A 103,457-nucleotide genomic window follows, 5' to 3' on the forward strand; every position below is an offset into this window, starting at 1 on the left:
AGTTACATGTACTCTTAGCTTAGGACTTATGCCTGTGTAAACATAAGGCTGGACTGCAAAGAGGCTATCTAGTGGCTTCTTACATTGTTAACATTCCATTTGTATTTAAAAGTTATTTTTCCTTGCTTTTAAAGTAGGTCTCTTTTTAAAAGAAATCAGGTAAGAAAGAAAAATGACTGGATTTTAAAGGAACTGGGTTGTTATAAAAAATATGAGAGCAAAATTGGACTGCGCTCTTGGAAAGGCTTTTTTTTAGTCCAGCAGCAATGACAATTTTTCAGTCAATGCATTTAAATGCAGTTGCATATGGAAATAATTGACACTAGTGGTTTTCAGTGTGTGGATATGTATGTTAACACTATTTACCTTTGGTCCAACCATTCTAGACTGCATTCACCTTGCAGTGGATGAAAATTGTTAGCCTTTAAGGCACCATAAGACTCTTTGTTATTTTGCACCTGACTCTGGTGAGTGGATCTTGGGGGTTTAGTAAAAAAAAAAAAAAGGAAGTATATACCACAAACCTGAAATCTGCCCAGTTTCACTCTATAACATGGGTGCAGAATCTCTTTCAGTCTGAGGGCCGAACTCCATTTCAGAGACATTTCAGGGGCCACATTCCAGTGGTGGGCAGGGCCAAAGGTAAGGGGGGGGGGCAAAAATACCTGCATATTTTATCTTAAAGCTCTCACTGCCAGTAATTACACCTTGGGAGGCATTTCAGCCTTTTAGGGTGCAATCCTATGGGGATAGGCAGCCACCTCTAAACTCAAAGATGACCGCCTATCCAGGGCAGGGCAGGAAAAGCACGGAGGGGATTGTTCCCTCCACACTTCTCCTGCCCTGCATTTGTGGCTAGACAGCTGATTTCGGAGCAGGGGAGGAGGCTGCTGGTATGACACATAGGATGTGTCGTACCAGCATTTCCACCTTCCCTGCCCTGGGATGCCCCGTTTTGGCCGCTCTGCACTCCTCTTCTGAACGAGGCAGCACAAAAGGGGGGGAAGGTCGTTTCCCGGAAAACCACATATCCTATGGCCATCTAGCCCAGGGGTCCCCAACCCCTGGGCCAAGGACCAGTACCGATCCGTGGCCTGCTAGGAACCGGGCTGTACAGCAGGAGGTGAGCGTAGGGGTGTGCGAAACCCCCTTACCTTGGGTCCGTGGGGGGGTGGTGGAGGCAATCCGTCCCTCCCCCCCGGAATCCTCACCGGCCCCGGCCGGCTCTGCTCCAAGTCCGCGGAGCTGCCAGCTGGCTCCGGCTGCTGGCGGACTTCCGGCCGCTGGAACGCAAATGGCGTCCACGTAGCAGATGCCATTTGAGTCCCTGTTCTTCAAGTAATAGGCTACGTAAATCTTTACTTAGACTATTACTGCAAAGTAATAAATGTAATGCGCTTGAATCATCCCAAAACCACCACCCTCGGTCTGTGGAAAAATTGTCTTCCACGAAACCGGTCCCTGGTGTCAAAAAGGTTGGGGACCGCTGATTAGCTGCCATAGTTTTGCTCCCTCCAAATGGGAAAAAAACACAAGCCAGGAAACCACCAGATGATCAGCAGCTGAGAATACCGGGATGTGGCCTTTTGGGGAACCCTGGAGGGCCACACTGGGACCAGAGAAGGGCCAGATTTGGCCCCTGAGCCTGAGGTTCTGCACTCCTGCTCTATAACGATGTCAATAAAGAACAGGAATGAAAAGAAGGATTGTAACTACGAATATAGAACAAGGAACTTTTTGAAACCCACGCGTAATGCATAGGTCGCTTCGGGTGGTGCAACACTATTGGGAACAACAGCGGTTTCATCCTAGTAATGTTCTATATATTTTAAATTGTTTTATTGTGTGTTGTTTGGTTTTAATTTTTGTGAACCGCCCAGAGAGCTTCGGCTATTGGGCAGTATAGAAATAAATAAATAAATAAATAGTAATTAAATTATACTCCTCCTGCCACAGTCCTTCTGCATGTACCGAGCATATGGAGACTGCTTTTGAACCACCCTGGCTAAAGCGAGCTGAGGCGCGAATGCACGAATGACGCTGAGCCTCCCAAGGCGGGAGCAGTGACCAAGGATCTCGTGCCAGGCAGTGACATCACGCAGAGGCCGCTCCTCCCTAGGCCCTGTTCAAGGAGGCGCCGGCAAAGCTGTCGCCACAGCAACCGCTCACCGCCAGCGCAACGGTTTCTAGCACAAAAGACTGGCGGAAGAGCTTCTCCCCCGTCTGTCCGTCCCTGTCAAAGAGACCGAGCTCTCCAATAGGCCAGCCGCTGACAAAAGCACCGGTCTCTCACGCAAGCCCTCACCCAACCAGCGCCTCCCAGCGTTACTGCGTCACACGCAGCCCCTGCGGCCGCTCAGAGCGCAACCACGGCGCTCTAGGCCGAACCCTTCCATTGGCCGGCTCGTTAGATCCCGCCCCCCGATGGCGAGCCTCGGTCAGCCGGTACCGCGCGGCCAATCAGCGCGGCGCTGAAGGGTGGCGATAACAAAACAAAAGAGGCAGGAGTCGCGCTAGTAGCAGCGCCAGGCGGCCGAGGCCAGAGGGGAGGCGGCTGGAGGGAAGCGGAAGTGCCCGCGCGCGCGGGGGGGCCGCTGAGAGCGGAGGGGCCGTGCTGTCAACATGGGGGCCGTGCTGGGCGTCTGTTCCCTGGCCAGCTGGGTGAGTGCGGAGGCAGGGTCTGGATAGGCCGAGCTCGGCTGTGGCTTCCGGGTGAGAAGTAGGCCAGGTAGTTCCTGTGGGGGCCGCGCTAGGTGGGCCCTTCGTTTCTACTCCCGAGGAGGATTTCTAGAGCCGTTCCTGGGCATTGTCGACGGCGCCGGGTGCCAAATTATTATCGTTTCCCGTGGTGGATGGCTCCATCGCCAGCCATGATAGCCCAAGGCAACCTCCATGTCTGGGGGCGGCGTATCTCTAAATACCACATCCGAGGGACAAACAATGCGGAAAGGCTGTTTTCCTTGCGCCCTGCCTTTAGGCTTCCTAGGGGCGTCTGCCCCAGTGAACTCGATGGGCCTTACTTCCAAGAAGACGTATATAGTATCTTAGCCTGAAGCAAAAAGCTTTCAACAATATGATATGTAGTATAGATCTAGAAATGAATTACGTTAAGTAATGGGAGATTAATATAAAAACAAACAGGGTTTAGGTCAGCCTTCCCCAACCTGGTAACCTCCAGATGTGTAGAACTACAATTCCAAGCATCCCCCAGCTAGGGTGGGTGGGTGCTGGGATTTGAAGTACAATAAATCTGGGAGGCACCAGGTTGGGGATGGCTGATTTAGATGGTCTGATCTTTCATCCTTATGATCTATTACTTCCTTGTCCACAAAGTGCTATTATTAGTTATTTACGTATTTACAAACTTATTTGCGTAGTTCTGACCTCAATTCTCTATTGCTGTTCATTTTATTTATTTTTTTGCTGGATGTGATTGTGGCTGTAATACTAAACATAGGATTGCTGTGGCTTTTAATTTTTGCCTGCTGTTTAGTTTGTGGCAAGGCTGTGCTTCGCTTTCCTTCCTCCCCTTCTCAGGGCCTGTGAGTTCATCTCTAGGAATGATACTGGTCTCTCATCCAGGAAGTGGCCTCTGAGTCATAACCTTCTCAGTACCTTAGCTGTCCTGTCCAAGTTGTCCTGTACAATGTAAGCAAGTATTACAAATGCAGTCTTAGGTGATAGCCCTTTTATTGCACCCCTTTTGCTGTAACCCCACTGGGTTATCCTAACTATATTTATATTTTTAAGACTTTTTGGAGCTGGGGTGTCTACAAGCGCTTTAGAGCAGGAGAATGTTATGAAATACAGTACATCTATTCATCTTAAGTGGCTCTGAGATATTTAGAACAAGCAAGCTTAATTCACATTAAGTGGTGGTAAAGAGGCAATCTGTCTTTAAATATGAGAAAACTGGCGTAGCTAAAGGAACAAAGGATGCGTTCATATTTCTACTCTTCAGAGTGGGTGTAGTGCTAACACTTTATGACATGATGTTGGAGGCTTGTTAATGTATCCACTTGAGTGTTTGTTAATAGCATGGGCTTTGTTTCTGAGCCTAACTAAGAATCCTTCCAAAGTACATCTCAGGATTTGTTAGTATGAAGTAAGAGTACTGAGTTGCCAATTGCAAGTATTTCATATTCTACTAAAATAAAATTTTCATATTCAATCTAAAATTACGGCAACAGTTTGCAAAGCGGTTTTGTGGATGTTGTATGAAGAAACTCTTAATTAAGAGTTTCCATGACCCAGTGTTGACATTCACATCCATTCCTAAACTGGCATCCTCTCAGAATGGTTTCAAATGTGAGTGATCCTCATTTTTCACTCTTGGTTGCTGCTATTTTGTAGTTTGGTGTGAGTTATTATCCAGAGTTTGTGTGTGCAAGGTATTGTCCTCCCCTGGTATCCCAGCATGGATACATAGAGTATGTATACACCATGTAGTTAGTGAGTGTGCGTGTATGCACATGTGCACAAAAGCCTGAAGCATGAGTTGGGAACATGTGCAAACTAACGGTTCATTCCAAGTATATATACATTACAGCAGTGCTATGGAATCTACTACAGTGATTCCCAAACAGGCTGCCAGGGTACACTAATATGCTATGAGAAAACTCCTAATATGCTACTGGAAATAAGTTTAGCTAAAGGTTCCTATTAAGATCAAAGCACCCACAAATTGAGGTGGCTGCCCACTGTGTAGCTGCATGGTTCACTCATCTGGCTTTGTGTAGTGGATTTGATGCCAGAAGAATGGCAAGGAGTCTAGTGAGCTCCCACAGCCTCATGTTACGCATCGTGCTGAGTGCATAGAGACATGTATAGCTTAACATAATGGGCAGATTTTAGTTAAGTAGGTCTGTCAATTAATGGGCAGCCTTTAGTTGGTGTCTCATGTAAGATAGTTGGTACCAAGCAAGTACAACTCCATATGTCAACAACCTTACGGGTGCGAGACCTCTGCCAAGTTACCTCATCCTCCTAAGATAAGGGTGTTGTGTCTTGTCTCCCTGAAAAGCTGAAAGACTCCTCTTCACATGCTGGAATGTTGGGGCCCTGTTCTCAGGGAAAGGATGATTTATCTCCTAGGCTGGATACTTCGAGCTCCTTCTGGAAGTGGGGAGGGAACTATATAAGCTTATACCAAGAACAAACCATGTGGTCTCCAAGGGGAAACACGTGCTGCCAGCTTGGAGAAACTTTAGTGGTCTGTGGGGAGACGTCTCTGTGTGCTGTGGGGACCCAGGCATGCAACCAGCTATGACGAAGGCCGGCTTTGACCTGCTGAAGGGACGTGTGAGCTACCTTTGCATTTCTTTCTGCATCCATTTAACATCTGTGTAATCAGTGAACTGTTAATCTGATGCAGCTGTGACTGTTTTACTATGGCAGTCCTCGAATCTAATTTGACTGGGCCCTGACAGGATCAGGATCCCAGAATCAAAACACCTTGCCTCCTTCCAATCAGCTTCTCACTGAGAATAGGTATTTCTGCCATATCTTTGCACTGTGTGTGCAGTTGGATCATTCAGCCAAATCAGGGTTTTGGTTCTATAGGGTGTTGCATTTCCAATTCAAATATAAACTATCTGTTCTTGCTTCTGTTCTTCTAATATTCAGTAAGGCTGCCAGACACTGACCGCTGTTTTTCCAGGCCACTGGATGTTCTTATGCTTGCCTGTGGATGAACCAGTCTGGTTTTTCTGACATCCTTGCTCTTACTTGAAGATCACCATATACTTCAATTTTAAATGGCACTTGGCTGTAGTTCATGGAAACGTATGCTATAATACATTTGTTAAAGGTGCCACAAGAGTCTTTGTTGTTTTTATACAAATCCTGTGTCCCTTTGCTAAAGATCACTTCGAATATAATGGAGAAACCATGGCTTTAGGTGCATGAGCTGCAGGTTTGCACACGCCCCCTCCTTTCCTTTCCTCTCTCAAGTGCAAGAGGAGATCAAAAGCTTTTGCTTTTAAACAAACTACTCTTTCCAAACTCGTGACCTGTTAGTTCAGACCAGCCAGAATCAAACTATCCTTGATTATTGTGGTTTGTTCACTAGCTAGAATGTAAACAAACCACTGTTCCCTATAATGGGGAGCTGTGGGTAGTTTAAAACTGGAAGTGGGTGCTTCTGATTTCTTCCTCTTATGCATGCTGTGTGTGTGCATCCGTATGTGCGTGCGTGTGTACACACACCCAGGATTCACCAAAGTTTGTGCAATTTTTGTAATTGAAGATGATAAATCTTACAGCGGTTCTCCAAGTTAAGGTTAGAGAATGATTGTGCAATTTCTTTGATCAATCTTGTTCTGAAAATCTGGTGGCCAGTAAGAAACGTTGTCTGTTTATGATTCTTTTACACTTATAAATTGGTCTTATTACAAGTCCATAAATCTTATTTTTATCTTTTTAAAAGAAACAATGCTTGTTTTGAGGAAGTGATGACAAATACACGGGGTTTCATATACAATGTGCAGTTTGTATGTAAGAGTTAACACCTAAGATAAAGTATCGTCATATCCATCTCTATTTTGCAGATTCCGTGTCTCTGCAGTGGTGCATCATGTTTGCTGTGTCGCTGTTGTCCAAACAGCAAGAATTCTACAGTGACCCGGCTTATTTATGCCTTCCTACTTCTCCTCAGTACTCTTGTTGCGTGTATCATGCTGGCACCAGGAATGGAGAAGCAGCTGCAAAAGGTATTGAAGTCCTGAAATCCTACTTGCAGTCGAACAACATTGGGAGGGCCACAAGTTGCCTAGCCTTGATCTAAACTAATATCAAAGGGCATCATTCCAAGTGTAAGCTAAAGACCTATAGTAGTTTTTGCCAAGTGCCATCAGTTTCTTATATAGCCTCTCTTCAGAAACCTTGCTACAAGAGAAATCGCTCTCTACTGGGGGCCCATGACAATATTTCTGATTTTATTTTTTGTGTGTGAACCCTTGCATGGGTGTGGGGGGAGGGGGGAGAGAAGGTTTGTGCCTGGCGCTTTCAGTTACTGATCCTACTTTATTGTGTCTAAATATGCCCCAGTGTTTGATATACCATGTCACTGCATCATGAAACCTCCAATCTGACTGCTATACCAGGGGTGCGTCATAGATAGCTTGTGGGCTTCATGCAGCCCCAACTGCTATAAAATGGGCCACCTGCTTGTACGTGCAAAGAGATTGGCTGAGTTTGCACAACATGCCAGGCTCACTGTGAGTTGTTTAACTCCCAATGAGTTGCGGTGCTTGCTGGGTGGCATTTTAAATATGTAACCTGTGATCGGGGGGTTGCCATGTCATGTGAACCCAGCCACTGTGGGTTATTTGAGGGTTAAACAACCTTCGCATAACCCTACTTCAAGCTGAGGGTTATGCAAGGGTTATTTAACCCTCAAATAACCCATGCTAGCTGGGTTATTTGACATGGCGACTGCCCCGATCGCCCCAGTCGGGGGTTGCATATTCAAAATGGTGCCCAGCACAGGCCATGGCTCATTGGGGGTAAAACAGCTCATAGTGAGCCTGTTGTGTCTTGACACCAAGTCATTCTCAGCTTTCCCTCTTCATTTAAAATGTAAAATACTGTTGAGTGTGGAAAGTGAAGTGTATGTGTGACAGTTCAGTAAGAAGAACATGTATTAGTTTTCAGTATTGTGACTTCCAAGATTGCTTCAGGTGAAAAATCCCTAACAGTTTTGGTGCTGGTATGCAAGGTTAGAAAATACAAAAAAAGATTGTGTCTGTTGAATGTGTTTTGGCAACCACCCTGTTCTTGAAAACTGTTGCATACAAAAGTGTGTTTAAGTAATCATGGAAAAAACTCCAAATCCTGATATGTTTGCAGCTATGATCCTTGGTGCTGAAGATATTGCCTACTTCAGCCTGAGCAATTAATTCAGCTGTAAATCCACTCTAGGTGATAACTCAATTAAGGCAAAAGTGTTCCAGATCCAACCAGAGGTAGTACTCAATTTAACTCATTGGTCATGTAGTGGGAAATCACTAGCCTGGGTCAGTGAAAGTATGCATGTTCCTTGGCATAAGCTAGCAAATTATGAAAAACTTGGAAACGAGTCAAAAGTAGACAATTCCAAAAACCCACTGCTGCATGCCATTAACGTTTTTTGCTTTTAGTTGATTGTGCTTGATTCTTTGACAAGCATATATTGCTAGAGACTTTAGAGCCCCAAACTTAGAAAATTCTATCATCCTGGGACTGCAGATTAGCTGCCTCTTTGAGGGCAGATATGTGGATGCCCTTTTTATTCATGTGCCTGCTCTGTGTATGTATGCAATGCCTGGTTGGAAGTCTGCTTGTGACAGTGGGAGGCACGTAAGTGAGGATGAGCTGAATCCTCCCCTGTCTTTCTCCCTCCAGTCCTGCTTCAGTCCTACTTGTTTGAGTTCAGATACCAGAAATGAGTAGGGGAGAATATATCTTATGTTCACAGGCACATTTCTCTTGGTGATAAAGCAGACACCCTACTTCCACGCTCTGCTTTATACATAAACAGGTCAGGCACGTGAATCAACAAATGTTTTTGCTGCTGCTTCTGGTTTTATTGTCAGCTTTTATTGTTTTTATTGCTATTTTATTGTGTTTATGTTTTTATCGCTTTTAATATTTTAACTGTTTTAATGTATTTTATTGCTGTGGGCCGCCTTGGGAGGGCTTCTGCCCTGAATGGCGGCCAAGAATTTTTAGGTACTCTCTGAACTTGGCTTTGTAGCAGTTATTCTAGGAATGTGCTAGTATTCCAGCCAGATGCTCATCTTGGTAGAAAATCCTTAACACATTTAATCTGGAGTGGTGCTGCTGGCTTTGATAGGACTGTGGTAAAAGAAATGGGTTGTGTGTACTGTAGCCCTTGCCTGTAACAATGGACTTGGAATACAAGCTGATAGCGTGTAATCCATTTGCTTGTGACTAAGGCCTTTGGATATATTGGTCTCTTCTTTCAGATCCCTAGATTCTGTGATGGCTTTGTTGACTGTGAAGCTTTGGTTGGATACAGAGCAGTCTACCGAATCAGTTTTGCCATGGCCGTGTTTTTCTGCCTCTTTGCACTGCTTATGATACAAGTGAAATCAAGTAAAGATCCAAGGGCTTCTGTGCATAACGGGTATGTTGGAAATGGGGGATGAATCTCTTCATTATTCCCTCAGGATGAAAATAAACAACTGAATTTATATATTCATTTTTACTGAGATAGCAATGCGGGAGAAAGAAATATCTTTCCACAAGGTTTAATGGCTGTATAATACTCCCCCGTGAGGCAAAGTAGAAGTATAACCACTAATGAGGTTTTACTGTGTTGGGGATGCATTTCTATAGTTTCCTCCAACCTATTGCTATTGGCCACTCTGGCTGGGATTCATAGGAGTTGTAGTCGAATACATCTGGAGGTCATCAGGTTGGGGAAGGCTGATATAGACATTAATCATGGAAGAACTGTATTTATTCAAAAACCTTATATCTGTGAAAAGTGAATTTGTGTAAATTGTTCTAATTCTTGAAGTAATTGAGGGTGTTCCCTCTTGAAGTTAGATGAGACAACACAGTGACTTGGGAGGGACGACAGTTTTCTTTGACAAGAACTAAACCTTATGCTACCAAGAAAGCCCCCAAAACCCATCTTTCCCTTTAAATACTAGCTTTGTCTGGGGAAAATCCCTAAAATACAATTAATGCCTATCCAGTCAAAATCCTTTAATCTGATCACCCCTTCCCCAATCTCCAACCCAAATTGAACTGGTTTATATTTCCATAGCATAAGAAGTAGATGTCCAGAGTACTGCTAGTTTTTGAGCTCTCATTTTCTAAGAGCTACAATTAATTTGTCCACTCTCCTATTAAAGCACTGACTATCTTGTTGAGATCCATTGTAGCTCCCCAACTGTTATTTAAAAGACATTTTCTTCCATTTCCCTGCTTTATAGCTGTTTGATGGCACACACAATTTCTAAGAGTCACTAGTGGCGGTGTTCAGATGTAACAGCAAACCATGGCTTGCCATTATGAGCACAAGCAGCCTCAGGTTTGTGTACTTACTTCCAGGTATGTGGGAGTAAGGTTGAAAACCAAGGAACTATGTATGGATGCAGGTTTCCACATATAATTATTAGATACTCTCCTTAAAAGTTCTTAGCTTAGGAGGATTTATTGTAGGAAAAGAAATACTTCTGTTTTCTGTTTCTTAAAAAAACAGGTTTTGGTTTTTCAAAATAGCTGCAATTGTTGGCATCATGGTTGGAGCATTTTACATTCCAGAAGGGCCTTTCACAACAGGTAAGTGCACATGGATGAGGAAATAACATTTCTTTAATTGTAGTGGTGTGTAGTGGCCTTTAGATGTTGATATTCAAGGAAGCATTTAATGAGTGTCTGTCACATGGAGATGGCTTATGAACGCTTCATAGAGTAGTCACAACCATGATAATTGCTGGTTATCTGTAGCATGCAGCCAGATGCTGAGGCCAGTTTAACCATGCCTCAGTTGAATTGCATTTTTAATGAGCTTGTGGGGATGGGGATAAAGAGGGATGGGGATAAAACCCTGGTCTCCCCATGTGTCTATATACTACAGATGGCCACTTTTCTCTCCCTCTTCCCCTGCCCCTCCCTCCCAGGTGAATTTATAAGCTGTTTGCTAAATGGTGACAATTATCCACTTTAAGAAAGACTGATGCAGTTTGACTAGGATGGCCCATGTTCAAATCCCCACTTGGACCTGAAGCTCAGTGGATGACCTTGGACCAGTCACCGTCTCTCAGCCTAACCTCACTCCTATGTGAGGGTAAAGCGGTGGGATTATATCCTGTATGGCAGGGATGGGGAATGTGTGGTCTTCCAGATATTGTTGGACTGCATCTCCTAATATCCCTTGCCATTGACTGTGCTAGGTAGGACTACCAGGAGTTGTAGTCTACCCATATCTGGACATCCATACATTACTTATCCCTGCTGTAAGCTCCTTGGAGGAAGGGTGAGATAAACGTGTAATGAGTAGGTGACTTGCTGAGGCATATTTAAAGCAGGAAGGTCCTTGAGGCATCTGTGGCAAAGAGTGTATGGTGTGCGTGTTGTCCCCCCCCCCCTTTGTATTTGAGAGATTTGACTTCAAGCATTCCATGTGGATTTTGCTCTAGAAGGAAATTCTTCAGATTCTGTGTAGGCTGTTTGAGGTCTTTGGTCCTTAAATTAAGATCTTTGTAAAGCACTGTGGGCTTGAATATAACTTTTTTGTGAGCTAAACCTCGACATGGCTAACCCTCTTTATTTCTTGCAGGGTGGCTCTCTAGCTGTTCCTGACAACCAATAATAAAATCACCCTGCTGAGTTCAGATGTCACAATAAGCCACCCTGAGAATAAGCCACCCTTACCAACCCGACTACAAGCTGTGGGTTCTCAGTGTGGCTTGTTTGTGAAAAACTACCCATGATGGAAAAACTGTGCTGGGTTCAGATGTTGTTTTAAGCAACCCTGTAACCTACCATCGCTTAGCATGACGTATGAACCAGGTGTCTTAGTTTGTCGTGGGCAACTTCAAGTACAGAGGCCAATTTCCAGCACCTGCTGGGGGCTGCACTCTTGCTGCCTGCAGCGGCAAAAACACTGACGTTTTGCCACTGAAATTACAGAGCCTTAAAAGGGCCACATTTAACTTGAGAACAAGTTAAATATGCCACTTTTGAGGCTCCGTAGCAGTTTGCTGGCAGATTTTGGCAGCAGACTGCTGATTCTTTTGCCACTGCATTGCCAGATTCCAGCAGTGCAAGGGCAACAGCAGGTAGCGGCTGTACTCAAGGCCATGGGGGGCTATGTTGCATACCCCTGCTCTATGGCTTTGCAACTGCATTCAGATATATTCAACTAGAGGCTGATGATAACCCTTTATTCTTTTTTCCAGCACTATTTGCTATTGGCACTGCTGGTGCCTTCTGTTTCATTCTCATCCAGCTGGTGCTGCTTGTAGATTTTGCTCATTCCTGGAATGAATCCTGGGTTGAACGAATGGAAGAGGGAAACTCCAGATGCTGGTATGCTGGTAAGTGGCATTTAGCTGGCAAGTAGCAAAAATGAACAAGGGGAAAAAAGCAGATTATATGCTGTTAAGTACAAAGCTCTGTGTCTTGGCCAATGCATCAGTCGTGTTGACAGAACCAGTTAATATATGGTAAAAACATGGCACTTCAGCAACAACATCTAGCAGATGTTGTGCGGTCACAACTACAGCAAGAAATGTTTTAGGTTCTACATAGGAAGTTGTGACAATTTGAGTGAATGATGTGTCTTATTTGAATCCCAGTTCTGCAAGTGCCTTGCTTATCCCTGAGCAAATGAGGCAGTTGCTCTTCTTCAGTCACCTCCATGACGTTATGGGGTAATATTGAAGATGCTACTGTGATTGTAAAGCACTCTGAAGGTTAAATTTGCTTAATACCGAAATGTTGCAAAGGCAGCCACTTAAGCTAAAATATGCTTTATAACTTGTTTGTGTCTTACTCTGTGAGGCTTGCATAACAAGATGAGATGACATTTTCCATGGAGGAAAGGGCTAATGTCTTCCTACTTGAAACTAGTCAGAATTGTAATAGATGTACTGAAAATCCTAGTAAAAAACCCTATTCTTTGTATAATTTAATACTTGCATTTTGTAATTGGGGTATGCTTTTTCTTCAGCTCTGCTGTCATGTACTGCCCTGAACTATATCTTGTCGTTCATTGCCGTTGTGCTCTTCTACATCTTCTACACAAAACCTGATGGTTGCACTGAGAACAAGTTTTTCATCAGTTTTAATATGCTTGTGTGCATTGCTGTGTCTATCACATCAGTCCTTCCCAAAGTCCAGGTAGGATGAATTCTCCATAGGGCTGTCATGTGGGATAAATGGACAGATCTGGCTGACTTATTTGGGTGTGTGCATTACTAGATGTCTAATCTCTTTTGATCACCATTCCCCATCCTGGTGCTCTCCAGAAGTTTTGGACTTCAACTTCCATCAGCCTCAGCCAGCCTCGCCAATAGACAGGAATGCTGTGAGTTGTAGTCCAAAACATCAGGACGACACCAAGTTGGGGGAAGGCTGCTTTAGCTAGTCATTATGTTTATCCTGCCAACGCTAATAAGGATAAATGCATTTAGTGAAGCTGTATAATTTACAAGATGTCCTTAATATTGCTGGAGGGTTTGATGGTCATGTAAATGTGCTGTTTCAATGTCACTGAACTATGACTAGCTGAGATTTAGGATAATTTTTAATAAAATAGATGATGGAAGGTTGCCTTTGCTAAGATGCAGCGTGACAGCAGATGCTGTTTTGTGTTTGGAACAAAGGAGGACACCACCAGCTAGATAGCAGCACTTCTGGACCAATGTGAGGGCTGTGGATAACTATGTGAAAGGGAAGCAGATCTGGGAATCTTGAAAGAATCATTTGAAGGCTGTGCTAAAATGTATACAATTAATACGCGAGTTGAGGGGAAGCATGGATTAAGTGATTCTTGCCTGGGGAGGTTGAAATATTGCTCATCAATTGACCAAGTAGTTCTTGTGTCTCTGATCAAGCTTGATATTGAACCTTTTACACAGACCCAGTGTAGCAAAACTGAAATATTTCCAGTAAAGGCTTTTAACTTTAAAACAACAAGCAATCCACCTGGTTCACATTAAATTCAGTTATGCTACGAAAAATTGCTTGTCTCATGCAGGAACATCAGCCTCGTTCTGGTCTTCTCCAGTCCTCTGTCATTACTCTCTACACCATGTACCTCACTTGGTCAGCCATGTCTAATGAGCCTGGTAAGCTTCTATAAGTGCAAATAGTTGTGTCAAACGATAATAGTTGTGGAAGCAGCTACTGAAGAGCAATATACTGAATTTTTAGAGCCTTTAAAGTCTATTGGGAATTGGAGCAATATATGCTTCCCAGGGGTGCACAGTTTGTAGCAAGCTATGAAGGCAGCAAAATCCATTGCATGGCCTGCTTCGCGTTTGTACCTTTCTCAGAAATTACAAAGTCCTTGTGACTTAACGGTGGAGGATTTTGAACTAGTAACTTGGAAGGACCTCTTTTTAGAGGGTCTTCAACATGAGAAAGATAGAAATCCTCCATATATTATCAGACAACAAACTGTCCTGACAGTTAATAAAATAAAGACAGTTTTGTCCTGTGTTTGATTTGGGGAATTCGTTTTCAGATCGCAAGTGCAACCCAAGTCTTCTGAACATCATCAGCCAAATAGCTTCACCTACTGCTATCCCTGTGAATGCAACTGATGTACTTCTTGTTCCTACTCCTGCACCACAAAAACCCCCACAGTGGTGGGATGCACAGAGCATTGTTGGGCTTATTATCTTCGTACTTTGTCTCTTGTACTCCAGGTAAGATCTCAGATTCATGGCAAGCAAACAAATCCTTTTAATGTGACTTGAAGAATACCATCTTAAGTTTAGGTGTATTGAATTGGTTAATGTTTTCTGTTTTAAATCAAGGGAAACTAAGTAAGTAAATGAATGTAAGGTTATTTATGCATGTTTGGAGAATTTCTGGAGGAACAAGTTCTTAAGTGCATTTGTATAAAATATTTGAGCTAGTCTTCAAATCGTAACTGAATTCCATGCATAGTTAACGCTTCCAAGACTGGTGATTCACTTATGCTAAGTGTTAGTTTTTCAAGCACAACTGCTTTTGGCTGATAAGGCAATTCATCAATACCCTTATTATAATCTCCACCAATTGCTAAAAGGAAATCCTTGTTCTAAAGATTATGTTTTAATATTTGTTGAACTTGTAACCCATTCACCCTCTAAAGAGCTCAAAGCAGCTTAAATATGGCTTCCAGTATATTCTTTCCAAGCAGCTTACATGGCCAGGTCTGCTTAGCATTAGTAGTAAAACTACTTTGTGTGTTTTCAGACCCAAATGGAGACTAAAGGAGTTCTTGAACATGTTTAATAAGGCTAAACCACTCTCTGATTAGTGTCAACTTTGCTGTTCATTAATTTGATACTTTGAAACCCTCTTCCTTTTACTGTTTTGCAGCATCCGATCTTCTAACTACAGCCAGGTGAACAAGCTGACCCTGTCTGGAAGTGACAGTGTCATTCTGGATGACGCTCCAGGTACTGCTGGTGGTGATGTAGAAGATGGAGAAACCCGGCGGGTCTTGGACAATGAGAAGGATGGTGTCCAGTATAGCTATACCTTCTTCCACTTCATGCTGTTTCTTGCCTCCCTCTATATCATGATGACACTAACTAATTGGTACAGGTGAGAATATGCCAATGGAGATTTTAATTGGAGATTCTTGTATTGTCATTATGGTGTTGTACAGTAGGTTCATTAGCTCAAATGGTGGAAGTGTCTATAAATGCCAAGTAGTGTTGATTTTTTTGCTAATTAAAAAAATTAAGAACATGGTAAATAGCCTTATACAGAGTCAGACCATTGGTCTGTCTACCTGAGTATTGTTTATGCTGATGCCGGTGGCTTTCCAGGGGTCCAGACAGAATTATTTCCCAATACTACCTAGAGATGCAGAGCAAATTGTACTGAACATTACTGATTGTTAGACTGCTTTTTCTAAGCACTCAAAAGTGCTTCACATTCATTCTTAGCCTTCTAATGGTTAGTGTTATCCCTTCTGTGTGTAAGTGCAGGAGGCTTACCTAAAGTCACCCAGTGAAGCTGAGCTAATAACTTAAACTGGAAGCTTGCAGTTTATAAGGCATGCTCTAATATGCAACTTCTGTGTGTAAATCAGAACTGTATTTTTTACCTCTTGTAGTATGAAAGAGACTTGGTGTATTAGAGGGATATATGGATCAGCCCTATACTTGCCCAAAGTTAATGAGAGTTCTCAGATATTCATGAGTCCATATCAGTCTAGCGGTGTATGTTGATGATCAAGCTTTATTTCCCAGTCCCATAGGATTGTTGGAGTTGAAAGGAAATGATCACTGTTCGGAATTCCTGAGTGTAGAATAGATGCATATTGTAGCCCTCTCCAGATGTAATGCCCAGGGTATATAAATGTGTTGAAAGGACATGGGCTATGTGGGTTGGCCCCGCCCCCAACAACCCTGCACACACTGGCCCCACCCCCAACATCCTCAACCTTCCCACATTGCACAGGGAGGCCTGAAGGGGATGTCTACTCATGTTTGCTTGAACACAAATAGAACCCCACCCCTTCAGACCTTGCTGCTCAACCTGTCAAGATAGGGAGCCAGGATGCTGGAGCTGGGGTCTTTGGGCTTGGGGCCAGCATCATGCCTGTTCCCCTTTACACACATTAACTTAACCTGTTTGGGCATAATGCCTGAACAGGGCTATAGCCAAAGCAATGTTGAAAGAAAGCTAGCAGCATAGTGGTGTTAACTTCCTTTATTAGCTAAAGGTGCCATGCTTTAGCTGAACCCAAGACAAAATCCCAATTGGTTCCTGCAACTGGCTGACTTCAACTGACTCATAAGATTCATACAGTGTCATTTCTGTTTGTAGAGTGTTCCTTCAAACCACTTATCTAGCCAGAGTTGGATTGTTAAACTCCTCTTTTAAGCCTTTTGGTTGTGTTGCTTCGCAGCTTGCATGACATTTCCCCCTTTCTCCATGGCACTGACTGGAGGGAATCTTCTTTGCTTTGGGCCTTGTTCATAGTTCATTCTGTGGCTCATGAGTTAACTTCATTAGGGTTGTCTGCCCCACTTCTAGAGGGCTTGGTCCCCCCGCCTCCTCTGCATACAATAAACCCGAGTTACAGGACCATATTTTGTCAGCTTTGTTAACTCAGTTATCTTGAGGCACATGTAAAGGACTGGATTTGTGTAAGTATACCTCCTTGGCTTGCACGCATTCTGTTAAGCAGAGTAAGCTGCAGTCAAAGGTTTCACTGGGCATACAAGATAGGGCTACGTAATTGCCTTCAGCAAGACACAACTCTGAGGGAAAATGTTCCTGCTGCGGAGATACGTGCACCACCTCTGAATTTGAGGTCTCTGATCCAGAGTGAAGAGGCTGGTTCCAAGGCTTTGGATCCTCCTTAGACAGTGTGCTTTGAACCACCCTTAAGCTTCCCATAAATATAAAATGCCAGCCTGGGAATGTGGGGATCATTCTGTGACTGATACCTCTAGTTTCCAGTCAGGGGATTACTTTACCAGGACTGTCCTCTTACTTCTAGCCCCTGTGTTTTAGGAGGGATGTTCAGTAGTTGGGGTTTCTCGAAGCAGCACTACTCTAAGTGCCGATGACCAGTGCTTCCCCCGCCTTTCCTGAAGGAAGGCCTCTGGGAGAGTGGCCAATTGGGTGCCACTTGTCAGGTCCCCCAAAAGAAGGACTGGCATGGACTGTGCCGAGTGTGATAACAGAATGCATGAGGTGGCACCATGAATTGATTGAAGGCTGCAACTGCTACACCGTGAGGCCTTGGCAGGGAGCATAGAGGGAGGGAGGCTCCCCCAGTTGGCTGCTGCTTTTTTTTTTTGTGGGCCAGCAGCCCCTGGTAGAAAAACGGATCTCCATCCGGCTTTTTTAAAGACTATTCATACTTCAAAGGTGTCTAGCACAAAACCCCCTGTACTGATTTGTCTGAAGCTTAGCAGGCGTTATCCCCTCAGGAGGGGGCTACTATGCTTGCCAACCTCACCCAATTCCCCCCCCCCCAATAAAGCTATAAGCCAGGGGTGGGCAACTTGTGGCCCTTTAGACTGCAACTCCCATCATAGCTCACCATTGGTTGTGCTGGCTAGGGCTGAAGGGAGTTACAGTCCAAGAACATCTGGAGTGTCAAATGTTCCCCACCCCTGCTGTGCAGGCATTGATGTTTTCCCTTTGCAAGCAATGCAGAAGACATCTGAGGCTTTGGAAAATAGGGCACACTTCCACCACAGGTCAGATAGCAATGTCTATCCAAGTCAATGAGGCAGGTTCCAGGGAGAGTGCTTTTTTGGTGTGCACAGTCTTAATACTTAGCATCCTTCCAGTTATAGCTTGATGTATCACTTTTTTGTTCTCTGCACAGCCCTGATGCTGAATCCAAAACTCTGACCAGCAAGTGGCCAGCTGTCTGGGTCAAGATCTCCTCAAGCTGGGTCTGTCTCCTTCTTTATGTCTGGACTTTAGTGGCACCTCTTATCCTTACCAATCGAGACTTCAATTAAATGATAACTTCCCTGAAAGCATGGAAATGTGATGTTCCGCTCTGCTGAAAGCCAAATGTTCTGTATTGCTTCATGGAGCCAGGACTCCAGCCATCTCTCCTGTAACGTACAGATGAATAGAAAGCTAACTCGTATAATGCTCAATGCAAGATCTACGCTATGTACATTTGTTGTGTTTAATTCAAAGCTAGCTTTACTATTAATCTACTACAGCTGTGCTGTTTTAAGTTTTGTTAAAAGCCTGTACTGTAAACATCGCACACTGTTGGAGGAAAGCTTAATTGAGCTGAAAGTAATATATTTTAAAGTTCTAATGCTTCAGTATATGGAAGTGAAAGCCATACTGCAAGTGTACATTCCATATCTGGAAAACTTATCCAGTAGCGCTTTTTTTTAATGGGTAGAATGTGCTTTTCTCTGTCGAGAACAGCATGTTAATGTAGTGTATCAAGTGAAAATTAGCAACATTTAGATTATAGAAGGCAAATTTTATACAAAATAGGTGTCCTAAACTTTAGTATTTGCTAGTTAATTTCCTAGTATTGAAATATGCTTTAAAGAAGTTCTGAAATGAAGGATGTGCTGAAGTGCTGTTTTCTAATATAACCAATGCTTGTAAAAACCAGTACATCAGTTTCTCCATCTTGGTGTTTCTAACATTTGCACTATAAACAAACATGTTTGATTAAAATTAAGTGTTCAGTGTCATTTTTCTATTTCATTTCCAGTGGATACTAGTCTGAATGATCCTGTGTATGATTTTTCAACCCCAGTTCAAAGATATCAATCCAAGTCTAGAAACAGATTTCTGTACATAGGGTAGCATGGCAGATGGCAGGGTGCGGAGGAAAGATAGCCTGTCTTCAGCACTCTTGCCCTCTATCTCTCTGTTAGGCTTCAGAGTGAAGGAGCGCTATCTCAAGGACTTGTTCTGTCAGGCTTCAGCCAGCAATACTGCATATAATGTAACCAATACAGTCTTTTGTGTGCAGTTTAATTGCATGTGCCAGCTGTCACTACTGTCAGAAATGTAAGTCTTGGGGCCAAACTAGAAATGCAGGATTGCTTCTTTTTTGGGGGGGATCTTTTAAAATTCCCCATACAGCTGCCAGCAAGGACTGCAGCATGTGGTGGGGAGGGATATTACCCTTTCCTCCTCCCACTTCTGTTTTTTTTTTTGGGGGGGGGGGTGCACAGGAATCTCCCTAAAGATTAGACATGAAACAATGCCTCATTTCACGTTATCTAGTTGGGTTCTTACTATGATTTCTCTTACCACTTTCCAAAGGCACAGTGGATATAGGTTTAACTGTTCTGGACAATCTTTTAAATTGTGCTTACTAACACACTTGGAATATAACTTTGATGAAATAAGGGAGCATCAAATAATCCCTTAAAATAACTAGAGGCTGTTTTAAAGTAGGATTGTTTAATATCCACTCATGCATAAAGTTACACAAACAATTCATTTTATAAAGTGCAATATAAAAATAAATTCTCAAAAGGTGTATACTTTAACCAAACACCTGAATTCTACGTACAGTAAAAGGCAAAACAAATTCATTTGAAACAATTACTGACAAATGCCAAAACTGACCGAACAGTAGAAACAAAGCACTTCACCTACCCTCTGGAAAAACCTCAGGCTTTATGCTTGTTCAGACCATAGTATAAATTCAAGTACTTTTTATTTATAGTAATCATTTTTCTACTTCCTATGTAGATAAAGGCAATTTTACAATTGTGGTAAGTTACCAGTGTGTCTTGCTTAAGGCCTGCTACTCCTCCAGTACATCTGCTCTGCTTGGAATGATTATTTTTAGAAGTGTCAATACTGCCAAAGAACCAAAGTCCCAGAATATACATACAATATGTTAACTTTCCTTCCCGCTTCTAAGGTGCCCAAATTTAATTTCTGTAACACTATCCTACCTCCTTGCTTAATTGCCTGTCCAAAGCAGACATTACAGAAATGAGATGAGTGAAGACTTTATAGAAAACACCCTGTCAGAAGAGCCTTTGTGGGGGATGGGGAGGCACTGTAAGAGGGGAGTTCATTTAGAGTAGGCTCATTTTAGAAGTAAATACCATCTCTACAAGTGTCACAAATCTGGTTATTCCCAAGTGTGTATGGGAAAACAAAAAATGTGAAGAATGCAAGGAAGGATAAAACTCAAAACTGGTACTGAACCAGATGTTTGTTCTTGTAGAATAAAATTCATGGAAAGTCCTACCATACTTCCATGTATTAGCCTTTGCAGGGGCCAGAAGATTTTTTTTTAAAAACCCTCCTGGATTCTTCTGTTTAAGAGTTCTTTGAAAAAAAGATGTCAAGTTCCATCACTGAGGAAGAGTTAATATAATGTAAAATGTAAGTTGGCTTACAACTTTTTCTGCATTAACAGTGAACATTGGCATTCAGTACCATTTAAGGACTGCTACTCATTTACTCCAAGAAAACCAACATATGAGGAACAGGGGAAGTCCGTTTACAACAACTTCCCCATAAATTATGAGCCCACATTTAGATGGGAGGTTGCAGGGAAAAGCCATTGTTATTTCTAGGGTATTTGGTCAGTGAAACCTCAAATGTTAGTTCACTTATAGTCATCGTAGCCTGGACCACTTCAATTTTTCTACATGGATATTGCTTCCAATAGAAGAAAGGATGCACATCATAATTTCACATATATTTTTCACTGCCATGCACATAAGTAACAACCACAGTTTCCTATATGTACAGGTGGCACCAGTGACTCACACAGGAAAAGCAATTTACATTAGGTATATCCATGTAGGAAAACTCCGAATACAAAGGAGCTCTGAGAAGGGATAAAATCTGCTGTATCTACTCAGCAACTGCAATGGAGACTGGTAGTAGGCATTAAAAACAGATTCCATGGCCTGTTTTGGTAGTTAAAATACCACACATCATATATACCTGAAGCAGAATTCTTGGTTAAGCACAGCAGTGCTGGCAAAATTGCCTCGCCTTTTGGTAATACAGAGGCAAGTGGTTATGTGATTTAGAAAAATAAAATACAAGTTTGGCACTGACAATACAATGGTCCACCTGCTGAAGACCTTATTCCATATTTACAATAAGCACCAGTATCTGGTCTTAGTTGGCACTAAGTAAAAGCCTCCACAAATAGTTCCAACCATTTAAAAAGTGCTATAAGATGAGGTGGTGGTAAGTTGACCTGCTGCCCTATACTCCTGAAACAGCAACCGGGGGTCCAGACCCCATTAAGGTTTCAGCCTGAAGTAAATGTGAAGAATGGGCTCAAAGTTTATAACTCAAGACCATGAACTGAATACTATGTAACTCAAAGACAGAACACACATAAGTTAAACTACCATTAAGGAAGATCGAAAGCACTGATGTATATTAAGGGTGACTCTACAGACAAGACTGAAAGTGACCTCTGCACAGGAAGTCAAGGCCAAAACAGCACTGAGGCTCAAGTGACCAAACATCACACTGAACAGGGGGAAAATTACCATTTACAAACTAGATATTGTGCTTGTAAAATACCCTGTCTACATTTGGTTTACAGAGACTAGTTCAAAAATTCTATCTCCCAAAAATAAAGATATCTAAACAAGCTTCTTTCCCTTACTAGACAGACACCTACCACTATCAATGATTTCTGTATTACCCCCACCAGACCTACTTTTAATAAGGCAGGGTACTAACCCACAGCTGAATTATGCGAAATTCTCTCTGTCCATTTTTGTTGGTCCTCTCTGTTGAACAAGTTCAAGTATGGGTATAAAGTAGATTCACAGACAGTTTGATGCCTTCTGTTAGGCAGAATGAGCATGTGCTTTCACTGAGCTTTAATGATAACCACTGCATTTGCTAACTCCTGCAAGATTCAAGTCAAAGGCTTTCCACCTCAGTAGTAACACTCTCTACAGGAGAAAATTCTGTGTGTGTGTGAAAACACCTTAATGTCAGGGATAGCAAAAACCAGTATATAAAAGTATCAAGCTGACAGCCCAAAAGGTACCTCCTGGATTAGCCGCTTCATCTGCCATAAAATACTCAACTATCCTTCTATCACACAGTCCACACAATTTGTTCCTTTTTCCACAGAAGAGGACAGCATGATCCATTATGATATTTCTGCACTGTCAAACTTTTACGCCATTTTTACCTTTCTGCCTGAGTGAGAATCTAAGGCAACCTTCCCAAACCTGTGCCATCCAGATGTTGTAGACTTCCAAGTCCCATCAGTCCCAGCCAGCATGGCCAATGGTCAGGAAGCTTGGGAACTGTAGTCCAAAACATTGGGATGGCACCAGGTTGGGAAAGGCTGATCTAGTGCTTTGATCCTAAACTTGTTTATTTGAAAGCAAGTCCCATTAACTGCACTGCAACCTACTTTCAAGTAACTGCTTAGGAGCTTGATGTTAGCAAAGTTCTTAAATTTCTATTCAAGTGTCACATTTAATCCCAGAGGGATGCTGCTTTTGCAAAGGGTCAATAAAACATTCAAGCTGGTTCAAACTGCACCCATCTGTCACACAACTTCACCTAGCTCCTTGGCTTCTACTTTTGAATTTGCTTTGGTTCCAATGTAAAGTGCCTCAGCTGTCTCTACACATAGGCTACAGCCTTAGGAACATGAGAGATCCTAATCCCTTTGTGAACAGGAAGGTGACCTTTTAGAAGCTTTAACTAGTACGCTAATAGCAAGAATAGAGCTGTGTTTTCAAGCTTCTCAAAGAGTCATCACATTGCTTCTCATCAATCTCCCCACTCATTAATGGGTCAAGAGGTGAATAGTCATTGGAGAGAGCCAGTTGAGAGACATCATACAGGAAGTCATCCTCTGAGGCCAGCAGCAACTCATTCCAGGTAGAGATATCCAGCTTCCCTGCAGTACCTCCATATTCTTCAGGGAGGATCCTCGGTGGAAGGTTGTGATGAAGAGAACTCAGGTCTGACCCGTGAAGAAAAAACTGAAGAAGAAAAACCCAGACATTTCAACAATATTTTAAATTCAAATCAAGTTGATGATATTCTTGAAATTACCAAATGGGATCTCAATTTCAGATTCACAGTATTTGTCCACAGGTCCAAGTGACAGTGGCATCATTAGAAGCCACGCTGATATCCCTGTCCTTGGGACTTTTAAGACTGATCATAATCAGTTACAGCAATTTCCAGGCTTATAATCCTTGTTGCATATTTAAAGGGATGTTTCTTTAAGCAGCCCTAAGGAGCCTTATAATAGCTATATTCTATCCCTGAATAAGCCAGCAAAATGTATAAACAGGTGGATTACTTCTACTGCATGAAGAGTGGGCAAGTGGCTCCAGGCTTGATAAATCCATAAACTGAATATGGCCAATCAAAGGGGATGAGGAGAAAAACAGGACTTCCAAAACACTCAGATTTGCCAGCACTAGGCTCCAAGGGTAGGAGAGAAAGAAATAAGGGGATGAAGGGGAGGCTGAAAGACAGGGGCGTTATAAAGTTCCCCCTTGCTCCAACTATGGCACACCTGTACAGGAAAGGACAAAAAGATGCTATGTGTTGTAAGTGAAAACAAGTGCATAGAAGTAAAGAGGACTGAAATTCATGTGTATCATCTGCTTCTTACAGCAGTTGCGCCTCCTGGTGACTGTCAGCTTCATGGGGGGACAGGACGGGACCCAAAGCAAAGCAGAGTGGTGTTGAGGTGCTCCCTAAGTACATATTCGTGAATCCAGTGGATGAAATGGGGAGAGGAGACATGAAGGGGGAAGAGTCTAGAATAAGCCAGGTTCCTCAGAAAAAACAGTTTCAAGTTTAGAACCTTACTTAGCTGACAATTACTACAGAAAAGCTATAGAGAGAAAGAAAGAGGTGACTCCCTTTTCTTCAGCTATCTAATACTAAAGATGATGGAAGATCAGAAGCAATACTAATTACTACACCTTTTAATCCTAAATAAACTTACTTGGAAGCTAGTCCTCACACTTTCCAAAAAGAATTTGCTTCCATGCATGCCTGCTTGACTCATCACGTTGCCTATACTGGAGTAGCTACCAACCCCCTGCCATGACCACAGTAAAGCTGCGAAAGGGCGCTTGCACCATTTCAACAAGGAAGCGGGAGATGGAAGAGGAGAGAAAGACAAAGTCCTTTCCAGCTCTGTTGGGCAGTATTCCATGGGATTTATCTATCCCCTCAAAAAGAAAAAGGTCACAATTCAGCTGCAGATGTATGTGACTGCTTGCCGATCCATAAGATTGAACAGCAGCTTGCTTGCAATCCTAACCAAACTGCCCTGACCTAAGTGAACAAACAATGGGACCAATGGCTAAAGAAATTACATAAAAACAAACAATAGTTACACAGTCCTTCTGTTAACAATCTGTAATTCCCACCACAAGTGCCTGAAGCTATCTAGTGTTAAAACTGTAAATTACTCTTTCCTGGCAGTGTTTAACATGGAAACAAGACCCGCGTTTTATTAATTCAAGATAAAATTCACTGTTCAAACCATGCGTATTCCTCTCAACTTTCTTTAAATGTAGTCAGCAAAGAGCTTATTACTTATTCAAAGGCATTACTTAAGAACATAAGAACAGCTGTGCTGGATCAGATCAAAGACCTATCTAGTCCAGCATCCTGTTTCCTACGCTGGCCAACCAGAGGATTCTGGGAAGCCCACAAGCCAGGCATTTGTAAAGAAGAGCCCTCCGCATAAGCCACTGGTATTGTTCTATACAGCCATGATGACTACTTACCCGGTTTGCTATTTTCTCTTTCAGAAAAGGTTTGATGATGGCAAAAATGCCCTTGAATATGCGAGGCTCATTTATGATATTGACAGCTTTTATTCTAATAGGAAAGCCATCCTAAACACACAAAAGAGAATGCCAATGAGGTTTATACAGACTGAACATAACTATCAGCTTTCAAAAGAATTTTTTTTTTATTTTACATCTCACTTCTACTGACATATGAACTCATAAAGGGGCAGAAACAGTTTGTTACAAACAAGAGCTGTAGGTAGAATGTGTATTCCTGAAGAGTTGCAAGAAATTTTAACAAACGTATCCTGTCCAAAGAAAGCATTCTTCCTTTAGGAAACCACAAGGTAAACATTGTAAGCTTTAAACACACACACACACTTCCGATACAATGGGAATCTGACAAATCGGGTACTGACCATAACCTGGCTGGGAGACTGCTGGGAGCACCACATGAAAATGGGACTTAAGTACAATAAATATTTTTGAGAAGATACTGATTATATGAACATTCACATGGATCCCTTATAATTTAAAAAGGCCTTGATATTAAACTGAATAATTTTAAGAATAAACTACACTGATTTTAAGCCAAGAGATTTTGCCCCTTTGTTTTCAGAGAGGCAGCCATGTTAGTCTGTTGCAGCAAGAACAAAAAGGTATTTTGTGGTGTTTATAACAACATAAGCCTTTGTGGACTAGAGTCCATTTCATTAGGTACATCAAGTGTACCTAAGCCAGCAGGTATATACACACACTGTTGCTACTTGTCCTATTCTATAAATTGCTGTGTCAACGGCAGTGGCTTTTAGGATTAGGATGATAATCATTTATTTATTATTTATTTATTACATTTCTATCCTGCATTTTTTCCTCTTGCAAGGAACCCAAGGCAGCTTACATGATCCTCATCCGCCTCTCCGTTTTATCCTCACAACAACAACCCTGTGAGGTAGGTTGGGCTGAGAGTCTGTGACTGGCCCAAAGTCACCCAGTGAGTTTCCATGGCCGAGTGGAAACTAGAACCTGGATCTCCTGGCTCCCAGTACAACACTCTTGCTACTACACCACACTGGCTCTTCTGATAAAAGCAGGATTCAATTGCTACCTACTTTGATGAGTACCAATTGATTCAGCATAAACTGTTACCTCGCAAAATACAAAATATCACTGGATAGTATGTCTGATGCATGCACATATACTTATTACATTTTTTACCACCCAATAGCCAAAGCGCTTTATACATGCATTGTACTGGATCCAGACTTAGTCATATTTAAGAGTACCTGCAGAAATTTATGGGATGTAAGATAGTAATGACTAACATCCCATTAATTTCTGTGGGTCTGCTCTAAGTATTTATTTATTTATTTAAAATATTTCTTGGCTGCCTTTCAGGGCAGGAGCCCTCCCAAGGTGCTGTACAACAATAAAATTCACTTAATAAAAACTGATGCGGTAATAAAAACAATGAAAATTTCAAAAAATGACAAAAGACAAAACTTACAACACACAATTGTAGCAACACACAGCCCGGTCCAATAAAACATAGGGGAAGGCCAAAGTAAACATCTGAGTTTTCAGAGTTTCTAAAAGTCTGCAATGGCAATTCATTCCAGAGGTGTGGGGCTACTGCAAAAAAGGCTCCCTCTCATGTACTCTCCCACCTAACTGCCCTCAAATGTGGGCAAGTGAGGAGGGCCACTCCTGCTGATCTTAAAGTACAGGCAGGCTGATATGGTTTGAGGTGGTCCTTCAAGTAATTCGGCCCCCAAACCATTTAAAGCTTTAAATGTCAAAACCAGCACTTTAAATTGGAAACACAAACTACCTAGAAGGGTACCATGACTGATGGTATCAAAAGCTGGTGAGAGGTCCAGAAGAACCAACAGGATTGCTTGCATCCCCCCACCCATTTCCCAGTGTAAGTCATCAACCAGGCTGACTACGGCGGTTTCCATCTGATAACCAGGTCTGAAATGTGATTGGAATGGATCCAAATAATCAGTATCTTCCAACACTGCTTGGAGTTGTGAGGCCACCATACACTACAGCAGCTTGCGCAAGAATGGCAAATTTGACACAGGGCAGTAATTATCTGAAACCATAGAATCTAGATTAGGTTTTTCCAGCACGGGCCTCACCCACTACGTCTTTCAAAGCTGTAGGAACCTCACCGACTCTCAAAGAGGCACTGACCACTTTGGACGCCCAGATATCCAACCCAACTCTGGCAGATTACACCAGCCAGGATAGACAAGGAGCTAAAGAGCAAGTAGTAGGCCTCATTCCTCCAAGAAGTTTGTCCATGTCCTCAGGTTGCACAAGTTGAAAGGTATCCATAACAGGAGTAGATGGTGCACCAGTCCCACACATCTCACACTCTGTCAAAACAATGGCGTCCAAGTCGGCACAAATACAAATGACTTTATCTGCAAAGTGTCTGGCTGCTCAAAGTGGGCCTTTGAGGACTTGAGTTGTTGTATTGTAGAGCCTGCACCCAAGAGGACTTTAACCACCCAAAAGAGCTCTGCTGGACAACACTGAGCAGATGCAATGGTGGCAGAGAAGTAAGATTTCTTCGTCGCCATCACCACTACAGAATAAGATCACAAATGGATTCTTACCTGTGCTCAATTGTATTCGTTACAAGCCTTCTGCCATTTGCACTCTAATCATCAACACAGTCATTAAGTATAACTAAGTCTGGATCCAACCAATTACTCCTATTCCTTTAGCATTTTCACCACTTCTGTCTGGAATGCATAAGGCCATGCAGACTGCTTCAGGTCAGCAAATATGGGTGTCAAATGGTACACAATACAGATACCCAATTATGATGGAGCACAGGATGTCTCAGATTTGCTCTAGAGTCATAAGTAAAGCTAATCATATAACTTCCAATGGGACACTTTGTTCAGAAATGTATATGGTATCATTACCGAGATGGAGCTTTCCTCTTTTTTATAATAAGCAAAAGCTATACTGGGGTTCTATTCCATCTCTTGTTCCACTGAAAAACAAGCCACCACACTGAAATATTTCCACAATTAAATATGTCCACTTTGATGTCAAAAGATTTATGTGAAGATGTAACTATTTGAATTTGTGAGATACAATGTTCTCTTCAAGAATATACATGCAAATTTGAAGCTGTTTCTGGAATTCTACTCAAAAGGGAATTACCCCATCAAGTTAATTTACAGTTAATTTGCCACTTAATATCCTAATAGTGACTATCTAAGCCTGGTGGTTTCAGATATTAGTTTACAGCTGTAAATTTAGACATAAATTTAGGGGTTAGGCTCTTGCCCATGTCTCACCTACAACGCAAGCCATTGATAGTAGAGGTTGTAAATCTGATGAACATATAATGTAGGTATAGTTTGCCGGCAATAGCTGGTACCAAGGCTACACTTACAAAATAAAAAATAAAAGGATGTCAAATATTGGGAAATGAGGAGCCCTGTGTGTTTCAAGCTTGTGTGCTTCCTAAGAGAAGGCACTTTTTTGTCATATAGAAGTCATATAGACTTGCTACAAAGTTTCTCTATTACAAAGTTTTGGATGAAAGCTTTCTCCAGATGGTATAGGTCTTGTGGTACCTTAGAGATTAGCAAATTTATTATGGCATAAGCTTCCATGGACACTCTCCATTTCATTAGATGTGTGAAGTTTTATTCTCAAGTTGGCAGAATGATATAAATATGCTTGGAGGAGGTGGATTTTAAACAGCGAAGTCAGAGGGAATGCAGGAAGTCAGCATCCTTATAGAAGGAAATAGCCATCAACATCCATTGGCTTATGATGCAGCACTTGCATTCTGCCAGGAGAACTTCAGCTATGATCACTATGAAGCACTTGGCTGTAAGTTTATTGGACATTCTGTTTCCAGTACCGAAGCCAACAATAACATACTGCTTTCATTTCAGTTTAAGGCTTGTTTCTGTTTATTTCCTTACAGACCTTTTTGCTGTAAACCTATATCAAAACTGCTAAATATTTCTCAGAGATTTCAATAATGCATGGGTACTGTATGTTTCACACTTTCCTGGGAAAAAAACAAAGGTAAATCCCAGAATTTACCACAGTCCTTACCTATCCTACTGGATTTAACAGGAGTTTATTCTCTGATCAGGCTTCCTACCTAGATCTTCTCCATTTTCTACATAATACTGAGGACTAGAAACTTGAATGTTTTTAATGAGAAAAAAGTAGAGATCTTCACTTCACTGACACATTTTACAAGTGATGCCATATTCTCTGCCCCATTGTTCAAATTAAGTCATGATATTTCTAGAGCTCTTTATTTTACATTATAAATGCAAACAACAAATTTGATTGTGCAAGTAAAATACTATTTTAGATACAAAATAGCTGTATTTAAGACTGTTCAGATTTCCTTAGAATACATGAATTATTAGGCAGCTAGCTGCATACTGACTCATCTGGGGAACAATCCCAGAGACAGTGCAACCAGCCCCTACATTGGATTAAAATAAATGGTCACAAAAAGAAAAAATATTTAAGTACTTGACTCACTTTTTATCAACATGTTTCCCATTCAGCCATAAGAGCATAAGATCAGCCATGCTGGATCACACCAAAGGCCTACCTAGTACAGCATTCTGTTCCCATCTTGGCCAACCAGATGACTATGGGAAGCCCAAAAGCAAGACATGAGTGCAATAACACCCTTGCTCATGTTCCCCAGCAACTGGTGTTCAGAGGCATATTGTCTCTCCTACTGGAGGTAATATATAGCCATCATGAGTAGCCATTGATAGCCTTATCCTCCAGTCATTCCAAATTCTGCAGATAAGATTATTCCCTACACCTCACAATTTGGTCGGATCCCCTTTATCTAAATATCAAGTAGCCCCTTCCTATCTTCATCAGTTCCTTCAAACCTGTTCCAGAGAATCTTCAATACACCTTCTATATTTGTCCATTATTCCTGCAGCTGCTCTCACACATAACTCCATATCCTTTATTGGACACTTCTTCAGGTAAGGATTCGTTTGCCTACACTGAGAATGCAATCCTGTACCTACTTATGCCGGAGCGAGCCCCACAGGACTGAGAGGACATTAGCACTTGTAAAATGTAACAAAGATCCCAAATCTTACCTTGCTAACCCTTGCCTTGCAAAACTACCAGCGTGTTCTATGTATTGTACATTTCTATGTTTTTGTCCTTCAAAAAACCTGCTTTGTAGAGGACAGAGAAGAAAGTGCCCAACATCTGGATCACTGAGAGGCAACAGTTAGGAAGAAGCAACAGTTTACATTGCACATTTTTCCCTGTGTTGATTCAGATCTTACCTGAAGAATTCCAATCACTTTTTTGGCTATAAAAGGACCAAAATGAGATGCCTTAGATAAGCTGACTCCTTTGTAGTCTGCAAGGATTACAATTCCATTCACCTGGGTCTCCTCAGACTGAATGAGCTTTTCTAATGTTAAGTATATGGCACGAATATTTTCAGTAATCGGGTAGTTACTTGGTGTCCATCTGTCTATGGTTATAAGACAGAGACGGTAAGTTACAAAGCTGAATAGAAAACCAACAGTATATTCCAAAATGTAATCTTATTTGCCTTATAATTATTAGCCATCCTTTAACACTGTCCTAATTTATATTAGTTTCTGCTTAAGAAAAAAACCAGTTGCTTCATGAAAGATAAGACAACATTTATACCAGACGTTTTCAAACTTTATGTTCTTGGAACTCTGATGTCAAACGGAGGGCATATATTTGAGAAGGTGAAGGCAAGTTTACAGCCATATAAATATGTGCTGGTTTATTTTTCAATGAAGGGGAGGAAAGTGGGGTGGGGGAAGGATTTTATTAACCCAACACGTTTTGAAATACATTTCCTCAGGGGCATTTTAAAACCACACTCTGTTCTCTAACCAAACTTCGTTAAAAGAGTAGGCTAGAGAACACAGAATTTGTAATACTGATCAGGAAAAAAGGAGCAAAATGCATCTGCATCAAATGAGCAATCTATATGAGTATCTGTATAAGCAGGCACTTACAAGATACAAAAAAAGACAACCAATTAAATCCTAAACAGTAAATCATACCTGGGCGAATGCAAACAACATGGCGTCCTTCAGTATCTAAGTGAGAAAGCACAGTGACAAAACCAGATTCTAAAACAACCTGTATAGCAGATGGTTTCAGGTTAGTAAAAACCTCAGGCCAACTCCTCCTACAGCAATGGTAGTTCACGAGAAGCTGAAGCGCCCGATCATAATCAAACTTCCTGGCTCTAAGGAACCTAAGCAAGAAAGCATCATCTAGACATGTTCCCAGGTTAGGATAGTCTTTGCACACCATGTCTCTGAGGGCTTGAACATCACGAAGCCGCCATTCAGGTTTTTCCTGCAGCTCTTCACGTGCCTTGGCAACAAGCTCAGCAGAAAGCGTGCACACATACTTTGGCTGATCTGGCAGGACCTCAATTCCTGAGAGAGATCCCTCAGAGGGACTTCTAATGGTGCCATCACTATCTCCTGACATTGGTTAGTGGGGAAATCTGTAAGGAAAGACAAAAAAATTAAAATGCTATGAATGAACTTTGTATCTAGGACAGCAAGGTGGCCAGAAGCATCCACCCAGTCTTATACGAAAGCCTTGAGAGTTGTGAAATAGAACACAATGTCATGTTAGGCTAAACATATATTTTCCTGTTAAAAATCCCTAGATTCACCACAGCTGACAACTCCCATTTCCTCACGGCCAGCTGGGCATATATCTCCCACTCTTTTTGCCAAATCCACAGGATGAATTTTCTATTGATGAAGCTATTTTGTATTGTAGAAGCTACTTTCTGTTGTAGAAACTACTTTGTTTTTTTGTTGTTATCCTGCTTGCTTTTCTCTCTCTCATCGCTTTCCCTTTAATTTCAACATAATTTCTTAAATTGGACTCTAGAGTTTGACTGCCTACCTCAGGCACCAAAGGAGTAATCTCTCACTTGCCAGATTGCTTGACCAATGCTACATGCATTGGCCTACTGAAAACAAGGAAAAACAGGATGAAATCTTTCTCAGTGACACCTGGGAATCTCAGCTGGCAGTGCCCTCTCATGAAGTTAGCAGCCCATGAATTTCAGGGGATCCCATCACCCCATTAACCAGAAAGTATCTGAAGGGTGGTGGCTGGAAAGGCTGCACACAGCCCACCTTACACACACACTGATTGATTCAATATGGGCTTAGGACTCTGAAGATTCCTAAGCTCTACATCAGCACAATGTCTTATGGTTTGTACAGGATACTTACCCCAGAATAATTACAGCATTACTTATGACAGCATACTATAAACCTAAAGACATTTACAATTTGTGCTGTGTATATAAGGTTCCATTCTGACACCATGGGGCAGGTGGCCTTTCCATTTGGAGCTGTACCTACTCTCAAAATGATGCAAAGTCCCTTCAGAAAACTATGCAGAGTGAAAAACTGAGTTTCCTGTCATGGGGATTTAAACTTAACTTTTGGGGTACTTAGAAAAATAAAATTTAAAACTCCCCTAGAAACGGTTTAAGACCAGCCTTGGGTAGGAGCCAGAAGAAAGCAGGTGTAATTTGTTATGTGCACTAATAGCTACCTATGAGCTTCATGCCAAAATATAGGGCAACTTCGAACAATCAGCGGGGGAAACAACGCAGTATTGGTTGTTTCACCCACGCGTGCCAGTTGCACAACTGGGATTACCTTAATTACCTGCACCATGTCATCCGAACATGGCACAGGCATAGCTCATTTTCACCCACCCTACAACCCACATTTTGCAGTATAGGTTGCAGGGTGGGTGAAAATGAACTACGCCTGTGCCGCACAGCAGGTTCGGATGACCCAGCAACACATCGCATGGGTAATTAGAGTAATCCTGTTTGGACGAACGGCACCCACAGGGGCGGGTGAAACAACTGATGCTGCATTGTTTCCCCCATCCATCATCCAAACTCAGTCACAGATAAAGCTGTTGTTGCTGTACTGGGAGCCAGTTTTCAAAATTCCTAAGCAGTATGGATAATCTTAGAAAACTTATGATTATGACAGGAAAAACGATTGTGACCACCACTGACAGTGGCAGATTTATAGTAACACCACATAAAAACAGCCCTACTGGATCAGTCAAAAGGTCCATCTGGTACAGCATCTTATGTCTAACACGGGCCAATCAGACACTTCCAGGAAGCTCACACGTAGGGCATGAAGGCAATAGCCCTTCCTCATTGTTTGCCTCCCAGCAACTGGTATTTTAGAAGTATGCTTCCTCTGAACATGGAGGGTCCATATCGCCAACATGATTCAAAGCCACAGATAGCCTTATTTTCCACAAATATCTCTAATCCTCTTTTAAAGCCATCTAAGTCAGGGGCCATCACGGCATCCTGAGACAGCAAAGTCCATAAATAGATTGAAGGCTGTGTGAAGGGGTAATTTCTTCTGTCTGTACTGAATCTCCTGCCAATCAATGTCATAGGGTGATTTCCCCTACCCCACCCCCAATTCTAGTATGGGGGAAGAAGAAACCCACCCACCCCCTCACAGAGCCAGCCCAAGACATTATGCTGCCTGAGAAAAAACAGCAAATGGCACACGTACATGGACACGCACATCCCTCCCATGTCAAGAGACACAGCAGTGCCCAAGGCTGGCCAAGTTATTTTGCCATCTGAGAGAAAAAGAACATAAAAAGTGTCTCTTCCAGAGAGCGATTATAATAAATTAATGTTTGTTTGTGTATTTACCACATTTCTGTACCACTCTCTGGGCGGTTCACAACAACTAAAACCATAAAAATACAACATGATAAAACACAATATAAAAGTTTAAAGCTGCAGCATAAAACAAAAATAAAGGCCAAAAGAACGCCTAGCGGCATCGCAAACATTTAAAATGCAGTCCCAGAAATTAAAACAACAAAAGGCCGACAGGCTGCAGTCCAACACCCACTAACCTAGGAGAGTAAGTCCCGCTGAACTCAATGGGACTTCTCTCCAAGCAGACACGCACAGGACTGCTCTGTAAATAGCCGCCTCAGGGCGCAATCCCACGCACGTGCGCGCAGAAAGACGTCCCGCAGTCCCCAGCATTCCCCCAACCAGCTCCGCTGCCTGGGGAATGCGGGGAGTCGAAGGAGCTTTTCCTGTCTAAACACGCGGAGGATCGCGCTGGAGGACGCTGCTGCCCTTCCGGGTCGACCAGGGTCAGCTGCACTCTCGCGAACGGCAGGGCCGGCTCCGCCCGCTCGCTCGCTCTCTCTCTCTGCGCCAGGCCCCCGTCCGTTAACCTTCCATTCTCGGAGCATGAACGCGCGCGCGCCCGGCGTCGGCCAAGGCAGCCGCTCCTCGGAAGTCTCGTTCAGGCGCGCGCAAGAAAAGCAAAGTCCGGGGAGGGGAGGGGAGGGGGAGCCGCCGCCGCCGCCAACAACAACAACAGCAGCAGCAGCAGCAGCAGCAGCAACGCCGAGGCTGGAAAGAGCCCGGCCCCGGCCTCAGCCCCTCCCCGGCACTCACCGCGGCTCCCGCTCCACCAGAACGGAAGAGACCCCGTTTCCGCGAAGGAACCCCGGCCGTCACCCGGAAGTGTTCCGGTGACGCCACAGAGCCCCGGCCTGGCGGAGAGGAGGCGCCGAGGCGAGACTGGGCACGCGCGGAGGGGCAAAGGGGCTCCGGCCTCCGTGGCTGCGAAGCGACAATTCCGGTTCCCCGATTCCGGCGCGTAGGATGGTACCTGTGCAAGGCAGGAGCGGTAGGAGGAGTGTCGGGGGAAATCAAAGCTCGCATACAACCGGGCAGAGTTAGTTAGTTAGTTAGTTGTTATTTATTTATTTATTTGTTTGTCTGTTGCATTTATATCCCGCCTTTTTTCCTCTTGCAAGGAACCCAAGGCGGCTTACATTATCCTCCTCCGCTCCGTTTTATCCTCACAACAACCACCCTGTGAGGTGGGTTGGGCTGAGAGTCTGTGACTGGCCCAGAGTCACCCAGTGAGCTTCCGTGGCCGCGTAGGGACTAGAACCCGGATCTCCCGGCTCTCAGTCCAACGCTCTCACCACTGCACCACACTGGCTTAGAGGCGCCTTTTGCTATCGCGGTGCATAAGCGTGCCTTCTACTCCGAAAAAGTGGGAAAGTAGATAAGGACGACGTGTAGCACGTTTATACCGTTTTGTACTTAAACAGTGCAATCCCATATACATTTTCCTGGGAGTAAGTCCCATTTAATTACTTCTGAGCAGACACGCGTAGGACTTGACTCTTAAGGGTATAGCGGAAAATGCCCTACAACTCCCAGCATGCCCCAGCCAGCACGGCTTTGCTGGGGCATGCTGGGAGTTGTAGGACGTCTTTTTCTGTCTAAATATGCATAGGATCGCACCTTAATTGACTTTTAGGGTGCAATCCTATGCATGTTTAGATGGGGGGGAGTCCTACAACTCCCAGCATGCACCCTTAAAGTACAAAGTTTAAGCACCACATTGAAGTGCAAACTTTTTAATGCCTGGTGACATGTTTCACCAGTTCATTTCTACATGCCATGTAGACTCTGGCAGTGCTTAGAAAAACAAAAATCTGGGAGTGTAAGAGCTGATCATCACAGCGTATATAGTATATATACACAGAGAGAGAGAGACACCCCAAAGAGCAGCAGCAATACATAGCATGCTACTCACATTATTAGGATTAGCATGACTGCAATCCTAAACATAGTTACCCGAGAGTCAACTCCATTTAACTCCTCAGTGCTTACTTCTGACTGCATAGGTTCAGCTTGTAAAAAAATACATTGAGCTTTAGCAAATGCTGAAATGCAACCTTTAGCTTTTAATTAGAAATGTCAAGAATTTTGCAAAGAAGTGTTACCATTTAAATGACTGGAGTGACTAGGAACTCCCCTCCTAGAAAAAGTATCCAGCCATTGCTTAATTACTTTCTCCATTCTCTGTCTTCCTGTATTCTAATCTGTCACAAACATAAGTGGCAATGTCAACTTTGTGATGGAGAATTCATTAGACAGATTAGGGAGAAGAAAGAAAAAACAGAAATCTTTTAAAATGTTATTTGGAGATGGAGATAAGTTTTTCCTGCTATTTGAAGATTACAGATTAGAACATCCCAGAAGATAGAAACTGAGGACACAATCCTATGCATGTTTAGACCATTTTTCTGTCTAGACATGCATAGGATTGCAACTTAAAATTACAATCCTGTATACACTTCTGAGTTGACATGTGTAGGATTCCACTGTATCTGTACAGTGTACAGAATACCTGTTCAAGAATCTATATGCAATTTGTCTCTCCTACATTGACAGATATGTTACTCATCCTCAAAATGGAATTTATGAGTTGTATCCAATTAGTCCCTCCTGCCAACTGAACAAGTTTGATCAGCGATTCCTCCTTCCCTTGCAGCCTCCACCCCCAAATCTGCTCTGAGGAGCTGGGGGAACATCTGGAGCAGATTTGGGGAGGTGGCATAGTGCTCGGCAGTGGGGAGACAAGAAGGGAAAAGTCCTGTTCCTTGAGTGGAATTGGATTTTGCCCTATTGGCTATATCAGAAATGTTAGGGATAGAATTGCTGCTAGACCTGTTATAACTGAAGTTATCAAATATATATAATTAGTTTAAAAAAATTAATGGGGACTAGCCACCATTAGGTTAAGGATGGGTACTTGTCTTCATTATCCTACAATGCATTCTGTTCTAGAAGTGCAGTTCAAATATTTAGTCAGCAGAGGGAACCAAATACACTGTAGAAATGGAAGCAAGTTCCCTAAACGCCTTAAATATTTTAAAGACCAAAGTAACATTTGATCTTCGGGGCCAAACTAAACATCCCTTTAATCACACATAGTTGAGCTATGTGTGATTGTCTTCCCTACTCTCCTGCAAGTGTGCACAGCCCCAGTTTGGTTCGGGGCTGTGGCATTTCAAAAAAGGGATTTAAGCTCTCCCTCCTGTTTTTGTTCTGAAATTCCACCACGCTGCAGGGGAGATAAAAAAAAGAAAAGAAAAGAAAAAATGTCTCCCTATTGGGGGGAAGCTTAAATTCCCCCACCCCAGTGCCATGGTCATGATCCAAATCGGGTCTTGCAGGAGAACTGGGGAGACAAATACGCATAGCTCCGCTGTGTGTGATTAAAGGAATGTTTAGTTTGGCCCTTGTAGTCTACTTTTTCTGGTAGGATGGATTTAAATTTGGTTTTAGGTTCAAGAATTTGTAAGTTCATCCCACATATAGAATGTATTTGTTGTTCAGTCGTTCAGTCGTGTCCGACTCTTCGTGACCCCATGGACCATAGCACGCCAGGCCTTCCTGTCCTGCGCTCTCTCCCGGAGCGTGCTCAAGTTCATATTCATTGACGCCTCAAAAACATAGCATAGAAGAAGAGTATCTGACACAGGGGTGGGCAACTTGGGGGCCCTCCAGATGTTTTGGCCTACAACTTCCATCATCACTTACCATTGGCTATGCTGGCTAGGGCTGATGGGAGTTGTAGGCCAAAACATCTGGAGGACCACAAGTTGCCCACCCGTGACACCGCATTCTGTTTGCAACACTGCCCAGCTGGGCATGACAGCAAGTACCTTCCTCTATCGCAGGGTGGAGAACCTTCTTTCTGTCAAGGGTTGCATTCCCTGAGGGGTAATCTCTGTGTGTGTGTGTGGGGGGGGGGGACTAACATGCTAGTGATGGAGGGTGACCCGTTCTCTCTCTCTCTCTCTCTTTCTTTCTTTCTGCCTCTCCTCTCTCTCTCTCTTTCTGCCGCCCCACATCTCTCCATCCTCTCTCTGTCTCTTTTGCCAGAGGTCTGAACTGATTGCTTGTAGAAGGCTCCCCCCCCCCGCATCCATTGCTCCATCCCTCTCAACATTTCCCCCATCCCTGTTTTTTCCCCCCTTCCCACCCTCCTTCTCACCACCTGGGCTTCCCCAATCTGCATGAAATTAGGCCAGTGGGGACTTGTGAACCTCAGGCTGCAGTTTGCCCACCCCTGCTCAGTGATGTGGGGTGGAAATTTTTCCAGTACTTTATTTTTCCGTGGAAAATCTTCCATTTCATAAGTTCGTTAGTAAAAATGAACAGATGCCAGTTGCAAATACAACATTAGGCAAGCTTGGCAGTTTCACAGATGTAATTAATGGTTCCCAGGTGATTGTCCCTAGCAAGTATGACATAGATGATTGAAATACATATATGCCTCAGTGTGAAACGGAACTAATAAACAGCGAAGGCAGAACTGAAGGCACCCCAGCAACCTCAGTGAAAGAGAGGTGAACTCTTGAAAGAGATGAGTGGTTGTCACATACACTGTTCATTGGATTGCTAAAATTAATGAGCGTGTCAACAATTTTCAGTACTTTCTTTTCTTCTTCAATTTAAATAATGTAAGCAAAGTACATGCTATTGTCTATAAATGTTTACAAGTATTCCAATAAAGATTTCTACAGGATACAACATTTAAGTCACATTAAGCGTGCCTTAATTTTCCCCTCAAATATTTCAGGTCAAATACTTGTCATAAATTGGAACCAAAAAATTAACATGAGGTACTTTTTTTTAGTTTTGTTTACCAAATACAAGTAAATTAAACATGCTAAATTGTATCTATTAAGGGGAGGGGTGGGCAGCTTGTGGCCCTCAATGTGTTTTGGTCTACGGCTCCCATCAGCCCTAGCAGACATAGCCAATGGTGAGGGAGCATGGGAGTTGTAGGCCAAAACCTCTGGAGGGCCCCAAATTCCCCACCCCTGCTCTATGGCATCAGAACATTTTCCTGTGCAAATGATTCTATGTAAATGATTTAATTTGCATTGAAATTTTTTTTGATGCAAACTGAAATTGTTCTGATGCAAATGACTCTATGCAAATTAGCTTACCTCTGCTCTATTGTTTGCCACCTACATCTGCTATTAAGATATAAATCCTTCTCCACACGAAGGTTTCTTTTCCCTATCCATTGCCTGTGGAGAGACCTCCCTGCCATGAATTTGTTTAGTCGCCCTTTAGAGCCAGCTAAGCCAGTCTCCCCCCCCCCCCCCGCAGTTTGCAGAACTGAATTTTGTAAGTTAATTATGCATGGTGTGAAAAGGTACTTTCTTTCGCCTGTCCTAAATGCGTTAGAGAGGCAGGAAAAATTGTTCCATCCTCAGTGGGAGGAGAGAAAGAAGAGATGCCACTAGCTCACCAAGATGGGAGAAAACCCAGTTCATTGGCGTCACCAGTGCGCTCAGGGATTAAAAGGTGACTCCCCTTCCCCCTGCTAACTTTTCAATGCATCTTTTTGAATGAAATTTTAACACTGACAAGACCGGGGTACTTTTGGTGGGAGACAAGAGGAGGCTGGGGGATGTTGACCTGGCGTTGAAAGGGGTACGGCTACCCTTGAAAGACCAGGTCTGCAGCCTGGGGGTCATTTTGGACTCCCAGCTGTCCATGGAAGCTCAGGTGTCAGCTGTGAGCTGGACAGCGCTGTATCAACTCCATCTGATACGGCGGCTGCGCCCCTTCTTTCCCAACCATCTGCTCCCATCGGTAGTACATGCCCTGGTCTCCTCTCATCTAGACTACTGTAATGCGCTGTATGTGGGGTTACCCTTCAAGACGGTTCGGAAGCTGCAGCTGGTACAGAAAGCGGTGGCTCACCTGATTAAAGGCAGTCGCCAGCGTGATCACATCACTCTGGTGCTGAAGGAGTTGCTCTGGCTACCAGTTGTTTTCCAGGCCAAATTCAAGGTGTTGGTTTTGATCTTTAAAACCCTATATGGTTCCAGCCCAGCCTATCTGAAGGAGCAGCTCCAGCAACACCAAACAGGCCGCTCAACAAGATCAGCCTCGGATGGCCTTCTCTCTGTCCTATCAGCCAGGACATCTAGGCTGGTGAGGATGAGGGAGAGGGCCTTCTCTGTGGTGGCCTCACTCTGTGGAACTCCCTCCCCAGGGAACTCCGCCATGCCCCCTCTTTAATGAGCTTCCGCCATGTGTTGAAAACTTGGTTCTTTAGGCAGGCATTTGGGGTGGGTTAGGGAAATGTTAGGGGCCGCAGTGGCTTAGTGGTTAAGACGCTGAACTGCAGACCGGAAGGTCGGCAGGACAGCAGTTCGAGACCCGAGTGCTGCGTGACAGAGTGAGCTCCCGTCTTCAGTCCCAGCTCCTGCCAACCTAGCAGTTCAAAAGCAAGAAATTGCAAGTAGATAAATAGGTACCACTTCGGCAGGAAAGGTAACAGTGTTCCGTGCACCTCGGTGTACAGTCATGCCGGCGACATGACCACGGAAGCGTCTTCGGCCAGCGCTGGCTCTTCGGCTTAGAAATGGAGATGAGCACCACACCCTAGAGTCGGACACGACTGGTTGGGGACACCTTTACCTTTTTAGGGAAATTTTAGAAAATGATGTTGGCCTTAGGGGTAGACAGCTGATTTCGGCTGTCTAGCCACAGGAAGTCGGAGTGGGGTAAGCGGCAGCCGGATGACACGTTGGATGTGTTGTACCAGATTTCCGACTTCCCCGCCCTGGCATGCCCCCAGGAACGCCCCATTTTTGCCGCTCCGCCCTCCTCTTCCGAGTGCGAGGCCGTTCGGCAGTGCCCACGAGGCATTGCGGGAGGGGGTGAAGGTCGGTTCTCAGGGAACCAACGTCAGAGTGAGGGCTCCGAGGTCAGTTCCTGGGAACCGACCTATCCTATGGCTGTCTAGCCACTGACTAATGGCCATAGGATTGCACCCTTAGGGTAATACCTTTATCAGGGCAGCCAAAAGATCACCCAAAGTGTGCAAGCTTTTGAGATCTCCCGATCTCTTCATCAGGCAAGATGTTATAAAAAGCAGATGAGGGGGGGGGATCTGACTCAAATGGTGATGTCAGTTTCTGCATGTTCGGAGATGGAATGAGGGAGGAGGGGTCTGCAGGCATTCAAATTAGGCTCTGCAGGTCATATGATGGTTACTGACTGGACCTACAGCTGCCCCTAAGGCCAACACTGACTTCAACATCTATTCAGATTTTTCCCCTCCCCACCTGCTTGTTATAACATCTTGCCTGATGAAGAGACCTGGAGATCTCAAAAGCTTGCATATTTTGAGTGATCTCATGGTTGGCCTAATAAAGGTATTATACTAACATGAGTTTTGGAAATTTACTTACGGTCAGCATAATTGCTTTTTATAAGTTGCCCCAAATTAGTGGGAGATTCAGGGCCAATAAAAGGAAGTTCTTCTCCACATAGAGCATAATTAAGCCATGGAATTCCCCTCCACATGATGTAGTGATGGCCACCAATTTAGATGGCTTTAAAAGGGGATTGGACAAATTCATGGAGGAGAAAGCTATCAATGGCTACTAGTCCTGATGGCTGTATGCTGCCTCAGAGGTAGTGAGCCTGTGTACACCAGTTGCTAGGGAGCATGGGCGGGAGGGTTCTGTTACACTCGTGTCCCGCTTGTGGGGTTCCCATGGGCAGCTGGTTGGCCACTGTGTGAACAGAATGCTGGACTAGATGGACCCTTGGTCTGATGCAGCAGGGCTCTTCTTATCTCCTCATGCTCCCCAAAGGAGCAAGGTGGTCTTTTGCTAGTCATGTATTGACTTGTTAACCTTCTGAGTCGGCAGCAGCAGCCCTGCTTGGTTTTATATGGTACACGGTGTCCTTATGGCCTGGTGATGCTGCCCTGGAAAACAGACAGGGATTCCAAACATTTCCAAAACCTGACAGCAGCGGTCAACAGTCTGAGACTCATGTACTGCCCACAAAAAGTAATCAGAAGCACCAGGGCAGAATCAAGGCCTGGCTTTGTAGCAGCCATGGCACCTCCTTAAAAATAAATAGGAGCTTTAATGGGGCTTGGCTCAGTTGCCTTGAACAAACTCAGACAGATGCTTTGGACTTCCTCAGAGGCTGACATTTTATCACCAAGCTCAGCTCTTCTCCCTTCTTTCTTTTAAGAAAACACACACCATAATTTCCCCAAAATACCTTTGTAAATACATTCAAATATTCTTCTGTTGTTCGTGCAGCAATCACATTTTTTATCCCATTGGTAAAGACCTCCTTTAAAAATGTTTTAAAGTAATTTAAAGATGTTTTCTTCTCTTTTTTCTCTCTCCAAGATAAATTCGGGAGTCCGAACCCAAGCCAGAAAAAGTTCAGTAAGGTCACTTCTCATTGAAATCAATGGGGCTTGAAACCCTGCGTGCTTACTTTGGGGAGCAAGCAGATGGTCAGTGTCTAGCATGGCAATTAGCACAGCTGAAGCTCACAAATCATGCATGGAATGCGTCAATGTTCCCCTTGCGATTTAGTGCAAGCTGACTAGCAGGATCAGGGTAGCTTGTACAATCCAAATCAGCGACTGTAGCATTTAACTCACAAGCTACTCGACTACTGTATTATAGATCAGAGGACCTAAGCTGGGAGTTGTAGTCCAGCCCTTCTGGAGGATACCAAATTGGGGAAGGCTGATCTAAGCAGTCATCATACTTGTGTACCAATTGAAGACCAACTCAAGGGAGGAACTCTCTTGATGCATTTTTAATGAGCTCTTCTAATAATCTGACTGATGGTCTTCTTGAAGTCCAGAAAGCTCCAGATAACCTCCTTCTCAATCGATTGCATCATCAGTGCATTAGTCAAGAATTGTTCATGGTGCTCTATAGATGTATTGATTTATTCATGACATTTGCATTTTATGCAGCTGCCCCATGACCCATGAGGCAATATAACTTGCTGGACTTTCTCGCCCATTTCTACTAGAGCTGCAAGCCCCCTGCACTTGTCCTTCCACATGGGGCTAGGATGAGCCTCTTAAAGGAACCTCAAACAATATTTGTTTGAATATTGGGGTGTCTCCAGGCCCAACAGCCTGCCAACTGCAGGGCCAACAACGTATGAGCAAGTTACCTATCAACAGCACCTACACAGCAGATCAAGCAAGACACACAGATCGATCTTCCACACTGGTGAGATGTACTGTATTTCTATTTAAATTATAATAATTATTCCTAAATTTGCATCTATATATATATATATATTAGCATATGCAAATTTTGAGCCTCGTGTGGCGCAGAGTGGTAGGTGGCAGTATTGCAACTGAAACTCTCCCCACGACCTGAGTTCGATCCCAGCAGAAGCTGGGTCCCAGGTAGCCAGCTCAGGTTGACTCAGCCTTCCATCCTTCCGAGGTCGGTAAACTGAGTGCTCAGCTTGCTGAGGGGAAAGGTAGTCATGACTGGGGAAGGCAATGGCAAACCACCCCGCTACAGTCTGCCATGAAAACGCCAGCGAAAGCGGCGTCCCTCCAGGGGTCAGTAATGACCCGGTGCTTGCACAGGAGGAACCTTTCCTTTCCATGCAAATTTTATGCAGATCAGTGCCCTCTTTTGTCTTCTTTTATGGGTGATGCACGTTGTCAGGGTTCCTCTTATGACCTGGACCCCCTGAGCAACTCCTTAAGGACCTCTTGCCTCCGTAAGAGTCCCACCTTCTTTCTTTTACTGTCCCCTTTCCCAGTAACGTGGGATTTAGGCTGTAGACGTGGGGTGATTAACACTGTAGACACAGGGATTAACCACAACTGTTTACTAGTAAAATTGGCAAGCAAATCACAACTAAAGGTATTTACACAATAGAGCTGAGTGATACAAAAGACATTAAGAGAAAATAAAAGTTGCAAAACACAAGTTCCTTTACCGTAGCTGTACTTAGACTTCTCCAGGCTGCTTCTTCCTGCTCCCTCTCAAGGCTCTTGTCTCCTTGACTCTGCTCTTACTGGTGATCTTGCTGTTTTTATATACCCTCCTCCCTCAAAACTGAAAGTAGTGCTTCAAACTTGAAGAAATTAAACTGGGGAAATTAAACTACTCCTCTCAGGGATACCCCCTCCCTACAGAAAAACTCCAGGCCTCTAAGCCTGATCTTTCCCCCCTTTGCCTCTGTAAGCTTCAGACCTTCACACATGTCCTTTTTTGGGGCGATTCACAAGTGGCCACCCTACTAGTCACCAGCTGCAGTATCCTCTTTTGGCCAGCTGCATTGGTTATGGCCATGCCTAACAAATAGGAGGCCATTGGCTCCTTTTTATGACAAACTGCTGCAGTGATGCAGAAAGTAAGGTGATTGCTTGGCAGCCAGAATTCCTGTTTGGAGTATCAAGCATTTTAAACCACCCTTGTACCAGAGATAGAGAGTATAGCTCTAAGATGCCACCTTATTACAGGACAGTCTTTATGAAATAGGGATTGATCGATGGGCCCATGTCATGTTTGGATTTCACTCTGCGCACCTGGGGAGGTCATTCTCACTTTTTTCAAATCATATTTTGACATTCATTTCAAAATCAAAGCATAAATCTTTTCAGACTTTTTTTTTTTTAAGTGGTGTGGGGATCACATCTGAAATTATTGTATGATGAACACTGCTGCATTAATTTTTATCCATCAGTGAGAGCTGTGAGTGTTGTGCTTCTATAACAAAGAGCTTTTGATAAAAGTATGTACTTAATAAGTAGTGTTACTCCATATGAACGAGGTTCTGGATCTACTATCTAATTTCACGATGATGTACTTTGTGAAGAAAGATTCCTGTGTCCTCAGCAATGTTATTTATGTGACATGAAATATTGAGGCCAGGAGACATTTGCAAAAATCAGTGTCTTAATTTTGGCCAATTGCTTCTGGGACATGACATCCATGAAAAAAAAAAACATGTTATTGCTGAGAATAATTTCTGAAGACATGTTAATTTGGTCCAGCTCATTTAAGTTTAAAAACCTTTTAACTAACAATGTTCATTCTGGGAAATTTTGCAAACATGTATTGCATAAACTATCCCCCTGAAAATCACTGCAGAAGAAATGTCATTAGTTCAGTCGTACATATTCCCTTGCCATATGTGATTTCAATAGGTCCAGCTTTTGCCAAGTGCAGAAGAATGTGCTGTCTTTTGGAGAAGAAGCCAAACAGTAATATGATTGCAAGACAACACTGTAAAAATAGAGATTGGCAGCAACATTTGCAAGGGCTTTGGTTTCTCTGTGGAGGCCTTTCGGCTGCAGAGCTTTAGCGCTATCTGAGATTGCGGCATGTGTCACAAGATGTTTTCATATTGCTCCGCAATTTGGACACTGATTCTACAGTAGCGGGCCACAAAATATCGGGTAAATAAAACGGGCCTTCCTGCCATGGAGCTTGTGGATTGGATTTGTTTAAGACTGCTGGCCAAAACTATCATTCTGCAAGGGATGGGCAACCACCATGGCATCCATGAATCCCATAAGTGTACCCGAAACATCTTTCTGTAGCCTGGTCGATGCATACAGGAGAATTGTGGAGGGATGGGAGACCAGGGGGCAGGGGGTAAACTGGACTGTACCACTTTGGACTGTGGTGGTGGGATGCCATTTTAGAACACTCCCCCACATTAAAACAAACAAACAAACAAACAAACAAAGCACCCCACTGCAAGTTGCAACAAACTACTATATCAAGGAGAAAGGGTCTAGTATTATATTGTCAACTGTTTCCTGCTTTTTGTTTACTTAATTAAAACGTGATTTCCCCCAACTGAAGTGGTACATTCTGTTCTACCATTTCCAGACCCTATTCCCACCTCATTCTGCCACATGCGTAGCCCAGGCCTGTTGATAACCTCTACGCAGGGCAAGCAGGATAGGTAACCGTTTCCTGTATGAAGCAATGACTGAAGATGGCTACTAACAGATTGCTGCAAAGAACACCACCCATCTTACATGCTGGGCAAAATTCATTTACCAGGGCTGAAAGAGTTGTCTGTGCCATATGATGATGGATGTGACTCTGGAAGGTGCACCTTCTAAATCTTCCATGCTCCTGTTCACTTGTCAGGCCATTATAAAGTATAGTTCGCCATGCTGGGCTATGCATCATCCCTGTGTCGTATGGACAAATTGTGCTGTAAATGAAGGGCAGTTGGAGCTGGTTTATATTTAATGAGTTCCACTGAATGATCTTCACTTCTTTACGTATGTCAGTCTCTCAGCCAGGGAAAATCACCAGGTGCTTTTCTTTTTAAAAAAAACAGCTCCTCCATCATTAGCAATAAACTTTTTACAACCCCAGGGACGTGGTTGGTTTGAATAGTGCCCCAAATAGAGCACAACGTCAAACAGTTCTGGGACGAAGATATTTAATCACGGAAAGAGCAATCCTATGGCCAGTAGTCAGCGGCTAGATGGCCATAGGATACATCGGTTTCTGGGAACCAACCTCGGAGCCTGCGCTTTGAGGTCGGTTCCTGGAGAACCAATCTTCCCCCCCTCCCGCACTGCCTCGCAGGCAGCTCGGAACAGCCCCGCGCTCCGCGCTTGGAAGAGGAGTGTGGAGCAGTGAAAATGGGGTGTTCCAGGGGACGAAACATTGGATGTGTTGTACCAGCATTTCTGCCTTCTCTGCCCCAGAACACCCCCCAGAATGCCCTGTTTTCGCCGCTCTACACTCCTCTTCTGAGCACAGAGCACAGGGCCATTCCAAGCAGCGCGGGACGGGACGGGGGTTGGTTCTCAGGGAACTGACCTCAGAGCATGGGCTCTGAGGTTGGTTCCTGGAAACTGACGTATCCTATGGCCGTCTAGCCGCTGACTAGCGGCCATGGGATTGCTCCCTAAGGGTGCAATCCTATCCATGTTTAGACAGAAAAATGTCCTACAATTCCCAGCATGCTCCAGCCAGGATTGTGCTCTAAAGAAGATTTCCCTTCACTCCATTACAAATGCTACCTTTTAAAACATTCCGTTAATGTTGATGCAATGGTACTTTTTGGTCAAAGCATTTGGGATACATATACATCCCCCTTTTTAAAAGGGGGAACTAATTGGGACAGCAAAGGAGCATTGTGTGAACTGGCTCCTTCTGTTTACAGAGAACGGATTGTGGGATGGGACAGGAATGGGTTTAATACTACAGAAACAGCAGGAACAAATATGCTGACCAGAGTGAAAATGGCAGAATAGCAGAGAGTAAGCAGAAGACTCTTCTGCCAACCTAGCAGTTCGAAAGCAAGAAATTGCAAGTAGATAAATAGGTACCGCCTCGGCGGGAAAGGTAACAGCGTTCCGTGCACCTCGGTGTTCAGTCATGCTGGCCACATGACCACGGAAGCGTCTTCGGACAGCACTGGCTCTTCGGCTTAGAAACGGGGATGAGCACTGCACCCTAGAGTCGGACACGACTGGTTGGGGACACCTTTACCTTTTACCTTTTTAAGCAGAAGACTAGAAATCTCTCAGACCACCAGAGGGTGCTGCAGTTTAGCTACCTCAGCCTTCCCCAACCTGGTGTCCTCTAGATGTGTTGGACTACAACTCCCAGCATCCCACAGCCAGCCACTGGAGGTTACCAGGTTGGGGGAAAGCTGAGCAACCTACTCTGCTATGCTACTTTAAAGAGGGTAGTTCATGAAAAATACCTCAGAAGCACAGGGATCCTTGAAATAGGATATATGTTGTAGTGTGAATAGCACAGCCAGCTATTAATGAAGTGGATTATGTGAAAAATGTTTCTCTTACCTTAGGTTATGGCTACCTTACGAACAAATCAGTACTGAGTACAACTTTTGTCATTGTGGCTACCAAAGAATCCTGGGGATTGTAGTTTGTTGAGGTGCTGTTACAGAGCTCTAGCCCCTCCCTGACTAAACTACAATTCCCAGGAAACTCTAGGAAGAGGGAATGACAGTTAAACTACTGTAACGGAAGTAAGCATAAATGTGACAGTGCAGAGCAGTTTATAGACTACACACCCACAACAAAGCTGAGAATCTTGCACTGTTGATTTTATTGGCCCAAGTTGTGATTTGCCTCTGCAATAGCAATGTTTACTGTTGAAGGTGTCACCTTCCCATAAAAGTTGGATTTAGACAGGAGCTTCAAAATCTTATGAGTGGGACTTGACTCCTCCTGACCATGGCTCCTTGAGAGGGAAGGAAAGAAATCTTCTTTTATATAAGGCAACCCAATGTCACAAAATGAACTGTACAAAACTGATCGGCACGCAACCTTGAAGGAACTAAACAGGCTGTCACATGGAAAAGCCTGTATCAGCACTGCCACGTCTCCAGGCTGTCCCCAAAGCCTCTTGGTTTTATGGCTCTCAGGCCTTGGAAGAGGTGTGGGTTTTTATAGCAGTAATCGCTGCTTTTCTCAAGCATAATATATGGGGCTATAAAACTCACTCACCAGTACTGTTTTCCACCAAAAAGATATGAAGGATCATGGGGGGGGGGGGGAAGCAGTGGGAGTTCTGAAGCCTTTTTGGCTAACCCAGGGCGACATAAAAAAAAACAATGAAGGGCTATTCATTACACAGTAGTATGTGCTCCTAAATGCCATGGGCACAATCCAGTCAAAATTAAGCCCTTTTAGGACTCATTCATTTCAATCGGAAAGAGTTATGCATGTGCTCAAGTCTCCGATTGAAACTGAAGGGACTTAGAAGGGCTCAATTTTACTTGGATTGTGCCTCATTTTCTCAGAGAGGGGAAATAGAAATTATTGTTACTGAAAGAAGCTAAGAGACAAATAAGATGTTACATGCAAAGGCGTGTGGTCCTTCTTGAAAAAGAAATGTTCTTAGAGTGGGGGATTAGGAGCGGAGAAGCAACAGGAGCAGTTGGGGTGCTTAAAAAATATTTGAAAGCTTCAGGGGAGAAAACCACTGGGGAAAAAGATTTGGAGCAGGGAACTATGTGTGCGTGCGCGCGTGCGTGCGGAGGGGAGTTAAGCCTCCTGGCCTGCTGCTCCTCCATTCCTGATACCCCTCCCCTCCTCCTTGCTGGAAGTTGCTGTTCTTCCTCTTCCTCTTCCTCTTCAAAAAGGGGTATCAGGTTACCGTTACATATATTTGCATATCAGATATAGTTTGCCCTCCTCCCCCTGCAACTAAAACAACCAAGAACTTTGTGGCATTCAAGGACAGGCATATTTATTGTGGTAGCATGAGTCTTTGGAGGCAAGACCCTGTTTCGTCAGATGCATCGAAAGCACCTAGAAAGCAAATCTAGAAAAGTTTCCCACAATTGCGCTAGAATATAACAATTGCCCTGGCAGGATCAGACCAAAGTGCATCTAACCTGGTTTGTGTTTCCGACAGTGATCTTCCAGATGCCTCCGGCTGGGTACTCACAAAATGGCATGAAGGTGATGGCTAATCCTGTTAGATTTGCTCCCAATATATGCAGAGGTATTCTGCCTTGGTACATGAAAGGTTCTATTTAGCTGCCATGACCAGCGTCTGCTGACAGAGCTATCCTTCAGAGTTTGTCTAATCCAGCCTTCCCCAACATAGTCTTCAACACCCATCAGCCCCAGCTAGGGGTTGGGAATGCTGGGATTTGTAGTCCAAAACATGTAGTCCAAAACAAAAGTACCAGATGTTGGGGAAGGATGGTGTAATATTTTTAGAATAGCCAAACTAGTAGCCCTGACCGCATCTTGTGGGAGTGAATTCCATAAGTAAATGATGGTTTGTGTGACAGTGTTTCCTTTTATCCAGGGGTGGGCAACCAGAATCGGGTAGGGGCCAGATGACCACCCAGCTAGCCCTCTGTGGGCCGAATGACATCAGGGGATGTGGGCACAGCCCCCGCCATCAAAAGGATGAGGCCACCCTCCCCACCATCATTCAAATTCATTTGGTCCCTGACGAGTGTGTCTGGAGGATGACCCTCCTGGTGCATTTGCTAGGAGCCAGCTTTACTGCATGCAGTCTTCTCCCATTGGGAAGAAGGCAGATGAAGTTGCAAAGCCTGGCTTCACTTGTCCTTCACCTTCCCCGCATGGACAAGCGAAGCCCACTCATTTGGTGCTTGCAGGAGTTCCTGCAAGCACCAGACGAGTGTGCAGCCAAGGCTCCCCCGCCCTCTTGTTACCTCAGATCCCAGATTGAAAATAAAAAAGGGATCCCTCTGTCCACCTCCTCATAAAGCCCCCTGGTAGCCTCCAAGCCAGGGGGTGGAGCTTGGAGACAGGACTTGGGGAGTGGAGGAGGCAGGGCCTGTGGAGGGAGCTCAAGCATCTGCAGCCTGGGTGGGTAGCGGCCATGGAGGTTGCCATTCTTAATTTTACCCATGCTGAACCTACTGCCAATCAAGTTTACTGGATGACCTGGGCTTCTACTGTTGTGAGATAGGGAGAAATCCTTCCCTCTCTCCACATTGTCCATAACTGTACAACTCTCCACCATGTCCCCTGTGGCAGAATGGCTTGTTGCAAGACTTCGAGTAGGGGTGCTCACATATTGGAGCAGCCGCAAGCAGCCTTGGAGCATAACAGAGGTGGGCACAGCCCGCTGTGAGTAGGGCTCTGTTTTCCTTGATTATGCTTGCCCCCTCACCTTCAAACACCCAACGTCTCTGCTGTCATTGTTTCCTCCCACATCTTCTTCCATAAGGCCAAAAAACATGCCTGTCGGGAAGGAGAAAGGGCCGACAATCCTAGGCTGGATGTAGCAGGCATTTCTACAGACCAGGGGTGGGGTACCTTTTTCTATGAAGCGCTATTGACCCATGGGAAAAATCAATCAAAGGTTGGAGCCAATGGCAGTTAAAACCAGTGCCAAACATGGGTGGAGCCAGAGCCAAAAGTGGGTGGAGTCTGCAGCACCGCAAAATTACCTAGCTCTGCTTGAGTGAAAAGAATAAGAATAAGACAGCATGGTTGAATGTCTTGGCTCATAAGTAAAAAGGGGAGAACACACACACACACAACCATTTCCCTGGCATAAAATTAATCACAACCATCAGCTTCCCACATCCCTTCCTCCCCCTGGGTTCCCCACCCACAGCCTGTAATTTTCCACAGACTATGTCAAGCCTCACCTTGTAGCGGCCACTTCTCCCGGGCGCTTCACCTTCATCCAAGTCTCTTTCATACGTATATACACATTACTGAAACAGAGTGTGTCAGTGCAGCTTCTCCTCAGCACAACCTGTCCCACCACCCGCAGCATCAGAAGAGTCCAGAGTGGGCTGGGTGATGTCATGGAACTGATGAAATTAGGCTCCAGGCCAGATTCGACCCACAGGCCATAGCTTTCCCATTCTAACTACAGACACACGGCATGTTTTTTCATGGTGAGGACTGGGAGTTGACTAAAAGTCCTAGAATCCATGGCAGGAAACCAAGTCGCTCTGTAACCAAGTCACCTGTAGTGTTAGAGGGGCCTAGAGATCCATACTGCTCTCTTTAGGTTCATTATAAGTGCAATTTCCTTGCTAGTGGGGCTCTAGCTGTGCCAGCATTGGCACACACTCCATGCTTCATTTCCTGTTGAGGAGGCAACCTGGGGCTTTTCGAGTATAGCACCTGAACGGAAAAAGCTCCAAGCACTTCGGGGGTGAATAGGGGATGATGGTCACTGATATCTACATCCCATTCCACTTCTTTTCAGGTGGATCTGAAGCCATCCCATTTCTTTTCATCAGATGTAATGGTGTGGCCTCAACATCTGACTTCCTTTTTGAACGCACTTCAAAACTATTCCACTTCCTTTTTTCCCTCCCACTGTTTACATGCTTCTTGTTTAATGCTGGGTCCCTGAAATTACCCTATTCCTTTATGCTCAGGGTGGGGAACCTATTTTCGGTCACAGATCAAATTTCCTTGGGGGTAATCTGTTGGGGGCCTTGTGCTGGGAGTGGGAGGGGCTGAAGCCAGCTGTGGGTGGGGCAACAGGCAAAGTGAGCAGAGCAACTCCCCCCGCTCTTTCTTTGCCACCCCTTTCTCTTTCTGCCACCTTTCTCTCTCTCTCTGCCACCCCTTCTCTCTCCCCTTCTCTCTTTCTTTGCCACCCCTTTCTCTTTCTGCCACCTTTCTCTCTCTCTCTGACACCCCTTCTCTCTCCCTTTCTCTCTCTTTCTTTGCCGCCCCTTTCTCTTTCTGCCACCTTTCTCTCTCTCTCTCTCTGCCACCCCTTCTCTCTCCCTTTCTCTTTCTTTGCCACCCCTTTCTCTTTCTGCCACCTTTCTCTCTCTCTCTCTGACACCCCTTCTCTCTCCCTTTCTCTCTTTCTTTGCCACCCCTTTCTCTTTCTGCCACCTTTCTCTCTCTCTCTCTCTCTGACACCTCTTCTCTCTCCCTTTCTCTCTCTTTCTTTGCCACCCCTTTCTCTTTCTGCCACCTTTCTCTCTCTCTCTCTCTCTGGCACCACTTTTCTCTCCCTTTCTCTCTCTTTCTTTGCCACCCCTTTCTCTTTCTGCCACCTTTCTGTTTTTCTCTGACACCCCCTTCTGCCCCTCCGCTTTTCCTCCCCACCCACCAGGCTGTCAGGGGAGAGACAGATAGTGGATGCTGGTGACGGTGCACCTTGGAGAGCTCCTTTAGAGCTCTGACTGGTTCTGACTGAAAACCAGACCAGATTCACCAGCCCACTGGTGTCGCAGCCATCAGCCTCCATTGGAGACAGATCACTCTTGCCAGAGGTCTGAACGGATCACTTTGAGAGGGCTTTTGAAATTAGGTGGAAGGTTGCATGAAATTAGGCTGAGAGCTGCAGATTGCCCACCTCTGCTTTGTGCTATGTTCCCTGAGAATAAGGAAGTGGTTATTCCATTTCTTGAAGGGGGCACTCTACCCAACCATTCACGGCCAGAAAGACCTCCACTTCCAGAAGTCACCACACCATCTCTTTCAAGCACAGCCAGGGAAATGGCAGTAAATTTACTGCTGGATCTTTCAGCAGTAACATAGCACCCACGATTGCTACTCACACATATGTGAACTCTACAAGGTAGGACCATGCCAAGCAGTAAGTCAGTGATAATTAGCCATTGCAATTATCCATTCCCAAACCCTCTATACCTGCATCCCTCTTCTCCATTTGCTGCACATATTTTGGCATGACCAGCCGACACAGAAAGGTCTCATGATCACAGGGGAGGAAAGCTGTTTACAGTCTTTCCTAATCTTTGGTGTATTTCTTCACTTTTACAACCGGTAACAAATTAACTTTCACTTTATCTTTCTTTTGTGCTTCGGTGGCTCTACCCTGCCTTTGGCGTCATCCACTTAACCCAAGAGCTATGCAGTGGATTAGGACAGCCAGAAAACCTACTTGGCTTGGGTCAGCATTTCTAAAGGATGGATTCTGACTCGTGCTCCATGAGCATAAGAGGCCCATCAAGGAATATTATTTATTACATTTATATCCTACTTTTCTTCCAGGCAGCTGAAAGTGGCATACAGAGTATTTCCAGGTGATTTCTCATGCAGGCACCAACCAGAACCAAACCTGCTTAGCCCTATCAATGTTTTTAGGCCATTTCCTGGGACCTAGAAAGTAGATTCGACCAGTATTTTCCAGGATCCCAGCTTTGAGTGGTGGGGGTGGGGGGGTGGAGAATATTGTCTAAGAAACTATTCCGGACATGAGGTACAACTGATGCATACCAGGGCTGGCATAGCTTAGTGGCTAAGCAACTGAACTGTTACCCTGGTTCAAATCTCACTTCTGCCATGAGCTCAATTGGTGAATTTAGGCAAGCTTCTCTCTCTCTCTCTCTCATTGGCTGGGTTCACACAACACACTAACTCACACTCAGTGGTTGAGTGTGGGCTGTTGTTGAACAATTGGTGGTCGTTGAGCTGTGGGTTATCATGTTGTCTGAACACAGCACATTTTCCACAGAGTGGCTTGTTAACCATGCAGTGTGGCTTGTTAACCACTCTGAACAACCCAGCAACAAACCATGGGTTCTCAAGGTGGCTTGTTTGAGAAAAATAAGCCACACTGTATGGTTAACAAGCCACCCTGTGGAAAACGCACTGCGTTCAGACAGCATAACCCACAGTACAACGACAACCCACATACAGCCACTGAGTTTGGTTTAGCGTGTTTTGTGAACCCAGTCAGTCTCTCTCTCTCTCTCTCCCCCTCTCTCATTCTCTCTTTCTCTGCCTATCCCCCATCTGCAATATAGGGATAATAATATTTATTTATCATTTATGTATTTAGTAGATGTACATCCCACTTTTCAACTAGTTCTCAAAGTGACTTACAATATTTATACAATACAACAGATACAGCAAGAACCACATGCACAAAAAACCAAAACTGATCAACACAACCAGCTCCACTTGAGCGAGAGCCAGCATCTGATGTTCCTTCCCACAGGGCAGTTGATGGCAGTCCAACTGGAGAAGACCCTGATGTTTCTTTTGCCTGCTTCTGTCTCCCTCGCTCCTCCTTCGTCCCTACAGGGCAACTGATGTCAAATAGCTGTAATAATACTGACGTATCTTAGAAGATGGTCGTAAGGATTATGACAAGATAAAGGGCTGGATCCACACTAAGATAGTTGCATTTAGTTCCCACTGAAATCAGTGAGATTTAAGTCACAACTAGGGAGGTCAGAGAAATTCACAATGGAATCAAATGAGTTCGGATTTTCATGAATCTGACCCAAGGGTTCCGGAATGGACCGGCTTTTCCCCTGTCAGGCGGATTCCATGGACTTGCAAGCCAGTTTTCTAACTTTCCTGAATTCTGCACAAATTTCATCACAGAAAAATATGCAAAATAAAAAACAGCCCAAAATGTGCATTTTCCCCATAGACGAAAGCATGAAAATGTGCATTTGGGGGGAACTTGCATATCTTTGCACATGCGAACTTGTGCAACTGCGCATTTGTACACATGCAAATTTGTGCAAATTTGGGGGGGGGAATCTGATTCCTTCCATGGGCTGATGACAGAATGAAAGGACAATCCACAAAACACAGAAGGAATGGATTATACATCCTTAACTAACTTGTCCCATTGATTTCAGTAGGGCTTAATTTCAACTAACGTGTAGCACAAACCTAACCTTGGTCTTGGAGAGCTCCCATGTCAAAATTTCCAAGATCTCCAAAGCCATGCCAGCAGGGTGGAAGTGGAGGAAGAGTGATAGGAGTTTTTTAAACTTCCTTTTCCCATTTCATCCATTCTTTTAACTAGTTCCCTTCCATTGCAAAGCACCACAAGGAATGGGAGGAAAATATTTATACCAGCTCCAGGGCTGGTGTAAATTCCCTCCCCTCCATGTTGGGGGTGTGGTTGGGGAGTGGGAGGGCTTTGGATCCTATGAATCCAAAGCCTCCCCCGAATCTTTCCATGCCACACCCCCAAGCCACCACCTTTTTGCTTCTCTTGATATCAGAGGTCTAATGTCATGGAGGTAAGGGATGCAGAACTTTCCCCAAGGGCTGAGAGGGCTGGTCCAAAGTTGGATCTCATCCTCTGAGGAAGACTTTTCTCCACCCTCAGGGTGTGGCGGGGAAGATATGATATATCCTATGGACCCTGGGACACCCTCCCAGGGACCATAGGATTGCAGTCTTGGTCTGGATCCAACCCAATACATAGGAAGTGCTTTGAATACTTGAATGCTAAGGTGATGATGCTTGTCACCCAGTTAGAAAACTTGGTCAACTCATATGTGTTTTAATTGATTAAATCTGCAGAAATTAACACAGGAGGAAAAACAATAGTCCTGAAGAAAACAACAACACATTTATTTCTTTTTAGGTGATGCAGGCATGCATTACAGGAAGAAGCCTCTTAGCTCTAGTTCTCAAAAAAAGAAGATGCTCTTCAGACCTGATTTTTTTTTAGGTAGGTGTATTAAAAATTGTTTTAAGAAATGTAAAATCTGCTCCCTGATTAACTGGGGGCAGCTTTTTAATGAAACAAGATATATACTTACAATGTACTTATCTTTAAAACATTTGACCTCACAGGTTATACCCCTTGAATGTTATGGCCTTTTAGCCCCACTGGTTACAACATTTTCTCTAACTGTGTGTGTATGTATGTGTAGAGAGATGGTCTGTATCAGCCTTCCCCATCTACAACTCCCATCACCTCCACCAGCATGCCCTGTCATGCTGGCTGTGGATGATGGGAGTTGTCATCCAACACATTTGGAGGGCACCAGGTTGGGGAAGGCTGGTGTATATATTTGCCTGAGTCTCCTCAGTTCAATTTACCACTCTAACCACTACACCACACTGCTTCACTATTTCCCCACTATTTCAGTGGGGATGTGCAAAAGTATTAGCTGTAACATGGACCCATCTGAGTTGCTTCTCTATTTTTATGTTAGAAACGACATCCATCTGTGAAAGGTTAGAAAATATTTTTGTATTTATTTTTCTTTAAAACACTAATAAAGAAATACAGCACTGTTTCCATTGGAAGGCAGTAGTGAACAAAAATTAATGTACCGTACTAGGAGATTTTTGGCATGTAGTACATCTACACCCAAAATACCTTCTTCCAACTACCCCTAGATACAGAAAACGTTGATGCAGTTGGAGAAGCAGTCCTGGAATTTACATTATTCACATTCAATTCTGTGATTATACTCAATCAATATGATTTACACAATAATTTAGGGGGAAATGATTCAACCCATCATTGTAATAAATTACATAGCATACCACGGTCATGTTTGGCAAACATTACAATACTTTGACAACCACTGTCTGCTAGCAGGGTGTTTATTCTTGCATCTGATGTAAAAAGACTAGGCCCCAAGTTGCTGTAAATGAGATGAGCTCGATTAATTTCAATAGGTTGGTTTATCTCAATTAAAGATCTGTTTTGAGGCCTTTTGGGCAGCTATAACTTCAACTGTCCTTACATTCTTATAAAGAGAAGACTCCACTGCATTTATGTTTGTAGTCACCGCAAGCTCATATTCCCTAACACAAACCCTAATTCCAGTTCTGAAATGCAAGGGGATGTCACTAGTTTATTATCATGCTCTCCAAAGCAGTCAGTGTCTTTCCACCTGTTCAAGGAACTGTATAGCTCCTCAGCAACAAATTTCCACACAACTGGTGCAAAGAGGAGACCTTTGGTCATAGCTCAGTAGCTGAATGTGTGCTTTTCATGCAAAAATTCCCAGCTTCCATCTCTGGCATCTCCAGTTAAAGGGATCTCGGTCCAGTAGCAGGACTAGCAGAACTTCTGCCTCAAATCCAAGATAGCTGCTACTAGTCAGAGTGGACTGTAGTGGGTGAGATGGACCATTGGTCCATCTCCTTATAAGGCAACTTGAAATATTATCTGCAGAACGCTTGCCCTCCTATACTGATCTCCTGTCCTGCACATCTGGGGAGTATACAGCATGTTCTCAATTCACATGGGGTAACAGGCACAATAAGGATGGGTCAATACCTGATTTGATCACAGGGGTGGGCTGAAAAGAGATCAGGATCTACTGGTAGATCTCTGGGTGATTTGCAATAGATCAGCAAGGATTTTTGACTCCCAGTTGTTTCAAAGCAACAACAAAATTACTCTTCCCCGCACTGCCCCCAAAATATGTGACTGAAATAAAGAAAGCTTTGGGTAAGCAAGAGTGGATTTTTTTGTCAAAGGATTGTGAGCTTGGTTTTGTTCTGATACTCATAACAAATTCTTGGGCTCAGATTCTTTAATTCTATATGTATGCCTTTTGCACCTGACTCTGGTTGATAGATCTGGGGCTCTCTAACAAAAAACAAAGTAGATCCTGCAAGCCTGAAGCCTGCCCACCCCTGCCATAAACATTTCCTCATTCCCGGCATCCTCTGTGTTGCGCAGCGGTTCCTTGCCAGAAAGGGTTATCTGGAGGCAGAAAGTTTGAAAACCACCTTTCTAGAGTTTCTGGTGCAGAAATACAGTCAATTTTTTTTTGTTCCTAGTTACAGTACTTTCTCCAAAAATTTTTCCTTCTCGTTTATGGCAGTTCATGAACACCTTTCTTAATCGTATCTTGGCTATTTTCTCCCCTGAGGTGGGCCATGAACTGGACAGTTCACAATGCTTGTTTCTTCTATAAAATTAAGACACATGCCTCTCCCTGTGAGGGACCACCATGGTTTCACAGAGAATGAGCAGAAGAGAACAGGGCAAAATTCTTATTACAATGACAACTTCAGAGGGGCTTGTCTACACATTCAAAATTCACAGGTTGTTATCTCAAGATAACAACCCCTGTCTGCATGAATTCCAGGGTGTTAACCTCACTCCCTTTCATAGAATCATAGAATAGTAGAGTTGGAAGGGGCCTACAAGACCATCAAGTCCAACCCCCATTTCTGAATGCCTTAAGTCATTCACAGGCTGCTCACCGACCAAGTCACATTACCGTTTCTGAGGTGGAAGGATTACCAGAAGTGACTTTTCTCCTCAATACAGACATAATAAAGTGGTATGGGAAAGTTACTGTATCCTTGAAAACTACTAGAAAATGCCTGAGAACTTGCAATCTCACCCTTTGCAGCATGTTCTCACAGTACAGTTTTCTAATGGAACCACTGAGGGGAAACATGACCTCATGGTGACTCTTATTTCTTGTGAATTAGGCCTTCCAAGAAACTAGAAATGTTACTCATCAGAGAGAACAATTTGACTATTGTTATGTCATCACTTATCCTGGAATAAAAGAAGCCAGTCAAGAGCCCCCTGTTCTTCTAAGTATCTTTTGATTCTCTTTCAACTTCAGTCTCTAATTTATCCCTCGAATGTGCTAAATAAATTAGAGCTTGGTGGGAAATCAGGGCTTGTTAACTGAGGATGTAAACATGCCACAGGGTATGTATCTGTTTGACAATCATGGCATCTCTCAGCTATGTTACAAACTTCAATTTAATGCCAATTAAATGTCAATATAGTCTTGACGTCACATTTGGTGCCAGTGCCACTTCTGTACAGCCTACAAGAACTCCTTAGCATTTTGAGGCACCTGCTCTACCTCCAGTTTCAGCCCTCATGACTGTGTAGGTAAATTTTAAAATGTGATGGCAGCATGTACTAAAGCCTCTCCCCCCACCGAAACACACCACATTCACTATGTTTTTCAAATCTCACAGTTTCCAGAGCATTTTAAAGCATTCTCAGCTATGACATTCATTGAATAATGTGCCCAGTTCCTCTGTTTAGAGGAGTATCTATGGCTCAATAGCAGAGCACATGCTTTGTATTCAGAAGGTCCCAGCTTCAATTCCTGGCATCTCTAGTTAAAAGGATCTCAAGCAGCAGCGTTGGGGAAGTCCTCTTTCTGAGGCCTTGGAGAGCTCCTGTCAGTCCAAATAAACAATCCTAGGCTGGATGGGCCGAGGTCTGACTCATTCTTATGTGCATATGGGCTTTGTCAATGGGTGTGTCATGTAGGCTGCTACACATGGAGCTTGGAATGATGCCCAAGTGGCCTGAGAACAGGGACTCAAAGTCAGGTCATAAACTCTGCCATAGAGAAGACTGTTTGCATTACAATACAAGCCCTATTCAGGCATCCTGTAAACACTTGAGAGGGGAGAGTGAAGATGAGCATGCTAGCTCCACCCCCTCCATCGCCATCATTATTGTCCTCCACAGGGCCGGCCCTACCATTAGGCAGGGTGAGGCAGTCGCGTCAGGCCGCAGATGCTGGGAGGCAACAGCAAGGTATTCAAGGAGAGAGCTGTGTGCCATGCAGCCTACTCTGCAGCACCTAAGTTAGCCTGCTGCCTTCACGTTCAGTGGAGAATGCTGTCCATTGTTAGTGTTGAAGACAGATTCATCTGCCTGTCCAGACAGATTTTGTACATGGAATGGGAGAGGGCACCATCTTGTCCTTCACCTCAGGCAGCAAACTGTCTTGGGCTGGCCCTGGTCCTCCATATGTTGAGGGTGACTGTCTTGCAATAAGGAGCCTTCTCTATCCATGAAGGCTTCCCACACGATTTAGAACCTGGGTTCTAAATTGCGCTGGAAGCCTCCACAGACACAAAAGGTTCTGTGCTGCAGAAGTCACCCTCAAAATGTGGAGGGGTGGTGGGCTGAGCTAGCATGTTCATCCTTGCTCTCCTCGCCTCACATGTTTATAGAACATGTGAATAAGGCTACTATCACATGAATTTTGGCAAAAAGTGCACTTGGCCCAAACAGAGGGTTGTCTATGAGCTCCTTTGGCATATCAAGCCCATTTGGCAGTGGTGAAGCCTAAAGTGGGTTTGTTGGTATCAGTCTTGTGCCTGCAACCTCCCCCTCTTTCCCTCATTTGTTCTCCATAATTCCCAATATAGTAGCACCTGGGATCATTACGAATAGGGACAAGAAATGGATGGAGCTGGCAGTGGGTTACTTCATTAGGACGTTCACAGAAGCACATACTTCCGCCATCATTCCATTCCATTGAACCAAACCATTCTTTCATGGATGGAAAAGGAGAAGGAGGGCATCAGAATCAACTTAAGCAGAGCACCTCAGCACAGAGGCATCCATGGCAAATAGACGGACCTTGCTCTGAACCAGCAAGCTGAATTGTAAGGTCTCAACAATAAGACAAATTAATGAAGGATAAGTCTATCAGTGGCTATGAGCCATGGACCTTGATGCACAGAGACGGTGTAGCTGAGCGCCAGATGCTAAGGACAGTCAGAGGACAAAGGCCATCACCATCACACCCTGCTTGAGGGCTTCCCAGAAGCATCTTTCAGCCACTGTTGGAAGGAGAGAACGCTGGACTAGATGGCCTTTGTTCTGATCCAGCAAGGCAATTTTTTGTTCAGATATACTGCTCCTTCCTCACAGAAATCACCAATCACTGGATGGACAAAGTATCACCATATGAAAACTATACTTTAAGAGAACATGCGTTTGCCACTAAATTTTGTTTATTGCTGAGGATCAATGGAAATATCTAGGCCTGGCCTATGTTTCTTGTACTGCCCCAAGGCAGTGGAGCAACGGACGAGGCAGTACAGAGGCTGTACTGTCACAGCAGCAGCCAGTTCAAACTCTTTGCATCTTCTTCTGAAGGAGCCAGGCCCATCTGAGAGTGTATTAACTTTATAACGTCACAGGAGGACTTGGAGCTATTTAGAGATGCTCCGGCCAAGGAGTTTCCCTCTCCCTTTCATTCAGATGCCTTTTAAAAAAAAAGTTAGATTTGTAGAGAAATAAAAACAAAAATAATGAGTAACTCGGTGGCAGTGAAGAAACAGGCAAGTCAGTGCAATTTCTGAAATAGTCACCAGCAGATCTGAAGTTTGGGATCTGGCTCTACAGGTGAAGGATAAGGCTACCATTGAGGCTAGTCCATAAGTTCTGCTGTGCTTGGGTGCAGTTGTCCTCCACAGCTGCATGCAGAGATGGCTTTTTTCATGCAGTTTCCAAATAACAAATTGGTGCTTTTGTACCCTGGGATATCTCTGTGAACATTTCACCTCCAGAGTGATCAAGACAAGAATGAGAGAGGTCTTTTCTCCCCCAGGATGGTTCTTCACAACATCAGGTGTGTTCATTCAGTTGGATGCTAGATGACCTCTTGCTTTGTGATGGTGGGTTGAGGGATTGAACTGGGCTGTTTGGCTACGGTTGCAATGGCCCCAGGAAGCAGTTTGTATTGTTCAGCTCCTGAGCCAGCTGGTGGGGATGGCTGGGGAGTTTCAGGAGTGGCTGTGGGGAGAAAGGCTGTGTTATAAAATAAGCCATTGTACAGGCTTGAGCAAAACACAGAGCACACCCATGGGGAGAAAAGGTAACAGCAGTCTTCTGTACATTTACTCAGAAGTAAGTAGGTTCCACTGTGTTCAATGGGGTTTACTCCCTAGGAACTGTGTTGTGTTTAGGATTGCAACCTACATTAGTTTTGGCTTTCAATTAAGCTTGCTGTGCAAATGAAAACTTTCATTGGACAGAATGAATATAGGATAGCAATAAACCACATTAACTTATTGCCGGCACCCACAGGCTGTGCTAAAAGCAATCTTGTAAGCCGGGATGGAAAACCTGTGGCCCTCCAGATGTTTTAGCTTATACCTCCCATCAGCCCCAGCCAGCGTGGCCAATGATAAGGGATGATGGGAGTTGTAATCCAACAGATTACAACTCCCACAGATTCCCTACTCCTAATGTGAAATGTAAAAGAAGCAGCTGCCAGAGAAGAGAACTGTCATCATTGCCATCTCCACCAGCTGGGACTGGACCAGAGGCCATCTGTCCTGCAATCATAGCCACTTCTTTAAATTGGCTATTCGAAGTAGGGATGGGGGGTATATTTGGTCAGTTCACATTTTAATGCGAAGGTACCTAATTCTGTACTTTCTAACCAATACAAACACAGCTATTCTTCGAAATTCCCACTTCCTTGAATTTTTCATTGATATTTTCCAATGAAAAATGCACACAAAAATGCATATGTTAGTAAAAATTACTTTAAAATGCATTATATTAGAACTGCTTGCAAAAAATGTGTATATGCAGTAAATTTGTGTACAAAAATGCATGCATTAGGACAAATGCGCACAAATATGCATATACATTTTCATGCAAACTTTTTTAAAAAAATCTCAACAGCCAGTAAAAACCAAATTTAAAATTGTAAATTCGCAAAGTTCAGCATGAACCAAACTTAAGGATGGGATAATGAGAAAATGAGAGAAGCCAAAATTGATGGATTCATCCATCCTTACTTTAAAGACCCCATGCACTATTTACTAGTGTAGTGATTTGTTGTTGTTTTTATTGTGAGAATAATGTTCACCCAACCAGGTTTCTCCCTCACATGGAGGAGCCCTACATGTGTAGGGCCCATTCTCATTGTGGTGGAAGGTGCAGCCAGTGGGAGACGTGGCTGGCGAGCATTTTGGTGGTTGGGGACAGACCCAATAGGCATGGCCCTGCAACCCCCTCACACGCGTGAATGTATGAGGGGGTTCATGTGCACCCACGTCTTATGTAAGCTACTCTGGAAGCTTTGTCCGCTGAAGACCAGGGTAAACATTCCTTAAAAAAATAAGGTGTGTGTGATTTTGTTTAGTATCTATGATGGCAACTATTGGATAGTGCCTGTGACATCACCACCAACATCAGACATAGTTTCACTTACCTCATGCCTGTGCAGTGTTCGTATTTCAAAAAAGTTTTTTTTCTTTACTTTTGTTTTCTTGGGGTATGTGTAAGTGTGCAAAGGTTCTGTGCTTATACATTACAACATATAAGCATTCAGGTAGCCCCTTTAAAAGGGAAAGAAGTAAAAAGCTACTCTCTTCCCTCTTCACCATTGTCCCAACAATATTCACACCCTTTGCTTTCAATTTTTTCCCTTGGGGAAAAAAAGGGGAGAAATCCAGTAATCAAGTACACATCTTCAGGGTGTTTGTTTGTTTGTTTTTTAAATGATAGCAACAACAAAAAGCATGACTGAGCTTTCCCACAAAGTGAAGTTCCCCTTTCTCCACTCCTACTGCTGTTAGGGAGATCACAGCAGAACGGGAGAAGTTGATCCCATTACTCCAGAAAAAGGATAACCTGTACACAGCATTTTGCACGTAATTTACTGCAATTCAGAACAAGCACAGCATTCCTGGATGCTGGATGCAGGAATACTCACACAGCTGCCCGTTGTGGATCTGAGTAGGCATTGTGTTGGCCACTATGACGTTTGTCCCCAGATTCTCTTGGATCAGGTGAGGGTGCAGAGCGTGGTGGTGAGCATGAGGTGTGTCGCTCGACGATCCTAAAATAATTTCTATCATTCTAAGTATTGCTCAATATTCTGTGCACAAAGTTACATACAATTCTTATCTCATTTGAAATTATCTCAGGGTCAGTAATCACCCTGAGGGTAGAGGAAAGCACATGAACAGATAGACCAGTGTCCGTGTTCTCACTCCCCAGGCTTGTCATAAATGTTCTGCAAATCAATATTGGATGTACAGGTGTGGGGTCAAAACCGTGGAGATACATGAATAAGATCAACAGACTGAGGCAATATTAGGGATTGTTTTAATTTTAATTGGTCAATTTATCCCTTGGTTGGAGAGAGAGCGATGCAACAGAGTTAAGGCACTCCACTTGAGTATGACTCAGGGCCAAACTTCAATGTTTGGTGGGGAGTTGGGTGTGAGAACTCAGAACCTTTGCCAAAGAGTTGCAAAGCGGTGGGAGAAGGTGTGACCTGAAGCAGAGAAGTGACAAACAAGGGCTGCTTTACCCTTCTCTCTCCTACTACTCCCTCCTTGCAACTTCTCACCCCACTGTTTCTCTGCTTCAAAACATGTCCTTCCTCAGCTGTTTGGCAGAGACCAGACCTGGTTCTCCACTGAATGTCTAGTGTCTCCCTGACTGAGCCAAAGACACAGGATCCCCATCATGAATAGAACTGGGCAAGCCCAAATTCTTACTCTCTCAAAGAGAAGAGAGGCTGATGCCTGTTAAATAAATATACTGTGCTCTCTCAGTCTCAGGTGATGTACCGTCTCTGTGTGCAGGCCTCTAGACTTGTGATGGATAAATGAAGATAGCATTACATCTTAATAGACAATAACATCTTTACTGTACCCTGATTGGAAATTTTGGCTCTAAACAAAAACAGAGGACTAACTCAAATCTTGCTTCTGCAGGGAGATCAGAGTCCCAAGCCAAGCGCCAGAGACTCTTCACTGACTCCAGAGGTTTCCTTCTCTGTTTGCAGTGGGGCTAATGCTGTGTCTTGCACTTGCCTCTCAGCCTAGTGTCAAGAGTCCAATGACCAGAAAGCCCAATGACCAGAAAGCTCTCTGAAGAGCCTCCGTGGCAATGCTCACCTCCCAGCAGCATCTCCTGCAGCAGGTTGTCAATCTTGGCCATGCCAAAGAGCTTGACGAACTGGATCTGCTCAATCATCTGCCAGGTGATACTCTGGAGGGTGGGCAGGAGGAGGAGCAGCTCCCCAAAACGTCCACGTGAATCATATTGCCGGTCGTTGATGTAGTCCTCCAGGCTGACTTGAACTTGATACCGCATTCGTTTGATCTTGATGGGGTCACTCAGGCCTTTAGCATCTAGAATAAACCATGATAAATTATATACTATGCCATGTCTTGCAGGGCAGGCTCATATAAAGGGATGCGTATCATTGATTCAGATCAATTTGGGTGGCTACTTGGAGCACATCATTCCATACAATATTCAAACTCCTTTAGTGCTGTGGAGAGTGTGCCTGTTCCATTTCCCTTATTCTGCATTAGCTCAGGCTTGGTGCGAGCTCTGACTGTATGAGGCAGGGGTGGGAAACTGTGGGCTGTTGTTGGGCTACAAGTCTCATCAACCCCACCCAGCATGGCCAGTGGACAGGGATGATGGGAATTGTAGTCCAACATCTATAAGGCCATAGGTTCCCCACCCCCGGCATAAGGGCTAGTAGAGAGGCACTGGAACTCCTCCAGACTATGAAACAGGTGGATTGAGCACAACACAAAAGACAAGGTTCCTGTCAAAGAGAAAATGTCATGGGGTGCAGCCTTCCCACATGATGGTGGTAGAGAAGTGAGAAAAACTGCACCAGCTTAACTATTAAAGGTACAGGAGCCCTATTTTTTTTTTTTTTTTATCTGGCTACCTGAGTCACCTTTACATTGCTTTTTCATTTGTTTGGGGTTGGCAGCATGGAATCTGTGTAATGTAGTTTGACAGAGCTTGGATCAAGCTGTGAACCAGGGTAGCTTCCACACTAGCCCCTTTTTCTGGAATTGCCAAACTTTGTTCACTCACTTTTTTAAGGGGCATCCAGACGTCATTGTCATCAAATTGCTGCAGTTCAGGGTTTTCTTTGTTATCCTCCCGTGTTTTGTCAGATCTGATCTGTGGCTATTTGGGGATGATAAAATGCAATTGCAGCACTAGCCTGCCTAGTGTCGATAGGCAAAGTGCTACAGATGCTTATTGCTTCCTTATGACTGCAGGTGGGAGATTAGTGATGAATCACCTAATAGTGATTTGAACAGCGTCTCTTAATTGCCCCAATGCCAGTTTCTGTTCCCACAGGAAGGGAAGTGCTTTAATTAGTTTTCTTCTGATTGTTACTTTTTCTTTTCATTATTTATATCAAAATAGTGCTATATTGCTATAAAAATGAGAAGAATTCAGTACAACAACAACACCCCCGTGCAGAAACTGACCTTGGAGCAATTACGACATGTTATTCAAAGGACAATTAAGCTGCTCATCACTAACCCCCTACCTCATATCGTAGAGGACTTTTGTTAAATGGGACTTATTTATGAGGGCACATTATAGGAGGACCCTGGGCAAGGGCATTGCTGGATAATATCGATTTTATTAATTTTTGCTGTTTTATCATAGTTACAGCATTTTATTACATGGGATTTTATTGTGTAAGCTGCCTTGGGAGGCCTTTTGCCCTTATAGACATATTTTAAATAAATAAATAGAGTGCTCGTATGGAACCTTTGTGCAGTATCCAATATGACACTACCTCCAATGTAAATTACATTGCACTAGTGTATGCCATCTCTAGCACAATGCCAATAGCACTTGTTGCCATGACAGGTTTTCTGGGGAAACCCATTGCACAAGCGAGTGCTACTGGCATTGCACTAGAGGTCGTTTACACCAGTGCAATACAATTTACATTAGCGGTAGTATCGCACTGGATACTGTCCTTTGTTTTAATTCCACTTCCAGCAGATTGCAGAAAAGCAATGCCTCAGTAGTGCTAAAGGGCTATACTGTAGAAGCAACCTTAGACTCCTTTTCCAGTTAGTGGAAAATCTGTTTCTACCTGGATCAAAGAAGATGATGGCTTTCAAACAAGCATATTCATTATCATCAATTTGCAGCTCTTGGAACGTCAACACAAGCTCATCCAGGATCCGCACGGCCACACGACTGATTTCTAGCAGGTCTGGGCAGTTACGGGGGATTATGTGGTCATTTCCTGCAGGAAAATGGTTTTATTTAAAACCTAATTCTATCAAACACCTTTGCTGTTCTGTAGTTGCCCTAAATTTTGTAATCTACTATCTATTGTTTTAACAAATGACCCTCTCCCACTTCCACATAAAAATCAGTGGCAAGATAAATTTGTTGAGCCATGATGGAAAGATTTGCTTTTTAAAAATTCGACAGCTATTTTATTTCAAAGGACAAACAAATGGAAGCAGGTGATTACTTCTCCCTGCTCCACATCATTTAATTGTGGCAGATTAAATTTTTCATGGCTCCTGTTTTTTTGTTTTGTTTTTTGCTCCAGGAAAAAAAGTACTTATTGCAGAACTGTCCCACTGATGCCTTCCAGGAGTATTTGTGAGTAAATTGCTTGTAAACTGGAGCTTAAGCATGTTAATGTGATCATTTATTTGTCAACCAAAATGTTTCTGACCTATAAATGGCCCTACTGGAGCAAATGATTTTAACTTCCTACAAAGTGTTTTTTAAAAGCTGGATTGAAAAAAAGTCTGGATTTTCAGCAAACAGAATACAGGTCTGCCAGTTCCATAATCATAAAAATTTCACTGATGGAGCTCTGTCTGTGGCTTTCCAGTAAAATGTAACTCAAGCTAGAGAGAGATGGTAGGTTGTTGTTGTTTTCAGAGAGCTGAAGGCAGAAAGAAGGAATCACTACTCATAATGTCTATACCAGCCTTCCCTGACCTGGTGCTCTGCAGATGTTTTGGACTTCAACTCTCATCAGCCCCAGCCAGCATGGCTAATAGTCAGGAATGCTCAGTGTTGTAGTGAAAAACATCTGGAGGGCACCAGGATACAGAAAACTGGTCTACGCACACATTCCAATTTCAGCTCTGGTAAAACATTTTTGCAGGTTTCTTGTTTCAAAAACCTGCAAAACCTATTTACCAGAGTGGGACAAAGACATGGGAAGCAATACCTATCTCATCATACATTCAACTCTCTTAGAAACCATTGTCTGTCTCTAACCTTGATTGCTTGCTGTTAGAACTGTAGGAATAACTGTAAGATAGCAGGTGATGAAGGCTGAAATCCTGTACACACTTCCTAGGGCTGGGGTGCAGAACCTCTTTCAGTCCAAGGGCTGAATTCTGTTTCTGAGAAGCTCTCGGGAGCTGCATTCCAGTAGTGGGCAGGACTGAAGGCAAAAGCGGTGGAGCCAAAATACCAGCCCATTTTAGCTTCAAGCTCTCACTGCCAGTAGCTAAGCCTTAGGAGAGCCAGTGTAGTGTAGTGGTGAGAGTGATAGACTGGGAGCGCCGGGTTCTAGTCCCCACTTGGCCATGGAAGCTCACTGGGTGACTTCGGGCCAGTCACAGACTCTCAGCCCAACCCACCTCACAGGGTTGTTGTTGTGAGGATAAAACAGAGAGGGGGACGATAATGTAAGCCTCGGGTTTCTTGCAAGAGGGAAAAGGTGGGATATAAATGCAATAAATAAATAAACAAACAAACAAACAAACAAACAAATAAATAAATGGCATTTCAACCTTTTAGAATTAAGAAAAGTGCACTAAAGCAGAGATACTACCAAATGATTGGGGGTTGGGGGAAAGGGGGTGGAGCCAGGGGAAGGGGTGTGGCTACCTAGGAAAAGCTCGAGGGCCAGATTAAGACCCCAGGAAGGCTGGATTTGGCCCCCAGGCCGGAGGTTCTGCACTCCTCTCTCAGGGAATAATCCTCATTGAGCACAGTGGGACTTACTTCCAAGTTAGCGTGTATAGGATTGCACTGTAAAAAAGCTGACAAATTACAATGTCCTTTTTCTTCCAAATCCCCACACTGAAAACATCACAGGTTGTGATATTTTTAATGGGAGGAGATAGAGGCATCTTGGCACATGAAGTTCTTTACCTAGCAGTAGGATGTCTTTGAACACCATCGACCGTTTGGCTGCTCCCAGTAACAGGTGTTCCCCTGCATGGGCCCGTAGTAAAGCCACCTGGGGGAATAAAGGACTATTATTACTGGGGTAACAGTGGAATGGTATATACAGCAGACAGGGCTATGATGTACCACAGAAGAGGAATGCAGAGAAAGCCGCTCACCCTGTTACCGCCTGTGATGGGCACATTACTGGAGGGATTGCTATACAAGATGGGCATTTGGCAGTCTGACCCACAAGGCTGTTTTGTTCCTGTGGGTTGGAACACTCCAAGGAGGAATTGCAAGGTCAGTGTATCTTGCTTATTTCCATAGGGCACAATCCATCCCCACACATGTGCAGCTGTGTCCACAGGAGGAGATCAGCATACGGTTCAATGGAGCCCTCTTCCCTCTTTCCTCAGCTGGCCCTTGGCTACACAGAGGTGCCAGCGAGTACCTCCCATAAACTGGAATACAGGAAGTACTACTCACCCTCCCATATCCCAGGACCTGGCATAATATGTCACACATTAAAGAGAATATCAGAAAAGTCCATTCATTGCTCAGCAACACTGCCTGATCTTTCACTAGAGTCTGTAGAAGCTAATACAATAATGACATGACCGCTTTCCTCACTTGGTGCCAGGATGTTTTGGGACTAGAGTTTCCAAAGTGGCAGTAACTTGCAAGCTCAGGGCCTGGGGAACAGAGGGACAGCGGATGGGTCTGTGGGAGGTGGGCAACAGCCTGCTGTTGTGAGTGATAGCGAGTGCATGCATGTTCCCCAGGGCCAACTGGACTAGGGTGGGTGAAGGAAGAGGACTTTGCTGAGCTAATACCCTCCAGAGGGCACAGCTGCACATATGTGAGGATGGACTGTGCCTAGTTAATAAGCAAGTAAAATTACATTCAGCTGCTGGGGGACAGCAACATTAGGACTCTCTTAGGAAGTCATAAGGTCACACGAATGGCCACATGGCAGGCTACGCTTCAGGGGCTGAATGCAGGTTCCATTCCACGTGAGCAGAAGGCATGTTGCACAAGCAGAACAACCTTTTTCTGCCTTGTGTGATGTCATTCCACTAATGCTGGGCTCTGGACGATGTTGCTCAAGATGTGCCGTGCTCTGATTTTAAGGCCAGATTTCAATCTGTGCATGTTGTGCTACTGCTTCTGTGACGTTTTCATGGAACTGTGCTGCTGCCACAATTCATCCATAAGTGTATGTCTGGATTCAACCCCACAAGTTTAGCGTATCTGCCCTAATGCAATTAATTTTTCTGGCGACTGTGGACATCTCAGCTGTGATGAGGGTCCTGAGGGTTTAAAAAAGATCTGCTTGCTCTGTTGTTAATGATTGCATTGTGTCACTTTATACCCTTCAGTGATCCTCAAGAATGTTCTGAATCTCCTATCCCGCTTCTGTTAAAAAAAAATCTGTAGAAACAAAGGTTAACGCTAAGACACAGTGTGACATGGATGCTTCTTAATGTCCGACTGGGACTTCAGCTGCGTGGCAAACAACTACTAAACATTAACCCAAGGATTTGGGAAAGGGTGTCTTCACGGGGATGGGACAATTTGTATGTACTGAACAAACACTGAGAAATATCTTGCAATGAAAGAGCTGAAGAGAAGGGAGAGATTTCTCAAAGCTTTCAATCTCCAGATAAAGACAAAGTAGAAGGAGGCAAATTTGTCTGAGCAAAATTCTGAGTTAAAAGCATCCTGATGCTAAAGGCACAGAGTTTTCAAAGAAAGCGCCATATTCAAACTACTCTGTAAACTGGAGGTGGGCAACATGCGGCCCATGGCCCACATGCAGCCCCAGGCCTTTTTGCACCCCTCCTTCGCTGCCGCCGCCACATTTGCTGCGATTTTCCTGTAAAACAAGGTGCGTGGGAAGCATGTGCCTTGTTTTGCAACAAAATCATGGGGATTTCTGCTGCTGCTGCTGCATTGCCAAATTTCGGTGGCAAATTCAACAGTGTGGTAGTGGTAGGCAGGGAATGGAAATTGGCCCTTGGACTCCTGGAAGTTGCCCACCCCTGCTGTAAACAAACTGTAAATGCAGGCCTTTCTGGTAGCAGGGACATAATCATTATGAGGTAGTCTATGATGCTTGCATCGGAACTTGTTTGTACCAGCCATTTTCAGGGCTTGTACCTGCATGATTTCAGCTTTAATGCACATCCAACCCACACCCACCCGCCATGAACCATGACTAGCAAAGATCTTTCTAGTCCAGAATCCTATTGCCAATAGTGACTAGCCAGATGTCCCAAGAGAAGCTCAAAAGTGGGACAAGAAGGCAACAATGCCCCCCTATTGTTTGTACTCCCAAGGGTCACTCCCCCTTCTCAGCTCCACAACTAACTTGCTAAGGCATCTAGGTATCTAGACATTTTGTCTCTTTTTCATAACCAGAGTTTAAATTTACCCAGTTAAAGCCAACTAGTTAAAATCATCCATCATTACAGCCTTCCCCAACCTCGTGATCTCCAGATGTGTTGGACTACAACTCCTTATCATCCTCAGGCACAGGGGAAAGTTGCATTATTGCCACATTTTCTTCTTTGGCTCCCTCCTTCATTTCTTAACCTCCAATCAGATGAGGCCCTTCTCTGAAATTCAACATTAGGAGAAGTGCATTGTGCAACCAAAAAGCAGAGGGCCTTTTTCCTTGGTGGTGCCCTGACTTTGGTATGTCCTTCAGACTGGTGAAAATGTTCTAGGTTTGTATGGTTTGTTTGTATGGTTTTAGCAAGTTGAATCGTTTATCATCTCTCAGTTTTACTGTACATGGTGTTTCGTTTTGATATTGTGATTTTAGGTATGTTATTGTTGATTGAAATTTTATGCACGCTGCCCTGAAATCCATCTTTTTGGATGAAGGTGTGGTATAGAATTTAAATAAATGAATGAACGGTTGGAGGGAATATAGAGGTCCTCCATCCAGCTCATCCTATTGTCTTCTTGCCAAAGTGGCGCTCTCCCTGGTGGAATGCAATCCTTCCCCAACCCCACTCACCATGGCTACTGAGGTTCTGTGTCCAAACAGTTGTGTGATTGTCAAAGATCTAAATTGCATACTCTCCGTTATATTATGGACTCCGCTCCCACACACACCTAATTGCCAATGAATTTTTGGTCCTTTTCAACTAAAGGCTTAATTGGCATCATTACTGTTGTAGCCATTTTCAGGATGTGTGATTTTGTGGCCTATTGCAAGAGTGCTTTGTAGCTCTCTAAAAGAAGAAAAAAAAATAAGTAGAGAATTCATACAAGGTTACCTCTCGCCCCTGTAGGATGTGCAGGAACTGCTCCTGCGGATACACTGGGGGAAGGGGAACATGTGCAGCTCTGCACACTTGGCCCTCGATGAGCTTGTGCGCATGCGCAACATCTGTACCTGCTCTCTGTGCACCATTGCCAAGGGCAGGATCATATCCAACATTAGGTCCATTCAAATCTACTTGAAGCCAATAGAACTTCCAGCCTAATTCTGTATGTGTTTTCTTGATTGGAGGTAATTCTTACCAAGTTCAATGAGGCTTATTCCCAAGTAAGTATGCATAGGAGTAAGTACCGTAAGCACTCAGCCATGCATCTAAATACTGTTAAGTTCAAGGACACGTACAGAGGACTCACTTTCTTGGGATGATGCCCCGTTATTAATATTTTGCCAAACATCTCAGTATCTCTGTGTATCAGTGAACTGCAGATAATGCCCATTCACACAATGAGTACCATAATAGGCTTGTAGAATTTTTCAGAAATGGAATAAGGAAATCACAGTTAATTGCAAGTATAAACAAGAGTCCAAACCACTGGCTCACCTGATCATCCAGAGGAAGCTCACAGAAGGCTGGGATGTACTTGGCCCACTCCACTAGCACTAACAACTGCTGCTTCATGGACTCACACACATCTGTGATATTTGCAATCTTTTTCCCTCTGATATCTCCACTGATCACTGAAACTGGCGATGATATCTGCAAGAGCACAAGAGAAATTTCACCTACCATTCCTTAGGAAGGGACAGAGATCAGGAAGTTGTGCAAACCACAAAGATTCATCATCTGAGACACAGCACGTGAGAAAGTGAAATGCCTTTCCTTATGCTTAATGTGGAACCCCGAAGGCTCTTGATTTATAATCAAGTGCAAATCCATTTCCCATCAAATACTGCAACCTACAAATGAGTTAGGTTTTAGTGACCCTTTCTCTCCTCCTTTGTTAGGCTTGCTGGCCTCCAAATAGGAGGGCAAAACTAGGATATACATTTTTATAAGTAAATAATACATTGGTTTGACTTGTTTCTCTTGGTCTTCTTAGGGCTAAAACAAGGATAGGGAACCTATGGCCCTCCAGATGTTGCTGGGACTACAACTCCCATAATCCCTGATCATTAGCCATACTGACTGGGGCTTTTGAGTGTTGAAGTCCAACAACATCTGAAGGGTCACAGGTTCCCCACCCCAGCGCTTAATTCACTTAAATTATTATTATTATTATTATTAATTTATATCCCGCCTTTTCCCCAATACTGGGACTCAAGGCAGCTTTACAACATTAAAACTTGTACAATTAAAACCTATAAATAGAAGTATAAATAGAAGTATACCAAAGTTAAAAATATAATTAAATCATCAATAATATTAAAATTGTATAAAATATCAAAACGTTAAAAGACAACAAGAAATATAACCATAGTATCCATCCATCATATTCTCACAGGTCCAAACTAGCTATCCCCAAAGGCCTGCCAGAACAAAAAAGTTTTTACATGCCTGCGAAAGCATATTAAGGAGGGTGCCACACTTGCCTCCCTGGGAAGGAAGTTCCAGAGCCTTGGGGCAGCCACTGAGAAGGCCCTCATCCGTGTTCCTACCAGACGTGCCTGTGATGGTGGTGGGATGGAGAGAAGGGCCTCCTCTGAAGATCTCAGGGCATGAGTAGGCTCATAGGGGAGAGTACGGTCCTTCAAATAACTTGGACCTGAGCCGTATAAATCCAAATACTAAAGTACAATCTGCTTGTGATTTGGCCTTCTGTTGGGTTACATCACCTTAAACTTAGACTCCAGGTTTGCATGATTACTGCAGCCCGCTGTGGCTTATTTAAAAGTCTGAGTAGGGAGGAAGTAGCCATTGTTAGGAGATGGCTTCCAGTTCATCATAAAAAGTAGAAAGGATGGAGTGGGGCAGAAAAGTGAAAGCAATGGAGCTGAGTGATGGAGAAAGCACTGGGGCCCTTCAACATACTCCTTATGATAAATAAGTCCAACAATGCTGATTATCTATTTTAGTGAAGAAGAATGCCAATTCTGCATGTCAAATTAGCTGGCTTTTTCTTACATTCACCTGTTTGCAACACAGTGTATGCACGTTTTGCTATCATCATTACACACCAAACTTGTTTGAAATCCAAGTGTTCCCACACAGTTTTTGTCCTTCTGTAAGTTACGAGCCAGTTCATTTAATTGTTTCCTCCTCCTTCCTTGCTCTCCCTATCATGCATTTCTTGTGCTGTTCCTCCTATCATCCAAGGATCCCAACTCCCCTGTTTACTGAGCATGTATATTTGGCTCCAAAGCCACCAGCAAAGTTTACACTTCCACCCTTCTTCATTTCTCCTAAGTGGTTTTATTTGCTGGAATCTTGCCAATTCTAGACATGTGAACAAAATTGTAAAAAAAAACCCTTGCTATTTAGTTTCTTAACCAAGGAACCTGGAAGATTTAGCACACATACATACTGATCCTGGGTTGGTGACCCTGGGTTGGTCAGAAACCAGCTCTCCCTTGTTATTTGCCCTTATTACCTAGGCATATAAGGTTCCTTCCCATTTTTGGTACACTAAATACACAATTGTTTCACACAATCTGAGTTCCCTCAAGTCTGCACTTCTGTTGCATTTTCTCAGCACTCAGAAAGAGCGGTATTTCGCACCTGGAAAATGGCTGACAGCACATCTGTTGTTATAATGATTGTGATGTGAATGTGATTGCACTAGTACCATGGAGGCCTGTTGGATATTGCCCCATGATGTCATCAGTGACAAATGACAGATCTGGTCAAAATGAAAGATGCCCTGCTAGAGACTAACAGCACAATCATATGCGTATTTACTCTGACATAGGCTCCACTGTGTTCAGCGGAGCTGCCTCCCAAGAAAGTGCACACAGGATTTGCAGCATAAGAGGTTTATGATTTACAAAAATGGCTTTCTGTTTAGAGATGTTTCTTAAAGAGAAAATGAGATGGCAAGGAAATTAAAATGACATGGAGCCCCTCATCAGACAGTTCTTATATTGATTTAAATTTAAATTTAATTGATATTAAATCCCAAAGAAATACCTGTTGTGAAAGTACTTCTGCCTGCAGTAAAACGTTAATAGAAGGCAAACTGCTGTCTTCATAGCTGGATCTCCGGGTACTGATTCGATCACGTTCATTCTGTACAGCTGCAAAAAACACCAAAATATAGTACACAGGAAAACCCCTTTCTTTACATTACTTTCAAAAAGAAACAGAAAACAAAGCACACATTTTTAGTTGGTTCATACACTTTTGCCATTGATTTTACAGTATACTGTAACGGCTCCTTCACACGGAGCTTTTATCCTGCGATCAAGATTGCTCCACGGAAATTTACATGATGCTCTTTACATGATGCTGTGACCCTGCCGTGACCCTCCAGGGCTAAATGCCCTTTGTTCCGTTTTAAAATAGATTGCAGATAATGAGCTTTCAAATTACCCTGTTGTGTTCCGCTTCAGTTTCCTCGATGAAAAGAGTTAAATTGGCAAGAAAAGGAGCGAGATCAATGAAAGATAATGGAAGACTCAGATACAGGGAGAAGGGGAGGGGGGGAAAGGAAGAGTGTGTAAAGGGAGTCCGTTGTGATCTTGCATTTAAAACGGAAGCAGAAAGCCCTGTTTTAAATGCAGGATTTTAGGCTGGTGTAGAGATGTCCTAAATTTCCAGGTTGCACCCAATTAGCCCCTCCCATCAACCAAACAGCTTCTATGGGCCAAATGGTGAGGGAGCAATTCCCCCTTCACTTAAGCCCCAGTGAGAGGGGAACCCACTGGAGCAGGTTTTGTGGGGATAGAGTGCGGAGGGGAAAGTCCCATTTCATGAGCAGAGGTCCACTCATGCAGTGTTTGATTTCGCCATATAATAGATCAGAGAAAACATGATGATGTTGTCACCTGTCCTATCCCAAAGATTTAAGGTGGGTAAGATTAAATGAAATACATGTATGAATGTCCAAGTACAATCAGGGGTGCTTCCATACAAGGCTTTCATTGTGCAATCATCCTTCCTCATTAATGGAATTGTACAGAGGAGCTAGACAACATCATCTTTCACTTGTAACCAGTGGAGGCTGGTGGTTCTAGTTTCAGTGGGGCTGTAAATCTATTCCAGGTTTCTGTCAGAACCAGCCAGAATTCTAAAGGAGCTGTGCAAGCTGCCGAACCTCCTTTAGAATTCTGGCAGGTTCTGACTGAAATCCGGAATGGATTCACAGCTCATACACCCCAGATGTATGCCCCTATCCTAAATATACTTTCATGGAAGTAAGCTCAATTGAAATCAATGGGAATCATCCCAACTAAATAGGGTTGGCTAGCCAGCAAACGTTAATGATGGCCAAGTCCATTAAAAGCAATGGAATAGATCCTAGTCACAACAGTCTTAAACCCCACTGATTTCAAGAGACTCACAGGCCATTCCTAACTATGGCATTCGTATTCAGAGGTAAATTCCATGAATTTTAATGGGTCTTCCTCCCAAGTATGAGTGATAGGATGCTTTTCAATAGATTGTTGATACACTCATCTAAGAGTGTAGGGAGATCAAATGATGTACATAATATGTGAATCAGCTTCAAGCTCAAACTTCAGCAAGTTTCTTCTCTACTTGCATTTTCAGTGTAAGTGTCTAATTTAGACAGATTTCACACATGCCATTTTTAAAAGTCCTCTTGCCTGCTCTCGGTGTGTATGTGTGAAAGATAGAAATGCATTTTTAAATATGCTTGTATCGTGTTTTTTAAACTGATTGATGACCATGCAGGAAGGTGGATTTACAACCACATTTTAACCTTCCTGTGTTTTCGGGGTCACTTAGTGAACAGGTATGTTCTATCTGAAGTGCATTTTAGTACCTCCAGTCACCATTTCCCCCCAGAAAACTGCACACATTTGGGAACAGCACTTTTCACATTTTAACCTCTTGTCCCTGTATAGAAATGTGCTGGCTGAGGAATGCTGGGGATTGTAGGGCTTTTTTTCCAGCTAAACATGTATAGGATTGTGCCCTTGGTCATGTTTTTGTTTTTCTAAACAAAGAGAGCCCAAACACATTAGCCTTTCCATGTAGGAAAGGTGTTCCACCCATGTGAGCATTTTGGGTGCTCCTTTCTGCACCGAGCAAAGGTATTCCAGGATCCCCTGATAAAACACGTGGTTGATCTGTGGCCAGTGCTATGTTCCTGGGAGGGAAACCAGGTTGCCAGATCAAACAAGTGCCTAAACTATTAGCTATAACTGGATGATTATCTATCCTCTCTATGGCTAATCATAAGAATATCTGCATCGAACCATATCTGATTGTTAGTATTACACCTACGCTTCTCAAGATTTATTTTCCAATCATATAATTCTGCTTGATAATAGGGCTATAATGAGGTTGTTCTGAAATGAAAACCCTGCAGTCAGCAGCTGTTAATAGGAGTGCTCAAGGTTACACCATGTGTTATCAGGATCCCCAGAGCTCAGTCATGGCATGATGTATTCTAAATGTTTACTCAGTATTTAGCTGGTCATAGACCTAATGTAACTTCTATTGAATATTAACCGACAAATACGAGTGGGTGCTCTGAAGAGAGAACAGGATTCCTCTATCCTTCTGGCATACCTAAGCCACGTTCTTAGAAATGCCTGGGCTTATGGCCGCAACTATGACTAGTGCTGTGGAGAGGACATGAACCTCCAGGATCTGGGAGTGAGTCACGTTAGTCTGTCGCAGCAAAAAGAACAAAGAGTCTTTTGGCACTTTCAGGACAAAAGAGATTTATTGTGGCATAACCTTTTATGGACTAGAGCCCACTTTAAGTCATGGAAATGTGCCACAAGAAAGGGTCCTCTGGCACCTAAAAAATTAACACATCGATAATTGCAAAAGCCTCTGTGGGCAGAACCAACTTCATCAGATGCACCTGGGCTGTGGATGAGGCTGGAATCATAAGAATATAAAAAGAGCCCTGCTGGGTCAGACCACAGGCCTATCAAGCCTGGTGTCCTTTTTGTCATAGCATCTACACTGGTGTGTTGAAACTCTTTCAGTCTGAGGGCCAAATGCCATTTCAGATAAGCTCCCAGGGACCGCATTCCAGTGGTGGGCAAAAGGGGTGAGTCAAAATACCTCAAATGCCAGCATATTATTGCTTAAAGCTCTTCCTGCCCGTAACTAAGCCTTAGGAGAGGCATTTCAAACTCTTAGGATGCGAAAAAATGCACAAAAGCTGGAAAACTATCAAATGATCAGTGGTCAGGGAAAAAGGTCTGGGGCTAGGAGTAGGGGATGTGGCCATCTGGGGAAGACCAAAGGGCCAAATTTGGACCTCGGGAGGGGTGGATTTGGCACCCAGGCCTGAAGTTCTGCACCCCTGATCTAAACAGACACCTAAGGGATGCCCAAAATCAGGACCTGAGGGCAACAGTTCAACTACTCACCGTTGTTTCCCAGCAATGGGTAATTCAGAGGCACAGTGCCTCTGAACCTGGAATCAGCATACAGCCATCACCATTTGTAGCTAAATTATAGCCTTATCGTCCATGAATGTACCTAGTCCCCTTTTAGAGTCATCTAAGCTAGTGTGAACACCACATCTTCTGGTAGCAGGTTCCATAAGTTAACTATGCACTTTTCTGATGTTTTAAATTGCTATTGTTTCTGCCATTTTGTTATTTTTATTGTTTCTATTATATTTGTGACTTCTTGTTTTATTTTGTTTGGTGAGACACCACTTTGTATAGAAAGGTGGGTTATAAGCTGTTGCAGTATATGTTTTAAAATTTATTTATTGGTGTGATTAGAAATAGGCATCTGTATGCAGATGTAAAAATTTAGCACTTCTGCCTTTATGCATGTATATAACATATAACCAATGTTGCCCTCAAAGTGCCTTGTCTCTGTGCAGACGTGCAGAGAAAGGAATAAGTATGTGCTATATAATCTGATCATCAACATAGCTGGCTTTCAGATTGCTCGACAGACACGACAGCGTGGCCATACAATGAGAGGGAAGCTTCAGTCACTGAAGCATGAAGGGCCCTCACCTTCTTTCTTCATTCCTGCTCGAAAGCATTTCTTTAGCCTGCAGTATCGACACTGGTTTCTTTTGTCCTTATCTACAACACACTGCCTGTTAAACCTGTGTGTGTGGGGAGAGAGAGAGAGAGAGAGGAGTTTAAAAAGGAAACAACTCAAAGCCGTTACAGAAGATGAAGTGAGTTTGGTGCAATAATGGCCTAAAGCAAGGATGGGCAACATATGGGCTGCATGTGGCCCTCACAGTTCTCCCTTGCACTCCATGGGTGCCCTAGCCAGCCCCTACCCCCAATTCTCTTGTCTGCACCATTCCTACCATATCTTTCCCCCCTTTTGGGGCCTAAAATGGACTTTTTGCACTCTCACCCACCAAACTCTATGGCTGTTCTCTGAAGAATAAGATTACTGAGAGGGAGGGCTAGAGAATCTTTTGCACTGTAGCTGACTGAATGTCATGGTTTATTTCAAGACTTAAGGTTCTGATCTCCCGCTGCCCCATGGCGGGGCGGGGAGTGACATGTCACTCACACAGACATATCTATCATGTGTGAGTAAATGAGAGAAAGAGTATATTTGTGAGAGAAAGACAGTGGGGCAATCTACGTTACAACTTCAAACTGGTTTCAAACTGTTTTTAGTGATTACGGCTACCAAATACAGGAATTTTGGGAATTGTAGCTCTAGGAAGAAGGGCCGTTTGGGCAGGGGGCAGGGGTCTCTAGCAAAGAATTCTCATTACCCTCATGAAACTGCAGGATCCCTTTAGATAAACCAGTTTGAAACCAGTTTCAAGTTGTAATGTAGATTGGCTCAGTGTAAGGGGAAGCTGTGTGTGTGTGTGTGTGTGTGGGGGTATTTTACAAGCCATTTTGTAGACTAGGATATTGCAAAGCTGGCACAGCAATTCTTAAAGTAAATGAAATAAAAAGTTAACATCTCTTTAAGGAGGAACTCACTTTCCTACAAAACCAAACGTGGAAGTGTACTAGAATGTGGACTGCCCCAGCTATTCCCAGAATAGCGATATTTATTATTTCAAAACAAAACTCTGTACAATAAAAATTAACACCTGGCCCTGCCCACAGGTTTATAGTCCAAGAAGTTATATCACTGGAAATATTGTTGCTGCAGACACACCTTTAAAGGGTGCTTCCCAACTGACAGTTCCTAGCACTACCAATCAAAATGCATTGTGCATCATTTTGTTCTGGAGAAAAATGGTCGTAAATCATGGCTAGGGAAGGATCTTTCCTTACATTTCTTCTATTTGTCACCTCTTTTCAGAGGGATCCCTCTTAGCCAACCAAAAAATACAGCTGGGGGAGTTCTGCTGGGATGTCCTTGCAGGCCTCCTTGGCTAGTTGGAAAGTTTGTTGTTTATTCGGTCAGTCGCTTCCGACTCTTCGTGACTTCATGGACCAGCCCACGCCAGAGCTTCCTGTCGGCCGTCGCCACCCCCAGCTCCCCCAGGGTTGAGTCCGTCACCTCCAGAATATCATCCATCCACCTTGCCCTTGCTCGGCCCCTCTTCCTTTTGCCTTCCACTTTCCCTAGCATCAGCATCTTCTCCAGGGTATCCTGTCTTCTCATTATGTGGCCAAAGCACTTCAGTTTTGCCTTTATATCCTTCCCTCAACTGAGCAGTCTGGCTTTATTTCCTGGAGTATGGACTGGTTTGATCTTCTTGCAGTCCAAGGCACTCTCAGAATTTTCCTCCAGCACCACAGTTCAAAAGCATCTATTTTCCTTCGCTCAGCCTTCCTTATGGTCCAGCTCTCGCAGCCATAGGTTACTACGGGGAATACCATTGCTTTGACTATGCGGACCTTTGCTGTCAAGTTGGAAAGATCAGTGCACAAATGAAGTGAAAAAGATGTAGAAGATAGTGGCGGGGGGGACATGGTTTGTGAGAATGGCGATTCATTTCATAAAATCAGAGTTACAGTTGGAGGGGGCTTTACAGGCCATCTAGTTCAACACCCTGCTTTATGCAAGAAATCCAGAGCTAAAGAATCCATGGCAGATGACTGTTCAGCCTTGGCTTCAAGATCGCCAGTGGAGCAAGCCCACCCACTTCCTGGTTCTTGATTCTATTGTCAAACTGCTCTTACCATTGAGAAGTTTCTCCTACCGTACAACGGAAATCTCCACCCTTGTAACTTATGCTCATTAGATCTGGTCCTGTTCTCTGGGGCAGCAGATAATAAGTCTTTGCCCTTTTCTATGTGACAGCACTTCAGGGATTTGAAGGATGCGATCATGTCCTCCTTTCATTCCTTTATTCTCCAGGCTAAACACATACTGTCCCTTTAACCTTTCTTCTTTTCTCTGTCCTTATTTTTGATACAGACATTAGGTTGGATCCAGAACCTGCCTTCTATGAGAGGAAGGGACCTCCACAGGAGGAAAGGCTCTATCTGTGGAAGGTCCCTGTGCCTAGGTTTGGGGGATCTCCTCTCCCTGCTACACCACAGCTCACCCCATTCTGCAGGATCTCCTGACTCTCTGTAGGGGGCTGAAGGGGATGCTGCGGGAAGGAAGGGGACAGGGAAGTCCTCTATCATCAGCAGAGTTGATCCAGCACAAATCTGGATCCAACCCTTTGTTTCAAAAGTAACATCTCACAACTCATCATAAAGACTTGAAACATTAGGGATCTACCTAGTACCATCCGCCTGCTTTACCTGCAGGAATACATGTGGTTCTTTCTGACGCTTCTCCTGAAAAACCCTTTGCATCCATCACAGCTGGAGGCTCCATAGTGTTTCCCTGTAGCACGATCTCCGCAGATGGCACACAACACGCTGGCCCCGATACTGTTGGAGGCATTGAGGTTTGTAGCTTCAGATGGGGGGGTGTCTGTTCAGGAAGGGAGACAAGGAGGGCAAGAGTGAAATAACTGGGATATAAACTGAAGCAGGAAATTGCTAGGGGCATGGAAGCTCACATAAGCAACAATGATAATACTTAAAATTTCAATCGTTACAACGACCCTGTAGAGTAAGTCAGAATTATTACCCTCCATATTGCAGACAGAGGCTGAGAGTGACTCGCTTGCCTAAGGCCACCTAGAAAGTGTATGACAGATACAAGATTCGAATTGGGGACTTCTACTTTCTTAGAATGGTCTCTAATAATATATATCAACACATCTGTTTTAAAAGATGGTAGGTAATTTTCATTATCCATATGCTGACTGCTTTTTGGCAGGGTTGGGGCGAATTTGACATTATTGTAGTCTTTTGGAGTTCAAATTGTTTTAGAGAAATGTTAATGGTTTTATAGTCTAAGCCATTATAAGGGCCTTGTTTTAGGCTGAAAGGCAGGGTGTAAATTAAGTAAACAATACATTTATTCCATTCGTTTGGAGCATTTAAAGCATTTCACATGCATTGTTACAACAACCTTGCAAGGTAGGTCAGCATTATTATCTTGATAATGCGATGGTGTGTGTGTGTGTGCACATGCTGACAGAGAGGCTTGCCTTGGACTCCTTGGTGAACTCATGGCAGATGTGAGATCTAAGCCCATGACTTCCTGGTCCATCGCTTAGTCTCTTATAGCATTATCCTCTGCGTGTTTACTGACTGTGTGGGATTACAGCTTTTGCTACAGTAGCTCTTAAGCAAAACATGTAAAATGCAAGACTAGGATCTGACTTGTTCTCCCTATACATGTGTGCGTGGATGGGGTAGGGTAGAGTGACACTCTTTACCTGACAACCCTCCCACCCCAAAAAATAATGTCTGAGCAGTTAACAGACTGAGCTGGCTTGAAAAAGAGGGCTTTACTTTCTTATGGCTCACTTTACTTTCTGTAGCATGGAAACAGTAAAGAAGTGGATAACGTGTTGTTGTTTTTTACCTCAACGAATAAATCTCTATTGTCCGCCCCTTCCTGCAAAGTACGCACACGACAAAGAACAGATTTTGTTTTCAGCAGATCCATAGGCATTACAGAGCAAAGAGAAGAAGAGGAAGAGGAAGAGAAGAGCAGGAGCAAGAAGGAGGAAGAATTAGTAATGGTAGTCATCTTCCCCTGGGCATGGGAAGGGAGCGAGAGGGACGGCTTCTCTGCACTACACATTATGCCACAACCAGTGCCAACTGCTCTAGAATAAGTAGTTGCCTGGGAAGCTGTGACATACATTGTGCTGTCCCAGAGTGAGCCACTGGGGCTGTGAATTCTAATCCTGTCTTCATAGGGAAGAGCACTAGCTTAGCACTAGAGAACATGGTTTCTATGCAAAAGCTTCCTGCCTGGTTCAATCCCCTGGCGTCCACACTTTTGAAAACAGAGACTTTGGGCAGCAGGGCTGGGAAAGATCCTGCCTGAGACCTTAGAGAACTACTGCCATTTGGAGTAGACAGTATTGGGCCAGATGGACCACGGTTTGACTCAGGATTGGATTGGGGGTTGACTAAATGACCTCACTGGACACCTCCCAGTCTGTAGTGCTGTTTGGGCAGGACAATGGGATGCAAGTCTGGGGACTCGTAGCCAGGGCTGGGGGAATGGCTGAGGCCCATCGGTGGCAGTCACTGCAACCTCTTCCCATTTGTTTCTTATACCTTTTGCAGAAAAGGCCAGTTTGGGGTGGGAGGAGCACGGGGAAGCTTCAGTCATTTGCACCAGACATCTTCCTTTCCCAGAGCACTGTGCCTCTGGGCTCCATGTGGGATGAAGAGCCACTCTGAGAACTAAGTGGGTCTTTACTCCACATTCTGACTCTGTGACAAGGAAAACGGGGGGGGGGGGAGACGTTGCAGGGAGAAAGTGTTGCAGCCGTGGTAGTGGGGAGAAGGCATCTTGCTCAGAAGCCCCTCAACCCTGGCAGCACCATTGCTCTCAACCCACTGACTGATTCAAGGAGAACTGCTGGAATGGGACAAACAGGTTCGAACAATTTACCTTGGCAGATGCCCTTTTGTTAGGGAGATCGGGATGGATGAGCCTGAATGGCTAGCATCTTGGCATGACCACAGAAATGGTGGAAGATGTTTCTGGAAGAGGCCTCATCTTCCTTCCCCCCTCCCCCCCTCCCCTAAGGAATGTGTTAGGCAGAGGTCTGTGTAACAGCAAGCAGCCTGTAAGTTTGGAGCAATGAGGCAGAGTCAGTCTGAGGAAAGACAGAGCTGGGGACTTTGGGGAGCTCGGAAGGTGCTTTCTGCACCGCCACCACTGCCCCGAAATCTGATGGGGCAGAGGTAGGGATGTCGGAGAAATCCACAACGGAATCAAATGAGTTCGGATTTTTTGAATCCGACCCATGGGTTCCGCAGCACACTGGCTTTCCCCCTGTTGGGTAGATTCTGCAGACTTGTGGACCGTTTTTCTGACATTCAGGAATTCTGCGCAAATTTCATCATAGAAACAGAAACATTTTTTTAAAAACCCCCGCTGAAAATGCACATTTTCCCCATAGGCTACAGTGTGAAAATGCACATTTTGGGGGATGTGCACATTTTTGGGAGAATTCGCAAGTGCAAATTTGCGCAAATTTGGAAACAAAAAAAATCAAATTCCATTGATGCACCTGAAGGCACCTGAAAATCCGCAAAACACAGATGATATTACACAATCCATACATCCTTAGGGAACAATGAACTTTGGAGCATCCATTGGAGTAGTTTAGGACACAATCCTATGCATGTTTAGACTGAAAAAGGGCCTACAACTCCCAGCATGCCCCAGCCACTGGGAGTTATAGGCCTTTTTTTTTCTGTCTAAACATGTGTAGGAGGGCATCTTTAACCTGTTAAACTCTACTGATGCTCAACCTGTGTACTTGTAAATAAGCACAAGTATTACAAAAGTCATGTAAGCCTCCAGTGGTCTCATTCCAAAGGAAACCAAACCCAGGGCAGACGCTGAACCCCTGAAAACTCACTGCTTGGAAAATTGGGGTGAGCTACCACAATAGAGCAGAAAGGATGTGGATTTGGGTTTGGGGAGGAATAAGAAGGATTCAAGAAAGTGCAAACCACAACAAGGTATCCAGAGCCACCCCAGTCACCTTATCCGCATAATTGTGTATATTGATGGAGTAAGCATTTCCACTACTGGAACATTATTAAGATCCTGGTGACCGGACACGTTATCAAAGTATAGTGTCAAATGCAGGAAATCAACACCATATCTTAAAACTTAAACTTAAAAGTCCAAATGAAAGCAATGGAACCTTAGACAATCATAACTAACTACTACCATGGGGCTTATATCACAGCTAACTTGATGGAGACTGTGTGCATAAACTGCACATCTGGAGGTGCATCCACATTCTCTCTATATGTCAATGTGCTGCATGCTGTGTGCATGGTTCCCAGGAACAGGAACTACATGTAGAACCCTGACTGCTGGATATAGGCAAGGAGCTAGTGGGTCTCTGCAACATCCTGTTATATGCATAGATCCAATCTAGCCAGGGGATCTGTGCCTGGATTTCCCTTGTTGGTCTAGGTGAACTTCATCACACCACAGCCAAGGTCAGTCAGCCCTCTCTTTCCACTTTCTGGGAGTCAATGCACTCTAATGAACAACAACAACAGCAACAGCAACAACAACAATAATGTCAAATGCATCTCTCCTCCTAACTTCTCCTTCTCTCATCCCATCATCTTCCACTTCTCCAGCCCTTGTTTTTCCTTGGTGCCCGACATGCTACCATTCTACATGTGAAATGCTGTTTTTGTATTCCTGCGTTATATGAAACCAAGACTAAATGAAGGCCAAGTACATGTACAAAATAGAAAAGATAGTTTAAAGTTGCAATCCTTATGTGAGTCTATTCAGAAGTAAGTCCTACTGAACTGATGAGGCTTCCTTCATGGTAAGTGTGTGTAGGATTGCAATCAATGGAACAGCTGAAAGAGGGAGATAGGCCGTCCAGTTCCATGGCGCTCCTCCCTGAACTGTCATTTGCTAGTTGTTGTTGTGTTTCTACTAGAGCTGTGCGCACATGGCCTCTCAAAATTCTCCCCCTTATTTGTGGGCAGAGAAATTTGGGAGACACTTTCCCTGAATTTCTCCAGGAAAGGGAAATACTCAGCAGTTTCTCACAGGTAGGGCTCCCCATTGGCAGCTCCCCATTGGAAGGACTTGTAGCACAGCTTCTTTTGTTTTTGGTAAGGGTTTTTCATGCTGCAACAGCATCAAATGTGTTGGCAGGCTGGCCCTCCATTTTATGTCCGCCACAATGCAGGTCGGGGGGGGGGCAGTGTTGTGCCAAGCTCCAGGGATGAGGTGGAGCTAGTGCTCTGCCAAAATCTGTCCTCCAGTTTCCAGAAATTTTTCTTCCCCTGTGAAAAGGGTTTCCATTGTTCTGCCTCATTCTCAGGACAGTCTATAATTTATGTTGAATTTCTTTTGGTGGTGTCTTTGAGCTTACCTAATCACAGCTAGCCTCTCAGGCTGTCTGCACTTTTGAAAAAAGAAATGATCTGAAAAATCCCTAAGGGAGGAATTAGCTCATGATGCCTTCCATTAGGCTTCAGTTGAAGCGTAGGGAGCTGAGGAGGCTACAGGCTGCCAAAAAGATGATAGTACAATGAAAGACAGGACACTTGTGCTCATTCCATGGCCACCTCCTAAGTAAGGTAAGCCCAAGAAACCCAAACCCAACCCTTGGGAATTTCTCTGAAATTTCTTCAGTACTGAATTTCTTTTCGAAAGCAATTTATCTTCTATCAAATTAAAGGAGAATGGTCGAAAAAAAGGGGGGAGAAATTTTCGGCACAGCACTAATTTCTTTACCACCTTTCTGAAGTTTACAAGGCAGTTTACAAACATTTCAAACAATCCATCAGGCTATAGTAGAGTGAGAGATAGGAACTTTGTAACTTTTAACAGTTGGTGTCTCAGTTTGCTTCCCCTTCCTTCACAATTCCTTTTTTCCTTTTGTGTCATGTCTTTTAGACTGCAAATCTGTGGGCAGGGACTGTCTTGTAAAAATCCTTTAAATACACAAACAAACAAACAAACAAACACGACATGAAAATGGGACCTGCAACAAAAAGTTGCAGTGTGGAGTGCTTTGGTTCTGGGTTCTAGCCAGGCAGCCATACCCTTTTGCAGGATACTCCATTCCACCCCACCCCTGGTTTTCCATCGTCCCAAGCAGTCAATGACTACTGATCATGTTCAGTCCTCACTAGACTAGTTTGGTTCCCCTGCCCCCTTATGATTTTTTTTCCCTAAAGATTTTTCTTTCTTTTCCTTTGGTACTTCTTCAAACCTTGGGGTTTCTCCAAGCCTGCTGATTCCTCTCTTCTGTGCATAGGTGGAGCCGTTTTGGCTACATAAGGCACCAGAGAATGAGTTCTCCATTAGTAGCTACAGTTCCTTTTCATTTCATTACAGTGTTCATACCCTGCTTTTCCTTCCAAAGCAAAGCCCATAATGGCTAAGAACAGCAGATCGCAATGAATGTGATAATATCATGCAACATACCAAACAAAAATTATCTAACAATAAAAAATGATCTCATAACTTATAAATAAAACTTCAAATAACTACCTGGGGGAGGGAGAAGAACAATTCAAGTAAAAACATAAAAGAGAAATTTGTAAGCATTAAATCAATACATTCCTACAGTTTGAACATTTCATATTCAGTCTCTTACTCTTGCCTCTGCTTCCCTCAAGCCTGTCTATTGTCTTTCTTAAAACGTAGGCTTGGACAATTCTTAGATTTATATGTGTTTATTTTATACTAGAAAGCTCCGTGTACACTGATGGTACCATTGACATACTAATAATGCACCCATTCTCTAAGCAATCCCCTTCCGTTTCTTTTCTCACTGGGTTTGGGTTGGCTGTCCCCACATACTTGCTAAGCCAACACTTCCCCCTTCTTTAAAGAGGGTCCTTCCAGACCCAAACCTCCTAGCACTACCAATCAGAAGGCACTGTGCAGCAATTGGGTCTTTTTTTCCTTAACTGGTTATCTGCGGTGAGGAAAAAGACAGAAGAAGTGGTGGGAAAACACTGGAGGGACTTCAACAGATACTTCCAGATGGACATCTCTTTGGGGTACAGTCAGAAGGCCTTGCAGCTGTTCCATCTGTTTCTCCTTAACAGATTTTCTACTTTACGGGAAAAGACGGAAGTAGCAGTAAGGAAACACAGGAGGGTCATGAGTAAAAGATGATGTTGTCTGGGCCCTCCATGAGCTTCTGTGAATGAGGCAGGGTGATGTCACCATAAAAGCCTTATCTGGAAACAACTAGAGATTTTTCTCTTGATGGCACCTTGCGGCCTTTCTAGAGGATTCAGAACCCCATGTTTTCCTCCTGAGTACTGTACCAGAGCTCCTGCAGTGTGGCATCAATAGTCCCATATCCTGTCCCATGGAATGGAAAGGGGAAGTAGCTTTAGTGCTGCCGTGCGTGCTCTCTCTATGTGTATGTGGTGTGATTCATCACTGCATTAAAAAAAAAAAAAAAAAAAGTCAAAGGGATATGTGCCTATTTCCAACCCCACTCCACACTCCAGGCAATTTTACATCTACTCCCCAGCAAACACCTCCAACTGAAGAAGGAAAGATAGATAGTGGGGAACAGAGAAGTGAGGGTTTGCCAAAGCAGGAAATCTGATGGCCAGCAGCTCCATTACAGCAGGGATTTTGTAATCAAGGAACTAAACAATTCATTGCACCAAGTAATCAAATAATACTAGTAACCGGAAAGATGGGTTGTTGAATAATAAATCACTCAGTTTACTATTTTGCAGTAGGACCCCCTTGCTGTTGAGATCAGTGCTTGACTATGCCGTGTTTTTTCCCAAGCATTTGGGCATTAGTTAAGGCCCAGTTGCTGTGGGCTGCTTTTGTGGTGTTCATTCAAGTTGTGAGGGAGAGGGGGGGAGATATTTGTGTATTGTGTGGGTGAACACTTTCCATTTGCATTGATTTTAGATTATGTTTTAATTATGTTTATTTGTATTATTGTGTTGATTATGGTTTATATTGATATTCATTTTTCTGTTATGTTATAGATTTCTGTTTTTTATGTGTGTAAGTTAATTTGAGGCAGCTTTTTGTGGTGGGAAGCGAAACATAAATGTTGTTATTGTTGTTGTTGTTATTAATGAAAATGGCTGCCTTGCTAGTCCTAAAGACAAACAAGTTCAGTTTACCCTCCAGGTGTTTCTATTTAAAAGGCATATCATTAAGTGCTTTCTCCCTATGCATAAGCATAACAATTGCTGGTATGCACCAAATTTGTACATAATAGCAGAACATAACCCTGATGTGGTCTACTATTATGTAGCAATGTGACTGGCACATATAAAATGGCACCAAAGTTTTCTTCCATGGCTTTGCTAGTTTTATAAGGCGCTTTTAAATTATGACGTTTTGTATGATGCACTGGGCAATAGAAAAATATATGACATCTAAATGTTAAAATAAATATATATTCTTGGTGGTAAGGGAAAATACACATTTTGAAATTAAAGTTTCTGAAAGACATACTACATGTTCTCTAATACTTTATGAAAACAAATAATTCTTTCATGTAATGTAAAACCAGGCTATTTATATTTCAGCTGACAAATGTTGGAGGGATCAGAGGAGGATCTCAAATGATTCAGATGATTCCTACAACTGAACCAGCAGTGTTGGTAGGGTAACAAGCTTTAGAGGGGCACAGAACTCACTGCCTGAAGAATACTTCTGTGCCACTTGAAAACTTGCTCCTCTACTAGTGTGTTGGCTCAGTGTGAGGCATTGTATGAATTGCTTGGGATATTTGGTACTGTGGGAATCAGGGCCAGACTTAGTACTAGGCATTGTGAGGTGTTATGTGTGGGTGTTATGAAAGGGAAGGAAATGGTTAGTTATTTGCTATTATTGTTGTATTTGCATCACCAGGGAGGGAGAGAGGTGCTTGCGGGATTCTCTGCCTTGGATGCCAGAATAACTTGACTGATTATCTACTTTGACTTGCGGGGGGGGGGGGGGCATTTGCTGCTCTACCTCAGGCATCAAAACGTCTTGGGCTGGCCCTGGTGGAAATTCGCACATGCACAAAAATCCTTCCTCCAAATAATTACAATCTGATTTAAAGGAATTAAGGTATATGATTAGGCTATTCTCAGACAATCATTTTGGAAGCACAATGAGATCAAATGCTCCCAAGGCACAAGTCTTGACCTTACAAGGCTTGTATAGTTGACCCTATTTGGATAACTATACAAGCTGCATCATTATTTACATTTACAAGACATTGTGAGGTGTCACTCGTATTTCTTCCATTTCCTCATAAGGTTTAGTTGAACATGACTTGTGTGACAGGTGTCATCATGTTGTGGTCGCACATGGAGCAAGACATCCCCAGAAGATCAAAGAGGGCAAGCAGCTTCCTGTATGAGGAAATGGTCCCATTGTTAACAGAAGCATGTATGTGTGTGTAGCCTATTAATTTTGATCTTAATTCCAGTTATGCCAAGTAGTGGTCATATCATCGCTGTTGTGATTGGTCACTGTGCTTATCTAGCATATATTTAACCTTTATATTGAATTATCGCAAATTGTACCTCTTGCATTTCATGGTCATTTGGCCCCACTGTTTACCATTTTTTTCTCTGTACCCCTCCACCTCTCTGGATAACTTCTCATGCATCTGATGAAGTGGACGGTAGTCCATGAACGTTTGTGTCATAATAAATCCGTACCACAGGACTCCATGTTGTTTCTAATTACAGCTGTTTCTCCAAATCCCACACTTCTGGAGGTGGGAGAGAGAGAAAATGTCTAGAATATATTCCACTCCTAAGGGAAACTTCAGAAGGAAGCAAAGCATGAAGCAAAGCATATAGCAAAGCATATAGCAAAGCAAAGCAAAGCAAAGCAAGGAAGCATATATTCCACTCCTAAGGGAAACTTCAGAAGGAAGCAAAGAAGCAAGCTAGCTAGCTGCTAAGAGGGAAAACCGGGTGCATGTTAGCACTACCAGTCCATAGACACTGTGCAGCTATTCCATCTTTTCCTTCTTATCAGATTTTATGTGGAAAGACAGAAGAAGCAATGGGAAAACACAGGAGGGTCACAAGTGGAAGATGACGATGTCTGTGTTTCCTCCCCTCCCCCTGCTAGTAAAATTCTGTGAATGGGTCGGGGAGGTTGCACAGTAAAAGCCTCAGCTGGAAGCACACGGTAGTTCCTCACTGCCGTCATTTCCCAACAGGTGCCTGCAATGGCCATGCCCTAATGTCAAGATATGCTTTGCAGTGGTGCTGGCCACCAAGTTTCTATACAGAAACTTGCAAAAGTCTGAACAGAGACCGTGGCAGAACAGAAAGAAAAATGAGCACGTACAATATAAGCTCATTCTACTACTGCCTCTATTTGTCTGAAAAGCCACGGACTGTACCCAGACTGTAGAACCTTACCTGTGCTTTACTCATCCCTCTTCATTATTCACTGCCGGGTTGTAATACTAAATTAGGGACAATGGCAAGGAACATAGAATTATAGAAAATATAAGAATAATGAAAAACAGGAGAAATATTCACAATAAAGGAATGAGTAAGACAATGATTTTGACTGGCACTAATTCTTTGAGTGGTGAGCATGGTACATATTTAATAGATTTTAGCAACATCTATAGAAGCAAAGGACATTAAGTTAAAATGATGTATCCAATTAAAAAGAGGGTATGTGAAGCAGTGATGTGGATGGAAAATTTTTCATAGACATTTTTCCAGTGCTTTATTTTTCCATGCAAAATTTTTCCATTTCATAATTCATTAGTAACAATGAATGGATGCCAATTCCAAATACAGTATTAGGCAAGCTTGGCCGTTTCAAAGTTGTAATTAATATTGTTTAGGTGATTATCCCTAGCAAGTATGTGAGAGAATACATATATATCATTGATATATAAGCGGGGAGGGGGGAATAAAAATGACAAGCAGTTCACCAGGAATGATTATGTATTGTACTGGCTTTTAATGGTCGTACAAGTTGTAAATCTTGAAATAGATGAGTGGTTGTCAGCATATCATGCACAGTTCTTTGGGCTGCTAAAATCTATAAGTATCACAACAGTTTTCAGCACCTTTGGGTTTTTTTTTCTTAAATTTAAACTATGTAAAGGAAGTACATAGTATTGTCTTTAAAATTTTGAATACAGTTTCTACACAATATAATATTTAAATCACAAGTGTGCTTTAATTTTTTTCTTCAGATATTTTAGGTCAAATACTTTTGGTATATTGGGAAAAAAATAGCATCAGGCACTTTTTTTTAGCTTTGTTGTTTACGAAAGACAAGAAAAATAAATATGATACATAAGATTACTCTCTAGGGCATCAGAAACCTTTTCCAATGCAAACAAACTTTTCCACTGCAAATTCCCCCATGAAAATTCCCCTAATATAAATACGATTTTTTCCTAGAAAATTTCTAGAAATTACCCTGTGCAAATTACCCTAATTTACATAGGACATTTTCCCAGAAATTTCCAGCTCCAAATTTTCCAGAAAACCCACATCACTAGTGTGAAGCTTTTTTTAAAAAATGGATGGAATAAAAAGATGGATGGAATGGAATTACCTGAGTTGGAACTTTGCCAGGATTGCATAATTTCATACGTAGTCATTACTGTGCTGGTTTTCAGCAGGAGTGTTTAGAAGTGGCTCAGATACGCAAAAACTTTGAGACTCTGTTCATTATCTTATACATTAGAATGTGTGGGCTTGAAATAGTTTCATGACAATAAAATTTCATAGAATAACTGAGGGAAAGGTGCTCCCCTGTAACTGTTGTCTCCACTTGGTGCTTGAGACAGAGAGAGAGAGAGAGAGCGCAAAATATAATGAAGAAAATAGGGTTGGATGATATTGCAAGGCTATGATTTATTATTAATTATGTATTTAAAATATTTATGTCCCACCTTTTGAGCTCAAAAAGATGTCTGGAGGATGGTGTTGTCACCTAGCCCATTTTTATCTGGTTTGACTATATTTTCATTGCTCGAGTACTTCTGTTATTTCTATTAAGCTCTATGATTTTAATGGCCTGTGGCTGAAGGCCAAGTGTTATTTTTTGAAAATAAAAGGGCTTATCACATGATAGGCCCAAAGCCTTGATATTGATGATTGGCCCATAGGTTAATGTAATGGGGGGAAAACCTACCCTTGATTTCTGGCAAGTCCAAACCTTTCTACTTGGGGAGGAGGGAGGTGGTGATGATGAGTATGTCATGCTTAGAGCTGACCCACTGAAATCAATGAGACTTAAAGTTAGTCTACGCTAGGCATGACTACGTCTAAATCTGAAACATTAGACCCTCCAGTTTTGAGAGACTGCTGTGAATTCCTTTGTCACGCCATAGAACTACAACTTTCAGAGTTTTTTGTTTGACAGCTATGACAGGATTTAGCATTTGAAATGTAGACAAGCCAGGGCCGGCCCTATCATTAGGCAGAATGAGGCGGCTGCCTCAAGCAGTAGATGCTGACGGCCAGAAGTGGACGGAGTTGTGTGTGCCATGAGGCCTGTGCCCCCTAACTAGCCTCCTGCCTTCAGGTGCAGTAGGGGATGCTAGTGTTGAAGTAAAATTCAACTGCTAATCCAGTCAGCTTTTGCATATGGAATAGGGAAACTGCCATCTTTTCCTTCACTTCACACAGAAAAATCTCTTGGGCCATCGCTACATAGAGAAGCATTAAGCAAGCCAAATACTATGTCTATATAAGCAGGTGATATGACCTACCAAAACATGTTTTGAAATACACAAACCCAGAATACACATTTTAAAATAAACATAATTATATATGAGTATTTTTTTCTTGTCTCACAGCATGCCATTCCCCCAATACTAAAATGATTTGAATTTCAATACATACTACCAAAGTCGCTGGCTTCTCTCCCAAAGAAAGGCAGACAGTCTTATGCCAACCAAAATAAAGCTAGGCATCAAGCAAGACACCATAATCAGGTAAGTATTCTATACATACACTGTAGAAGAGAACTGTACTATTGGTCAGAAGCTGTACTTATTAATCAGTTACAGGTGGAGAATATGAAGCATCACTTATAAGACATCTGCTGGTAAAAGCCCTGAGGGAAGACTAAGAGGTGTCTTTATTAAGAGAGTTTGACTATATATACAATATACCCTTCTGAATTACAGAATGAATGTAAGACATGCTTCTGAATTACACTAAGATTAGTCATTGGCCTGCTCTTCGGAGGATCTGAGGTAAATGTGCCCAAGAATGTTCTTTGATCTTGTGAACAGAAATTAGTCTCCAGAAGATTCAACAGTGGAATAATGTAACACAATTCCTGAGGGCAAAAGAAGGCCAAGGAAGCAAAAATGACAGCCTGTGCTTCTTGTACTCTTTTCCTTATTACGGAGCAGGCTTCCCAAACCTGGTGCCTTCCAGATGTGTTGGACTACACCTTCCATCATCCCCAGCCAGCAGGCCCCTGGACCAGGGTAGCTGAGGATGGTAGGAGTTATGGTCAAGTTGTGGAGGGCACCAGGGTGCGCAAGGCTGCCATAAACAATGTTGATGCTCTTTGCAGTTGAAAAAGTAGGTTTCCTTTTGGCCTAATTCTCCATGCAGGTTTTGAATCACCATGGCATAAGGCAGGGTGTACTTTTCCACCTAAAATACGACTACCCCAAAATATATAATATGGGGATAATAATTTGGGCCTACACAACAGGGTCGCTGTTAGGATTATAATGCATGCAATACTCTTTAGACTCTTAAAAAGCACTAAGATATAAATGTTAAACATTATTATGTGAAATAACCACTCAGTGGCATACTTCATACAAAGCCCAGTCCTAGGCATCTTTACTCAGAATTAAGTCCCACTGAGCAAGATTGCAGTCATAGAGCTTTTTTAACCCTTTCTGAATTCTGAAGCAGCTTCCCTTTGCAGTCTCTGATGGTTTATGCACTGAAAACATGACAAAATTTTGTAGGTGTTAGGGCAATTTCAGTTCCTAAGGGTCCTTGCACTGCAGAAGTCTCCATAACCAGGGAGAGCTACCTTTCTCATCTCATCCTTCCAAAATCCTCTCACGAGGAGACGGTCACCCAGCTCTATACAAAGTTCCTTTCCCCGTATGCTCTCCATCCATGCCACCGTCCCAAGCTTCTGCAGCCAGATATGTAGCCTGAGAGAAAACCCTGTATTACTATTTAGATTGCTAAGCAGCACCTTTCTCTTTAAATGTCATGCAGTCAAAGCCAAGTGGAGCATCGGTCAAACACAAACTTGCCATATAAACATGTAAGAGGTTCGAGCCTGGAGGAGAAGAACCTCCACCGCAAGGAAAAAGTTTTCTTCTGGTCACGGAAAGAGAGAAACAAATTGTAAGCCTTCACACCATCTGGGTGTTGCCGCTGCCTGTCTGCAAATGCACCTCTGAATTCTGGCTGTCTTCCCCCCAAACCCCCAACTTTAAAAGAGAAGAGCAAAGCTCCAAGTTAAACTTACCATTGCCTATTGCCAGGACTTGCATGTTCTCAAACTCCAAGGTGGTGTATGCTGGGTCTAAAGCTGCACTGTAATCTGCCATCTCCATGTCTATCAGGGCTTTGGAAAGGCGCATTATCATCAGCAAACACGGGCCAGATTGCAGTGATTCTGCAGCCAGGTTATTGGCCCCTCAACTGATTTTGCCGGCGTCCCCTATCTGTTGGCCTTTATTTCAAATATTTCTCTGAAAGGATCTGCTGAGCTTCAAGGCCTATACTACCCAGAGGGGGTGGAGGCAGGAGGCAAGGGGGGTTAATCGTTAATCATCTCACCCACTAGTGCATACTGCTCTGCTCAGCTTCTTCTTTTTTTCTTTCCCTCTTTCTTTTCTCCCTCTCTTTTCAACTTGGATGATTGTTTATGATCGGACAAGTCAGCAGCGCACTGCTGATTTCAGCTCCAGCACAGGTGCAAAAGGTGGGCGGTGGGGCAAGCAGTCTGGGCTCACCTTTCCCAGGCTTGTTATACCCAATGCCCAGTTGTTAGGACTGCTTTATTGGTTGCTAAAGTTGCAAAGAATCAGGCAAATGGATACGGAATGCAGAAAAACATTGCTCCCCTATTTCCACCTCTTGTCACCATTTCACTAATCTTACTCCATCTATTCCTTTCTCGCTGTCGTTCTTCTCCCACACCCTGTCGCCTCTCTGTTTCGTGAAGGTCAGGAGAATTGTAATTTACACACTGTCATACACAGGAACAATATGGGACTTTCATTTTACTTCCTTATAAAACCATGTTTTATAGTCTCTGACTTCGTTACAAACAACACCCACTCCACAGCATTTACCTAAAACAGATCTTTCAGGGCCAGGCACGCAAATGCAAAATGGGTTAACTGCATAGTCGGTGTATTCCTTCTGGCACTCACACCTTGCATGGGCCAAATAACCTCTTCCTTGTCATTCTCCCCTGTGCCAGTACTGCATAGTATTTGGGCCAAATGACATGTGATGCAGGAAATCCATGACCCGATTTCCTAGCTAAAGCACAGATGCAAGATGTAAATCTAAAAAACAGATGAAAGAGACATAAACTGGCTTGGGACAGCAGTGCTGGGGAAGAGGTTTATTAACCCTTTCCCGTGAGCTGTTTTCCTGATCCAATTTGCCTCCCCCTACCTACTAATAGCCTTGGAAAGTACAATGCAGGTAATCATTCCCCCCCCCCCCCCGGCGGGGCTAGTAGCAACTTCTTCAGGAGACAATTTGGATCAGAGAAATGGTGTGAGAGAAAGGGTTAAACACCCCTCCCCCCGGGACTGCTTCCCTGAGCCAAATTGGGTGGACCCATCCCCTTTGACTGCTTTGATGCTTAAAAACGAGAGAGATCCTATCATGGATCTTCTGTGCCATATGTAGTCTGGCCCTTTGCCAAGCTTTATAAGACCACCTAGACCTGGGTCTTCTCTGTAACAGCTGGATATCACCACCAGGTATGGGTGTTGGTGAGGTTACAATCATTCCTTGCCTCTTGGTTTTGTGGGCTTCGCATCTACTTCTTAGCCATCCAAATAATGCTGACCTTAGAAGTTTGCACATCAAAATTATTATTCACTTCTCTGTGCATTTTTTAAAAGCATGCTGAGGCAGTGGAGGGCATTTCACAGTACAAGAGGACAACAACTGAAAAGTTTCTGCTGCTCCTTATGGGTACTAATCTTGCATCCGCAAGAGATGATACCGTCCGTGGGGCGTACCTAGCAGATCTTAACCATAGGATGAGGTGGTTATGTTTAATCCTATGCTGTCTGCATTATATTGTAAGACGCTTTCATTGGTCTACATTCCAGCCTTTTGATTGTCCAAAGTAACATTTATTTATTTATTTATCAGTAATATTATTATTATTTATTTATTACATTTCTATACCACACCATAGTCTCTGATGGCTTACAAAGATTAAAAACCATTAAAATACAGTATATAACATTTACAAACTATTTACATAAAAACACACAAACAGACAGTATACACAAAGATGACATATATCTAAAAACAACTTTGAGCAATCGACCATAACCATAAGACAAATCCAGGACCAATTAAAAACTCATCATATTCTGCCAGATGCCTGAGAAAAGAGAAAGGTCTTAACGTGGCGCTGAGAAGATAACAATGTCAGTGCCAGGTGGGCCTCATTGGGGAGATCATTCCACAATTGGGAGGCCACCACTGAAAGGTATTCACCCTTGTTGCCACCTTCTGAGCCTTCCTCAAAAAAGGCATCCGGAGGAGGACCTTAGATGCTGAGTGTAGAGTACAGGTTGGTTGATGTTGGGAGAGGCGTTTAATATAATAACATCCCTAAGCAGTTCACATATAAATATTAAAAAATCACATTTAAAGTAGACTATTCAAAACAATTCCAGTTATAATAACAGTACAAACCAATACAAAGAGCAATAAGATGAAGCAGCATATGATTAATTGCAGTTAGTTACAAGCTAGAGAAAGACTGGGTGAACATGTGTGTTTTCAGGAGGTATTTGAAACATGCCACATTTTCTGCCTCCCGAACCAGGGGAGGATTTTCCAGAGGGTGGGCGCCACCACCGAGAAGGCGCCCTGTCCATATAATACATGGTGACATTCTGTTGGTCATGGGACAATCAGCAAGGCCTGCTTTGAAGATCCTAAAGGTCGGCTGAGTATGTATATGGGAATACAGTCTGCTAGATATCCTGATCCAAAGTTGTTTAAGACTTTGTATGACAACAACATCACCTGGAACGTAGCTCGGTAGCTACTAGGCAGCCAGTGCAGTTCTTTTAACACAGGCGTTATGTGAACATAGCTGGGTGTCCCAGTGAGCACCCTAGCTGCTGCATTCTGTATTAGCTTCAGCTTCCAAACCAAGCGCAAGGGTAGCCCCACATAGAGCACATTACAGTAGTCTGACTATGAGGTTACCAATGCATGGATCACCATGGCTAGGCCGTCCTCAACCAGGAACAGTCATAGTTGGTGCACCAACTGAAGCTGGTCATGGGCGCTCCGGGCCACTGAGGTCACCTGGGCCTCCAGTGACAGAAATTGATCCAGGAGCACCCCAAAATGACATACTTGCTCCTTCAGAGTGAGTACAACCCTATCCAGAACAAGCAAACAGCCCAATTTCCAGACCTGGGAACTGCCCACTCTCTGCCTTATCAAAATTCAGCTTCAATTTATTAGCCCTCATCGAAGCCATAACTGCATCCAGGCATGGGTTCAAAATGTGCATGGCCTCTCTCAATTCAGGGAAATCGAGCCGGGTGTCATCAGCATACTGGTGATACCTTGCCCCAAATCTTCTAATGACTGCTCCCAATGGCTTCATATAGATATAAAATAACTCTAGGGACAGGATGGTGCCCCGTGGCACCCCACAATTCAGCTGCCAAGGGGCTGAGGTGCAGTCACCCAATGTTATTCTCTGGAACCAGCCCCGCAGGTAAGACCTGAACCACTGTAGAACAGTGACCTGGTTTGCACAACAGAAGGGTGGTTAATAAGCCACAGTGGCCTGTTAACCACCCTGTGTGTGCTGGCCCAGTTCACATAATTACCCTCACTGGCCATGGTTTGTCGTAACGTCCGAACCTGGCAAGGATGGGTGGTTGGGGTGATTAACAAACTACCCAGAACCCATGGCCTGTTGAAGGGTTGCTGGGTGGTTTGTTAGCCACCCTAACCATGCACCCTTGCCAGGTTTGGACATCACAAGCCACGCCTGACAAGGGTAATTATGTAAATCGGCCCAGCACATGCCTAGCATGTGCAGGGTGGTTAACAAGCCACTATGCCTTATTAACCACCCTCATGTCGTATAAACTGTCCTAGTGTCTCCAATTCCCAACTCATGGAGGTGATCCAGGAGGATACTGTAAAATTTATTGAACTGGGTCACAACATCAGCATCTTTCCAGTTTTCTAGCTAGAACCTTGCTTCCACTGGGTCTTGATAGCCTTGCTTTGTACCCTCTTCTCTGGTCAGACCTTCCTGATCCTGCTGTTTTTGCCTGCTGAATCCCATCAGTCTGCCATTGAGTGCTTCTGCCCTGCCTTATGGAGCATCTCTATACCAGCCTAAAATCCCGCATTTAAAATGGGGCTTTCTGCTTCCATTTTAAATGCAGGATCACAACGGACTCCTTTTACACACACTTCCTTTCCCCCCTTTCCCCCTCCTCTTCCCCCTTATCTGAGTCTTCCATATGTTTCATTATACAGCTGCTAGATGGCGCTGTGGTCTAGCTCCTCTTATTGCAGCTTTTCCTTTTTCATGGAGGGAACTCGCACGGTCCTCAAGTGTGGTAATTTGATAGCTCATTGGGCTTCTTCACACAGAGCTTTTATCCTGCTATTGAGATTGCTCACTCACAGAAGTTGGCAAGTCCTTTAGATGATGTTGTGAACCTCCAGGGCACATCCAGAGGTATTTCCTGGTTGTTGTTCAGTCATTCAATCATGTCCGACTCTTCGTGACCCCATGGACCATAGCACGCCAGGCCTGGTTATTCCATCTCAAAAAGATCCAGAAATAATGAGCTATCTATTTAAGTCGGGATGTTGCACTATTAAAACAGCCACTAGATGGCGCTGTTTCATGAGTTCTATGGAATCTTAAACATTAAAAGCTTCTCCTCTCAGCAATCACATGGTCGCCCATGTAAATGGGGAAAGGCTCCACAATGGGAGGGTTGTGGGTTTTTTCTTTAATGTAAAGGCAGCCATTATCTCTGATCTTTTAAAAAATTGAATAAAGGTCATTTAGTGTGGGAGACACCCTGGAGGTTGACAACGTCATAAATTGAATAAAGGTCATTTCGTGTGAGAGATACCCTGGAGGTTGACAACGTCATCGAAAGGACCCACAAACTTCCGTGACTGAGCAATGTCAATAGCAGGATAAAAACTCCACTAGGAGAAGTCCATTTAGTATACTTCTTGGTTATAGATTCTCGCTAAATTTCTTTGCCAGCTATTATTACTCCAAGAACTCCTTGTGGCCAGATGGATCTCCTTGATCAGGGGCACAACAATTTTAACAGCCCGAGGACTGAAATCCATTCCGAAGAAGTTTCCAGGGACCACATTCCAGTAGTGGGAGGAGCTCTGGAAGTTTCCAGAGCAATACGGCAATGGAACCAATTACCTGGGGAGGTGGTGGGCCCTCCCACACTGGAGGCCTTCAAGACGAGGCTGGACAGCCATTTGTCAGGGATGCTCTGACTTGGATTCCTGCATTGAGCAGGGGGTTGGACTCGATGGCCTTGTAGGCCCCTTCCAACCCTACTATTCTATGATTCTATGATTCTATGAGCTAAAGGCAACTGAGATGGGGGCAAAGGCAAAATGAGCCTGATAGATGTGTGTGTAAATCTCTGCTCAGGCATGGAACTCATGGCCTTGGGCAAGTGATGACCTACTAGCTTAGCCTATTTCACGGGTCTGGTGGGGAGATAAATGGAATAACCCCATATATGCCCCCCAAGCAGTTAGAAGAAGAGTGACAAGTGTGGTAAGTTCCATGTTAGTCTGTTGCAGCAAACATTAAATTAACCCATGCATTGTGGCATAATCTTCTCACTTCAGATGCAAGAGCCCACTTCATCAAACATAATAAGCAAATAAATATGGCCATTTGGCTTGACCACGATTATACCATGATCTACATTTAACATAAAACAAAAGCAGCCTTTCAATTCCATAAACTTTTGCTAGTTATGATGCCTTCATGTTGATTTTCCCTTGTGTATATCCCCACATGCTAGTCAATAACTGCTACATTTAGTTAACTGCTAAATAACTGCTACAATTTTTGTACACGTCCTCCCTTAATATGCTGCAGTTCCCCAAACAATATGTGAAAATGCCATACCAAATTCGACTGAAGTCAATGGGAGTTGTTTTTTTTCATATACCTGACTTTGGTGCAAATCCCTGAATAGCAAGTATGCAGGATTCCCAAAATAGTATTGTGTTTCTCCTGAAGTTGCTTTCATCTCCAGCTCTGTGAATTCCTTACAGTGGCTTGAACTGGGGAGGAGTTTTATGACCCACTGTAAATTCTGTTGTGTAACAACCCAAGATTAATAACTGTAAATCAATTTATCATTTAGGACCATAAAAACATAAGAAGAGTCATGCTGGATCAAACCAAGGTCCATCTAGTCCAGCATTCTGTTCACATAGTGGCCTACCAGCTGCCCATGGGAAACCCACAAGCAGGACATGCGTGCAACAGCACCTTCCCGCCCATGTTCCCCAGCAACTGGTGTACTTAGGCATACTGCCTCTGATAATGGAGGTAGCTCATAGCCATCAGGATTAGTAGCCAGTGATAGCTGTTTCCTCCATGAATTTGTCCAATCCCGTTTTAAAGCCATCCAAATTGGGACCATCACTAAATCTTGTGGAAGTGAATTTCATATTTAATTATACACTATGTGAAGAAGTACTTCTTTTTATCTGTCCTGAATCTCCCACCAATCAGCTTCATAGGATGACCCCGGGTTCTAGTATTACGAGAGAGGTGCAAAAATGTCTCCCCATCCACTTTCTCCACACCATGCATAATTCTGTACACTTCTATCATGTCTCCCCTTACTCCCCTTTTCTCCAAGCTAAACAGTCCCAGATGTTATAACCTTTCCCCATAGTGGAGTTGCTCTAGCCCGTTGATAATTTCAGTTGCCCTTTTCAGCACTTTTTCAACTTGACAATATTCCTTTTTAGGTGCAGTGACCAGAACTGTACACAGTATTCCAAGTGTGGTTGCACCATAGATTTGTACAAGGGGAGTATCATCTTGGCTGTTTTCGGTTGAATTGCATCAGTTGAATTGCACTGAGAAGTCAGTAATAATTAATTATTCTGGTCTGCTCCTCACATAATGAAAATGCCATAACCTATCGTGGTTTTTGGATTTTTTTTCCCTAATGGAACAACAGGACTATCTACAGTTTTTGTAAATCTATATATAATGATACATGGCTTGGATGCCTTGGATTCAAACTAACTTAGTTGCACTTAGGGCCCATTGAAATCAATGTGACAAGTTATTTAAGATTTAGGTCACACTGATTTCACTGGGAACTAAGTGAAACTAAATCAGAATCCAACTTCTCTCTCTCTCTCTTTCTGTATATGCAGATATGGGCCAGGGGGCAGGGGGGAGAGATGGTTCTAGACTAAGCTGGTTGTAATGACTATCCATTGAAATCAGAATGCCCATGACAATCACACAAAAAAGACACAAACTGTGCACACACTTTCTCTCTCTCTCTCTCTCCCCCTCCCTCCCTCCCTCCCTCACACATACACGGACACAAACACACACACACAAACTGCCTCTACCACCGTGACGTTTGTTGCATGCATTTCCTGTGGCAGGGTGGACAACCTTTTTTTCTGTCAAGGGCCACATTTCCTCATGGGTAACCTTTTGAGGGCTACCTGTCAGTGGTCAGTGGGGCTGAAGCCAGGAGTGGGCAGGGCCACAGCCAAAAGTGGGTGAGTCACCCCTTTTGTCTTTCTCTTTCAGCCACTCTCTTTTCTCTCTCTTTCTGCCCCACTCCCTTTTCTCTCTCTTCCTCTTCCTTCCCAGTTCCCACCCAATGGGCTGCCAGGGAAGGGACGGATCACTCTTGGCAGAGGTCTGAACTGATGACATGCAGACGGCTGCTGAAATTAATCTGAGGGCGATATGTGGCCCTCAGCCTAATGTCAAAAGCCCTCCGCATGTGATCAGTTCAGACCTCTGCTGAGAGTAATCCATCCCTTCCCTGACAGCCTCCTGCATGGGAAGGAAGAGGGAGAGAGAGGGAGAGAGAGAGAAAAGGAAGTGGGCCACATGAAATTAGGCAACATGTGGCCCTTGGCCTACTCTCATGCGACTCTAGGTCTGCAGGTTGCCCATCCCTGTCCTATAGGTTAATGCAAGCAGCCATACTTAGGGGCCTGGTGCAGAATTACCAGCAACCTAATGGGGACATATTAAGACGAATGACACTGAATGGCTCCTGGAATGCAGGCCATCTTAAACAGACCAACATGTTTCAATGGCCATTTGT

At 43.7% G+C, this 103,457-nt stretch overlaps 3 protein-coding genes and 1 long non-coding RNA gene across 6 annotated transcripts; 2 read left to right on the forward strand and 2 right to left on the reverse strand.

Moving 5' to 3' along the window:
• Positions 1-2,521: 2,521 nt before the first annotated feature.
• SERINC3 (serine incorporator 3) lies at positions 2,522-18,861 on the forward strand. Its single transcript, XM_084854003.1, has 10 exons — positions 2,522-2,661; positions 6,549-6,710; positions 8,967-9,127; positions 10,214-10,293; positions 11,916-12,053; positions 12,689-12,858; positions 13,718-13,808; positions 14,207-14,390; positions 15,052-15,279; positions 18,032-18,861. Exons 1-10 carry the CDS (start codon positions 2,623-2,625, stop codon positions 18,168-18,170), a joined length of 1,392 nt encoding a protein of 463 aa, XP_084710129.1. The 5' UTR covers positions 2,522-2,622; the 3' UTR covers positions 18,171-18,861.
• A 721-nt stretch (positions 18,862-19,582) lies between these two features.
• On the reverse strand, positions 19,583-34,504 carry TTPAL (alpha tocopherol transfer protein like). Of its 3 annotated transcripts, XM_084854007.1 has the most exons (6): positions 33,903-34,127; positions 31,369-31,467; positions 31,013-31,048; positions 30,248-30,441; positions 24,918-25,028; positions 19,583-23,141 (listed from the first exon to the last, which is right to left on the reverse strand). In XM_084854007.1, the coding sequence occupies exons 1-6, from the start codon at positions 34,036-34,038 to the stop codon at positions 22,866-22,868; spliced, it is 852 nt and encodes a 283-aa protein (XP_084710133.1). In that variant the 5' UTR covers positions 34,039-34,127; the 3' UTR covers positions 19,583-22,865. The 3 variants fall into 3 exon arrangements, with proteins under 3 accessions (XP_084710133.1, XP_084710130.1, XP_084710132.1); XM_084854004.1 differs by lacking the exon at positions 33,903-34,127 and adding an exon at positions 34,462-34,504 and having other exon boundaries at positions 31,013-31,467; XM_084854006.1 differs by having other exon boundaries at positions 31,013-31,467; positions 33,903-33,980.
• Positions 34,505-34,559: 55 nt separating this feature from the next.
• LOC146348791 (uncharacterized) lies at positions 34,560-67,122 on the forward strand. The gene is made up of 4 exons (XR_014790713.1): positions 34,560-34,744; positions 42,703-42,908; positions 55,485-55,571; positions 66,967-67,122. It is a non-coding gene; the product is annotated as an uncharacterized LOC146348791 (long non-coding RNA).
• HNF4A (hepatocyte nuclear factor 4 alpha) lies at positions 56,086-95,616 on the reverse strand. Its single transcript, XM_084854002.1, has 10 exons — positions 95,357-95,616; positions 81,580-81,754; positions 78,904-78,998; positions 74,912-75,018; positions 72,389-72,544; positions 68,538-68,625; positions 66,496-66,651; positions 64,520-64,756; positions 63,325-63,450; positions 56,086-61,388 (listed from the first exon to the last, which is right to left on the reverse strand). Exons 1-10 carry the CDS (start codon positions 95,475-95,477, stop codon positions 61,246-61,248), a joined length of 1,404 nt encoding a protein of 467 aa, XP_084710128.1. The 5' UTR covers positions 95,478-95,616; the 3' UTR covers positions 56,086-61,245.
• Between the last annotated feature and the right edge of the window lie 7,841 nt (positions 95,617-103,457).

This window comes from Heloderma suspectum, chromosome 4 (genome assembly GCF_057233095.1).
Source record: "Heloderma suspectum isolate Gila_16-S chromosome 4, 16-S_ref, whole genome shotgun sequence".
NCBI classification, from domain to species: Eukaryota; Metazoa; Chordata; class Lepidosauria; order Squamata; family Helodermatidae; genus Heloderma; species Heloderma suspectum.

What these genes read in the sequence shown, in the direction of transcription:
- SERINC3 (XM_084854003.1), top strand. Translation starts at nt 2,623, where the DNA reads ATGGGGGCCGTGCTGGGCGTCTGTTCCCTGGCCAGCTGG. An exon ending in CTTTGTCTCTTGTACTCCAG is followed by an intron (nt 14,391 to 15,051) that starts GTAAGATCTCAG and finishes ACTGTTTTGCAG; the next exon opens with CATCCGATCTTCTAACTACA. An exon ending in ACACTAACTAATTGGTACAG is followed by an intron (nt 15,280 to 18,031) that starts GTGAGAATATGC and finishes TTCTCTGCACAG; the next exon opens with CCCTGATGCTGAATCCAAAA.
- TTPAL (XM_084854004.1), bottom strand. Translation starts at nt 31,451, where the DNA reads ATGTCAGGAGATAGTGATGGCACCATTAGAAGTCCCTCTGAGGGATCT. An exon ending in AAGTGATTGGAATTCTTCAG is followed by an intron (nt 25,029 to 30,247) that starts GTAAGATCTGAA and finishes TTGTGTGTTTAG; the next exon opens with GATGGCTTTCCTATTAGAAT. An exon ending in AAGAGAAAATAGCAAACCGG is followed by an intron (nt 23,142 to 24,917) that starts GTAAGTAGTCAT and finishes TTTCTTCTTCAG; the next exon opens with TTTTTTCTTCACGGGTCAGA.
- HNF4A (XM_084854002.1), bottom strand. Translation starts at nt 95,477, where the DNA reads ATGATAATGCGCCTTTCCAAAGCCCTGATAGACATGGAGATGGCAGAT. An exon ending in AGCTTCCTCTGGATGATCAG is followed by an intron (nt 68,626 to 72,388) that starts GTGAGCCAGTGG and finishes TTATTCCCCCAG; the next exon opens with GTGGCTTTACTACGGGCCCA. An exon ending in CATCATCTTCTTTGATCCAG is followed by an intron (nt 64,757 to 66,495) that starts GTAGAAACAGAT and finishes GGTTTATTCTAG; the next exon opens with ATGCTAAAGGCCTGAGTGAC.